Source organism: Rhineura floridana, chromosome 8 (assembly GCF_030035675.1).
Source record: "Rhineura floridana isolate rRhiFlo1 chromosome 8, rRhiFlo1.hap2, whole genome shotgun sequence".
In the NCBI taxonomy this organism is placed as follows: domain Eukaryota; kingdom Metazoa; phylum Chordata; class Lepidosauria; order Squamata; family Rhineuridae; genus Rhineura; species Rhineura floridana.
Window position 1 is genome coordinate 71,708,007 of NC_084487.1, and position 118,710 is coordinate 71,826,716.

Here is a 118,710-nt window from a genome sequence, read left to right on the forward strand (position 1 = left end):
GACTCTGGAAAAAGCTTGCGGAAACTAATATAGATAAGCGGCTATCAATGCTGATCAGGAGTCTTTATGGCAACACATGCCTAAGGGTAAGATGTAATCGTGCCGGCCACTTGTCCGCTTTAATCCCCATGTATAATGGAGTTAAGCAAGGTTGTATTCTTGCCCCTGCCCTTTTTAATTTTTGTATCAACTCCTTACCTGAATACCTTGAGAGGGTGAATCCACACACCCCCAAGTTGGCTGGCAGATTTCTTTCTGCGCTGCTTTATGCAGATGATGTGGTTCTTATATCAATAACAAAAGTAGGTCTACCACGCCTACTGAGAGCATTAACCTCCTTCTGTACCCAAGAAATGCTAGAAATCAATTATGATAAGTCTAAGATTCTAGTCTTCTCCCGTAAAAAGAAAAAACATTGCTGGCAACTAAATAATCACTTAATTGATCAGGTATCAGCTTTCAAGTACTTGGGTATAACATTTCATGCTTCTGGCACCTGGAAAACACATATTATTAATGCAGCGGAGAACGCCCAGAGAAGTGCAAGAGCTTTACTTGCCTTCTTCTTCTCAAAAGGGGGACAGTATATCCTGGCGGCGATGCAAGTGTATAATGCCAAGATTATTCCCCAGAAGTTGTATGGCTCACAGCTTTGTGTACAGGGTACCGTATATTCCGGCGTATAAGACGACTGGGCGTATAAGACGACCCCCAACTTTTCCAGTTAAAATATAGAGTTTGGTATATACTCGCCGTATAAGACTACCCCTGCTTATGACATGCAAGCGATGTACCTTACCGGCGATTGGCTGGTTGTTGTATACAAAGCCTATTGTGCGAAGGCAAGAATGTCTTTGAAGTCAAGACTAGGGGCGTCAGGCCCCTCCCACTCTCCAGTTCATTCTTGCCTTCATACGAACAAGATTGAGATCCTATAGCGTAGCTTAGCTAAGTTTTCTGTGTTTTTTGTTGCTGTATTTGTTTGACAGAGTGTGGAGGTTTTGTGACTGTGTGTTTACCAAGTGTTCCCTTCCCTCTGTCTTGTATCTAACATCGTGTTTTCCATTCCTGGGGAGTTCCCTTGGGGGGGGTTCCCTGTTGCCCGGGCCGTTGATTTTCCCAGCCTTTCATCCAACGGCCATCAGAGGGACCGCAGCTGCGGTTCTCTCTATTCCCAGCGGGAGCTTGCGACTGCAGCTCCCGTCGTTATTTCCCTCCCGTTCCTGGCCGTTTGAGTCTCCCCCGTCCCGGGAATATTTCATTGAGAGTCTGCGGCTGCGGCTCTCTTTCTCCCTTTGCGGCTTTTATCTCGGACTGCCTTGAGCCTCGCTGCCTGACAGTTTCGCGCCGCAACGGTCCCTGCATACGGCGGCTGCGGCTGCCTCCTCCTGCTTCCTTAGCGGCGGCGGCTTTTTTCCCTTTTTTACCTAGCTGTTCCTTTATTGATTTTCTGCGCCGCGACCTTGCTTATCGGCCCCGCAGCTGCAGCACAAGCAGCTCTACCCCCGCCCACCATTGCCGCTTTGTTATTGTCCGCCATTTTTTGACTTAATTTTCCCACTCTTTTTCAGCACCCGGCGTATAAGACGACCCCCGACTTTTGAGAAGATTTTCCTGGGTTAAAAAGTCGTCTTATACGCCGGAATATACAGTAATTACGATTATTTTGAATGTATACAATCTAAATTCCTAAGGAGCATCCTTGGGGTCCCTGGTTGTGTTCCCAATGTTGCGCTATGCGTGGAAGTTGGGGCTTTACTAATGGAGTCACATGCCTGGATTTATAGGCTTAACTTTTGGCTCAAGTTTATTTTTTCTCCCCTAGGCTTAGCCCCACTAACTCTTGCTGATTCATTTCAATCACAATGGAATTACTTGGTGAATAATAAATTGCAATCCCTTGGCTTTTCAATGAAAGCGGTATTAGATCTCGGTTATTATAAGGCTAAAGAAACCATCAATCAACAAATAAGGGACACTGAGGCACAAAATAATCAGAGTCTAGTGGCAGTTTACCCCAATTTGCGGATTAGCGAGGCCTTCTTCGTGCCTGCAGGCTATTTAACTAATCTGTGTATTGCCAAATATAGAAGGGCATTTACTATGGCGAGATTTAATGTACTCCCTTCAGCGCTCCTTGAAGGTAGATATAAGAGAGTTCCCTATGACAAACGGACTTGTCCCTGTGGGTCTGGGAAGGTAGAAACGGTGGAGCATGTCTTACTATACTGCCCCTTATATTGTGACCTATGCGATACCCTCATTTATTTCCCGTTTTATAAAATGTGTACAGGTCCTGAGTTAACAGCTGTCTATCAACTTCTGGAAGACAGGGACCCACGAGTCACTAGTAAGGTGGCAAAATTCTGTGTAGCTGCTATCGCTCGCAGGAAAAAGCAGTTTTAGAGATTTTAAAATGTTTTATTGGTTTTATTACTGTTGGTTAATTCTTTACTTTTGTAAATATTTATGCACGCATCTGATTTGTGTGTTCTGAATATGCTGATCTTTGACCAAAATAAATGATTCATTCTCCAATTTACACATAGGTAAACCTACAGGGTAGTCCTTCGAGGATGTTGTCACAAACTGTCAGCTTACGACATCCCCACATTTCAGCCAGTTACCACTTACTGCTTTCCTTCTGGAAACAAAAAAACACCTGGGGTCAAAATATACCCCAGAAATTCATTGAATTTAGCCATTGGGGTCCATTTTGATCCCAGCCAACGTTAGCAGATTGGGGTCAAAGACCCCATTGTTTTTTCATAGAAAGAAAGGTCAGGGATAGGTAACCAAAGTGCACAGGAATCAAATTACCCTTTCCACCTTTGCAAGGGCAAACAAGCTTGCACTCACAAAGTTACATGGCAAAGCAGTAAACAAACTTGCAATCACATCTCCATGGTCTCATTGTTGTAGAATGCCACACCTTTGGCTCTTGGAAGAAGAAAACATGGCTTCTACAAGCAAAGTAAGTTTCATTTTATAATTGGTCGGAATTATAAACCCCTTTCTTTGCCCAAGCTCTCCTGCAGCCCATGTTCTGGGAAATGTAGGGACCCCCCCCCCCATTTTTTTGCCTATCTAGCTGGCCATACCAAGCAGATTTCAGGAAGGCTGGCTGCATTCAAAGTAGGGTATTTCTCCCCTTTTGCCAATCTAGCTGGGCATACCATGCAGATTGTAGACTAGCTGGCTGCATTTAAAGTACGGTGTGTGTCCTCCCCTTTTGCCAATCTAGCTGGCCATACCAGAGGGAAGAAATAGAAGGGCTTGGAGGGCATTTCCAGGAAAAGCCCACCACAGAACAACCAGGGACATAATTAGAGAGCCTCCAGCACTGTTCTCTTGCAGGTTTATTAATAGGGTCAGAAAATACCCCTGAAAACAATCAACATTAGTTTTTTGTTGTAATAAATTTAAGTTATTTCTCAACAGTTTACAGTGTGTTCATGACATTTTAACTTTCTTTTACTCTAACACATAGTTTTTGTTGATTGAAATTGAAAATAAAAATCCTGACTTTTTAAAGGACCAGAAATATTGTTGTTTACTTAATATGCATAGGCAAGGGGCAAGCATTTTTTGCTCAGAAAAAAACTACCTCTTCTAAGTAAGTGTTTTCTGGCTCTGGGTGTTGGGGTATCGTCAAGCATACTTGTGCTGATACCCTCCCCCCAAAAAATGGCTTCTGGGGATAAAGAAATAACTCCACCTTACCATTGGAAATCTCATTGTGGTCAAAATATACCCCAAAAACAATTCGTGTGATTTCCCCCCCAAATCAGGATGAAGGTTAAAACACTATAAATCTTACATGTACAAACCTAGACTGACTTTTGTGTATTAGGGGGGAAATAATAATTCTCGATATGTGACTAAACTGAGGATCTTCCTAGCTATTCATTTTGACCATCCACTGATGGAGAGTGTCAGAGAAAAACATTTTATGGACATTAAGATGAATGTTAAAATGGCCCATTCTTCAAAAGATAGATTTGCTTTGCTTTTCTATAATAACTGCAGAATAATGAAAAGAAAACTTTTTTTTTAATTGGTGCTAGCCAAGGCACAAACTATTTAGTAAGATAAAAGTATCTGATAGGGTCATACAATAATACCTGAATGTTCTCTGAACAATTTATCATTGGATTTGGTTATAATTTATGTCTCTTAAGTTTTTGTAATGGCTAAACAATAACAAGAACTTGATGCCATTTTAAAGTCAGATTTATTCAAATAGGTATAATTTTATAAAACACATTCTCATCTGGAAAAGAAATAATTGATCTGTACTTGCAATACAGATAGCTACTGCCCTATACGTTTCAAAGAACAAACGCTGAGGCAAACAGTACTCCAATGTATGTTCCCTCTTACATAGTGCAAACCCCCTCAAAATGTTGAATTTCAGTCCATTTATCCTCTCACGCTTCTCTTTGCTCCCACTTTCCTGTGCTCTCTCTCCTCTAGTGATGGCTAGAATGTATTGGTTGGTTTTCAGAGGACGTTCCTCTACCAGCTCTTTTCTAGTTCCATCAATTTTTACTTGACTTACACTTTTTATTTCCACTTTTTATACCTTTACCATCTTCCCATAAAGGAACAACTTCCCAGGCTGCCTATTTTACAACATTAGTGCAAGTAACATGTTGCTTTGAGGTGTTATATTTACTTTATTGGGTCTAGTGTAATCCTATCTACACTATATAAATCTCTCTACGGGGAATGTTGCACAGAAGCCAAAGATCTGATTGTTGTGTGAAAGAGAGCACTTCAAGATATCCGCTGTTTTGCTCCAATTTGTTTTGCAAGACCATGATCCAATTGCCAGTGGGAACTCCAAGCTAGATCTGTAATTACCCACTTGAAAATATTGACAACTTCTGCATGGTTAGTCTTAAAAGCAGCCTATGGGTCACATCAATTAGTATCCTATAATTTTTCTTAATTATTTAATGCCAAATTAAAAGTGTTAGCATCTCTGGTCTATATAAAACTGCTGTAAAACCACAATATAAGATTACAGAAAACACATCTATTTGCAAACAAACCAGATGAATCAAAAGTATATTGGTGCATATTTCACAGTGCTTTTAATTAAACACACTGACATACAATCATACTAGTTGAAAGTTTTTCACTCACACAAGAGAAATCTCACATCCTGAGAAGAGTTGCATTCAGTTATGATAAATTTCAACTTTTACCTGAATTCATTCACTGTTTCTATGAAAAGATTAGGCTTCTGCAAGCTCAGAAAAACAGTTCTAGACTGTGTATATGATGACTAAAGCGAATCTGCAGGCTATCTCCCCTTCAGGTTAAAAAAACCCCAACAACATCCACCACAAAAAACACAGAACCAAATGCAATGCGTGCCATTTGTTCAATATGCCAGGATAAAACCATAGCTAATAAGAATAGCTAAAATATTGGGCAAAACAAGCATTCTACTAATTTTTAAACTTTAGACATCAATAATTTAGTATTATTAGAACTATTTTTTTGGAGTTCTAACAAAATCAGCACAGATTCTTTCAAAAGGTAGTTTTGGCTGATGTGTTCTATTTTAAGAAACAAAAAAAGTTTTGATCTTATCAAGTCATTCAAACATGGTGTCCTTACTTCCTCAACAGTTTTGACAGCAGAGGGAAAAATCCCTTTAAAAGTGCCTCCTACATCCTACAAAAGAAATACAATGTAAGACTTCAGAATCCTACAATAGAAAAATAAGGTAGGAGATGCACAATACTAAAGTCCATTGCTTTGTTTGGTGAACACCCTGGTACTTTGTGGTAAGTTAACATTTTAGTTTCTCATTTCCTTAAATAAGTTACCAGTTGGTAGAGAATGAACTGAGATCAAGCATTCAGCCTTGTAAGTAGTGGATCAAATAACTGCAGAGATAACTTTGTTCTACTACAGAAGTGATGTCAAATCAATACTGCCTCTTTTCAGTCTACTTTGCCTACAATAACTGCAGCTGCTACAGATGTGTAGTTCCAATAGCCTGATGATTCCTTGTGGCCTGTGTATCAGCTGTAGGATAACACATTCCAGCCCAGAGTTATAGTAAAAGTGCCTTGTGTAGAATTCTTCCGGTCACAGCTTGTTTTAATAAAACATACAGGAGTCAATACCTTAACTTCACCCTCTTGGCCAAAATCCCCATGCTGCTCCTGGCAACAACAAAGCAATGACTACAGAGGAGAAGAGATTAACTGCATTGTTATCTAGGATAGGTTTTCCAGATATGTGTTTTACATCTTCTGTCTGATAGCTCACAACCATTCCAGTACGTGTATCGAAACCTGAAGAAACAAATGCAACATAGAAAACAGTTGGATGGGGAGGTGTGACATCAAATAAATATGTACAGACACTCACAAACTATTGGTGTGTATTTTGTATATTATACAGAACCTAAGGCTGCAATCCCATACACAATTACTTAGGAGTAAGCTCCATTTAATTCAATGGCACAAAAAAACTAGCTCTGAGGTCTTTCTGCTTCCAACAAGCAAATTTTTGCTTTTTTGGATTTAAAAATCGTATCTAGGAGAGGGGTGGGGAGCAAGTTCTTTCTTGCCATGCAGCTTGGTTGCTTATATTTCCATTCTTGTCAGTCTAGCCAACGGAGGGTTGACAGAGCACAATTATGTTAATATTTCAATTTCTTAGGCACTATTCATAGAATGGCAATTTTTGCAGTACTACTGTTAGCTATCTAAATTCAACTTGAAACCCTAGAGATACAACAATATACATGGAACAGGATTCTCACGATTTTTCAGGTAATCAGAAATTCTTGAAGAAACTGTGAATGATGACTTGCTTTTAAGTAAGTCTATGCTCACATTATAAGAACTATCCATTCCCAAAAGTAAGGTTACATCACTTTTATATGAAAAAATATTTATTTTTAAAAACTTACCACTGTACTGCATGGTTGCTCCTAAATAAGAATCAATCATGGATCCCAGTAAACCAGCCATTCCACCAAATACAATAATGGGCCATTGTGGAGCAGATATATCCAGATCATTCACAAACATCAACTGGGAAATGAAGTAAGCTACACCTACTGATGTGCCCCCAAGCAAACTTGAGATTAGGCCCACTAAAGTAACACCACCATTGGTACCTAAAACAAAGTTTAGGAATTCAACAATATTGGCATTCTAAACTTTCTTGAACATACATTTAATGAAGAATGGAAAAAGCAGTGGTACACTTATTACACACTTTTGGACAATAAGGGGAAATCTCACTTTACTTTTTTTTTTAAAAAAGAGCTAAATAAAAATATTTTGTCTTGTACTCTTTTTTCAACAGTGCACGTGAGTGCTAAAGAAAATATCAGTATTCTTTAATCTTTTAAAATTATACTTCTTAAGAGTCCATAAGAATCAAACTATTAACGCAGACCCAACCATGGTTATTTGTTTGGGAGGATTAAGAGATTAGGAACTGGTCAGAGATTTGCAAGCGCTCTCCCCACAAATTTCCTCTCTGCCTTCCCTTGCCAGTGTTAATCTGAATGTACATTACGTGAGTGTTGACCTTAGCCATGGCTAGCAAACCAGCTTAAAACCTTGGTTCAACTTAAGCTCTTTGTGCTAGTGTCGGTGCAGACATAATATTACACCCTGATTATCACTGAAACAGGAAGGCAAGAGGGAATTCACATGGGTGAAGGAAGCATGTAGTCCTATTCAGAGTAGATAAGAGTAACTTTGGTTCATTTATTTCAATGGGTCTATTTTGAATAGGGCTTTGTTGAATACAACCCATGCAAACCAGCAACCTGCTCCTGATCTTTTATGGTTATGAAACCAAGATTGTCAAGTCTGCCCCAGCACATTATGGTAAATAGCAATGGCAGCATTTATTTTGGCCACACAAAGTGTTACCTTGAAGGATCCAATTATATTACAGCAAAGGTGGACAATTTGCTAGACCAAATAAACATTTATAGAATGCAACTACCAAAACTCTGTTGGTAAAACTGTTAAAATTTTGAACACAAGGGATGTGTTCTAATAAAAAATTAATGGGTACATCTACAACAGCTTGCATAAAATCATGCCCCAACAGGACAGAAGACCCACAAGTTGCTATAAACTCTTCTCATCAGTTTTTGACATTTTTTCACCAGTTACACTGTGGTGTCATTGAACAGGGAAGGGAATATGATAACAATGGGAAGAATTACAACTCAGCTAGCACAAAGCAGCATTTTCAGGCCAAATTCAAGGCTACATAAGCTGCATGCATTCCGTGTACATCTTCAAGCTTTCCTAGATCACAAAAAGGCATTTAGTGAGCTACACACAGTCCATTAATTATTAAACCAACCAGGTTTTTTCACATGAAAGCAGAAATTGTCTTACCTATTGGAACCTTTTTCCAGGTCGTTATCAACCGTGGTTCATGACTCATGACAGTGCCAATCTCTGAAGCCCATGTGTCCCCAGCACAGCAGGCCAAAGCACCCAGTAGTGACAGGCACATCCAGGATGCTGTATATTGTTTGGAAAAGTCTATTGGAATTTCACCTGGTCCATTTTCAATCATATATAACAGAGCCAACTCGGCAGGTACACCACCATTGCAGAATACTTGTACCCAATTTCTCTGCCCACCTGTGTACAAAAAGTGGAAGACACAAGTTCTTAAAGCAAATATAACATCCAAAAGCTGAATTGAAGCTAGATTGTAAAATACTTTACAATTTCAATCACCATGGTTTTCCTTCTTAACTACAAAGCAAAGTTCATTACTAATGATTTACACAGCAATCCAAATCATGGGAAGGCAGAGGGAGGGCCAACGGAGGATGAGGCGGTGGGAAGCTCTGTGGCATCCACTCCCTGTTTGAGAACTGCCAGGCAAGCTGAATGCCAGCACAATCAGGAGCCACATACAGGGGCTGGAATAGCAAAAACTGGCTCCCGCAAATAGCCCTACTGGGGAGTCAGCGTTCCTCATTGACCACCATTGAAATTACTTTACTCTGCCAGCCAATAGGCTAGTGGAAATTTTACCTGGATTGGGACTCCAAGCATGAGGAGGAGGATGTGTAAGTCCCCCCTCAGCTCCTCCTCCACCACACCCCTGGAACGCCCCATTTTGGGGCCTTCCACCAGCTGTCCGTCTGCAGGGCTGGTTGTCCCTGGGAGACCCCCAGCTGAGCCGACAGAGTGCTGGTGCCACTGCAGGTAAGCTGGGATCAGGGGCTTTTGCCATCAGAACCCGGCAGTGCTGGGAGCCTGCTGGCTCAGCCAGGAGTCCACAACATCCAACTCCCCCTAGCCCAGAGCAAATACAAATTGGATTGCACCCTTATTCAATATAAGTTATGTGCAAAGTACTTAATCCAGGTACTTGCAAAGTGACTCATCAGAAAAAAATGCACAGTCCATTTTGTGCACATCTTTATCACTTTAATTAAAAGCCAAAACACAATTATTCAGTTATTTGATTTTAAAATTAATGATAATGCTTACCTTCTTTGTATTCAGAATCAATTTGCTTCTTTACTTCTCCTTTCCACCTGGTGAGTTTGGAGGAAGTGATGAAAAACATGAGCATGGCAGTGAAAAAGCTGTAATTTGCCACAGTGAGAATAAATCCAACTACTAAACCTGAAAGAAAGGAAACATTGTGTTACTAAGTGCAATAATCTCCTGCAAGGCAATTATGCCACAAGTTATTTACTCTAAAAAATCACCCTAGACTATAATAAAAACACGAAGTTAACACTAAAATCCCAGAGGTATATCCTCATTGGTTTTCATTGCAAACCAGATTTGTTTCTGTTTCTGCAAACCTTGGAGTTGCCCAGAGCAGAGTTTCCCAAACTGTGGTCCACAGACCACCAGTGGTCTGTAAGTTTCATTTAGATGGCCTGTGGCAGGTCTACATTAAACATATTGATTTTTAATTGTTTTTTCTTCTTCTTTTATTTTATATTGTATTTTATTATATTACTATTTGAATTTTATGGAATACAATTTAAAACACCATTCAACTTCTATCTAGCACAGCAAATTACAATGACTGCAACTGTCAGAAAAAACATTAAGTGGTCCAGTAAGACTATCTGCAGTTTTCACATAGTCCATGAGTGGAAAAGTTTGAGAACCGCTAACCTGGAGCATGCCAATATCTCCCTTTTATCTCAATAGCCCTGTGCTGGTTACATGGCCATAACAACTCAGCACCTGAGTTTGCTGTCAGTACATATGATTCCACAACCATTTCAGTGTCTTTGGGCAGCAGCAGGAGTGTTTCCAAATAGACCACTTTGTATACATTTTTTACACTGCAGTACACTTCTGTTCATATCCTAACTGTTCATTTCTGTTCTTATTTCTCATTTCCCTTCCACCTACTTCTTCCCTTCTGCCATTGAACATACCGATCACAAAACTGGAAGAGTGTCCCTCTCCAGATACATCCAGGCAAGCATTTGTATTACATTTCATTTCATTTTTGATCTTCACAATGTCTTCATGCATTTCCCATCCATCAGTGCTTTTTTTCTCCTCGATATTGCAAATTTCATTTTTCCCACTCACATCATAAATAATGATTTGGCACAGACTGCCAATAAGTTAGATCCAGTTCATACCCAATGCCCCTCTTTAGAAGTCTTGAGAGTGGATAATAAAACAGGGCTACAGGTGCCAATTAACTATTGGGGCTGACTCAGTGAACATGAACCATCACCATCTTCTCCAGCGAATATAATGTGTGAGCCTTCTCCTCAGCGACCATACCTTATTAGTTTTTTATGTACCACATCTAATCCACCGTGGGCACTAAATTAACCATTTATATTAGCTAGGGTCCAGTTACTTCAAATCAATTGGACAACACTTATGTCATTTTGTGAGCAAATCTTCCCTGCAGTGGGAATAACTTCAGAATGTGGTAGAGATGCTGCATTATTTGCAAAGTAGCTTATACACAAAAATAAGATGAAGTATCACAAAAACATTAAAGCCAAAAATATTGATGGTAATACTTAAAGTAATAATCAATAAATCTCTAAAACTATATATACATAACCTCAATTAAGGCAGAAGAACATACCTCCTATTGCTCCACCATGATCAAGACTTTTTTTCTTAAATGCTCGTGAAGCAATTACTAGCGGAATTAAGATTGAAAAAAGCCAACGCCATGGAGAAATAGGTCGCAAAGTACCTAGAGTAGTTAAAACACAGCACTGAGTGCATCAAAAGAGCAAGATTCGACTGTACATTCCATAAAAACCTTAAAATGGTTGAAAATGTTCAACTGTCCAAGTTCATGAAACTTTTGCTTTTTAAATTAATTATTAATGTATTTACTGTTTATTATTATTATTCCCTTTGTCACATTGCTTACATGCCAAAATGGCTTTTGAAATTATCTTTGCTTGTTTCCTCTTTTTCCCCTCTGCACTTTAGGAACATGGGTTAGGACTAAAGCCAGCATAAGCAGCGGCGCCACATGGCCACGTGGGTTATGTCCCCCCTCCCATAAAACGCCTACATTAGGGAGCCGTTCAGAGTAGCACCCTATAAGACACAAATTGGAAGGAATTCCTGCCGCCCCCCTCCCAGTGCAGAAGTGCTTTCCACTTGCACACAGGGTCAGTGGGTGGATCTCATCTTTAACACCTCCCACTGTAAGTAGTGATTAGACTTTATTAGAAATATACATTAGCAATAGAAATTGACAAGTGAAACCTGCAAAAGTAGGCACCAACAGCATCACATGGGAACATGAGAAGCTGTACTGAATCAGACCACTGGTCCATCTAGCTCAGTACTGTTTACATTGACTGGCAGAGGCTCTTCAGGGTTTCAGATAGGGTTTTCTTCCAGCCCCACCTGAAGATGCCAGAGAGTGAACACACAAGGTAGATACTGTACTACTGGACTACAGTCCTTTCCCATATGCCCATATGCCCCTTCAGATACACAAAGCTGGACTAGGTCCTTTACTTAATCTAGTTTGGACTGCTGCAGATTCCAGTAAGCCCAGGTATGGTCCAAACTGGTTTGGGAAGATACCTGATAATCTACACCAGTAATCCTGGATTCCAGAACCATCCCCAATAGTAATTTTTTCTAACGTGCTCCTATGTTTAACATTAATTATGAACTTTCAAAATTGAGTGTTTCTTGTATTTCAGATATTTAAATTATTTCAAAGTATATTTACTAGCAATACTGATAGCACAAATGTAAGTGGTTATTTTAAAAAAGTAAATGTAAACATGTATTTCTTGTCTGACAGTTACATGAAGATATTTCAATTACTGAAATATCTGCAAGGCAACACTTTAATTTGCTTGTTCTGTTTGAAAAAGGGAAATATAATTAAGAATGTATTAGGATTAGCAGTTAACATCAGTAAAACACTGCATCTGAGTGCAGTTACCTCTAACATTTTGTGCAATCGTAGCAATTTAGACTTTACCGTAATATGTGCTTGCAGTCATGGAAACAATCCAAAAAGATAAAGAAATGCAAATAAGTACACTCAAGATGATAATATTTGTTATCATTTTGAAATAATCTTTGTTGAAGTCGTCCCAGGAATAAAATATCATTGAAAGTCCAAGGCTGATCACCTGTGTGTAAAAGGAACAAGAACATGCATTCATTTAATTCCTTAAAAAATTAATAGTGTGCACATTAAATATAGTGGGGAAAAGTAGCTGCTATACACTCAGTACAGTAATCAATGAAGATTTGTACAATTCACATGCAATGATAAACTGAAATTCTTTGAAACTGAAAGTAATCTTGGTAGATGCAGGGGTAGGACAGGCAGGAAAGCATGTGAGCCCAACATTTTGATTGAGCTCACTGAACTAATTAATCCATGTAATGCTGAACCGTGGTTCAGCATTACATGCAAACAAACACTGTCTGCAGCTGAAGTGCTCTACTGTACAGACTTGTTCAGGCCTGGTTAATAAATAATTGGAATTCCCTTTTTTAACAATGCAACTTCTTCCACTGTGAGCAGCAGAGTTTTTTTGAAAGAAAGCCAATGTAGAAAACCAGAGGGAAATCATAAGAACATAAGAAAAGCCCACTGGATCAGGCCAGTTGCCCATCTAGTCCAGCATCTCACAATGGCCAACCAGATGCATCAATGGGAAGGCCATAAGCATGACCTGAGCAAACAGCACTCTCCCCTCCTATGGTTTCCAACAACTGATATTCAGCAGCATACTGCCTTCAGCCGTGGAGGCAGTGTATAACCACTAGCCATTGATAGCCTTATCCTCCATGAATTTGTCCAATCCTCTTTTAAAACCATCCAAGTTGGTGATTTATATTAGAAAAGTTTAAAGTAATTTTTCCATAGCAGAGGCTCCAATAGTTGTTAAATAATCTCAATATAGGAGTGTTGCAGCACAACCAGGTATGTCAACAATCTTAACTCTATTTTCCCCTTTTGTGAGTGCTATTAGAAGTGCAATCGAATGCCAACAACATGATATTTCAGACCCCCATAATGGATTAGGAGATGAGGTAGTTTAATGCAGAGGGCAGCCAATGGGTTACCTCCCAACTCTTAAAAAAAAAAAACAGAATTGGACAATTGACCCATCACTTGAATACACAACAAACAGCATAACACAGCAGATGAATGAAAAGTTCACAAGATCAGCATGGTAGGCATGGGAAGAACAACATTATGCTGCCAATGCTCTCACATAAGATATCAAAAGAGGTGCACAACACATGAGAACTACAATAGCTGTACTTCCCTTATCTGGAGGATGTTTTGTTTTTGGAAAGTGTAAATCTTATGGCACCAAATGTTCAGAAAACATGGTATCACCAGAACAGAGCATAATTGTGAGAGAAGGTGTGTGGAGTGAGCACAACAGATGAGTATCAAATCACACACAGCTGCTAAAAATTGATAAAGTGGCTCATAAAAATTAATTCACTCTTTCTCCTAACGGGGCGTTAGCCCTTTCCACTCCATTGATCTTAGGATGGAGGGCTAGCAATGTATCATCTCATGCTCTATTAGCTACTCTTCAGGAATCACTGACAGGCAGAATATCACTGCTATATTTGATTGGTTTTTTGTTCTCCTTTGCATATTACATATGCCCAAACAACAGATACAAAAAGGGAATGGCAGGCTAGAGCACTTATTCGAGGAGGGGTGCTAGATCACCATTTCAAACAGCAAGCTGAAGGAGACACTGCTCCTTATGTGATCTCCATAGATATTTTAAGGAGCAGCAACAGAAAGTACCTTTATAACACATTACAGGCTCTTGGAACTAGGATTGCAATATTTAATCAATTAAATGGTTAGAATGTGTCCCTGAACTGTGATAATGCCTCATGCTTGCCTGGATGGAGGTAGGTGTGTATTTAAACCTCTGACTGTTATATGGCTGGAATGTACATAAGGACACAAGAACAGCCCTCTTGGATTAGGCCAAAGGCCCATCTAGTCCAGCATCCTGCTCTCACAGTAGCCAACTGGAGATTTATGGGAAGCCTGCAAACAGGACCCAAGTGCAATGGCACCCTCCCCATTTGATTCCCAGCAATTAGTAGACCCAGTGCCTGCAGGAGGAAGGGGCCCACCATCGCCCAGGGAAGAAGGAGAGCTGTTTGCTGCTGCCTGCCTGCCTGCCTGCTTGCTTGCTGCTGCTGGGCTACCACCACTGCCCTCTCCCTGTTGGACTTCTGTAGGTGTCACACCTTGCAGGACCAGGCCCCCAGGTACTCAGCCAGCTGTTGCTGATATCATCCACCTGTCCCTTCCCTGGAGGAGATACATAAGCTGGCTGGCTGAGGTGGCTCCTACTTTGCAGATTGCCTGGCTTTTTGCGGGTCTTGAGTCATGTGCCTGGGAGAGAGGACTCAGAACCAAGTGGGGAGGCTTGAGGAGGCCCCAATTAGTGTAGTGATGGCTAACGTTTAGAGCGTTATCTGGTTCAGGCCCTATCTATCTATCTAATTGTATTTTGTTTTATGAGCCTACTCGTCCTCTAAGATCTTCATTAGCCTTAATATTCCTCCTTTCTCACAAATTCATCGGATTGGCATTAGGAACAAATCTTTTTCAGTGGTAGCTCCAACCCTTTGGAATTCTCTTCCGCAGGAAATTCGTTTTTCCCCTTCTTTGACTAGTTTTCGCCGCCAAGTTAAGACCTTTTTATTTCGGTTAGCGTTTAATTTATAATGTGAGAGATAATTGATTTTATATACTGTATATTGTATAAGGTGCTTATATCATGTTATTGTTTTTGCTGCTTAGAATTCTTTGGAACTGAAGCAGGATATAAACTTCTTAAATAAATAAATAAATAAAATAAATACAGGGAGATATGGCGTTGTGAGGAATACTTGCCAGGTAAGGGGAACACAGCCCAGGCAGTTAATGACTGTGCCTTGCTCCGGTCCTCCCCATACCCGCAGGTTTGTTGGTTGCCCTATCAGCCAGCGCTCAGACCTCCAGATGCTGCTCCTAAACGCCAGATCGGTGCATAACAAGATCTCCCTCATTCGTGATTTAATTGTGGATGAGGCAGCTGATCTGGCATGTATAACTGAGACCTGGGTGGGTGAGCAGGGGGGAGTCAGTCTCTCCTAGCTATGTCCGCCAGGGTACCTGGTTCAGCATCAGGGTAGACCTGAGGGTCAGGGAGAGGGGGGTAGCTGTGGTCTATAGGAGCTCCATCTCCCTCTGCAAGCACCCTGTCCATGTGACTACTGGTCTGGAGTGCTTGCTGTTGGGCTACTGTGACTTATGTGTTTCTCACAGAAAGAGATACATGAGAGGAAGAGCAAAACCTGAAGCAAACGGGTTAAACAGAGCAGAAGTTGTTGCCAGGCTGCCCAAGGCCAGCAGCTGGTTGACAAGGGCAACCATCTCGACAAAGAGCTGAGCGCACGGCCAGTTCTGGTGTGGGGGATTTTGTATGGAGAGAGAACTGTGTTTCATAGAACTTAATGTCAGTAAAAGACTCTTAAAGAATACTTTGCCTGGTCTGGAGCATTTCTAACCGATCTGCATTGGCACTGCTTTATGGATCACACACACACACGCTACACGCACAACAACACTTGCACCTTCTGTTGGGTCAGCAGGACTGGGGATTCTCTTGGTGTACCGCCCACTCCACTGCCCAACAGACTCCCTAGCTGAGCTGACAGAGGTGGTCTCAGGTGTACTGTTGAGATCCCCCAGACTGTTGGTTCTGGGGGATATCAACATCCATGCTGAAGCCACCTTATCCGGGGTGGTTCAGGATTTCATGGTCTCCATGACAACCATGGGACTGTCCCAATATGCCATTGGCCCAACACATGTAGCAGGGCATACTCTAGACTTGGTTTTTGCAACTGGACATGGAAATGTGATGAATGTGGGGGGCCTTACACCAGTCCCTCTGTCAGGGACAGATCGCTGCTTGCTGAAGTTTAGACTTACAGCAGCTTTTCCCCTCTGCAAGGGTGGGGGACCTGTTAAGTTGGTCCACCCCAAGAGACTAATTGATCCGGATGGTTTCCAGAGGGCTCTGGTGAGTTTTCCGGCTGATAGGGCTGGCGCTCCTGTCAAAACCCTGGTTGAACTGTGGAATACAGAAATGACCCGGGTGGTTGACATGATTGCTCCTGAGCGCCCTCTCCTGTGTAGAGCTTGTACGGCTCCATGGTATACCCCAGAGCTGAGAGCAATGAAATAATATAGGAGACAGCTCGAGTGCAGATGGAGATGAACTCCTGGTGGATGCAATTACACACCAGTGTGGCGTAGTGGTTAGAGTGTTGGACTATGATCTGGGATACCAGGGTTCGAATCCCCACACAGCCATGAAGCTCACTGGGTGACCTTGGGCCAGTCACTGCCTCTCAGCCTGAGAGGAATGCAATGGTAAACCACCTCTGAATAGCTTACCGGAGGAAATACGCCTGGCGCCTACGGTTCTTTCTTTTAGGCGCCAGGTTAAGACCTGGCTGTACTCCCAGGCATTTTAATGTTCAATGTTTTATGTTTAATGTTTTAGTTTAATGCGTTCCTTTCTGTTACTGATTTTATTCTATATTGTATCTTAATCTCATTTTGTACACCGCCCAGAGAGCTATTAGCTATGGGCGGTCTAGAAATGAAAATAAATAAATAAAATAAATAAAATAGGGTCGCCATAAGTCAGAATCGACTTGAAGGCAGTCCATTTCCATTTCCAAGTGCCTATGGTAAGCTGCATTTAGGGGCAGTGAGGGCAGCAAAAAACAATATTTTGCTGTCAGTATCAAATCATCAATCTGCCACCCAGCGGAGCTCTTCAGAATTGTCTGGGGGCTATTACACTCTGGCCCCAGGGACATGGTAGAACCATCTGAGGCCCGCTGTAATGAATTTGCTGGCACTTCCAGGATAAAATCTTTACCATCCGCCAGGACTTAAGAATCCAGTGTTATAGCAGGTGAATCAAGCGGGGTATCCAGAGCACAGCCTTATCCCGTATGAGTTTCAGTTGGTACAGCTTGAGGATGTTGACAAGGTGTTTGGATAGGTTCGTGCAACCACTTCTGTGCTGGATCCTTGCCCTTCTTAGCTAATAAAAGCTAGCAGGAATGGAACAGCCGGCTGGGCCAGGGAAGTGATTAATGCCTCTATGCGAGAGGGGGTAGTCCCTGGCTGCCTGAAAGAGGTGGTAGTGAGACCACTCCTGAAGAGACCCTCCCTGGAACTAGAAAATCTTAATATCTATAGGCCGGTAGCAAATGTTCCATTCCTGGGCAAGGTCCTTGAACAAGTGGTGGCAGGCCAGCTCCAGACACTCTTGGATGAGACCAATTATCTGGATTCATTTCAGTCGGGTTTCAGGCCTAGTTTTGGCACGAAAACAGCCTTGGTTGCTCTGTATGATGACCTCTGTTGGGAGAGAGACAGGGGTTGTATGACTCTGTTGATTCTCCTTGATCTCTCAGCAGCTTTTGATACCATCCACCATGGTATCCTGGGAAGACTGGCTGAGTTGGGAGTGGGAGGGACTGCATGGCGGTGGTTCTGCTCCTACTTGACGGGTCGGCTCCAGAAGGTGGTGCTTGGGGAACATTGCTCGGCACCCTGGACTCTCCAGTATGAGGTTCAGCAGGGATCAGTTCTGTCCCCCATGCTGTTCAACATCCACATGAAACCGTTGGGTGCAGTCATCTGTAGCTTTGGAGTGTGTTGCCATCAGTATGCTGATGACATGCAGTTCTATTTCTCCTTTTCATCTTCTTCAGGTGAGGTTGTCAATGTGCTGAACCGGTGCCTGGCTGCGAAAATGGACTGGATGAGGGCTAATAAACTGAGGCTCAATCCAAACAAGACTGAGATGCTGCTAGTGGGTGCTTCTTCTGACCGGATGGTGGATGTCCACCCTGTCCTGGATGGGGTTGTACTCCCCCTGAAGGAGCAGGTTCGTAGCTTGGGGATTCTCCTAGAACAGCCTTTCCCAACTAGTGGGCCACCAGATGTTGTTGGACCACAACTCCCATCAGCCTCAGCCAGCAATGCCAATGGTCAGGACAGATGGGAATTGTGGTCCAACAACATCTGGTGGCCCACTAGTTGGGAAAGGCTGTCCTAGAACCATCTTTGTCACTTGAGGCTCAGGTTGCCTCGGTGGCACAGAGTGCCTTCTACCAACTTTGGTTGGTCCCAGCTATGCCCCTATCTGGACAGGGATAACCTGGCTTTAGTTGTCCATGCTCTGGTAACCTCCAAGTTAGATTACTACAATGCGCTCTACGTGAGGCTGCCTTTGAAGATGGTTCGGAAAATGCAGCTTGTGCAAAATGCAGCGGTCAGATTGGTAACAGGGACCAGACGGTTCAAACATATAAAACTGATTCTGGCCAGCTTGCATTGGCTGCCTGTATGTTTCCGAGCTCAATTGAAGGTGCTGGTTTTAACCTATAAAGCCTTACACAGCTTAGGACCACAATACCTGATGGAACACCTCTCCCGACATGAACCCACCCATACACTACGCTCAACATCCAAGGCCCTCCTCCGGGTGCCTACTCCGAGGGAAGCTGGGAGTCTGGCAACAAGGGAGAGGGCCTTCTCAGTGGTGGCCCCCAAATTATGGAATGATCTCCCTGACCAGATGTACCTGGTGCCAACACTGTTATCTTTTCGGCGCCAGGTCAAGACTTTCCTCTTCTCCCAGGCATTTCAGCATGTGTTTTTAAATTGCTTTTTAAAAATGTGTTTTTAAATGTGTATATTTTTTATGTTTTTAATTGTTGTAAACCACCCAGACAGCTTCGGCTATGGGGTGGTATATAAATGCAGTAAGTAAGTAAGTTTTCAGAGGCGTACTGACTCCAACAGCAGAGGTAAAACATAACTTTATTCTCCATGAACAACTGACTTTACAAAGATAAAAGTCTCATCAGTTGCTTCACCCACTTTTGCTACCAGCCCCACCTACCTGACATGTGGCCCTCAGAAGTTACCCCGATCAGATAAATGTAAAAATAACTAAAAGCCCTGACAACACAAGCAATTATAAAAATCAGAGATGGCAAGCAGCATCTTCAAGAGGCATCCCCTCTTGTTTATCACACACATGCTTAGAAACATGGGTGCATCATGCCAGAAAATTAAACATTTTGCTCCAGAACTATTATTGGTTTACTTGTCTAGGAAGTGCAACTGAACTACTAAAACACCTATACCCCTGGAAAGAGTGACTGATAGGCCACTGGAATCATGGAGAGACTTCTTTCTCCAGAGATGGAGAAAGAGGTCTACCCCCAGAGGTCTCCTTGTTGTGACAGCACAAAGCTATGCCACCATCACTCCAATGGAGTTAGGGACAAATCCCCATGAAACAAGGGAGACAAACACTAACACTAGTTCCCACTGAAACAGAAACTTTATAATAAATTTGATGGAAAGATGGAGAGGAAAAAACTCCTTCACCTTCTGCCTTGGATAGGACAAACCAGCTTAGGAAGTGGCGGTTCCTTCACCATGGACTCTTCACCAACACACAACCTCCAAAAGATTACTCTGCTGCAATCAATTAAGGTTCCTTTGTATCAGATGACAGCCCTACTTGTAACAACCCACAGTGCAATCCTAGGCAAGAGTTTGCTGGCTGCTGCCTGTAACTTGCCATATTCACTCTTGGAAAAGCCACTGGTGTATTACTGAACGCCATGAATTGGAAACACAATGTAAAAATGGAAATACCAGTTAAGGCAAGACCTCTCAAGGTCTATCTCGCTAGCAGGGGCTAGGTCCCCTCAGGAACTCTAATTGGGAGCCCCCAAGTAGAACCAATCCCAATGGGGCTTGCATCAGGCACCAAAATTTAAAATACACCGAATACAAATCCCATTTGTCAAGGAATAAGTAGGAGCACATTTTAAATTTCCACTGTTCCTCTGTAGCCATAGCTTTACTTGCTAAACACCTGTTGTTGTAAGTGACAGCAGGTGGACACAGCTTGGGGAAATGGTCTCATGGGCCAAATTAGAGCTCCTATAGGGCTTCATGAGGCGTACAGGCATGAGGTTCCACATTACTGCCATAGTCCCTTTGATTATTGAGAATCAGAGCAGTTAACTTTTTCAGACCATAAATCCAGTGCCACTTTAAAGGCTAATCAGATTACAGGAATACCCCGATTTACGTACCTTCATTTAACGGACCCTTGCGATTACGGACATACTCCATACTCCACCATACCCCACTCAATGTATGCGCGCTTTGCAATTATGGACACTGATGGAACGCCCAAACTTGCGTTCCACGTGCCACATGCGTTGCGAAGCGTCGTCTTCTGTAGCGATCAGAGCGACTCTGAGCGACTGCTGACCTGACCTGAAGGTTCTCGTTTACAGATCTTCTTTAAATTGTTTAAATTCTTTAAATTACTACAGTACAGTACTGTGCTTTACTGTGTACAGTACAGAGTGATCGGAGCTCTGCCTGCCCCGGCCTAAGTCGGTGACGGCAGTGTGTGTGTGTGTGTGGGGGGGACACCTCGTGCTCTTTACAGTACTGTAGATCCCAATTTCATTTTATACCTCTCCATTGTCCCATTTTATACCTCTCCATTGTCCCATCTTCCTTTCCTGCTTTAATTGATTGTGATAAAAAAAATAAAAAAAATCTTTAGATCCCCGATTTCATTTTATACCTCTCCATTGTCCCATCTTTCTTTCCTGCTTTAATTGAATACTTTTCTCTTTGTCTCTGCCCATCATTAGTTCTGGCTTTTGCCACTGCTGGCTTGTGACTACCAATAGCGTGTGTGTGTATTGGTATTGTTTTTCCTTGCCTTCAGTACAGTACAGTAGTACAGTACTGTACAGTATTACAGTACATAATGACAGATACAAAGAAAAGTCGTAAATCTATTACTTTAGATATGAAGCTTAAAATGATTAAACTGTCTGATGAAGGTGCCCTCTCCTTCATCCTTCCTGCATGTAAATTTTCGTTCATCCATTTCTTATCTGCCAGCTGACATTAAAGGTAAGCTTACCCTTTTTCATAAAGGGTTTATTTTATTTTATGTTTATTTTAGTTATAAATGTGTTATTTACATCAGTTATGCCCGCATATGACGATTGCAGTGCAGTACATGCATCGATAAGTGGAAAAAAAGTAGTGCTTCACTTTAAGTACATTTTCACTTTACATACACGCTCCGGTCCCATTGCGTATGTTAATGCGGGGTATTCCTGTAGTGTGCCATACACACTTACTAGATCCAGTTCATGTTGATTTATTTCATATAAATCCACTTCATACTGTTTGATTTCACTGGTTTACATCCCACCTTTGGGGATACAAATCTTTCCAGGGCAGCTTACAAGTAAAATGCATTAAACAAAATTGTAGTAAGATTATATATATATATTTAAAAATAAAAAGTATTGGTCCCAAAGGGCAGTAGGTGGTTCATGGTCCTGGGCATATTTGGCACATGGTCCTGGGCATATTTGGCAGAGGGGGAAAGATCTAGGTGGAGCAGGCTCTGAGGTGGCCGTGTCCTGGCTCTAGTCCAGCAACACGTATGCCACAATTTTAAAAAGGTGACACGATTATTAAGCACATTTACAGTTATCCTGGAACGCAAAGCGGCTTACATGGGAGGGTCTCGGGTGGTCTCCCACCCAAGCATTGCCCAGACTGATGACGTGCCAGCAGGCCATCCCCAGGACCCTGGTGGTGCTTCGTCACAGCAGCAGCAACACAACAATGTCGCCTCCCCCCGCTCCTCCTGGTGTTTTTAATCAGGTTGAACATTCAGGGCATTTTTCATCCTGCACGCCTGCCTTTGAAAGAAGGAAGGCAAGAGAGAGGAACCTAAATCTCGGCGGGCACAGTAACCCGCTCTCTCTGCTCCATCCTATCCAGAGGCAGGCGAAGACGGGAAATGAAATGGCGAGCCAGAGGCACGCTGGAATAGAGTCGGGGCGAGGAGGGGGGCTTCTGTTCTTGTATTCAGACAAGGGCAGAGAGGGGCACGTTGGGCTCCAAAACTCTGCCCAGCAACCATCACGCCCGCAAAGGAAAAAGCTTCCGCCAGGCCTTTTCTTTCTTTCTAAACTCACCTCAGCGTCGCTCGGACCTTGCCTGGCTTTTGCTGGTTGTGCTGGGGATGCGGAAACCGCCACATCTTCCTCAGCCACGCGCTGCCAAGCCTCAAAACAGCAGCGCCGCTTGAAAGTCCCATGGCCGCCACCGCTTCGGAACCCCAAACGGCGTTCTCTGGCTTGAAATCAGAGGCTGTAAACTGATATGGGTAGAACTGTACCCGCTTTCAAGCTTTCGGGTTGGCTTTGGACGGCATTTTGTCTCCCTAACGTAACCGCTTATATAAACACAATTGAACTCTGAGAGGGGAGGGGATTATTTAAGCAAGCATGCCTTTGCTATAACCATGTTTGGAAATCCAAACTAGCCTTAGTCCCATTTTTAACCGGCAATATTATCAATGGACTAAATCTCAAGGCTGTTGTCGTAGGCGCCACCCCTTTCTCGATCTATAGTATGGGGATAATTAAAAGTCAAAATGAACCAGAAAGTTCCATCACTACTCACTCTAATCTTTTCCTATCTCTATGTCCTCTACATTTTGTCGGTGTTTTCTTATCTGAGGCCTCTAGTACGCTAGCTGTCTTCTAGTGCGCAAGCGTCCCTGAACCTTCCTTCCTTTACCCGTGACTCGGAGTAGGGAGACTGCCTGCTCCTCCAAAGCTTGCTTTTTCCTGCCTTTAATGCTGCAGTTTAGGAATATGAAGGCCCGGGAAAAACCGTGTGTTTTTTTCCTGGATTTTTTCCAATTCCCCCACTCAGTTTTTCAGAGAAAAAAAGTATTCCCCCCACGAACTTTTCTGGCCTTCACATCTCTAGCCACTGTCATGATTAGTTTTTTGTTTTTCCTTCATGCGTAGCACTGTTCCTGTGATTTGATCTCTGGCAGCATTAAGAGTTGGATCATGCATACCTCAGTTGTTTAGCAATACGCGCTTCCAGTGGACACGTTTATTTTATTAAGCTTACATCCTGAGTTGTTTACAGGGAGATTAGACCAGGGTAGAAACACACTAATCAAATCAAAGTGTTTCCATTAGACACACCTGGTGGGGGAATGGGTTGATCTGCTGATCAGTTGCAAAATCTCTTTGAAGCTTAATTTTATTTTAAAAAGCTCTCAAGTTGTTCCCGCCAGGTTTTACAGTAAAAAGGGGAGGAGTTTGACTAGGGTGTTGTGCCCCAGTTTTCAGAAGAGAGCAGTGGAGACGCACTGGAACCTGCAGAATAGTTAATGTGTTTCTACCCCAGGTTGGCTATAATGATCATTCCGTTGGATTTGTTTGCGGGAACCTATAGACAACCAGTAGCGTAGTGGCAAACTGAGAAGTGCAGGGTCCTTTCATGATAGTCACACCACACTCCCTCACAGTTGTGCCCACTTTTCCAATTTCCCGTCTCCCTTGCTCTCCTTGTCATCTTAAAAGTTCACACTCCACTACAACAGACATCCCTAGGAGCCAATCAGCATGAAAGGGAAGGCTGTGTATTAGCTACTGAGAAGAGTCTTCTCAGTGGCTGACCCACCTCCTTCCACTCTGATTGGCTCCAATCAGCACAAAAGGACAAGGACTCTTCTCAGTGGCTAACACGCTCCATTTTCATGCTGATTGGCTCATACAGGCTAGGACCCTGCTCCCAAAAAAGTAATGGGTCTATGACCCACCGTGACCCTAGACGACTACACCCCTGTAGACAACAATGTGTCAAAGCAAGTGTTATCCCAAACCTTTACACTGCATTTTCCCCACCGCTTTTCTTACTGCAAGACTGATCTTTTTGGGAAGTAGGATTGATGTGCAAGAGCTCCACATCAGCTTTAATTGTGCAACCTGCATTTGCTGGTATGCAAGTGAATCCCATTCAAAAATAGCAACAATCTCGAAGCACCCAGAAACATGCTGCAGAATACACCTGCAAAAAACACACACCAAAAACAAAACAAAACTACCCTGTCAGGAGGGATCCCTGAGACAGATGGGCTATTATTCAGACATCATTCCATTTTATTAATTGTTCTGCAATGCTTCTCCATTGTTAACTGTATTATTGCCATCTGTAGGGACACTCTTGCATTATAATGCAACAAAAGTATAACAACAAAATTAACCAGGAAGTTACAGGGCATGCACTAATTAGAAATGAAGCAGTATGTCCACTACAAAACTTGTTCAGGCACAAACATTATTAAAAGCAGAACTGTATATAACCACTGCCACAAGCACAAATTATACAGCCACAAGAGTGGCTGTATAGTATAGGCAGCGTGGATTTTTCACATTCTGCAATGTTAAATTGAAAATATCCCCCATTTTGCTAGAATATATTTCACCTCCCACTGTTTTATCTTGTGGAAACTGAGACACTCCTGATGTCCACTGGAGACTATTCTGCAGAATAGTCAGTGCCGTATTCCACAATTATTTTTGGAGTTTTTTTAATGTAAATTTTGCAGTGTTGCTGTACTTCACATATTCACAGAAACAGAAGCAAAAGAGAGTGATTTACTATAGGAAACTTCACTAAAATTGCAAAGTAAATCAGACATACATAAAGTGACTATCTGAACTATGTCAACTGTCTTAATAATGTTGCTTCCTCCCTGCTAAAACAAGATCAGCACAGCACATGTCTTGTTTCTATTATTTGAGCTGATTGCAGGTGTTGCCACCGCTCACCATATGCTCCGAGGCACGTTACCAAATTCTTCCAAGCTACACAGAAAGTGGATTGGACTGTGAAAGCCCAACCCAAATTGTGTTCTTCTTTTCGACAAATTTGTAGGGCAGTACATACCTCAGAGAGGCAGACAGGTCTCCTGCTCCCCTAGTGCATTCACTATAGCTGCCCAATTTCCCTGCTTTTTAAAGTTTGATGTAAATATCTGTAGGCTATAGGTACATTCTTAAACTGCAAGGGTTTTTTTGCCTATTAGTGAATACAGTAATCTATGATTGCACAATAAAAAGAACATCTGGAGGGGTTTGCAGTTTTCTCACACAACAAAAACCTACCCACCTCCTCCACAAGTGGAATTCATGTTGACGTTCATGTTGTCACACTTTCTTAGCCCTAGCCTCATTCCTATCTGTTTAAGCCTCTCTGAATTCAATAAACTGAGATTCAGACACACAAAGCTTATTATAGGTCTGAATCTTCAGGTCTAATTACGGTTGCAATCCTATACTCATTTACCTGGGAGTAATTCACAGGACTCAAAAGAGGGCCTACCTTCTGTGTTGGATTTGCATTGTTTTCGTAAGAATTTTGAGCTAAAGCACTGAAGTTTCTGGTAGGAAGTGCAATCACACAGCCTTGCTACATAGTTTATACACATTCTTTTCAGGTTATGTTAGTATGTGGCTGTTCCCAAATACTCCTCCACTAGTCACCCAGAACTTGGGAAGGTGGATTAAACACAGCTATTAGTGTAAGGACCAACTGTTTGAACACTTAGTCACATTACTTTTGTGGCAATTTCATGCAGGTTAGGCCTGTTGTGCAAAATAGGTATCTGGATGGCTACTGTGAGGACAGGATGCTGGACAAGATGGGTCATTAGCCTGATCCAGGAGGCTCTTCTGATGTTCTTAAAATTATAATTACACAAATGCTACTGAAAACAAACTTTTTGGTGAGCATTCACTACCCAGCCCATCATATTTAGAAGCATTTACTACACAGACCATAGCATCAGACCATATTGCAAGTCTCCACACTTGCCCAATAGCCACCAGCTCTAAGCCTAGAAAACCTATAAAGTTATTTTGAACTGTAATCTTCCACAAGATGAATGCATCTCCATAATCAAAAGTACTGGACACTATACCCTATGGTGGCTCACCTATTGGTCCCTATCCTAAATTATCATTTATTTTAAAATCTCTCCTCTCAGGTACTTGCTGATACTCACAGGGCAAAAGATGGTAGGGGAAAGTCCCTGAGGATCATGACTGTTGTGGTCAGTCTACCCCCCTCTCCTACTGCTAAAGGCCAAAGAGATCCAAAGATGCTTGGTGAGGAGATAGTAGGGCTTAGCTCCAAGAGAGAAATCTAATGGCTCACTGGCACTGTCAACTAGCATTTTTCCCTAAGGCCCTGGTAGTGATTTGAGAACTATTGCTCCACACTATCTCATATTTCTATGGTAGTAATTGTGGAGGCCAATAATATGTTTCAGTGACTGCCTATTAGGTTAGATCCAGACTTACTGATGCTACTCCAAGCATGTCTTAAGTTTGGATCCAACCCATTTGTTTCAAGTTACATATACACCCAGGCATGAGGATGAAAATGAGAATGTAAATCCACCTTCCTGCTAATCTTATGATTTAAACAAGGATTTCTGCAGAGTTACAGCTACAGAGCATTTCTTCACATGTGTGCAAACAGTGAGAGACCCTCATAAAAATCAAAATAATTGTCCTGTTGAATCAAACAGAGATCCATCTAATCCAGCATCCTTCTTCTTACAGTGCCAGCCATATCCTTCCCCTCTGCTGGGAGGAAGGGCGGGGTATAAATCAAATAATTTTAAAAAATTAAAAGACCATAAGCAGGGCATGATAGCAATTGCCTCCCCTCAAAAAATTATTGCCCCTCCAACAAAATGTAATATGCTCTTAATGTTTAGTTCTTTCATCCTAAATGTCTTCAGCAGCATCTGGAACGTCATTCTCCACCTTCTCTTCATTTATAGGCACCCTGAATGACATATATCTCCACCAAATAATGCCTGATCATTTGGTTGTTCTCTCATTACACAGGCGCAATGAACTGTACGACAGCTGAACATATGTCTCTGCTTACTGAGCATGTAGCTTTTTTGCCTCAGTGACCTGGCCACTGAACACATAGAAATCTTGATCACTTGGGAATGATTACTCTGTTCCTCCAACATGCAGTATGCTTATTTCAAATGTTGACAGGTATCTTTCTATATGCTCAAAGAACCTTACAAAAAGTTGCTGATGTTGTCAGTCCTCCCTACAACAATGACTAGCCCCCCCTCCCCCTCTTGAAAGTTAATTGGTACTTGGAAGCTGTGCCCTCCAGATGTTGTAGGACTCCTGCTCCCATCAGCCCCAGCCCGCATGGTCAATTCTCCGTGATTATGGGAGTTGTCATCCAGCACCATCACAGGTTCCCCCTCCCTGCTGCATGGCAAAGTAAAGTAATACCTGTATTGGTCATCCATACATTTCATTAAGTACCACTGCCCAGGTATAGGATCATCAGATCCCATCATGGCTGTGTAGAGTTTGAGTTACCATGTTTTACACAGCTTTGAAGAAGGATAATTCTGGCATTCCCAATTACACTACGCACCAGAAAAAGACAATATGGAAGCAACAATGAACTACTATATAAAATATCTCTGATAGAAGATGATGTCACCCCTTTGGGAACCAATCTGTTTTGATTTCTGATGAAAAGAGAATGTGAGATGAGATTTTTCCTTGAGTACCTCCTCTGAGAGAAAAGGGCAAGAGTAAAGGTGACAAGGAGAGAATGGGGGATGAGTAGTTTGCAAGCGAGAGGCATAAAATTCTCTAATTCCCATGGTATGGGATATGAGATAATGTAACCTCTTCCAAGTATAACAGGAGAAGATAAGTGGAAAGCACTTGGAATGAGCATTTACAATTTTGTATGAATTGCTGTGTAAAACTAAATTTATATGGCTGTGGAAGTTCTTTCCCTGTGATTTGGAGTGCTGAACATTTGCACTACACTCTGCTATTGTATACTTTATGTTTTATTGAACACTCTGGAAGTGCTTGTAGAAGCAATGTTTTATTTATTTATTTAACAAAAATTGCATACTGTTTACCCGATAAAAAAAATCTAGGGTTTTTTTTATGTCTGCAGTGAGTATTGAAACAAACTTTGCCTCAAAAGCTCCAACTATATGGACTCTCCCTGGGCTATCTTATCTCTCAAGGATATGATATGGCTAGATTGATTCTCAATCAACTTATTGCTGATATTGAGCGCCAACAAGATCTGGGCCTGTCCTTCATCTATGCCTCAATTGATAGAGCATTACACCCAACAAACCTGCAAACTATCTCTTCACACTCCAGGTTCAAAAACATCGTAGAGCCAAAAAAACCTTACCAAGATCGTAAGTGCCCTTGTGACGCTGGAGAGATGGAAACAGTGACTCATGTCCTTCTATACTGTACATTTTATCGTGATCTATGAAGAATTCTAATTGAACCACTCCTATCGGAAACCTTAGGACGATCAGATGCATATTACATCCTTCTACTCCTCTCTGATCAAAATACTGACACTACTTGCAGTGTTGCCAAATTTTGTGCTTCAGTTATTAAAATTCGCCATGAACTGACTCTAGCCATCTTGTAACTCCTGTCCTTTGCTAGGATCGCATGATTATGTCTTTGACAACTCTATTTTATAATATCATGTTTTAATATAACATAATATAAAATTTTATTCTATAATTTATGTTTTTAACAACCTTATTTGATTTTATTCTATACCTTTTTATTGTATTCTACTTTTGTATATATTGGGATAACTTTTCCCCCCTCCAATAGTTTTATGTTTTATATGTTTTCCTTCCCTTTTTCCTTTTCCCTTATGCTGGTCACCGACCGTAACAATATATATATATTGTATACACATACACATACACATATGTCTGCTGTGATAGTTGTTATTGAACTGAATTATATTGATTTGTGAAATGAATTACTTTGAAATGTAATTATGTACTATTTGTATCACTAGTATTACTCATTTGTTTAATTGACATTTATATTTGAATTATTTTATTAACTGATATTCAGCAGTTGCTATAAAATAATTGTTGAATTTGTCTGAAATAGTTTTTTAATTAATTTTTAAACTTTTAACCATTTATATACTGCTTAATACCATAGTTTATAAGCGATATACAACTATGTTACAAAAAAAGATAAATATCCATTAAAATTAACCATAAAGTCAGAACGGCTTACTTAAAATGTCTGCTGAAATAATAATAATAAAAAAATCTTCATCAAGCACTTAAGTTCAACAGGATGTTCAACAGGGAGTGTGCCCATCTGATCTCATTCAGGAGTTCCACAGAACTGGGCAAACAATACTGAACACATGACTCCTGGGGGATACAAGCCATGCGTCTGAGCTGTGGAGTACCACTAACACCAACTCCCCCAAAGACCTTAATGATCGGGAAGGGATATAAGGCATTCAACAGTCCTTAAGGTATCCTAGACAGTTAGTATAGCACAGTGGGGAGGACAGCCTGGCTGGGAGTCCAGAGTCTGAGAGTTCAAATGCCCGTTCGTGCCTCCTGGGTGTCAAGGGCCAGCTAAAGATCACCCCCACAGTGAGTGGCTCAGGGGTTACGTTCTCTGCCACCTGTGCAGCCGTGGGCAAGCTGCATAGTCCCAAGGAGCCCAGTTGCCCCCCAGCTGGCAATTGCAAACAAGGAAGGGGCTGGCTTGTGAAGCTGTGGCAAGCTGAGCAGGCCCTAGCCAGCTGGGGAGGCCTAGCCTCAGGGAGGCAATGGTAAACCCCCTCTGAATACAGCTTATGATTAAATCCCTATTCATAGGGTCGCCAAAAGTCAGGATCGACTTGAAGGCAGTCCATTTTCAAGGTATCCTAGACCCAGGTTATTAACAGACTTGTAAATGAATACAAGAACCTTGAATTTGGCCTAGTAGAATATGGGCAGCCAATGCAAGCTTTTAAGCACTGGATTTATGTGCTGGTGATAGGTAGGGATGGGAGAGAATTGAAAGCAGAATCTATCAAATTCACATTTTCTGAAACAATAGGAGAACAAAACCACAACCATCCTTCAAAATGTGCAGTTACCTAAGTTTTGTGATGTAGGTCTCCAATCAAACAATGTTTACAAAAATGCATGTTTCAGGGGGAAATGTGCATAAAAATGCATTATGGAGACATTGCAAAAAGATGTACATTAGTCAAAACTGCATACAAAAATGTGTTTATTAGGAGATATTTGCACTAACAAGGTGAAGAATTTTCATGAGGATTTTTTTAAAAAAATTGCAAGATGCTTTAGAAATGTGGAGAACGGAATTTCTGATTGGAAAAATTATAAACAAGGAGCCGAAATTAACAGATCCTTCCATCCCTCATGGTAGGCAGTCCCCATCAACACTCTAGCTACAGCAGTTTGCATCGCATGGAGCCTCTGGACCAGGCCTAAGGGTAGCCCCACATAGAGTGCATTATGGGCCAGTGCTTCTGTTATGATGTGGTTTTTTGTTGTAGAGATGGTGAAATTTCATTTGTTGTAAACTGCAGCAACAACACTGAATGCAATTTAAATGTGGAAAGGCAGAATGCAATTAAAATCATTGACTTGACAAATGCTAGAAATAAATAAATCATCTTACACTTTAATTAAAGCTAAGGTTTGGAGTAAGTTGTCATAAATGTAGGAAGAAATTGCAGTATCAGTAGGAAGCTGAAAATAAAACCACTAGCATGGGAGCAATATCTCCAAATATTCTTTCTGGGAATGAACAAAATTGCTCAGCACCAAGAGGTGAGGCTCCATATGACTGCAGATCATGCCAGTCCAGCAACTTTAGTATGCCATAATAGTATATCACAATGTTGCAATGAGTTAAAATTAAAATGTTGTACTAAAATGAAATCAAATAATGCAAAATGAAACATATGCTTGCTTTCCTTGCTTTGTGAAAAGTACTGGAGTTTTCCGCTTATCTGCTTCTTTAGTAATTAAAGATGTTATTCCCAGCTTGTAGGAGCAAAGGTCAAGGATAGAGGAAGCTTGGGATGAGAACAGAGAAGTGGACCAGAATAGACAGATGCTGAGAAATTAAACAATGATAGGAAGGCACCGAAATGATGTATTCTTGATTAGCTATGCATTTCTGATATTATGTATGTGACGCATCTATAGCCTATAAATATGATGACTGTCAGCTATTCTGGAGAGCCACTTGATTGAGGCCCTCCCTTTGCAAAGGTATTAAAAGGCAAGACTTTATACTGATCTGGTCTCGTCTCTATTCCTTATTGGCATCTCAAGGAGTTGAGAGCTTTTATCAGTCGGGCCTCCATCCAGGCCTGGCTCCTTTTATAACAACAGTGCCAGGAAAACAGCTAATAAAAAGTGCATTTCAAAGAGGTATACAGGAATTAATTACAGACCATCAAATTACTAGGGAGTGTATTTTATTCCTGGGGATGAGTTGTCAGTAAAGACTTCAAGATGGAGCAGGAGACTAGGTTCTACTTTTCCAAATTTTTGTATTTTCCAGGCAACCTTGCACGCTTAATCCACCAACTACCACCTGTAGGTAAGTTTGATTCAGCTATAAAGACTGCAGCTTAATCTTTCAGAACAAATTTTATTAGTATAGACCTATTGTTTTCGTATGTTGCTTTTACTGTATTTATGTCATTTAAAACCACAATTAATATGGTGTGTTGTCTTTTTTTCTCAGGCTACTTTAATTTTTTGAAAGTTTAAATTATTTTGAAAGGTGAATTTGTTAGGCACTTTGAAAGTTGTGATGGAAATTTAGGTTTAAAATCGTAAACAAAATAATTTTTTTAATTGTACACCTATTTGGGAAGGGCCTGTCATCCTATGTGTTTTGAACAGCAGTAAACTTTTTAAGGCACTCAACAAATAGTATTTATAAATATTACTCTCCCATTTCTGGACATATCTCCTGGAAGTTCCATTGATTCTGAAGGAACTTCAAGAACATATGCTTAAGATCCATAAAAATGGTGAAGCTGTCAGAAATCATAGCAATCTAATGCAAATAATTAGTGATATCCTACTGTGACACTCACAGTACATCCACTGAAATCAGCGAACTTCAAAATTTGTCAATTATTTTCAATAAATCTACCGAGAGTATGACTAATCTTGAATACTACACAATCAAACTGACAGTAAGTTGTTGGTAGTTAGGTAATGTTTACTCTCATAAAATGTTTCCACACTTTGTTGCCTTGAAATGTGTCTTCTATTTTAGTAGCATTATTCAAGATACATCTGGGATAACCATGTTAGGAGATACAAGAAGGCTAACCCACTGCAGTTAACCCTGTTGCAGGAGTTTTTGATCTTATGCACACTTAGCAGGGAGTAAGCCCCACTGAATTCTATAGGACTTACTTCCAAGTAAACAACAGGGTGTGGGTGTCTCTGGACCTTATTCTAAACTTGGAAATATCACAAATCATGGTCAATTCAAATATATGAAAATAATTCCATTATCTGTCAGTCAGTCCTTGGTGAGCCATCAGCCATTCCAGAAGGCCTTCTCTGGAGTAGATTAAGCACTGTGATAAGATTCTTAAGAAATAAGACTTCGAGTTATAATATTCTGTCATTCTGTCTCCTGCTCCTTGTCCTGTTTCCTAATTGTTCAATGGGGGAGCACACACCATGCTTCTCATGCTCCTCTAAATTCCTTGCTATCCATTGAAGTACATTGTGCTGTGTTCTCATGTTCAAGAGAAACTTGCAAAGGCCTCTCTGCTCTTACCTCTCAGTTGCTTCACTATTGGGAGATCAGGCAGGAAGTTTTTTTTTAATTACATTTTTTATCCTTCCGTTCCTTCAGAGAACTCAGGGTGTGGGGTATGCATTGTTTACCCCCTCACCATTCAACCCCACAGGATCGTTGTGAAGGTGAGTTGGGTCAGCCATTATCTCAGTCTAACACCCAACAAGTTTCATGACTGGGGGAGGATTGGCAGGCAGATTTGAACTTTGTTTCCCTCGGTTCTAAGTCATGCCGCCATGCTGGTTTTCATATTATAATATTGGAAAAGGAAGCAAGTGTTCCCAAGTATAGGAAAATGCAGATTGTTAGGCAATCTAACATGGTTTATTCCTTTACTCTTTAGCGCTGTTACTTGGCCTGTGTATTAAGGATGTGGATTTTTGAGCTGCAAAGATTATTTTACTGCACAAGCAAATTTTATTTATTTATTTATTATTTGTACTTATAGCCTTCTCTTCACCAAATGGTCCCGGGGTGAGTTTCAAAAATGTCATTGTGCAATTTACATTATAAAACAAAATCGCAAAGCAACCAATGACAAAATAACAGAACAGCAGTGCACTGGCATGCAGGAAGAAGGAAGACATCCACTCAACCAAAGGCCTGGGTAAAGAAGTGCATCTTGTGTCTGTCAAATGTTTACCAATCTTTAAAAAGCATACAATGATGGCACAAGATGCACCTCAGGCGGTACATAATTCTACAACCTGATTGCATTTCATTTACACCAGTGGCAGCTGGTGGCTGTATGTCAGTGGGGCAGTGGAATCTGCTCCAGGTTTTATTCTGAACTTTCAAGGAGCTATCCAGCACCTTGAACAGTTTCTTGCAAGTTCAGACTAAAACCTGGAGCTGATTCCACTGCCCCACTGACATGGAGCTACCAGCCGCCACTGGTACCAAGCCTATGATCTTAAGCACATTTTATTTGAAGTTCTTTCATAATCAGTGGGGCTTCCAGGATATACATTCAGAAATTACAGCACCTTAAAAAGGTAGATATTGTTTAGAACACATTAGATGACAGAAATGTTGAGCTGAATAAAATGCAGCTCCATAAAGAGCTTCAAAGCACCCATGCTGTTTTGAAAGGCAATGACAAAAGGAAGCCAGTCAAACTTACTAGACTACTAAACACAATATGCACATTTCATAATTTTATTATTTGTCTGCCACCGAGAAACATATTTATAGTATAACCTGATCCTATGCATGTTCTCTGAAAAAAGGCACGCTGTATTCAGTGGAACTTGCTCCTAAATGTACATCAGATTGCAACCACTTCAAGTTTCATTTTAAAATACAGGAGCAAATAAGAAAGAAAAGAATCTAACTTCTTTAAAATACTGTTAAAATACTGCCTTCAAATGTTGGCTTGTTGTAACTGGATACAAAACATACCACTTCTGCCAAGAGCCATAAAAAAAAGGTATTAATACCTACCTTCCATATGTTTCTTGATGTTGGAATGTTGTAGTTCCTTTTTTTTTTTTCCGGAGAGTTAAGTCTATACTTGTAGAATCTCCTTTTCGGAAAGAACATCTTTGGATTATATTACTTTTATTGCTTTTTCAAGGCTGGAAAGTCAGTGATTGTCACTATCCGTAACAACCCTCCTGTTTCTCAGTGTCTTTAATATAAAACAGCGACTATGTTTGTTTAAGCAGTAGAGCAAGAAATGTAGCATGGAAGAAAAAGTTTAAAAATACACCTCAGCTGTAAAGCTGATGAGGATTGCCTCCAAATTAACCTTGGCAAGATAAGGGAAATCTGGATTGCTTTGTTGGTAAACTCTGTTAAAGGGATTTATTGTGCATGTGAACATCTGTTTAATGAAAGAACTAGATTATTCATAAAATTGTTCTGCTCTTGTCAAACTGTTTAATTCCTACAGTATATCCTGGGTGTACTGAATCATTAAAATTAATTGGGGGATGCATTTATCTCAATGGGTTATAGCATGAATTTCAGAGATTAGTAGACTTGATGATAGGGAGCAATGCCTGCATTTTCAATGTGGTTGGTCAAGTTGAAACATGGGCCCCCTCCCCCCACTGTTGTTAGCCTCACAAAGGAAAAATTACAGGTATTTTATAAGCCACACACACACACACACCCCAATAGTAGGTGTAGGGCAATTTTAATCAGAAAAATGGTGCAGAAGGAAGGATGGAATCTTCCCTGTTCTAATGGTCTCAAACTGATTCCCTTCCCTCCCATGACTGCTATAGATTAATAATGATTTTTAAAAGTGGAAGATCCTAATCATGATCTACCAGCATGTCTAGTTTGCCCTATCACATTTTGAAAATTTTAGTGGGCTTCTAGAGACTCTGTCTGATCCTAATAATGCTCACATGTTGTTGTCTGAGCCTAATTAGGTCTACTCAGAAGTAACCTCTAATTTATTTAATTGGGACTTACTTTCAAGTAATAGCAAGCATTTTTTAAATATAATTTTGTTCATGCACTACCTATTCTCTATACAAATATGGCCATATTGCTTAGATATTTAATAGCAACCATTGATGCACTTGATGTATTTTTAAAAATATTGAATATAAACTATATCAAATGATTTGCCACATTTCAGGGCAAAGAAAAAATGCTACATAAAAGTGTATAATTAAGAAAAATGTGCAGCAAGATACGAACACGTTATTGACTATCAAGTGCTTTGAACGGTGCTGGGGTGTGTGTGTGTGTGTAGATCTATTTGAGAATATGTTAAGAAGAGGCAACAGAAGGTTTACTGCTGTTTTAGGTTGCAATCCTATACCCACTTACTTGGGAGTAAGTCTCATTGAACGCAACTGGAGTTGTTTTCAAGTTCACATGCACAAGATTGTATTAAGCTTGTTCTTTTTGACAATTTTATTTCATTCTCTTTTGCTCTACATTGTATTGTTGCAGCTTGCTCTGGTTGTTTAATGTCATATGTTGTTGTGGGTGGCTATGCTGTCACTGATTGGGAGGGTGGGAAGCTGGGCAATTGCTTGTTTAAGGAGCAGGGGAAGATGGATGGGCCTGTTGATGAGGGGAGTTATTTAAGAGCTGTCCCTCACTTTCTGATCCCTCTCTCATCCAAGGATACTCTATTTGCCATGTCGCTGTACTGTCAAATCTTGGCTATTGATGCTAAATGCCAGCTCAGAGCCTGTGGAAATGGCTGCTATCCATTACTTGCTTCTTGAGGAGCGTGCCAACCTGACATCTGTTATCAAGACTTTCTTAGATGGGCAGGACAGGCAGTGTTAGCCTGTTCCAGGTAGGTGCTGTGTTCAGCATCAGCACAGATTCCATAGCCCGGGAGTTGTGGGGTCATTATGGTATATTTAGGGTTGCCAGGTTCCTGGCCTGAGACTGATTCTGTATCTTTAGAAGAGAAAGTCAGCCAAGTGCAGGTGTTCTTGCAACGCTATAGTGGGAAAAACCACAAGGTGGAATTCTCTCTTCCCCCTGCACAACTTTTAAAGATACAGAAGACCTCTTGGAGGCCGGGCCTGGCAATGAATGAATGTCCACACCCTATATATATTTTTATATCTCCTTAAGCCCTGATAGCGCTTCTTGCTTGCCTGGATGGAGGACAGAGAGGGATATGTGAGTGTGTTTGGAAGCTATTTATTATTTATTTGTTAGATTTATATCCCGCCTTTCTTCCCTGTAGGGGCCCAGGGCAGCAAACAAAACACTAAAAACAGCCTAAAACATAATAAAAACAAACTTTGAAATATATTAGAACATATTAAAACAAAACATCTTTAAAAACATGTTTTAAAACCTTTAAAAAATCTTAAAAAGCAATTCCAGAACAGACGCAGACTGGGATAAGGTTTCTACTTAAAAGGCTTCTTGAGAGAGGAAGATCTTCAACAGGCGCCGAAAAGATAACAGAGATGGCACCTGTCTAATATTTAAGGGGAGGGAATTCCACAGGGTAGGTGCTGCAACACTGAAGGTCCGTTTCCTATGTTGTGCAGAACGGACCTCCTGACAAGATGGTATCTGAAGAAGGCCCTCACCTGCAGAGTGCACTGATCGACTGGGTATATAAGGGGTAAGAGGGTCTTTCAGGTATCCTGGTCCCAAGCTGTATAGGGCTTTGTATACTAAAACTAGAACTTTGGCAGCCCTACATAGAACGCATTACAATAATCCCGCCTGGAGGTTACCAGTGCATGAACAACAGTGGTGAGGCTATCCCAGTCCAGAAATGACCGCAGCTGTCTTACCAACCGAAGCTGGTAAAAGGCACTCCTAGCCACTGAGGTCACCTGGGCCTCTAGCGACAAAGATGGATCCAGGAGCACCCCCAGACTACTGACCTGCTCTTTCAGAGGCCGTATGCCCCCATCCAAAGCAGGCAACTGACCAATTATCCGAACTCAGGAACCACCAACCCACAGCATCTCCATCTTGCTAGGATTAAGACTCAGTTTATTGGCCCTCATCCAGCCTACCACTGAGTCCACGCACCGGTCCAGGCTTTGCATGGCCTCTCCTGATTCAGATGTTACAGAGAAATAGACCTGGGTATCATCAGCGTATTGCTGACACCTCCTGATGACAGCTCCCAAGGGCTTCATATAGATGTTAAACAGAATGGGGAACAAAATGGTACCCTGCGGCACCCCATAGTACAACTTCTGGGGGGCTGAAAGACAATCACCCAATGCTATTCTCTGAAAACAACCCTGGAGGTAGGATCAGAACCAGTCAACCCAGAAGCATATCATGATCAATGGTATCAAAAGCTACAGAGAGATCAAGAATAACAGGGTTGCACTCCCCCTGTCCTTCTCCTGATAAAGGTCATCCATCAGGCTGACCAAGGCTGATTCAGTCCCATAACCAGGCCTGAACCCAGATTGAAATGGGTCAAGATAATGTTTCATCCAAGAGTACTTGCAATTGCTGTGCCACAACTCTCTCAATCACCTTCCCTAAAAAAGGGGGGGTATTTGTGACTGGGTGGCAGTTGTCACAAACCAATGGGTCCAGGGTGGGCTTTTACAGGAGCGGTCAGATCACCACCTCTTTCAGGCTGGGTGGTACCACTCCCTCCCACAATGATACGTTGACCAAACCCTGGATCCACTCGGTCAAACCCCCTTGGCAAGCTTTAATAAGCCAAAAAGGGCAAGGGTTGAGAGGACACATTGCTGGCTACATCATTGCAAGCAGCTTGTCCACATCATCAGGCCACGTCAACTGAAACTGATCCCAAGAAGTTACATCAGACGTGCACTGGACACCTCACTGAGGACTACACTAGATATGGATGTGGCATCAAGACTGCTATGGAGGTGAGCAACTTTGCCCTCAAAGTTCCTTGCAAACAATTCACAGAGGGCCTCCAAAGGGTCTAAAACTCCATTTCCTGGAGTTGATGTCAACAGACCCCTGATAATACGGAAAAGCACGACTGGACGACTGCTTGAGGATGTGATGGTGGCAGAGAAGTGGGCCTTCTTTGCTGCCCTCACTGCTGCACAGTAGACATGGTTATGATGTTTTACTCAGGCCCGATAAGCCTCACAGCATGTCTTTTGCCACTTGCACTCTAGCTGTCATCCAGTCTGTTTCTTTGCCCTTAACTTACTAGTGTACCAAGATGCAAACTGGGCTCCACAATGCTGGAGAGGGCGATCAAGGGCAACTGTGTCAAGAGCCTGATGCACCTCGCTGTTCCATAGCATGAGGGGTTCAACAGGGTCACCTGCTCTATCTATAGGAACTCCCCCAGGGCATTCAGGAATCCCGTGGATTCCATTAGTCTTTTGGGGGTGGACCATCTTAATCTGTCCACCACCCCTGCAGGGGGGGATCGGAGCCATAAGTCTAAACGTCATCAGGAAGTGGTCTGACCATGACAATGTTGTCACATCCACCCCCCTATCTCCAGACCACCTCTTCCTCCATCTGGAGCAAAACTCAAGTCAAGGGTGTGCCCTGTCCTATGTGTTGGGCTAGTAACAACTTGAGACAGCCCCATGGCCATCATGGAGGCCATGAAGTCCCAAGCCAGAACACTAGAGGCAGCCTCAGCATAAACATTGAAATCACCCAGGACCAGCGTTCTGGGCTCCTCCAATACCACAGCCAAGACGGCCTCCATCAGCTCTGTCAGAGAAGCTGCTGGGCAGCAGGGTGGATGGTACACCAGCAGCAACCCTAGTTTACTGTCTCCTCAGCCCGACATCAGGTGCAGGCCCTCAAAGCCAGCTCCAAGACAGAGTGGTTTCCTGGTGACACAGATGGAAGTTCTGTAGATGACAGCATTTCCTCCCCACTGTCCCTGCAGCCTATGCTGGTGTTGCACCGAGTATCCAGGTGGGCAAAGGTGCGTCAGATCAACTCCTCCCAGCTCACCCACCCAGGTCTTGGTAATGCATACCAAATCAGCACCTTCATCCATGATCAAATCAAATCATGGATGACTGTGGTCTTATTGTGTACTGATCTAACCTAGCAGTACAAAGATACATTTTACATTTGTTGCTTTGCCCACTTGTGCCCCTGCCCATCACTTGCATTTGGCCTCCAGAAGGTTGCCCAGAAGGGAATGTAGCACTAGGGCTGAAGATGGTTCCCCACCTCTGCTCTACAGATTTCCCTTTTTGCAGAGCTTTCATTTCAAGTGTTTTTATCTGGTGTTAGGCACACAGGATAAAATGGGGATTCTCTTGGTATACTGTCCATCCAGCTGCCTAACAAACTTCCTCTCAAAAGGCTACTATGGTCTTTGAAAGCACATGAGGTCACCACCTTGCTGGGTCTGGTCAGGGCCTGGATGGGAGTCCATCTGAGACCCACATGCATGTCGCCTTGGGTTCTATGATGAAAGAATGGTGGGGGTATACATGTAAGAAACAACAACGACAATAAAATGTGATGTCAGCTTTGGTGCTGGAGACAATTGTCTCTTGGTATTAGAGACTTCAGACTCCCTTGTTAGGTTTGGCTCCGGACTTCATGGCCTTTCCAACTACCATGTGGTTGCCCCAGTGTGTTTTAGGCACTTCACATGTTGCAGGGCCACTGGTTTCTTTGTTTGTTTGCCATCAGGGAGGTTGATGGTGATCTGGTAGTGGATAATATGTCAATGTTTCCTTTGTCAAACTTTGCAAAGTTTGTGTGTAAGTTGTACTCTTGAAATGAAATAGTGTCCAGCCACATCCTTAGTATAACTAGTTATAATTAATAATTGACATAATTAATAGTTCTGCTAAATGGAGGGGGAGTGGAACCTGTGACCTTTCAGATACTGTTGGACTACAATTCCATCATACATGGCCATTGGCCATTTTTGGCTGGGGATTATGTGAGGTGGACTCCAATAACTTCATAGGCTCCCTACCTCAGTAGTAAGGGAAGAAAAACAGAAAGCAATCATATTGCCTATATCACTTCACACAATGACCCTCTTTGCCTGCACAACGTTGAAAAAATTGTATACAACAGGGGTGGCCCGTGGCTCTCAATATTGAAATCCAACTCCCATCAGCCCCAACCAGCATAAGCAATGGTCAGGGATGATGTTGTAGTCCAATAACATCTGGAGGGCCACAGGTTAGCCACCCCTGGTATATAAAAAACATACTGAGACACATGAAAAACACTTGCTCTGTTCTACCATACAAAAGTAAACAAAGGGTGTCCACAGTTTTTCTTCCATCAGCTTAAGGAATGTTATGTTGGGCTGATAGAGGAGTTGAGCATGTGTGGGGAATGTTTAGTCCTCCAGAAGTTGCTGAATTACAACTCCCATCATCCCTGGCCATTGGCTATGCTTGCTAGGGGTGTTGGGAGTTGTTGTTCAGCAACTTCTGGAGGGCCAAATGTTCCCCACACCTGCATTACAGGGAGAAAGATCAAACTTGAGTACCAAGTTACCACTCTGCCAGGTTCCAAGCTCTGCCTGGTTCCAAGCTCTGCCTCTCAACTCCCCTAGTGCATCGGTGTACAGCTGCCCTGGGCTCCTACTGGAAGGAAGGGTGGGATATAAATAAATAAATAAATAAATAAATGCACTGTATTACAGTAGTCCAGACAAGAGGTCATCAGAACATGGACAACTAAGGCCAGGCTATACCAGTCAAGGAACCACTGTAGCTGGCAAATCACAGTGATTTGGGGGCAGGATTAAAACCTGTTGTTTTTTCATGTGAAACTAAAAAAAAAAAGCATGGATTCTGAGGAAAGACTGAGATGGGGGAAAGATCACCCTCAACAATGCTGCCCTGGGGTCCTGCTGGGAGGGAGGGCGGGATATAAATCAAATAAATAAATAAATAAATAAATAAATAAATAAATAAACAATGACATTGCCAGTCAACTGAAAGATCTTTCTCCCAGGGAAAGCTGTATCCCCCAAAATCATGTGGGGAGCAGAAACATATCCCCATCAACAACACTTGAGTTACAGAGTCATTGTTGGGGGTGATCTTTTCCCACCTCAGTCTTCTCTGGAAATCTAAGCTCTTTCTTCCCACCCACCCAACTCCCTATAATGTCTATTGGACCCACCCCCAAATGGTAAAATCTGCCTTTGTGGGAGAACCACTGCTGCTTTCATCCTGAAATTTGGCAAGCTTCAACCACTCGGAGTCTACTGATTTGTTGTTGGACAGCCGTGGAGGGGAACTTAATTTTGCCAAGACATACAATCTGAATTTTTAAAAAAAAGTTGGCTGAAATGCAATCCAATTATTCTAAAATGATATACAGGGAAGAGGCACTTTTAAAACCCAGGAGAAAAATAAGGAGGAAACAAAAAATAACTCTGGTAGGCTGGAAGAATGGGGTAACTTCAAGAGGCACTGAAGGGCAGGCAAATAAAATGAGGTCAGGAGAGCTACATGCAACCCCTGGGCTGGTTGTCCAACTGTGGTTTGTAGGATAGGATGCCCCAGTTACCAATGCCAGTCCTGCTATGCAGCAGTGTGAAGTGGCCTGGTTCAGATGGCCTCATAAGAGAATAGAAAAAGGCAGGAAGTGCTGAAGCGTAGCACTACTTTTAAATGTGTTTGCTTGAGGAAGACTGCTCGTGGAGGCATCAGAGCTCTGCTTCAGGCAGCAAAATGTCTTGGGGTGGAACGGCACTATCAGGAATATCAACAAACAGCCAAAAGGGCTTTTTCAGTTGTGGTTCCCCATCTCTGGAATGTGCTCCCCAGTGATATCTGCCTGGCATGTTCATTGACACTTTTTTGTTATTAGTGTGCTGCCAAAGCTTCTTGTTATGGGGGTTGCTGTTTTTATTTTGTTTTATGGTATTGTACTGTAAGTCACTTGGAGACCTTTGACTAACAAGTGACTAACTACTACTACTACTAATAATAATTTTTTCAACTCTGAGGTGAATAACCAGGCAGACCATCCTCTGCCAACCTGATATCCTCCAAATGTTTTGGACTACAGCTACCATGATTCTTGGCCATTCTAGCTAGAGATTATGGGAATTGTAGCCCAAAACATCTGGAAGGCACTAGGTTGGCGAAGGCTGAGAAAGATTAACAGGCTTCCCTGCAGCAACAATAAAAGAAAACCTGACAGACAATGTGAGCCTAGAGACCTACTTCTACCCAAAATATTTGAACATCTGATACAAAACGTACCTCAAGTTGCTCGGAAGCTTTCTAAATAGTCCCATGAACCTCTCAGGCTACAGTTAGTCAGTAAGCAACAAGTGCAGATGAGAACAAAGGGCTCATCTACATGGGAGCATTTCTTCATAGCAAATACATTGCTTTTACCTTTGCTATTAATTTGCACAGTCTGCAGTTCCTGCTCAATGGTAGCTACCAATTGCTTTTTTCCATTCACACAAGTAGCTATTCCTCTGGGAAAGATCGGCTGCTAGGTGACCAAGCGTGCTCAGTCTGTTTTATCAGATGCAGTCAGTTCCTTTAAAAATAACCCCAGAAGTGTGAATATCTGTGTTTTTCCTGCCTATGACTGGTAGGATACAGCTGAAATACAAATCTTTGTTAGAGCAGTGTTATCCTTTTGTGCACAAGTTAGAGGAAAAGGAAAATAAAGGCATCATTTGCAGGAACATAAAAAAGGCCAGCAGAACAGAGGACAACATCCAGAAGTTGCTTATCAGCCCACTGAAAACAAGATGAAAGAAGAAAGGAGATAGTGGGCATGGAGAGGGGACCAATTGACACACCCACCTAAAAGCATCAGAGCAAAGCATCTGCAACCATTAGAGAAACGGAGTGGAGATGTTTTTTCTCCCTTTTCATATTATCAGCAGATTGAGGTAGTATGAATTTATAGGAGGGAAACTGTGTGATAGGTTCTGTTTGCCAGTAACATCATGTGAATCGTGCAAATTTAAAGGAGATGTGAGTTGCACCAAACACATACAAACTGTGTAAATGAGCCCTAAAAGAGAACCAAGGAAATTTATCTGATAGTTGCTTCCTCCAGAAGGCTAGCAGCACATTGTGTTATATTTCATGATCAGGACTACTGCTGGCCATATTGCAATATTTCCACTAGGTTTTCCTAAATAATCAGAGAAGCTTTGCACTTATACATGTTGAAATTCACTGGCTCAGAAATTGTCACTTGCTTGCAGTCATATTTTTCTTTTCTCTCCTTGTCCCATTACCCCCTTTCAATCATATCTATTAGACTGAAAGCATTTTTAAATTATGAATTGCTTTGAATTGCCTAGCAGGAAAAATATTAAAAAGGAACACGTATTTTAATATAGTTTCTTGAAGGGACTAATTTCAATGGGACTTACTTTCAAGTAAAAGTGTTAGGACAACTGTCAGAAAACTACTATGGCTTTAAATTCAAGCAGTGAACTCAGTGGAATTTATAAACAAACATGTATTGGATCAGGATCTATGTTAGTCAGTCATACATGTTAGCATATTAATTGGATTTGTTATATTCAAGAAACAATAAAACTTGGATTATTTGTGTTTGAAAATATTCCTTCTAAAGATTCTGCAGTGCAGAATATATTGAAATCTTACATGTAAGTAACAAAGTCTCATCAGCAATAAATTGAAAGGATGGGAATGAATTTTGCTAAGCACTTAATCAGTATTCCTTACCTGTTTTGGAGAATGTATCACCGTTCTAGGGAAAAAATCCCAGAAGTAGCAGATGCAAGTAAAACAAATATCTCAAAACCACAGGTTGAAATCCTGAGAAAATGTCAAAAGTGGTATGCTAACTGAATTGCTGCCGGCAGACTCTTGAAGGAGTAGTGAAATAGGCTTTCCTGTTTATCCTTTTCACCCACAGTAAATTCTTTTGCTTCATATTCTTTCAGCTACTATGTGGAGCAGAACCTAAATTTTCTCATGATTGATTTTGTTTTGAGATGAAACCATGCTGGGGAAAGAAAGAAGACAGGGTGTGCCTTAACTCTTAGTCCTCTCATCATATCCATGCCAGTAATTGGTGCTGGCATTCTCCTGCAAAATCAGAGATCCACCCAGTGTCTTTTATTGGCACAGAAACAGAGGAAGGAGCCGACCAATATCAGACTTTTCTCAATACCTGTGCAGCCAGTTCTTTGCATGTTTATTCAAAAGTAAGCCCATTGTGTTTAATAGGACTTACCCCTAATTACAGTTATGCAACATTATTATTATTGTTGTTGTTGTTGTTGTTAAATTTATTAGTTGCCCATCTGGCTGGTTATCCAGCCACTCTGGGCGACGTACAAAATAAAACGTACAAATACATTAAACATTAAAAATCTGAAGCAATAATAGTAAAACCTAGAACATTATACTAAGAATTGTTTCTCAAAGGTAAGCTCCACTGAGTCCAATGAAAACCACTCCCTAATAAATGTGCTTAGAATTGCAGATGTGATTGTCTGAAGTTGTAAATTGTCATTGCCTACTGCATCCAAGCACACCAAATTCAAGAGGCACACAGCAATTTGCTACTTAATTGCTACTCTGTTTGCTCAGAGGAAACACTGAAACACTTTCTTCTCTATTAGATAATACAGCAAAACATAAAGTGATACTAATTGTTATAAAGGAAAACAGAACCAATATAAGGAAGATTTTGGTACAATCGATCAGCCACACAGGGCCTTCTCTCAAGAAAACAAAAGCCAACAAAAACAGCTAGATTGGCGGGAACTAGAGAGAGGTCTTTCTCAGTGGCGGCCCCCACCTTCTGGAACTCCCTCCCACAAGATCTACCGCATGCCTCTTCCCTAAATGTCTTCCGAAAAGCCTTAAAGACCTGGCTCTTTCAACAGGCCTTCGGGATTTCCGGGGAGGGCTAAATGCTATGACCATCCCATCGAAAAGCTCGGAGGGTAATGACTAGAACTAGGGCCTTTACAGTGGTGGCCCCCGAACTGTGGAATAGTTTTCCTGATGAGGTGCGCCTGGCGCCGACGCTGCTATCTTTTCGGCGCCAGGTGAAAACTTTTTTATACTCCCAGGCATTTTAAACTGTATCTTATGTGTATTTTATAGTGTATTTTAACAGTATTGCATTATTGTTGTATTTTGGTGTAGTTTGGTTCCTTGCTTGTTTGTTTGTTTGTTTTATTGTTATATCTATTGTATTTATATATTGTGCTTGTTTTATTTCTGATGTACACCGCCCAGAGAGCCTTTTTGGCTTAGGGCGGTATATAAATTAAATAAAATAAATAAATAAAATAAATAAATGCCTCATGCCCTGTATTATTATTGCTTTTGCTGTCGCACTGTTCTATTTTGTATTTTGTATTATTGTATTGTGTTTTAATTTTTCACAATGAAGTCGCCTAGAGTGGCCATTGGTCAGATAGGCGACGCATAAATTAAATTTATTATTATATTATTATTATTACAAAGACCAAGTCAAACATCACAAACTCTACATATTTTAGACATTTATACTGCACAGTTTCTAATATGTAGCGTAGCATTCTTTCAGGCCCATGATTGCTCTAGTTAAAATGTCCTCCTTTGTCTCATAAGCGTTCTCCCAAAAATGAGAATAGCAAACTTGTTCCTAAGTTTTTCCAAATAAAATAAATCATTAAGCAAGTTTACACAGTCCAGTCAGTATCTAGAATATCCCAAAAGGATACCAATCACATACTGTAAATCAGGAGAAAAATGTAAAAGGATTGTGCTGCAGGCTTCCTTTCTAAGAATTAATTTTTTATTTGCTGACTTGCATATCCCAAGATAAAAAAGGACAGCTCTTAGAAAATGTTGGAAAATTACAAGCTGATTGTATACTTGTTTACTCAAAAGTCAGACACACTGCATTCAATGGAATGAGTGATGCCAAAACATTCTTTCAGCTATCCAGTTACTAGGGATGAATGTTCAGTGTCAGTTCCAGGTTTTGGAGGGCAATTGGGCAAGATACTCTCTATGGGCTCCTCTCCCTTAGTAAGTCTACGTCTTTTTTGTAGCAGATCCGGGAGATTCTTGTCAGAGGAACTTTTGCTGGGCTGTGAGCCCTCAGCAGATGCCCAACCTTGCCAACCCTTGGCACCAGTCTTGTTGATGCTATACCTTTAAGTTGTTTAATGAAGCATGAGGCACTCAGCTAGCCTCATGTGCCCTTTCCTGATCTTTCATACACACATTCAACTTAAAGTATCAGTCTCTGGGCTGCAACATGACAAACATTTTCACTTCCCATTTATTGCCTGTTTATCACATATATCCACATTTGCCTTTGTCAAAAATGTCCAAAGTACTGGGCAACCTGAGCTTTGGATGCAAAATTATGCAATATATATTGGGATATTTGCTTTTTTGTGAGCACTTACTGGAATTTAGTTTGCACCATGTTTAGATTTATTTTCCAGAGGGGTAGCCATGTTAGTCTCTTGTAGCAAAAACAATGAGGTTTGTAGCACTTTAATGACTAATACATTTATTATGCCAAAAGTTTATTAAATATGTGTATGGCTTAGGTTGCAATCTGAGACACATTTACCCAGGATGGGAGCAATCCTAAAAGACAAAATGAAACTTCCTTCTGTTTTTTATTTTATTTATTTATTAAATTTATATCCCACCCTTTCTCCCAGAAAGAGCCTTGGACATAGAATGAAGACTGTTGAAAGAACGTATTTGCAGAAAAGATGCAGGAAGAGTTGTGTGTCAGATTTTATAGACTAAATGGTAGAAGTAGTGTTTATAAATTGGAAAGTATTCATCCTGAATGTTTCATTGAATAAAATGGGCCTTGCTTTTGAGTAAACATGCATAGGATCAAATTGGTAACAGAAATGCCCACTGTGTATCTGAAAGGTTTGTTTATATGTGCGTGTTCCATCACTTGATGGCTATGCAAAGATTATCTCATTTGTGAAACACCCATCATAGTTCAGGCATTACAGAGCAAGCTTTCATATCACTTTTCAAATGAGGCAGTTAACACATTAAAGGGGAGTGGAGTAATAAGTTAACAAGTGATAGACATGAATGTTGGACTCAGCCTTAATTTTTTTTTCCAGAGAAGGGCTTACAGGCATAGAGATTCCTGATTAATTCAATCACACATGCACTTGGCAATAATCAAACTGATCCTATGAAATTTGTATTACGTAAATTCATTGTGTATTATTGTACTGCATAAGACTACAAAGAGTGCTATCATTTGTCCACTATGTCAGTGTTTCCCCATCTTCTCCTTTTTACCTAGCTGACTGCATAAAATTTTTTTCTATTCCTTTAAGGATTTAGAAAACAAAGCTCCTGGAGGCAATTTGTGACCGGAAACCATACACACAGTGATTTCCATCCCCAACGTCAAAGCATGCATGAGAACATGCATAGTGAAGGAAAGAGAGAATGAGCTTCAGTTGGGAGGAGGGGGCAGGTAGGAAGAATCCTAGCAGTATCATCACAGAAATCTACAACCACTGATGAAGCCAAAAGCGCAAGGAGTGTATGTGAGGAGATTTCATAATCACAAAGAGAGTGGGTGCCTTTCTGTTCAAATACATGTGATGCATCATTGTGCATCTGATGGATGCAGGCCAGAGAAGCATATGCCACAATAACAGCACAGTCCTATGCATGCCTATTGAGTTAAATGGGGATGACTCTCGATACCATAGGATTGTAGCTGGACAGATGAAGCCTACACTCCAGGGAGGGAGAAACACCACACTGTGCCAGCACAATGTCCATCACATCCCAGCCCAGAACAAGGGAAAAACACAGAACACAGAATGGGGCAACAATAGCCTTGCCTCCAGTGTCCATAGGAACAGTGCCAGCTCCCACCAATCATGGACAGAATGGCAATGTCACAGATTATGTGGTGAAGTTGCAGATAATCCACTCACATTCCATTATGTGAGCCACTGTGACAAAGGCAGGAAGACACTAGCAACCAAGAATGAGAGGCATCCCTGTATACAGAGGTTCAATTCTCCATGTATCATATGCTGCTCTCAAATTCTGTTTTTGAACACAACACACAAAGGGAAGGAAGGAGAAGCCATACAGCATCCTTCACCAACCTGGTACCCTCCAGATGTTTTGAACCACAACTCCCAGTCCTTGCCAGCATGGCTGTGAGGAGGATGGGAGTTGTAATCCAGAACCATCGGGAGGGCACCAGGTTGACAAAGGATGCCATACAGCATAGCACCCAAACAGCTCCCTAGGGAAGATGCATGCAATGAACACACACAGCTTTCCCTAGGACAAGGGTTCAGACCCCCTGAGGAGGGAAGAAAGTGATCCTTATATACCATGCCCTTGATATGCATCAGCTGGAGAAGATCCTGAAAGTGAAAGACACGTTGGTGGTTGCCAACCCACCACCTCAGTAGGACTCCTGGGCCTTGAACAGTAGCTCGACAGATACCAGGATAGCAGTTGCAGTATTCCTCATGACTCCAGCTCATATGATGTCAGGTGACTGACAGGCAGGTGGACCTGTCCACCTGCCAAAAATAGCTAAAGGAGGAGTGGCTGCTTCTGGATCCATCCAGCCTGCTGGACAAAAGGGGTTCCCACCTCTGTTGTAATAATTATTCTCAAGTTCCTTTGAATGTTCTGGAGATTGGATATTTTGTGCAAAGCGCTCCTTTTTTGTGTGCAAAGCGCCCTTACTCCCTTCTATCACCAAATTCTCTTTTGTGTGCATGACCTCAAGCCAGAGAGATACAATCCCATGTTGCATGCCCTGTTATCTGCATTTTGGCGTCTCTGCATGGGGTTTGTGTACTGGTTGTTTTGATGCTGTTTTGTCCCATATTTTATAATCCTGAGATCCCTACACACCCCACTAGGTTCCCCTCCTACTTCCAAATTTTAAAAAAGATTTTGTTGGTAATTTTTGGTGGGGGGTTGCTTGCTGGGGAGGAATGGTGTTGACTGTGGGGGGTTTTGTCTGTGTTTTATTTGTTCTTTGGTGGGGGGATCTAGGTGTTTTGCCTGTTTGGTGGTGGTGGAGCACCATGTTTTTCTTCTGTGAAATGAGTATTTTGTTGTGCCCATGGAAGTTGCTTAGATTTCAAATGTGCCTGCAGGTCCAAAAACAGTTTGGGGATCCCTGCTATAATCCATCATGGAGGTGTGAGTAGATAATGATTCACCACCCCCTTCACTGAGCTGAATGGGAAGAATTTTCCTTAGACCAGCTCTGTGGTCATTGTAAAGTTCTGCAGTTGTTGGAGGCACGTTCAGTGTGTGAAAGAGAAGAGGATTTGGCATAAGTCTGCTTCTCCCATGTTCCACCAATGTCTCCATGCTCTTTTGGCTGCTGTGCAGGAGGAGTTCTGCCAACATAGCATATACACCAGCACAGCATTGCATTGGCATATTATTATTATTATTGGGTTACAACAGTTTTAAAACACATAATTAAAAACAATTAAAAGCAACCTAAACAATATCACAGAAAATAGGGTGGGTCCTAAAAAATATACATCTCAGGTGTTGAAGAGCATGGTAAGTGTGTCTTAAGCACTTGCTGAAAGTTGTGCACCTTGGTGGGGAGACAGTCCCACAGCTTAGAGGCTGCCACAAAGAATGCCCTCTCCTAGGCCACCCCCTCTGAACTTCCGGGGGTGGCAGAACTGCTAAAAGGGTCCCCTCTGTTGATCTCAATACACGAGAGGGTCTGTAGGGAAGAAGGCAGTCTTTCAGATATTTGGGACCCAAGTCATTTAGGGCTTTAAACACTAACATGTACACCTTCAATTTGGCCTGGAAACAGACTGGCAACCAATGCAGCTGTTTTAAAACAGGGGTTATATGAGATCTAAAGGGAACCCCAGCCAGTAATCTGGCTGCTGCATTTTGGACCACTTGAAGTTTCTGAATCATCTTCAAGGGCAGCCCCACGTAGAGTGTATTTCAATAATCCAGTCTGGATGTTACTAGAGCATGGAGTAATGTGGCCAAGTCTTCTCTGTCCAAAAGGGGCTGAAGGTGGTGAAAATGCTGGAGCTAGAAAACAGCACTCCTAGCCACTGAGGCCACCTAAACCTGCAGTTGACAGTGTTGGATCAAGGAGTTACCCCCAGGCTGCAGACCTGCTCCTTCAAGGAAAGAGCAACTCCATCTGGAACAGGCAGTCTTCCCACCTTCTGGACATGAGAACTCTGGACACGTAACACCTCTCATCTACACAGCTGCACTAGCATATCTCATGTAATAGCGGCATAAAAGGGTTTCTGCCCTGTCTTGTAGCCTCTCGGCTTGCATAACCGAAGTATAGGGCAATTTTGTGTGTGTTTGGAAAATGACAAAAGGCAAACATAGCTGTGCTGTCACTTACAAAAAGTGCCAAAATTCACATTAAGGCATTGAGAGAATGAGCTACACAAAAGTCTCTTAGCTTGAAAGATGATGCCTTTTTAATTATTCCAGAATACCCCATACACCTTTTAAAAAATTAGAAGTTCAGAACTTCTCTATTTGGAGCATCTCTGGAGAACGACAATAATTTCTCTGGAATACCTTACTCTAGACATACAAAGAGCTTTGCTGTATGTTTTTTTTTAAAAGCAGATTTTCCAACTGCACAAATTCCCTGTCAGACACCCCACTAAAAAAGAAAACAAGAACCAAACAAACAAAGTGTGCTTTGCTTCTTGCTCACACTCTCGATCAGTTTCTCCACAGGAGTCAGTGGTTTTCATCTACTATACAGTGGCAATTCATTTACGAATCTGCCTTAGTTCAGTAACTAACAGGTGCAAAACCAGGAGTACTTTACGGGTATTTACAATGGTGCAGCAAGGTATTATGTGCCCAGAGATGAATGTGAAGAAGAGGAGGTTCTGGCCAAGAAGGTGTTTTAATATGGTCTGACGTATGGAAACTAAGTGCATTTTATCCTTATATAAATTGTGTACATGCTGTCCCTGCCATTGCCTGTCATTTACTGCTTAATAAACACATACACCTAATATGTCTAATTACCCTCTCCCATTTTTCAAACTGCATACTATCAACTTTCCATCTACACAATGTTTTTCCCAATTCTACATTTTGTCTCCAACTGTACACTAAAAAAGCTCTTGGCCTGTTGGATTACATCAAAGCCCTATGTAGTCCAGCATCCCATTTCTCAGAATGGCCAACCAGATGGGCAAACTCACAAGTAAGACACGAGGGCAATAGCACTCTTCTGTTGTTGTTTCCCAGTGACTGGAATTGAGAGGAAAGGTATCTCCCGATCCTGGAAGCAACACAGAGCTACCACAACTAAGTAGCCGTAGAGAGCCTTAACCTCCATGAATCTGTCTAATGTCCTAAACTAAACCATCTAAGCGGATGGTTATCAACCACATCTCATGGCAGTGAATTCCTTATGAGCGTTATTAACACCCACCCGGCAAAGCTGAGGACGATCCTGCTTTGTATCTTCAACATCCAAAAGGAGTCGGCTTACATCCACTGAAATGGCTGCTCTACCGGAAATCATCAGGCCTTTCATTTAATCTTCTACAGCAGAAACTACCGGTGCTGTTATGGGACCGTTATTATGCCTTGCCGCTATATCTTTCTCTTGTGGCGGCTGGACAGACCCTCCTTGGGCAATCGCCAACCAGTGGGGGACTACAATTCCCATCATGCCGTTCGACGCTTCTTTTCCTTTGTGATGTTTCGTTGCCCCCTCTTTGAGCAAAGAAGGGAAGAAGGGAAGTCGACGCCAGATCTCGCGAGAGTTGTGCGAGAGAAGGGGAAGGGTGGTGTTGCGCGTACACGTTTGGGGTCTGACTGGGTGGCCGCAGCGCTTCGAAAAGAACCGAAACTGACTAGTGCGCTCGCAAGTGGCTGTGGGCTGATCAGCTTGAGCAGCTTCCTGCTGCGCTTGTAGCCTAGTTAGTGCTGAGTAACCCCTATGGCGGCTCCTGCGGCTGAGGAAAAAGCGGCGGCCTCAAGCGACCTCTCTCCAAGAGAGGAAGGGGAGCTGGAGGACGGAGAAATTAGCGACGACGACAATAATGACGGGCCTCCAGAGCCCAGCAACAGAAATGGCGGCGGCGGCGGCGGCACAACCACTACCACCAAGGGTCTATATGCCAGGCGTAGGCCGCCTCCCGACCTGCGGAGCAGCCTCCTCTCCTCGTCTCGCCGCTTCGCTCACTTGCGCCACCAGCCTCCCCCTGAGCTCGGACACCTCCATGGCCGCGAAGGCGGAGGGTACCGGCTCAAGGAGCCTTTCCGGCCGCACCCGCCACAGCCGCCTCCCCCCTCTTCCTGTCCACGGCTGCCGCCCGGCTCGCACCCCGACTCCGGCCCCAGGCTCTCGTTTTGGGAGCGCAGCCACAACGCGCTGGACCGGTTTCGCTTTCGAGGCAGGGCCTACCGGGGAGGGGGCCGCTGGGGCAGGAGCCGAGGCGGCAACCCCACGGGAAGGCCCCCGGGGGGAGGGGGGAGCGGGTACAGTGGGAACCAGGGCTGGAGGGAGCCCTCCCCTCGGAAATGTATCCTTGCCATAAAGAGCTTTCGCCTCTTTCTGTATCTGCTGCTGCTTTATCTCAGGGAATTGGGGGCGGCTGGGTTGTGTGCGAGTGGCATGTCTGTGCTTGTCTGCCTGGGTCTCTAAACTGTTTATAGAGTTTGGCCAGGGTGAAGCTGTGGTCCTGGAGGAGGCCTCTCGCCCGGTTTTGGTTGCTCTGGGCTGGGCGGAGGCTATAGTGACGACAGCACAAAAGGGCAAAGGAGCTAAGGCCTTTCCGTGTAATGGAGGAACTGAATGTAGAGTTGTTGCTGATGTGTTTTTTTTTAAGGAGGCTTTGCAGAAGGGAGGAACGTGGTCTTGGATATTACCTTGCTTGGAAGGATTTTAAGAGACGTTAATAATCCGTAGGGATGTGATCAGAAAAGACTGTGTCATCTTTTTGTGTCAGATGTGGTGCCTGAGAGACCTAAAACACTAAGGAGTTTGTTTTCTACATTTAGGCAAACTTGTTAGCCATACAGTTCTAAAACAGGCCTTTAGTGTCCCGAGTTGTGTAACTGAGGTTGGTAGAGAATATCCTAACCAAAGTTTGTTTAAAGTGTCTTAACAACATAGGGAATGTTATTTTTAATTTTGTCTTTATGTTATGATGAGAAATGTAAATTTCCTGTAAGTTTTGAAGTCATGGGGGGAAAACATTCATGCCCCCTCCCCTTTTGCAAATTTTGGGTAGAATTGAAATATATTCAGTTCTGGGATTGTTAATAATTTGATATATGTTCAACTAGTACCATTAAACAAGGTACTATTAAAAATAAATTTAGCATGTTCATAAAGCTTACAAAGCATGCTTACTTAGAAACAATACCCGTTCTGATTATTGGACCCTACTTGTAGGATTGCAGCCTCAAAAGTATAAATGCATTAGGTTGCATTCCTGAGAGTAAGTCCCATTGAATCCATTGAGGCTTAATATCTAAGATGACATGCATAGGATTATGCTATTATATAGTAGGGTTATTTTGTGTTGTAATTGTTTGAGAGGATAAGTGAAAAGGTAAACCACAGGGGAGAGCCCAGTGAAAGGACATAAAATGGTGGAGTTTATATAAGCTGCCTGGTGACATTGACCTCTGGGTGGCTCGCAAACATAAAATGATTTTAAAAATACAATATAAATACAGTATGGTCAGGTAACAGTATCATAACAGCACATGGTCTAAAAATTTCCAATAAAGACAAGCTTAAAACCAGATGACTAGAAAAAAGTAAAAATTCACAACACGTAAGTAGTAGCATCACAGGTTTTGTTTTTAAAAGTGCAGAGGAATAAAAGTGTATTTACCTGGTACTTTGTGCCAGAATAACAACAAAGACTGTGCTAGGTGAGCCTCTCCGAAGAGGACATTCTACAACTTGGATGCCATTATGAAGAAGGGCGTCACCTTGGTTGCTACCTGCCTAAATTCACTTAGTGGGGATATCTGGAGCAGGGCTTCTGAAAGGGATCTCATGGTTCAGATAGGTATATAGGGGGAGATGATCTTTTAGGTATCCTGATCCCAGGCTGCTAACAGTTTAAAGAGGGATGGGGAACCTTTGGTCACCATCCCTGACCATTGGTCATGGCTGGGGCTGCTGGGTGTTGGACTCCAAAAACATTTGGAGGGCCACAAGTTCCCCATGCCTGGTTTCACACTTGAAACCAGCTCTTTGGACCCAGAAATTGATTGGGAGTCAGTGCAACTGATAAAGCACTGACATAAAATAGCCACATGTCCCAGTCCCAAAAATCTCACTGTCCTGTTTTAGACCAACTACAGTTTCCAGTCCCATTTTCAAAGACTGTCCCACATAAAATGGGGCAATTGTAATAATCTAAATGGGATCTGATTAGAGCATGGGTAACTGTGGCCAGGCTACAGCTGGTTTATCAACAGAAGCTGATAAAAGCCAAAATACACCAGAAGGAGGCATGGGGATATTCACAAGCACTGAATGTATTGTATGCTCCTCTTATGAAGATGGCAGTGCATCTAGGTCCAGAAATGCTTCTTGGAATTGAGTGTTACAGTATACACAGGATTTGTAATTTTCTAATGCTATAGATAGCCGTACATAACAATCTTCATAGTATAGATTTTGAGTGAATAAAACCAGGGCTTAAGATTTGTGTCACATTTGAAAGAGACAATATTTCATAGGAGTTTTTGAGTAGTCCTTCAAGTGTCCAATTTTTCTGTTGGGAAAATGGTGGTGTAGGGAGCTAAACCCTCCCAAAATCTTCACCTCTCTAGTTGAGGATTTTAAAAATGTTACTCTTATTTGAAAGCTACATTGAGTATGATTTACCCTAGAATGATAGGATATAGATGCCAAAATAGATGAATAAATATAATAGTAAAATGTTACAGGTTACGTACGTGGACAGTAGCTAAGTAAGTATAGGATTGTACTGTGACTGACACAACTAGGGCCACAATTATTGCAAGCTTCCTAGAGAGTAAGATACAGAATTGAATGTACAATTATTTTGTTATTGCAAACACGAATAAGTATCTTGTCAGAGTTGGAGTTAGATAATAGCAGCTAGATATTGCTTACGTTTATCATTAAATGTAAAAATGTATTCAAGGACTCTTATGTTGACTGACTAACTTAGCATTGCCAGGAATTCCAGCAATGATTAATATCTTAGGCATTTATTATTTGAGCAAGTAACTTTATAATCTCTGAACTTCGTTTTAACTACTAGAGTGGTGGTTTTCCCATGGACCACTTAATGATTTGTCTGTTTGTTGCAGCAATTGTAAATGCACTGTGCTAGATGCTGTATGGTTTTTAATATTTCATAGAATTCAAATTGTAATACAATAAAATATAATATAGAAAATAAGCAATACAAGTATAATCTTTTTAATGTGGACTTGCCATGGACCACCTGAATGAGGCTCATGAGTCACAGTTTGGGAACCTCTGTAGTAGAGTCTTATTCTTTTGTTGCACATTGTCCAGGTTGTGTTTAGAGTTTGGCTAGGTTCTTATCCTGTTAACTAGTTTTGGTTTTGCTTAAGAATAAAAAGGCACACTGTGGAAGCATACTAAGAACGGCTTAGCTTGTTCTGCATGGACTGTGTGTTGCAATTAACCCATGTGTTGTCTTTGTTCAGGGTGGAATTATTTAAAAAGTGACTAGAATAACAGAAGCTTCTCAGTTGCTGTCACCATACATTTTTACCCATCTCCCAGTTTTATAGTTTTAAAGTTGTCAGTGTTGATACCTGGGTTTGAATCCCTGTTTAGACCAGAGGATAACCCCATGTATTCTGCCTTGAGCTAACTGGAGAAAATAAGTGCAGAAGAAAAAAAAAGTCAGTGCTGCCTTCCAGTCAGTTCATGTAACTGTATCACTACAAGCGGAATTTGACATGTTGCTATGCGAGCTTATGAGTGGCTCAGTGCAGGAGTGTTTTGGCCAGCTCCACCCCCACCCCCCATGGCTGCTGTATGATTTTTCTTTTACGTCAGCCTTTCCCAACCTGGTGCTTTTGTTTTAGACTACAACTCCTATCAGCTGCAGTCTGCATTGCTGGTTTAACACATCAGTAAGCTGCTGTTTCTGAAATGCCTTCAGTTTCTGTTCAAATATATTTTGGGATGCTTTCTTATCACATAGACAGTTATTCAAAAAAGTTACAGAAATGAAGGTCTGCATAGGCAGCTAAGGCATTGAAGGCCTGTATGCATTGTATAGTTCTGAGGGGAACAAAGAAATCACACAGAATGGGGCATGGGCCACAGAATTGTGCTTCCTGAGCATACTGACATTTCATTTTTAACCCCCCCCCACAACTTTCTAGCTCGTATAGTTGTGAAGCTGTGTTTGAAAATGCGTAGGCAATGTCTACTGAAATCAGAACCCTGTGATAACAAGACTTAAATTGGTTAGCGGTGGGCTGCTATACCTGCACTGCTGTAACAGCTGCTGCCTATTCCTATGTCTAGGGAGAACCAGCATTTATGCAGAAAGAGCAATAGTAGAACAAAGTATAAAAATAAGAGGTATATGTACAAATCTGATTAATTTTACACAGGTAACAAATTGAGCGTTTTCTGGTGCAAAATTTGGATTATCTTGACACAATTATTTCTAGTTCAGAGTACACACAGCTTTAGGGATATCTGTTTCATAAATAAGGGTGGGTTCTCTCCCTAGGCTGTGATGGGCTACAAGCAAAGTATCAGAGTTAATAAAACTAAGTTTTTTAAACCCCTAAAACTTTGATAGAGCTTGCACCAGCTTATTTAAATATGAAAGAGGCCAATAATTTAAAACACCATGGATTGTATCCAAAATTAATTGTCTGCTGCTTACATTTAAGAATTTGCTGAAATAGACTTTGGAAAAAAATCAGTTGGCACGGATGCAGTAAGAGCAGACGTGTCCCAGGAGGGAAAAAACCAAACTGGTTGTGCAATGTATTCATTGAGGTCAGGGAATCTCTTACAGTTGGTTGCAGTGCTGAGCCTTGGATGCTTGTGAAGTGGAAAGTGAATGCAGCTTCATTTACTGCAGGATCTTGTGAGAAAGTATTGTGTGAGTAAACATGGAAGTTGGGTGTTTTGTGTCTTGCATGTTAAATCGTGATTGAATTACTGCTTGGAATGAAAGATTTTGTAACATATTTTAGTATAAGGTTAAAGTAAAATCACCTGGGAGAGAAAATTAAATTTCAGCGGCTTTATGTTGTTGATAGCTTCTTTTTAGTGGTGTAAGTGACAAGTGTGTTCTAGACAATTTTCTTAATAATAAATTAGCCAAAAGCTTTGGAAAATCTCCATCTAGGAAGCAGAACTATTCTTCTAAAAATGATAACTCTGTTGAAGAGAGTTTTGAGGATCTGTTGTTGAAATATAAGCAAATTCAACTAGAACTTGAATATATTAATAAAGATGAGAAGCAGGCTCTGAATAACAAAGAAGAAACTGCTCAGCAAGGTAATGATGAAACAGCCAGTCCTGAGGACCAAATATCTACAGAAGATGTCAGTATTACAAAGGATGCTGTAAATGAAGTGTCTCCTGAGGAGAAGAAAAAAGTGTTAAGCTTTCAGGCATTTGAACTGAAGCCTCTCAGGCAAAAATTGCCAACCCTAGCTGAGAGGAGCAAATTGAAGAAAGTGAAAGAGGGAGTAAAGCAACAGTTGCAAAAACCTGAATTATTGGAATCCAGTCAAGGTAACTGTTCTTTATTTGTAATAAACACATGGTTAGAGAACAAAACCTTTGTTTCCTTTTTAAAATGCTTTTGCTTGTAACAGAGTAACCGGCATTTTTAGACCCATTGTAACATTGTTAGCACAGATTACATATTTTTATTTAACTTTTGCTATTAGTATACAATGATATTTTGAACATGTGACATTTTATTATTTATTAAGAATATTTGTGTTCCATCTTTCTAACAGAATATTGCTCAAGTAAAGGCAGGCAACAATAAAAAGAGGATCAAAATATGATCTAAATATATATTAGATACATCATAAAAATCGCAAGTGTGGGAGTGGCATGTCCTCATTTGGCCTGAGCTTTCTTCCTGTTCCTTGACCATTGTTTTCCTGGGAAATTGAGCAAATTGCATCTAGAATGCTTTTTGTAATCGTAGAGGAGACTAGAATAGTATCCTCTGACATGTCCTGTTTTGATGATGGGGTAATCTGTTTTCCTATGTTTCTATTCTTGGAAATACTGTTGAAGGTATTGCAGGCATTCTTTTCCATACTAGCGTGGACATGACTGTAACAGTAAGTAGTTTGTAATCTGAAGTATTGATACACAGAATTGGGTCTTTAGTTTACTGATTCTGGGACTGAAAGGGGAGGGCAGTGAGTGAATGAGTCTGGAGATTTCTTCCTGAGTTCCTGTTGCACTATGATGCTGAAGCTTCTAGGACACGAGGCTGGATCACAGAAATTAGTAGAAGAGCATGATTTTTCCTTAGTCTGGAGTACACCGATGTGCAATGTAAAAATAAAACAAGAAAAGAAGACAGAAGTTTAGAGGCATGTGTGTTTGTTTTTGCATTCATGGCAGATATACTCTACACCGTGATAAGATTATGAGAACTGAGCATATAGACTTTGCAGTATATTCTGAATTATATATATGCCCAAAAGTTGATATATTCGAACAAGCTATTCTTTATATTTTTTTAAGCAGTAGATGAAAAAGAGCAAGGAGAACAAAAACTTAGCTCTTCAGATGCTGCAGTAGAGAAGGTAAGGGAAGTAACTTGCTTTTCACCTGTAAAACCAAGTGTTTAATTTTAATTCTTGCAAAATAATGCTTATAGCACCATCCTGTGCATGTTTGTTTTGAAGTCAGTCCCACAGAGTTTAATGTGGCATGTGTCTGAGCAAGTGTGTTGTAGGATTCCATCCTTCTGTATCGGGCACTGCAAATTTAGTCTTAGTGCGCTGTTGTGTAAAGTGGCAACTTAAAAAAATAATACAGTGATAAATGAAGAAATGAAATGTGTTTATCCTTTTCATCCCACAAAAGAAACTGCTTGATGAAGAGGAGGAAGTGTCAGAGTTGCAGCTAAGGCTACTAGCTCTTCAGTCTGCCAGTAAAAAGTGGCAACAAAAAGAGCAGCAAGTGATGAAAGAAAGCAAGGAAAAACTAACAAAGACAAAAACTGTACAGCAAAAGGCCAAAACAAGCACAAAATCACATTCGGCCAAAAAAACCAGCACTACAGGTAAATAATTAAATTGATGAGCAGTGAGTTTTAGAGTTGAGATGTTTAATGTTTAATATTTGGCAGACTACTTTCTCTGTAGATTTGTTCTGTATTTTTGGAGAAATTAAGTGCAATTTATCAATACTTATTTAAAGCTAAGCAAGCATTGAGGAAACAGCAAACAAAAGTGTGGAAAAAGCTGCAGCAACAGAAGGAACAAGAAAGGCGTCAGAAGGAAGAGGAACAACGGAAACAAGAGGAAGAGGAGGAAAGAAGAAAAAGGGAAGAAGAAATCAGAAAAATCCGTGATCTTTCTAATCAAGAAGAACAGTATAATAGGTTCATGAAGTTGGTTGGAGGAAAGGCAAGATCAAGAAGCAAGGTAAATTTGTAGCCATGGCATATGGCTTCAACATACAGTGTAAGTAGTACTTGTATATTGATTCTATGTCTGTGTAGACACTACAGTAATCTGTTAGGATTAAGTTAGGACCTGAGAACTGAAGTCTCACTTCAGCCATGAGTTTACTGGTCCTGTGGTGTGTCAGTTAGACCCTAAGGGAGTATTCAAGATAACTTGGAATCTGGATTTAGGATCCATTCTTTCAGATTAAAGCAGGTTTTATATCTATACTAGTCTTCGAAGGCCCACTAGTGTGTTTTGGTTTGTAGGAAGCTCAGCATAAGGTAGTCTGCAGGTGGCATATGACACTTGCTAGATTGAACAGTAGCTCATACTAATAGATCTGTTGGCTAGAATATGTGGCAGGATATGCTGATTGGGCCTCCCCCACCCCCCTTTGGTCCTGTAACAAAGTCAAGTGTTCTGGCTGCGTATCTTGGATGAAAATTGTGAAATTACCAATAATAGTCTTAATTTGAACCCTAGTATAGTTCTACTTGAAGGTTTTTATTTAATTCACACAGTGCAACTTCCTGTTAGACCACTCATATTGAACTTGCTAGTGGTGGCAGATATAGTGTTAGCAAGTTGTTGGGAATCCAAATACTACTTTATGGCTTATGGTTAAGATATTGGAAATTGCTGAACTTTGTAATTTTAAGTTACAGTATTCAAATAAGAAATAAATCCTCTCCAGTCATGATTACAGAGAAGTAAGACTTCACTTAAGGGTAATACCGAATTAAATCATACTTGGAGTAAACCAATTGATTTCAGTTGGTCTGTTCTGAATAAGAGTAACATTAGATATCACGTACAATCTTTTTGAATATTTTAACTTTAACTTACTAGAAATAATTGTTTTCTTATAACGTGTATATTAATAAATATGTCCACTTCTTGTAATTTTTAAATTTAATTTAAAAAAGGTACATCATGTGGCATTAAGCAATTTCAGTCCTTAGAATAGATATTGGTGTACCTTATTGTGGCTTATTCTGCATAGAAATGTGGTTTAAATTGGGAATAGGAAACTGCTGGGGTTTTGAACCAGTGTTTGTGCGTCCAGTCATAACTTTAAAAAAATCTATTGAAATAAATGCCACTGGATAGATATTAGATTCAGCATACTGGAAGATGTAAATGTCTTTACAAACCTGATGACACTCTACACCAGCCTTTTCCAACCAGTGTGCCTCCAGATGTTGTTGGACCACAACTCCCATCTTTCCTGACCATTGGCAATGCTGGCTGAGGCTGATGGGAGTTGTGGTCCAACAATATCTGGAGGTACACTGGTTGGGAAAAGCTGCTCTACACGGTCAGTTCCGGGTTTGAGGGGACCCTGGACAAGGTGCCCTCTGCAGACTTATCCCTGTTCCCAAGCATTAGGTGGCAGAGAACAAGGAGTTGTTGCTTATGTTCTTATAGGAAGCAGCAGAACAGAAATGCCCCCTTCTCTGCTACTTTAGGCCCTGTGGCATTTTAAAATGTTATTTCCTGCTGTTCCATCAAGTGTTTGGGAAAGGCATTTAAAGGGATTGGGGAGCCTAGAGGGCTACAGAGCAGTGCTTCACCACCACTGCTGGCTGCACATCATTGCTTTTGCTGTCCCCAGTCAGAGTACCACAGCTGGTGGTTTGTTAGGGGAGGAGGGGGAAAACAGCAGTGGCCAGCCAGCAACAGAGAAGAAGCAATGCCATCTGCACAACTTGGGGCTCCCTGGTGCACTTTCCAATGATTGCTATCCTCCCAGAATAGTGGGGACATTTCTCTGTTTCTAGCTGGGGTCCTCCTTTCTTGCAATGCTGCCACCATCATCCTTCACTCCACTGCCTCTGGGCCTCACCTCAGAGACAGCCTAGGGGCATTGAAGAGGAGGATGATTTTGATTGCAGCAGCTGTAGCTGCCTCGACCAATGCTAGGTGATTTTTCTTTTTTTAAAATGTGGCTGGCATTAGCCTTGATAGGCCCTGAGCTATATGCTGATGCTGAACCTGCAGTTTCAGTTGTAATGACCCAGGGAGTCGTTATTCCTTTTCTGCAGGTTTGGAAATGGCTGAGAGGTTTGCCTTCCCGCACACTTGAAAATGATTACAGCATGATCTGGTAGCTTTGAAAAAGGAGCCTATTTATATCATTTTGATTCTACTGCAATTGTATTGTTTAGTATCTATTTGTAAAAACAATTTAGTGTTTGTCTTGTAAAAGTAGTTTTTTCTGCTGCTGTCCCTTATTGAAGCTACAGCTGCTGTCATAAAAAAAGAGCCAGCACATAGCAGTTTGCCTTAAAACCATGGGTGATCCATATTTGCTATGACCTTTCTTCCTGCAAGTGGGCAGCTATTTGAGGCAAAACAGTGGCAGCATTACAAGCCTTTAAGAAAGCAAATAAAAATAAATGTGAGGTTAACAACAAAAAATTCTTCTGTGTAGTCTTCAGATAAAGACTTGAGACGGTCATTGGATAAGCAATCAACTGAGAGTGCAGGAGGGATCTATCAGTATGATAATTACGATGAAGTTGCTATGGACACAGAAAGTGAAACCAATTCTCCTGGTAAGTGTTAACTTGCCTAATGTGTAGCTTACAACATTTTTTTCTGGTATGTTCTTGATGAAGCCATTTTTAAACTTGCATACTACTATTTTGGTTTATGCACTTTCTTATTGTTATGGCTACTACATGAGAGACATTTGAATGATCTTGTTAAAATTCAGTGCCACCTAGACTGATCCCATAGTTCTATGGATTGAAAGAGCAGCAGCACTATGTGATGAGAGAAATTTCTACTTAATTGTGTTTATCATGATTTTCATGAATTGAAGCATATAAGATCATAATAATAAAATACTAGTTGGTGTATGTTAATGTAATCCTTCATTTTTTTGCTTTTTACAATCCTTTGTAGCATCTTCTCCAGTACAACCTTCGTACTTTGAATGCCCTGCTGGATACTTTCCTCCTGCCATTCTGCAAACTGCACTGCCTCTTGCGCCACAGGTTTCAGTAAGTGATTTTTTTCAAGGTAGAAGTTTTAAAGTAGAAATAAGTGAAACTAGAAATATTCTCAAGCCAACCTATCTGTACATTCCTCTGAGCTTATATTTTGTGTGCACCCCTTCTGGCCATTTTGGAAGTTCTCCATTCTGGTATCTATTGAAATGAGATTTGTGCTGGATAAAAATATTTGTTCCTGCTCTTATTACTGTTTAGTGGCAGTAACAATACCCACTGAGGTTCACCCTGGCTTTTAACACCTGATATATAATTTTTTAGGACTCTCTCTAGCTGTGAATCTAATTTGTTTTACACTATAGTAAATGATAATGATGTATTTTATGTTGTTGTGACCCGCCATGGGACCTGGGCAGATGGCGGTGGTGGTGGTGGTAGTAGTAGTAATAATAAATCCTGTGCCATCTCTTTCTTTTACTGGAATTGTAAAAAAAAAATATTCCTGAGAGATAGTTCCCTACAGCTAGTTACTACTAAACTGTTAGAGTGGTGTAGGTTTGTGTCTCTTGTTAGCTTCTACTGTTATTTGAAGAACTAAAACTGCAATCTGTATATGCTTATTTGGGAGTAAGTCCCACTGAACTCAAATGGTGCTTAGTGCAGTCTGATACATATTTACTCAGAACTATCAGTTACTGTTATGTGGTAGATCCTTTATTATTTTTTCTCTTGAAAAATCTTCATTTTCAGTTGCTTTGTTTTGCTTTTTTGGGTTGCTAATCTTCTGTGTTCAAGTGTAGCATGAGTCTGAGCTGATGTGCTTAGCATGCTATTTAGGATGGTCAAGCAGTAACTAAGCTTTTTACCCTTTTTGTTTGCAATGTTTTTAAGACTTTGCCACTAGGTAACCAATCGTATGTGGAAAGCATTTCAAGTGTTTCTCTGGAGCCTCTACCACCCCTTCCTCCACTTCCACCTGAAGAACCAGAACAGCCCCCAAAGCCCCCATTTGCAGATGAGGAGGAGGAGGAAGAGATGTTACTACGAGAAGAGCTACTTAAATCTCTAGCGAACAAACGAGCATTCAAACCAGAGGTAATTAATAACTTCTGAATATAACCACTAGATGTCAGTCTTGGCACATCATGCTTTACATTACAACAGAAGTGTGTGTGAGAGAGTTTAGTTTGGAAAAACAAAGTTTAGGCCAAAAATTGGACAACGAAGGTGATGGACAGCTCCTAAGCAATCTGTTTTTTCCTTAAAAGAAGCTTAAAGCTCTTGTTGAGGGTTAAATTTGCTGTAACCTGAATGTTGCCTATTTCTTCTAGTTGGAGAATTAATAGGATAATTAGGATTATGACATTCAGATTGCTGAAATCTGAGCAGTGATTACTTTGCTTGCTGTTGATCTCATTTTAGTCAAATTAAGGCCATTTCCAGGCTCAATGAGATCTGCTGTCATTAAAGATTGATATCTCCTAAACTGGTAGCACTTAACAGGTCCCTCACCCAGGGTGAGCAAATTACATATGTATGACATGTTTGCAACATTGGTGGATTCAAATATTTAATAACCTTGACAATGGTTTTAATGCAAAGCCTGGGTGGTTTTCTGATCAGTGACTTAATGTTTGTTGTTTTTTAAACTAGGAGAACTCAAGTAATAGTGGTCCACCTTCACCACCTTTCCCCAATAATTCCCATGGAGTGCCAAGAAGCAATCTTTCAGCAGTCAGTATTAATACAGTGTCTCAACGTCGTGTAAAGAACACAAAGATAATTAGAGTCCCAAGACTCCCCCGAACAGTGATTACGGTAATTAAATATTTTTACTTGGCTTATAAAGGTATATCATGCTTTACGTAAATGTTGTCAAAGAAAGGCATAAACTAATGTTTAAAATCTTAAGTATTTGGTGTGTGCAAATTCAGTAGCTTGATCAAAAGTATATTGGAGGTGGGTTGGCTGTTCCTTTTGTTATTTTCAAAGAATAGAGAAACCACTATTCTTAAAGTACAATATTGCTCACCCAAAATGATTTAACATTCTATTTCTATAGCTTCCAAAGCACAAGTCAGTTGTGGTTAAACTGAATGATTCAGACGACAGCGAATCGGATGCAGAACAACCTAACTCTACTACTAGTGTGTTTGGTGGCCTAGAATCTATGATCAAAGAAGCTCGAAGAACTGTAGAGGTAAACAGAGTGGTGGGTGTGTGGGGAAATTATTGGGAAAAGGTGCATGATACTTCCAAAAATCTTAACCTACATGTGTGTTCTGTAATGGGTAACTCTGTAAAACAGGCTTTCTTGTCTATAAATAGCAGAGTGACAAGGACAGGTTTAACTCCTCTGGCTCAGAAGTCAGGACAAACAAATTCTGTGTTCCCTTTCAGAGATTAATTCACCCCAGATCTTGGGTCTGTCTTCTGACGAGGAGAGTTGTGTAGCTCTACATAATTAATAAGGAAGTCACTGCCAACCTCTTTTTTAAAAAATATTTTGTGTTATTTTCTCTCCCCACTCCTGATGTGAAATCAAGAACATGGATCTTGTCTGAATGATCTCTGGCGATGACTACACAATGAGCAGGTCACTTGTCAGAGCTCCATACAGTCTTTCTCATGATCTCTTTTAGTGAAGGAAGGGATGTTTCACACTCTTGCAGAAGACTGCCTCTGTTGGGGCATATAAGTACATGGCAATGCATTGCTTCCTTGTCCTCCCTCTCATTTTTTATTTGGAAAGATGAGTAAGTCATTGTGCATTTACTTCTGGCTCCAGCAGTGCAACAGCAGTGTCATCTGTGATGAAAATGGCGAGTGTGCTGTAGACCTTAGTCAGGGACTGGTACTATCCAATTTCTGCCCCCAACCACCTCATCCAAAGCTGTTGATGGTACAGATTCATTTGTTTGAGGGATCTATGGGTATATTTACACAGACCCAAGAATGTTGGATGCCCTGTCTGTCCTTCATGCTAAGGCAATGGGGAGACAACTCACTGGATGATAATCAGTTGTTGGAGCAGAGAACACACAACTCCCACCTACATGTCCAAGAGTTATCATGTCTTGAGGGTATTGCTACACACTCTGATTGGCACTGCACTTCTAAAGTAAATTTGCAGAGTGGCCACATCATCCTGTTCCATATTTATCTGACATACAGAATTGATGCATTTACTTCAGCCAAATCCTTCAGGAGTTGGGTGCTGTAGCAGATTCTCTAAGGATTTGACCAAGTAGTCTGTTTTCTCTGGGGTCCGTTCTAGGACCTTCATGGTAAATCCAACTTCTCTTTCTTATGTAACTTTAATTTTTTATGTAGGTTCTTATGTATAACTGCTGGATTGTTCTGTTACAGGCATCAAAACCTAAAGCACCTTTAAAGTCTGAAAAAGAAAATAACCCTGTGAAAACTCCCGAGGCCTTACCAGAAGAGAAAAAGATAGAGTATAGACTCCTAAAAGAAGAGATTGCCAGGTATATTTGTCTTACACAGTAATAAAAACAAAAAAAGAGATTTAAAAATCTTAACCTCAGTGGCCTGATCTGGTCTTTTATTTTTAATTACTTTATTTAGTTTTATTATCTTTTAGTTTATTTTTAAATTATTTTGTGAATTCTAATTCTAAAATCTCAGTGATAACAAATCTGGTTTTATCTTATTGGGAAATAACTTTTGGTCTAAATATGTCATTTGAAAATGATTCATATTAAGTTTTGAAAATAATGTGTTTTGAATTCTTTAGTCGGGAGAAACAACGCTTTATAATATCTGAACCCTTAAAGGCAAGTTCATCACCAGCAAACTCTGATGTTGAAGTTGATGGGGTTGGTAGGATAGCATTAGTAACAAAACAAGTTACAGATGCTGAGGCAAAACTCAAAAAACACAAGTAAGTCTCCTCATTTTGATATTAACCTTACTTTGCAGTGCCTAGTATGGAAGGCTAGTGCTAGCCTTTGGAATTCTCTCTAATGCACATGTTCCATCTGCTCCCTTTCTTATAGCCCTAGGTGTGTGAAGAGTGTTTGTAAATTCCTCATCATTTCCTCCTTGCTCAGCATACTCCCCTAGAGTCTTCAGAGTTTTTTTAAGTTTGTTGTCTTTACTTTTTGTTATCTTCATAAGCTCTTTCTGTATCAACAGCTTTTTTAAAGTGTACTGCCGTATTTCTTAATTTTGAATATAATACTCGAAGGATGGCATGAGAAAGCAGTGCCATTGTCACACAGTCGTATGTGTCATTGGCATGTTTAAGACACTTCATTTTAAGTATTAGCGTAACTCTGACAATAGCTAAATTGTTAGCTGTGCACACACGCATTCTGTGGCCATTTCTAGGAATTCTGTGATAACCTAGCTGGTTGCTACCCATTACATGGCATAGAGCTAGACACTTGATAGTTCTCCCTTGTACTCTAATTGTGCTGTATTGTACCATTTTAAGTTTGTTTTTAAATACATGTTTGCTGACCCAATACTCTTTATTAGGTAGAGGCCCAGGTTGTATGTATGGGTAGGCTGTAGATAAGCTGTGTTTTCATGCCGGTATTACATAAAATCTTAGAAGGTGCCACATGGGAGTTGACAGTACAAGGCTAAGGCTGCTGTGTTGGCTCTTGAGGATAGAATTTCTCAGTGTGGCATTTCTTTAGTGTTGGCATTTTAATGTTTTCCTAACCTTATGACCTAACACTGCTTTTTCAGAAATACCTTGGTACTGAATTTGTTTTTAAAATAGCTTAAGATAACTTGACAAAATGTGCTTTTTTATCTTTTAGCTTACATTTGTTGTACTGTTTTTGAGTTTTTCTTAGGTCTGTGGGGATTGTGATTGGTATCTCTGCTTTTTTAAAAGAAAATTTAATAAAAATATTAAATTGCTTAGAGACTGAAGATGTTTAGATGGGGGCTCTGGTTTCATACAGTCTTTGTATATAGGAATGGATGTAAAAACTTGAACCCTGTTCTCTTTTCTTTAGACTTCTCTTGATGAAGGACGAATCTGTCTTGAAACATCTGTTACAGCAAGAGGCAAAGAAGAAAGAGTCTGTCCGTCTTGCTGAAAGCAAGATTGCTAAACTTAATGAGCAGCTGCAAGCAACAGAGAAGATATTAAATGCTAATAAAGTGTTTTTGAAGAAGCTTCAAGAACAAGTAATTTTTCTTTTTCTATAACAGTATAAAAAGTCATAGTTTATCAGTATTGTCCTAAGACAGTCTGATTTTACTAGACATATTTTGGGCTAATTTTGGGTTAATTTATCAGTTTAACATACATACTTTGGCTCAAGTGTGTTTTCTGAAGAACGCTGAAATATTTCAGATTCACAGAGTACAGCAACGAGTGACAGCAAAAAAAGCACTAGCATTAAAATATGGAGAAGAGCTTGCTCGAGCGAAAGCACTGGCTAGCAAAGAAATTGGGAAACGAAAACTTGAACACGATCATATTGGAGTAAGTTTATTTTTAGAAACTTTGTGTTAAAGAAGCAATAACTGTCTATTACTTCAGATTGTAGGCCAGAAAACAAGAATATTAGCAATGAACCTCTGAGCACATCTCTTGTGTAAAAATAGCAGTGTTCTGTTCTTAGTAGAAAGCAAAAAGGATTGTTGTGTTACAACTTTTGGCCAAAATCCAAGGAACACCCAACTTTTTCTGTATGCCGAAGGAGAGTTTGGCATTCTTTCTCAAAGAGTGCCCTCCTTGACACACGGGAAGCCACATTTGAAAATGAGGAGACTTTCAAAAGCAATTCGTGACATGGCACAGGGATCTTGGTACCAAAATAAAAAATCCCGCTGAACGTGTCTTACATGTTGGGTGCAATTAAAGTAGTTCATTGCCTGTCAACCATTAAGGTTTAGGCCTTGCCCTTGCTTTGGGCCGTATGAATAATGAAGTTAACAGTATGGGACTGATCTGTGTTGTACTGAAGCCTTGTGTGGAATGTGACCTATTGGGAACCTTGCTGTTCATTTCTTTCAGAGAACATATTCAAACTGCCCCAACAGACATTCTTATTCAAACCTGCTGCTGCTTTTAACCCTCTGTCTAAAAGCTTGTTAACAGTTTTATCTGAATTCCAAAGGCTAGTCTGTATGAAACATACATGACGTACACAGATTAGCTATAAAGGGCAACCAGAAATTAATAATTGCAAGAAACATGCCACTCATTAAAAGGTCTCTGGCCTTCTGCTGAGCCCCTGAAATACAACATAAGGTCAGGGACAATCCTGTGCTCCACATTTTAGGCCTAAGCTTGGAACTGGGAAAGGTAAGGGATTCCGTGCAATAGGAAAATATGCCCCTGCTCCTGTGGTAGCACAGAACTCAGCAGGGGAGAGGCTTAGTTTGGTACTGTGGTGGAATGCCTAGCAAGTGTAGAAACAAGGCTACACACCTTTGCTTGCTTCTGCAAGCTCAGAGATGGATAAGGCGAGGCAGCAATTCTTCCTGTCATTCCCCATACCCTTTGCTCCAGAGTTGGGAGAGAGCCTGGGGCTTGTCATAAGGACTGAATGAGCTCTTTCCACGATAAGCAGAATTATGGGTCCTTATAAATATATATATACAATGCATAGTTTAATTTGAAACTCATGTAAGTGTGCCACTGGTGTGGTTTTCCTGTTTGTATGCATAAATTCTCTGGTAAGAATTTTAACTATAAGGTTAGTTAAAAGTGTTTTTCTAATTACCTTGCCTGTGAATGAAGTATTAAGAATTTTGAGTGTGTTTTTTGGCAGCCAAACAAAATACTGAAATTGGAGAAATCCCCTTCATTGAGCCCAAAAAAACATTCAGCAGAGCTGATTGCACTTGAGAAAAAAAGACTACAACAACTACAGTATGAGTATGCTCTAAAAATTCAGCAGTTAAAAGAGGCACATGCACATCAGACTAAAGACCGATCAACTATTATCTCCATTACAGAAGAGGAACCTGAATTTGCACTACCTCAACCCTCCCTTCATGATCTGACACAAGACAAACTGACCTTAGATACAGAAGAGAATTATTGTGATGATGAAATTTTGTCCAATTCTAGCAGAGAACGAAGGAGGTCCTTCAGAGAATCAAATTCTTTTACTAAGCCTAATCTTAAGCACATTGACACTCCTAAGCAAGAAAATACAAACAAACTTTCTAAAAAGGCACTAGAGCAACCAGAGCTCTTCTTGGGTCTGAATATTGATGAACTGAAAAAGCTGTATGTGAAAGCTGATGGCTTAAAAGATGTCTTGAGAAAAAATACTATTCTTATAATTTCTCATGAAGAAAACTTACATGGTCAGGTAATTCTGTATAGTAAATGCAAAAATATTTACGATACACAAATACAAAACATGTTTTCATGGATTATTGTGGCTTGAGTCTTTGTGTGGTTATATATTGCATCTCTTTCCTAGGAAATAAAAGTGGATGTAGACCCTTTCACAGCTCCAAGTAAACAAACAGAGGGGAAGCCACATCCGTTTGGACCTTATCATAGCCCACTTCTTGTTTTTAAATCTTACAGGTATGAATACAGAGTTGCAAAAGATGTTATGCCACATACAGAACTCTGTTGAGGGGCTGCTTTGGGTATGGTTGAGGATTTCTATTGTAAAAAGACCCTCTCGGGTGTTGATCAGCAGAAGGGACCCTCCTGGTAGTTCCACTGCCCTCAGAAGTTGAGAGCGTGGTGGCCCAGAGGAGGGGATTCTTTTTGGCAGCCTCTAAGTTGTGGAATTCCCTCCCCACAGAGGTGTGTCTGGCATGTTTACTGTATAGCTTTTGTCATAGGCTGAAGACACACTTCTTCCCCCTGGCTTTTTACACTTGAGATATATATATGGACCCTCTGTAGTTGTGAATATAATTTGTTTTAAGCTGTTTTAATCATTTATTTTATATTGTTGTGACCCACCTTGGGACCTACTGGTGAAGGGCAGGTAACTTAATTTAGTAGTAGCAGTAGCAGCAGTAATGAACAATAAATGCCTTTACATGGAAAGCACAGCAAGCAAAGGAGAAGTCCTGGAGAACAGAACTGCCAAAGATGCCTTTATGATCCTTGAGGAGGGGAAACTATGGATGCTTATAATGATAGATATCAATCTTTGATGTAGAGCTTGATGACATATGTTGTTTGCAAGAGGGATTTATTTGTAATTATTGAGCTTTTATTTAGAGAAGTGAAGAAACATCAATTGGAGATAATTAAAATATGTTGCTGTCCATTTACATGAAGAGGATGTGTGTGCCACTCTGGTAAAACAGCTGTTGGCTCGATATGGGGAGCAGACCTGTGTGTATGCATACGCATGCAGAAATCATCAATGTGCAGTTTGCAAGGACTCTGCACCCCCTGCATAGCTCTGTCAGTGAAAGCAGCGCCTTACAATGTTTGGCAGGATAGAGCTTGTCCACAGTGCAGTCTTCACTTCTTCCCTATAAGGCATAACCTGCTAGTAAGTTCTATGTAAAACAGAAGTGGTGCATTTGCCTGCTCCTATTATCTGATGATCAGTGTGTTCCAAATCACAGCTGCTCCCATAGAAGCTGATAGGGGCCACTGAAAATTAAGCCTGCTCATATCTGGGAAGTCCTATGCTGTGTTTTTTCTTGGTCATGCTAGAGTAGGGGTAACCAACATGATGGCTCCCAGGTACTATCATGGACTGTAACTCAACATCATCTCTGAGCATTGGCTATGCTAGTTTGGGTTGATGGGAGGTGCCTTTCAGGTATTGTGGACTACAATACATTGGGCTATCTCTGCTCTGGAATATGACAAAGATCAAAGTCATATACGTGCTGATTTAATTGCACAAATAACGGCATTCACTTGAGCAGTGTGACATGGAAACAATTCAGTCATGCAAAATGTGTATTCTCCATTACACTGTTCATGTGAGTATACCATCTCCTTGCTCGAGGCCTTTTGGTTTGTAGTTAACTGTGTGTAAGCAGTGTGACACAGGAACATAAGAGCAGGCTTTTATACACGTGGCTGCGTGGTAATCGGTAACGAAGCTGTGTACCAAATTGAACTGAACAATTTGTGATTCAATTCTGCATCATTCATGGGTGTAAGAAACATGAATTTAAGATAGATGCCATATTGTGTGTGTGCAACCTGCAAGTAACAAAACCATGGCAACATTGTAATGCACTGAATTAATTCTGCCTGTATCATTCTAAATACTGCTTTTGCAATTAAAGTAGATGAATGGGGAAGCAATAATGCATTGCATAATCTGATTTAGATCAAATGTGACATGTGCATCCATCTCAGCTAATGATTTCAATACCCAGCTGACTTGGTATAAAGATTTCAGTGCACAAAAGAAAAACAAGCCTCTATTCCCTTTTGGGATGAACAACAGGTGATGCTACATGTCTGCTCATGGTTATAATCTTAGAGACATGAAATGATACAGCAGTCAAATTTAGTACCTTTCGCATTTTTGTTTTTCAATCACGAGCTAATCTTATTGGCCTGAAATAACATCTCATGTTTTTACTTACTCTTTTTTTAGGTTTAGTCCTTATTTTCGAACAAAAGAAAAACTTTACCTCAGTTCAGTATCCTACAGCAATATGATTGAGCCCAAACAGTGTTTCTGCCGGTTTGATCTAACAGGCACATGCAATGATGATGATTGTCAGTGGTGAGTGATCCTCCTCCCTCCATATCTTTAATTGAGCAATATCTACTGCTGAGGCTGTTGCCTTAGGAATCTAAGCAAATTTGTCACCTGATTAAGCAAGCTTTTTGTCTGCAAACCTGATTGCTTAAGCCTTTAAAAAAAATTCTAAGAGGTATTTATAAAAAAAATTGGTTTCACTTTTGTGTCCTGGAGAGGAGGGGAATGGGAAAAAGGCGTACGGGAGGCTTTTTGGCCAGGTCAAGTGGAGGGAATCTATATCTTCTCTTCTACAAACAGACCCAGGAGAGGAGTGCTGAAGCTCCTTTTGCAGGGCTTTGAATGTCGCTTGAGACAAGCTTCACACACTCCCACATTTTGAGCCCCCATTGTGTTGAGTATGAGCTGGTATAGCACAGTGGGGAGGAGAGCCTGGCTGGGAGTCCAGAGTCTGAGTTCAAATCCTTGCTTGTGTCTTTTGGGTGTCACGGGCCAGCTAAAGATCACCCCCACAGTGAGTGGCTCGGGGGTTATGTGCCCTGCCATCTGTGCAGCTGTGGGCAAGCTGCATAATCCCAAGGAGCCCAGTTGCCCCCCAGCTGGCAGTTGCGGACAAGGAAGGGGCTGGCTTGTGCAGGTGTGGCAAGCTGAGCAGGCCCTAGCCAGCTGGGGAGGACTAGCCTCAGAGGGAGGAAATGGTAACCCCCCTCTGAATACCTCTTACTATGAAATCCCTATTCATAGGGTCGCCATAAGTCAGGATTGACTTGAATGCAGTCCATTTTTCCATTTGTGTTGAGTATTGCTTGAATATACTGGGCCAAGACAGACAAAGAGGTGTTCTTTCTCCCAGAGCAGAAGAGTGTTTTGTGTCCTGCCCAATGTTTAAAAATAACTGAGTGGCTGAGAAGATACTGGAATACATTTAAAGAGATAATGAATAGTAACAACATATATAAAGAGCAATAGCAGTAGTAAAAGCCCCAAAGCAGAACTTTCAGGTCCTTGTTTACCCAAAACAAGAAAGGGCCTTCATAGTTAAGAGCAGGGCTCTTAGAGATTTAATGAATGGGGTGGGGGCACTTACAGGAACGGAAAGTCATTATTCTCATTTTGTTTGTGTAGAGCACTTTGCTTTATAATGGTTACAATAACTATTTAGTCTGCTCGCTGATTCTCATTTTATACACAATATTCTGTTTTTATGTTGCATGGTATTTGAAATTATTTATTATTAGCCACTGGATTAAACTGGGGACTATCAACCGGTTGCTTGAGAGGCTGAATCCTGCCCTCAAAGCACTTGTTGGCAACACTGTTGCTGGCAACCCTATCTCATTGACGTATTGTTTGGCCACATGTCACACAAATGACCTTAAACTTCTCAAATGATAGCCAACATGTGAAAACTGGATACATATTGCCAGAGACGTCCTTCAAAGTTCAGTTTGCTTTTGAATAATAAAAAGTTTTGAGAAAGATTCTGTAATATGCCGGGATTACTGAAGCCCCTATGTGTAATTGTGATGATCTGAGTACTGAGGGGTGGGGAATGGTGAGTATGTACTTTTTCTGGCATCTTTTATACTGTACACTCTCAGCCTACAGCTGTACACTTCTGATACTTTCTGGAATGGTTTAAATGTTATTTTAAAGTATCCTGTTCTTTAGGTATGATGTTCACGGAGGCTTTTTCTTTGGCTGGTTTATAAATTGGATTATTTCTTTTTAGGCAACACATGAAGGACTGCACTCTCAGCCGAAAACAGCTGTTTGAGGATGTTCTTTCATACAATTTAGGTTTGATAGGCTGTTCAGAAAAAAGTACTGACGAAGAGATAAGCTCTGCAACAGGTATGCTGCTTGTTGATATCGCCAACAAAGCAATTCAGTTCTGCAGGTATCATGTACTCAAGTTTAGTTTCATAACAAAAAAGTTATTTTTTAATGTTGTTGGAAGCAAACTGCTTTCTAGTTTAGGCTCCCACTGTGCACTGTAATAAACAAAGTGTGGTTAAACTGTACCTTAGTTTTATGTGTAGGCCTGTAATTGCTTTCTGTTTTTCACCTATTTAAACTTAACAAAGGATCATAAAGGGAAAAAGTGTCATTGATGGCCTTGTTTTAAAACCAGTTGTAGTGTTAGAATGTCCTTCCAAGCTCTGTGTGAATTTGTTCACTGTTCATGGATATGTGAATGTATACATTTGTAAAATACTTATAGCACAATGTGTCTTAGAAGCAATATCTATCTCATTTCAGAAAAATATGTTGAAAAACTTTTTGGTGTGAACAAAGATCGCATGGCAATGGATCAAATGGCTGTTCTTCTTGTTAGCAATGTCAATGAAAGCAAGAGTCACAGTAAGTAATTTGTTGAATATCTCAAGAATCCGCTCTACAGCAGTACTCAATGATTCTTAGAAAAATATTGGAATTGAACGAGCCAGCTTTGCTTTGATGATAAAATATTACACAAAGATCTTAATATACTTCAATTCTATTTTTCTTGCTAATAGTCCCTCCATTTACAACTTGGAAAGACAAAAGGAAATGGAGACCCAAGTACTCGAAAAAACCTCATTCGGACAGCGATATGAGCAGTGAAGAGGAACAGCCCTCTGGCCCTATTAAATATGGTAATAATAATGCAACTAAGTCTGGAATGTTAAGTGTAAAATGGAAATTGGTCTCACCTGAAGGATGATTTTTGCAGGTATCATGCCATCATGTGAGTAATAGCGCCATCTAGCGTCCAAAGACAAGAATGTATTAAGTCAAGACCTGGGGCATCACTCCAGTTCATTCGCAATGAGTCCAAAGTGGTATATCGAAGAAGTACAAAAGGCCAACGGGCCTACCAGCAAGGAAAATAGAGACACTGTCCCAAATAATAACACAGAACTACATTCATTGTAACAGACCTAGAAAGGTCTTGACTCAACTACACAGTACAAAACAGTACAACTCTGAACAGTAATAATATGAAAGGTGGTACAAAATACCCAGACATCCTCCCAACAGGGAGGGCCGTGATGGCATGATACCTGGAAAAATCACCCTTCAGGTGAGACCAATGGTCCATTTTCCCCAGGTAGCATGCCATCACGTGGGATGTACCAAAGCAGCCCCCAACAGGGAGGGACCACCCACTGATTACTTGTCAGAAAGAACCTGTTGCAGAACACTCATCCCAAAAGAGGCACCAGCAGAGGCATAGCGGTCTATCTTATAATGTTTTATAAAGGAATCGAGTAGACCATACAGCCGCTCTGCAAATCTCTACAAGAGGTACATTGGTTGCGAAAGCAGCCGGAGTGGCTGCTGACATAGTCAAGTGCGCCGTTATCTTACTAGGCACTGGAAACTTAAGTGACTCATAGGCCAACGCAATGCAGGCACACAACCAACAAGACAAGGTTGAGTTAGCAACCTTTTTTCCCAGAGTACGTGGGTGGAAGGATACAAACAATGAATCTGTTAATCTTATGTCCTGGGTTCGAGACAGGTAGGTCTTGAGGGCCCTCCAGACATCTAGCGAGTGCCAGGCCTTCTCCAGTGGATGGACGGGGTTCGGACAGAACGAGGGGAGAACGATGATGTCCTGGTTGCAGTGGAAAGCTGAATAGATCTTGGGGCAAAAGGAGGGGTCTAGATGCAATACCACTGAGTCTTTATGGAAGATGCAGAGGTGTCGGGCCAAGGACAGTGCCCCCCAACTCTGAAACTCTTCTCGCTGAGGTGACCGCCACCAGGAACAGGGCCTTGAAGGACAACAGCCGTAATGGGACTGATCGAAGGGGCACAAAGGGAGGGCACTGCAGGGCTTGCAGGACCTTTGATAAACTCCATGAAGGAAAACGGTGACATACTACCGGCGACAGTAGCGCAGCTCCCTTCAAATAGCGTTTGATAAATGGGTGTGAGCCCATAGGAACACCAGGAGATGAAATGGAGAGAATAGAAGATATGGTGGAGGCGTGGCGACGCAAGGTGCTTGCTTTAAGACCCATCTTCAGACCTCTGTGTAGAAACTGCAACACCTGTTGCACAGTAGCTTGAGAGGGTTGGGAGTCCTGGGACTCACACCATTTGGAAAAGGCAAACCAAGTACTTTGGTAGATGTGAGACATTGACGGCCTTCTAGATGCCAGGATTGTATCAACAATCTCATGAGATAGTTCTGCGCGGATCAACTATCCCTGTTCAAACGCCAAGCTGTCAGACTGAGCCATTTGGGGTCCGGGACCCTGTGACAAAAGATTTGGCCGGACTGGCAACCTCCAAGGATCTGTTACTGAAAGAGAGAGAGAGCAGGTTGGAGAACCATGGCTGGCAAAGCCAGTACAGGGCTATCAGGACCAGTCTGGCCCTTTCGCATCGCAGCTTTCTGAGTGTCCTGCCCAGTAATGGTATTGGGGGAAAGGCATATAGCAGGCCATCTGGCCACGGTGTCAACAGTGCATCTACAGATTCTGAGGTCGTTTCTAGGTATCTCGAGAAGTACCAGGGCAGCTGGCAATTGTAACTGGAAGCAAACAGATCCACCGAGAGGATGCTGAACCGACGTTGGAGAAGGCTGAACACCACCAGGTGAAGTTTCCATTTTCCTGGAATCACCTGTTGTCTGCTGACCCAGCCGGCCGTCACATTCAAACACCACTGAGATGTTCCGCCCTCAGTGACTTTAGATGCATTTCGGCCCAGTTGAAGAGTTGGGACGCTTCCATCTGGAGAGAATGTGATCTGGTTCCCCCTTGCGATTTGACACAGGTGTTGTCTGTCCAAATCAATACATGGTCCAAAAGGAATACAGGCTGAAAATGTCGAAGGGTGAGGTGGACAGCTTTCAGTTCCAGCCAGTTGATGCTCCGATTCTCCTCCGAGCTGGACCAGACACCCTGAACAAATTGGAAATTGCAGACAGGCTGGCATCTGTGGTTATTACAGCCCAGTTTGGTTCTCAGAACGGAGTTCCCTTGCTGAGATTTCGGGACATCACCCACCATCGGAAGGAAAGGCACAGTGCCGGATCCAGGTGGATTACCCAGTGGTTGGAACTGGCAATGTCCCGCTGGAAAGGTAGTAAGGCCCACTGGAGGGGTCGAGTATGATGCCGAGCCCACGGTACGATGTGGATTGTGGAAACCAACAACTCCAGAGCCTTTGCCAGAAGCATTACATCCACCCTCGAGCGACGCGACAGGAGCAGTGCCATATTTCTGATGGCTATAATGAGGTCTGGTGACAGGAAGACCATGGCCTGTGTGATGTCTAGTATCACTCCCAGATGCTGCAGTCGCTGAGTTGGCTGTAGATGACTTTTGTCGATGTTGACTAGCCAATCATGGGTGCACAGAACCTCGAGGGTACTGTAAACGTGATAGCGGGTCTGGTCCCTGGATCCCGCCCAAATCAGCAAATCGTCCAAATAGGGATAGATATGCACACCCTGGAATCATTGATACTTCACGAAACGGTTGACGAACTTGAGGTCTAACACCGCCCTCCACGACAAATCTCACTAGGGAACTGCAAACAGGAGAGAATAAACCCCTTCTGACTTCTCTGCTAATGGTATTGGTTCTATTGCAGCTATGTCGAGGAGATGAGCTATAGCTTCCTGCATGATCCAGCGCCTGTCTCAGGTTCTGGGAAGACGAGAGGGGTAAACCAAAACTCCAGTTCGTAACCGTGAGAGAAGAGATCTCTGACCCAAGTGACTTGTGTCAAACTCAGCCAGTGGTTTGCATATAGAAACAATCTGCCTCCGACAGGAATAGCGTCAGTATTGTCTGCGCTGACGAGCTCCCCTACCATATGAAGTCGAGGCTCCTGACGTGCCTGGTTCTGAGCTTTGCCTTGAAAATGTTGTTTGTGCCAGGATCCCCTGGAGGAACTGAATTCAGATAAACGAGAATCGCGGCCCTGGCCCCCAGGCCGTGCTCATTGAAAGGGCTGAAACGAGCGGTATGGAGTGAAGCGTCTGAACAGTCTGCGATCATCCTTCTTGGTATGTGGCCAGGACTGGCTTTCGATTGTCCTTGGGGTTTACCAAGACTGCTTTGAGGGCTTCTTCTCTGAAGAGTAATGAGCCCGAGAAGGGAACCCTCGACAACTTGACCCTGGCTGTAGAATCTGCATCCCAGTGTCTGAACCAAAGCGTACGCCAAGTGACCACCTGTGCAGCTAAGGCCCCCGCTCCCAGCTGAGTTGCATCTAGGGTGGCATCAGCCACAAATACTGCAGCCTTGTGTAACTTCACCAGGCCCTTCCTGAGCCTGACCGGATCTGGATTAGGGTCATCTAAGAGCTCGTCCAGCCACATCATAGAAGCTCTTGAAAAGATGGAAGCTGCAGCAGAGGCCCAAATAGTGAAGGCAGTGGCCTCTTGATTTTTACACAGAGCGTAGTCTATCCGTCGCTCAGAAGGATCCTTCAGCTGTGAGTCCCCTTCTTTTGGCAGGAGGGACGTCGAGACCAAACTAGAAATCGGCTCGTCTATCCCCGGGACATTCAGACGATTCATGAACTCCGGGTCCAATGCATGGTGTCTATTGGCAAGGATAGAAAAACGGCATGCCTGCAGTGGGCGAGCCCATTCTTCCTTGGCCAGTTTGTTGATGGAGTCTGGCACAGAAAGGTAGTGATCTGCTGATCTGGGAGATTTGAGAACCTTGGCCCTCTTAACTGTAGTGGTAGGTTCAGGTTGTAAAGGCTGGAGGCCTAAAGTGTCCAGAACTCTACGAGCGAGGGGAATATAGTTGGCCAAATCAAAAAGGCAATAGGACGAATCCTCCAGTTCTGAATCACCGCTCCACTCATCTCCCTCAGCTTTTAGAGAATACGTAGGATCCTCCAAACCGGTAATCATTGCCAATCCTGCCTCAAGTGAGGGTGGTGGAACTACCTCTTTGCAGCAGCAATGACCCATAGCACCAGATTGTTGCTGCACACTGCTGAAGCAATGGATTTGCCTGTGACTGCGCTTCTGAGAAGCCCAGTACGTCCTGCAACTGTGAGAGAAATTCAGGAGACATCTGCAACCCCAGTAGAAGGGCAAGAGCGGCCATCTGAGGATCTGAGGTCACTGACTGCACTTGGCGGAGCAGAGATGGGTGCCCTTGTTGCAGCAAAATAGCAGGGGTCTCATCAGACTGGTGAGACGTGTGAGCTCTAGTCGATGACATGGGTTGAGATGGACATTCCAAAGCTGGTTGGCTAGGGAACCCCTCAAATTCGTCCTCAGATGACCCAGCAGGTGAGTGAAAGAGGGCTGTTAATCTCTCTTTGCCAGCATCCTTTGAAGCCGGGACAGACATGTATCGTGCTCGCTTGGAAGCGCTGTGGCTAGATAAGTGTTTGGTTTTAGCGACAGCCTTGGAGTGAAGTCTGGGTTGTTTGTGCTTAGCAGACTTGTGATGCGACGGGGCCTTGCACGGCTGTCTTGCCCCTGCTGCATGAGCTGCCTCTGTCTGTTGATCCGCCATCATATACATGCACAAAGGTGGGTGGTGTAGTATTGGTCACCAACACACGCACAAAGGTGGGGGGTGCGGTGTGGAAAGGGACACTAGTACCGTCCACAGATGGGGCAGCGGTACAACCCCAAGTGCACACGCACAGAGCAGGAAAAGTGCACTTATATATGCAGAGCCTCTCAATATTCTGTGCCTCCCGTGTCTTTCTGTTTTATTTTTGTTCTTACATTATTTTTAGTCACACTAAAAAACCCCCCTGACTAAATGAAAAAATATGTGGGGGGTGGGTGGGAGAACAAGCCCAATGCTTTGCGCAACAAAAATGGTGGGAAGATAAACAAAATGGCGTCTGCCTAAAGAGTCGCTGAAAAAAGGGCAGGAAAATCCAAAACAAAATGGCGCCCGCCTAGAAAGCCAGGACTCTGTCCCACAAAGCGTCTGTTACAGGTAAAGAAAAAGAATGGAGCTGCAACTGCAAGCTCCTGAGAGAAAGAGCCACCTGTGTGAGCTCTGACTCGGCAGCCGGCAAGCTCCCGATGGCTGCCGCTGCTAAGAAAAAAGGACCAAAAGAATCGCCTCCGTGAGCTCTACTCCGGAGCCAGCAAGCTCCAAGCGGCCGCAGTAGCAAGCCGCGAAGAAGTTAGCCGCCACGGAAGGAGCCACCTCTGAAAGGAGAGCTGCCTCCAGGATTTCTAATGCTGGGCCTGCAAGCCCCCACAGAGAGCACCGCATCCGCGAGCTCTCTCCTGAGCCGGGAAGCTCCGAGCAGCTGCTGTAACGAGCTGCAGTGCTGCGGGGGGGGGGGGTTGAAACCGCCGCTGCGAGAATCCAGCTCGCCTCAGAAGAAGGGAAGCTCTGCTGCTGCAAGGCAGAGATCGCAGTAGCCGTCCCCTCTGTCCCTGACTGAGAGCTCAAGCAGGAAACAAAGTGAGCAAAAATTGGCCAAAAACAATGGGAGTGCTGCCGCTGCAAAGCTGAGGCAGGCAAAGGGTGAGGAAAAAATTAGGGGGGAAAAACCAATTGACAGAAAAAGGCACCCCCAGAGATAAAAGGGGAGGAGGGGAAACAAAAAATCACAACCCCAGTCCCAACAAATCTCTCACACAGACTATCATACACACTTAAAATAAAAAATAACTACACTAGCTCAAATCCTTACGCTACAGTAGATAACAGCCTCGGACGAAGGCAAGAATGAACTGGAGTGGGAGAGGCTTGATGCCCCAGGTCTTGACTTCAATACATTCTTGCCTTTGGACGCTAGATGGCGCAATTATCCACGTGATGGCATGGTACCTGGGGGGAAAATGCATAAACATTTTTACTTGAACACATTTACTTGACTTTCCTCTTTATTTGCCCTGCAATCACAAAAATGATCATCAACACTTAAATATTTTATATAAGAAGCAATCGGGGAGGTTGTAGAGGTGTGAGATGTGGAAGGGATCAGTGGATACAGCTGAATTTCTCTGGAGTGGGCAACCTTTTGGGGCCTATGGGCACATTTACGAACCAGAGAAACTTGTGGCACCATTTTTCCTGCTGCCCCCTCCCCAAGCAAGCAAGCAAGCAAGACTTGAAAAAAGTGTGTTCACTCTTTTTTGGGGGCCTAATAGGGGGTGGTTTTCCCAGTACACAAAATAGTTGATCTTTTCTCCCCAGGTGAAATCTCAGGAAGATTTGAAGCCTAATTACAGTACCCGGAAGCATGTTTTCAGTGGGTGGGTTACAGCTGGGCAGGGGTGAGTTAGCTCTCCCCATCTCTCTCACACACACGTGTGCAGTGAGGCTTCAAAAACCTGGTTACAATGGAAGGCTTCTTTGAAGCTTGTTTTCAGTAGGGGGTGGTATGGGACCTTGCAGGTATCAGGGAAAGCCTCAGCAGGTGTATACATGCCTATAGGCACTGTATTGGCTTAGCAATTAAGAGTGTGTGCCTCAGTCAGTCAGTCAGTCATGGTAATTATTAGAAAGAGTCCTAAGTCTCTCGCACTAGCATCACTAATTCAGCACTGACTTGAAGAATCTGTGAAAAGTTAAAATGTTTATTTAAATTTCTAATAGAATTTATTATTCCTTCTGAGTGCTGATTCAGTCTGGCTCTCCCATTTTAAGGTAGACAAGCACCAAGTCCCTCATTTATTTTGCCATGAAAATTATTGCAACCTCCTCCTTCTTGATAAATGCATTTGGCTTTAATAGATGTTTTGTTTATACACAAGCAATAATTTGCTGCTACTTAAAATGAAAGCTGGATTTTGAATGTGAAAATTGTGGCAATATTTTTTAAAGAAAGATTATTTTATTTGCAGCCCCTTCAGTGGAAAACAAAATAAACATTCCTGCTCTGGATGCTGTTGTGACTCCTGATGATGTTAGGTATTTTACCAATGAGACTGATGACATTTCAAACCTGGAGGCAAGTGTACTTGAGAACCCTTATAACGTTCAGCTTTGGATCAAATTGGCCTATAAATATCTGAATCAAGGTGAAGGGTAAGTAAGTCTTACTATGCAAACAAATCAATTGCATGTTTTGTCTTAAGGCTTCTCACCTGTGCTGCTATAATCAGGTTTTCTCACTAGTATCAAAGGACCCTTTGTTTCCTTGGCCAAGCTACAAGCAGGTTATTGTTTAAAAGCAATTGGAAAAAAATTGATTTGATCTTTTGCTGTGCAGAGTCCAGGGCAAGCATAATAAAATATTCTCATGCTTTAAGTAAGGAATGGTTCATTTCAGAATGGAAGCAGTAGAAAGAGGATTCATTCTAAGAAGAAAGATACAATTGATTGGATTTCTAAGGTTATAGAAAATAAAGAGATGTGTTTTCTTAATTCATAATAGTGAAAGTGGCAAATAGCTCTTTAAGTGAGATAACATTTTAGAAACTGTTTTCAAAGGATGGCTTATCTTTACAGCAGGAATCAGCAGGTGCTCTGAGAGTATTGATAGCACATTGCAATTGCAGTGCATAATCCACAAATGCCTTAGAGTTAGCTACTGAATAGGGAACTTGTGAGGTTTCTCCCTTCCTGTCTCCCCTCACCCCTGCATTTCAGATCCCTACAAACTGTTATAAGTACAAAAGAGAAAAGGTCACGTATGAGGTGGGAGAAATATATGTGTGTGCCTCAGGATTGTACCCTGAACCTGAGCATGTGAAAATGAATGTATTGTTCCCCTTTCTTACTGAAGATCATCCTCGGAATGTTTGGATTCTGCTTTAAATGTTTTGGCTCGAGCATTAGAAAATAACAAAGAAAATTCTGAAATCTGGTGTCATTACCTCAAGCTGTTTTCAAAAAGAGGAATTAAGGAAGAGGTGCAAGAAATGTGTGAAACAGCCGTGGAATATGCCCCTACTTATCAGATCTGGTGGACAGTAAGTTTGATCACTAGAAAAGTTATATATAATACACAAAACCAGCATCTTTGAGTATTTTTTAACTGCACATTAGTATACTTTAATTCCATATATGTTTAATTTGAGGGCTTCCACTAAATAGCTTTTAAAGCTCAAAAAGACTGTTTAAAAAACTTTTTTTTAAAACTTATGACTTAGAACCTCAGAAAATGTAAGCAGTCTCAATAATAATTTTGATTTAAAGTGTGTTAGGTTTTGTGGAGAACTCCAGGCCAGGGAGCCAAATGCAGCCCTCCAGGCCTCTCTCTCTGATCCATAGGACTTTGCTGAAGCCACACCCCTCACTGACCCTGCTTCACACCCTCTTGAGTATTTTTGTCTGGCTGGAATGTGTCTTTTAACTCTGATAATGACTCTGGCTTCCCTGGATGGAGGATAGAGAAGTGCTGTGTGATTGTGTAGAACCTATCCTACTGTTCAAAGGTAAAACTTACATTAGTTGCTCTGCCCACTTTTCCCTCTAGCCCTGCCTACTGTGTGGCCCACAGAAAGTTGCCTAGAAGGGAATGCAGCCCTCTGGCTGAAAAGGCTTCCCCGTTCCTGGACTAAATACAACTCTTTTTAGTGCACCTTTTGTGGTTTCCCCCATTGTTTTCGTCTCTCATCTGGTGCCTGCTTCCTTCCTTTCCTTTCTATATCCTGGCAACCATGTTTGATTTCTCTTTAGTATTTTAGAATATTAAATATAGAAATATTTTTGTATATAACACAGACTTTTTTGAGAACTAATTTGCAAAAAGGCTTTAATTTTCAAGTGCTAGTAAAATTAATTTATATTTTCAAAAGGGTGATAAGTTTATATTTTAAAAAGGGAGTGATTTGTGTATATAATCTTACGTGGGGAAAAAATCTCTCTTAACTGTCATTCAGTTTCTAAATCTGGAGAACTCATTTGATGGAAAGGATTATGTGTGTGGGAGAATGTTACAGTTCCTCATGGAAACTCCAAAGTGTGAAGAGAACTTGGATCTTTGGTCCTTTCACTTGCTGGAGATGTTGCTATATAGAGTTCACCTAAGCCTCTTTACTGGGAAATATCAAAATGCTGTTGCGTTATTCCAGGTACTTATATATCATGTTATGTGTTTATATTTTTATATAAGTGATTTTTGGCATTGGTGTTCATTGATACTTTGTCCTATAGCATTGACCTAGTTGGAACCTAGTGTTTCCCCCCTGCCCAAGTAACGAAATCAACATAAGAAGAGCCTGCTGGATCAGGCCAGTGACCCATCTAGTCCAGCATCCTGTTCTCACAGTGGCCAACCAAAGGCCAGTGGGAAGCCCATAAGCAGGACCTGAGGATAAGAGCACTTGCCCTCCTGCAGTTTTCAGCACGTGGAAGAAAGTAGCAGTGAGGGGTAGCATCCTATTATGTATTCAGTAACAGATGGGAGCTATTTCATATGATACAAAAGAGAAGAGTCCCCATTTGTTCACCTAGTGTGTCTGTGGCAAAGAGTTGCATAGTTAGATGGAGCCAGAGTATATTTCTCTTCAGTTGTAGAAAAATGCTTGAAAATACATCTGATTAAGAAATTTCTGCAGTTCTTACTTGGCCTTCTAGAGACCTGGGGCTTAAGTAGTCCATGCTACTGTCTGACTTAATGTTACCTGTTCATCTGTTTTATGCCCTACCCTACCAGTGTGTTTGTTATATATTGTATATGGCACTTATATGCAGTTATCCTTACTTCTGCCATCTTAGTCCTTTTAGTTTAACTGCAAATGTGAATCGTGGATCGGGAACGAATCCAACAAGATAAATTTACAAACCTATATAACTTGCTACAGAATGCCTCAGTTGTGGCAATTGTGACCCTGGAATATATTTAATAAAATATTCAAGCTTAATCTCTAGAATATATTTCTATGACTAAGTATAATATAGCAATGCTATCCTTTGTTTTAAGTTGCCAGGTTTAAGCATTAAATCACTTTCTGTTCCACAGAATGCTCTGAAGTCAGTAAGTGATAAGGTTTTGGTGCAACACCTCACCGGAAGTGACTGCTGCTTAGCTTGGCTATCCTATATACATCTGATTGAGTTTGGTGATCTTCCAGTCAAGTTCTATGATCCTGCTAATAGCAACCCTTCAAAAATAATGAAGAAGGAGCCATTTTTAATACCTTGGAAGAGAATTGAAGATGTGAAGGCTAATCCTGATACTTTGCTAGCGGTGTTTGAAGGTAAGTCTACTAGTGTAAATTCAGCCGTGGTTTATTTCTTGAATTAGTGCTTAATAGAACATGTAAAACTTACAAGATCTGAACAGGGTGGTTCATGACAGATGCTCTTGGAGGTCACTGATTCATAGGGTCGCCATAAGTCGTAGTCGACTTGGAGGCACATAACAACAAAGAACATGTAAAATAATTGTACTATAGTTATGTATGCAGTATACTATTGCCTTTCAACGTGTAGTCTGTGGCCTTCATTGATTTAAAGGCAGTTTCCTTAATGGCTGAAATGCAAACAAAAGATGACCTAATTTTTACGTTTTAGTTTTGTTTCTGATGAAGATTGATGAATTGTCAGCTTGGAGAGTTTACGTCTTTATCCCTTGTTGTTATATGCCTTCAAGTCGATTACGACTTACGGCGATCCTATGAATCTTTTTGGATATATTCATAGGATTTTCATGGGAAGAGGTATTCAGAGGTGCTTTACCATTGCCTTCCTCTAACCTGATTGCACACGGTATTCCCAGGAGGTCTCCCATCCCAGTACTAACCAGGCCTAACTCTGCTTAGCTTCTGAGATCGGGCGTGTTCAGGATAGTACGGCCATAGCCCTTTAAAGCGCTGAAATTCTTTCATAGCTAACTCTTTCAAGCATTGTGGTGAAATGCCTGGCTATATTCCCACCCATCTCCCCAAAAAACCCAGGTGTATTTATACCTTAACTAACATGCAAACATATTCTGTGGAAAATCTTTGTATGTGAATGTGCAATCTGAATTCCACATTTGTTTGTGTTTAGATGCCATCCAGTCATGTACCAGTAAGGATACTGCAGCTGACAAAAGAATAGTTCTCTGTCTTCCACTGTATAGAAACATGGTCATTTTGCAGCAGCTGTTAGAAAGGTAAGTTGTTGCAAAATTGATATTTTTGTGTGCTGTTCTTAGAATTTTGTATTAAAAATGCATGATGGTACAATCTTAAATTACACCGTTCATATGAATTGTTGAATCCTGCCCTTTCCTCTTTCCTAGTTCTCTGTGCGCCCAGTAAATGAGAATTTGCAATCTTTCTGTTATCATAGAAGAATATAGCAAAAATAAGAGAGGAGGCTCATGTCCAATCTCATGTTAAAAGGATGGAATAGTTAGGTAATATTGAGAAAGTGAAATACTTCAGATAGAGCATCTTGACGTTTTTCCTAGGTCATTGGCTTTTAAAAAAGTAATCTGGTTTGTACAATTTGGGAATGACTTTTTTTTTACTTTTTTCATTGGAGGTGGGAAGCTGCCATTGACCTTTGTAAATCGCTCCTGAAACTAAGCCCTGTTGACTGTCAGCTGCTAGAAGCGTTGGTTGGTTTATACTTGCGGACAGGCCAGATTGAAAGAGCTTGTGAAGTATGGCTTACAGCATTTGAGAAAAACCCTCAAAATGCCCAGGTTTTCTACTTTATGTGCAAATTCTTCATGTTGCAGGTAAAACACCAATGACTTGATTCAATTGTTTTATAACTTCTTAGAGAAGCTCTACCATTTTTAAAAAATGGTAACCTTATTCAAAGTTGGCTTCAATGAAAGTATTTGACTAGGACCTTGATTCAGAATTTGGAGGAGTTGAGTTTGTTTTCTGTCCAAACGTCTTGTTGTCCATGAATATTAAAAACCTGGAATGTAAATCTGAATAGTGTGGTTTATTGGATGATGTAGAACAACCTTCCTCAACCTGGCACCCTCCAGATGTTTTGGACTATAACTCTTATCAATCCCAGCCAGTATAACTGCTGACGGGAATTGTAGTCCAAAACGTCTGGAGGTTATCAGGAGGGCATCTAGTTAGGGAAGGCTGACATAGAATGTAGCACTGATGCTGCACAGTCTTGTGACTCTTCCATTTGTTCCTCCTCCTTGAGTAATGTTCAAAAAGGTGACCTGGTTTATCTAAGCTGTTCTACGGAGAAATACAAAAAGCTCATCCTTGAAAGTTAAGCCTTTGAAGCACTTCAGAAACTTTATGAATCATTTGGCATTCCTTTGTCTTTGATTTTGGGTAATGGCTCATCACCCTTTGTGTATTGCTCCAATACGACAGTCTGGTGAAATGGCTTGATTTGAAGAAACCATTAACATGTATTTCACAGAAGTTTGAGTTCTTGATATTTTGTGATATAGTCTAATGTCACTTACTCTTTTATGACAGAATAGATCAGATAGCATTCCTCCATTGTTGCAAGCCTTTGTTGCAGCCTTCTTTGAGTGTGTGAATCAAGACAACAGTCCTGTGGATCTGTTACGGTAAGTCTGACAAACTAGACATTCCATGCTGCTATGAGCATAGCTCATGGGACACCTTGCTTCTATCAGTTTATAAATCAACTGTATGGATACTAGTAAAAATTCTTATGTTACACATCGCCATTTTGGACGTTTCTTAGATCTGTATGCATAACTATACAATGACTAATTATGTCCTTAGATTTCACTCTACAATGAAAAGCAATTCACAAGTTGTTATATTATGTTGTAAATTTGTGAGTGCATGTAAGGCAACAAGTGCTAATGATATAAAAGTAGACCAAAACGTTTAGAAAATTGGTGCACAACTGAGTCATGAGAGGCAATTTTTACTTGAGACAGTCTTCTAGAATCTCTTAGCATCCTGTAATTGTGGCCTGGCAAGCCATAGCTTATGCATGAAGTGGCCAGGTTAATTAGCTGATGTTCCACTACTGAAAGTGCTGCTGCAAACATTAAGGTGTAATCCTGCAGCACCCAGGGCTTCTGAAATAGGATCCAGTAGTAACCACCTACTTAAGGTGTTGGAGGGACCTATTTCACCTTATGAGTATTTCTGACTTAATGAAAACACTTCCACTGATGTACAAAACGTCTTAGTGGATAGCATGTTGTGCAAGGCTTCTTTGGGCATTTCTAAAAAGCAAATTAAGAATCTTTTAAATACATTACCTTAGTATCTCCTTCAGCATTTGTTTTCACTCGGAGAAGCTAGATATTACAGTAATCCTTGGCAAGGAAATGCAGAACATCATGATTCTGGAACACAGCTAAGTTGTACACTATGTATAGGAAAGCTAGAAATGTGGCTAGCATTTTCAGTGGCAGTCACTTGATTATTGCAACATCTAGTCTGGCCCTTGCTAAGTACTTCAGCATGGTAGTGTCTCTACTGTCATTTTTGCTTAGGTTGTTTCAGGTTAGGATTGTTTCTATGTTGTAAACATTTTCACACTGAAAAAGTACTCTTTGTTCTAGATATTTTTTGAATTTCCCAATGCCTATTGAATTTACACCACCTTTGTATAAGGCAAGTTTTACCGAAGAGGTTTTAAACCAGCAAATTCCTTACTTGTGGCAAATATACTGGTGAGTTTTTCCAGAGTCTTTTAATTTTTAATATTCCAACAATTTTCATGTGAGGGGCTACACTAAACAGAGGCTGCTCCTTCTAATAGAGCAAATCTAGGAAGTGTTCCTAGTTTCTGCCATTTGGCCAGTGTCCTTTAGGAGTGAGTTTAGACTTTCGTTGTATTTTTGTTATGAACATACACTTAGCTTACTCTTCCTTCTTCCATTTAGCTTTGCAATCTGGTATAAAAGTGAAAAACAATAATAGTGCTTGTGTTTAAGTCTTAAGGTCAGATGAGAGGTGTATAGTTTGAGCCTTCTGCCCCACACTTTAGTTTTGAATTTTATATAAAAGAGATGGACAGTTATATTGCTGATATACATTAAATACATTATTTTCGGTATCCTTCCCTATTTATTAACTACTGTGAACTGTTACAATTTGAAACACTGTTAAAACCTGCATACATTTTGTACCTCTTGACAGGTTTTGGCTTCTATTTGTACAGAATGTCAAGCTTCTCCATTACCCTTTTCTTTTAGAAAAGGCATGAAATAGTTTTTGAAAAGGTAACATTGTTTTCTTTTACCAAAAACCCAGCTTATACCAGTCTCTTCATGGAAGTTCTGGAGATGCAGCAGAGGCTTATGAGGCAGCTCTGGGAGCAGTAATGCAAGAGGACATAGTTCAGCAGATTTGGATAGAGTAAGTTTAAATGACGAGATATTACTTAACTTTGCAACTGTAAAAGTAATGCATTCAGAAGTGTTAACATCTGGATTTCATTTCTGTTTCCAGTTACCTTGCTTTTATCAATGGCAAAGTTGTCAAATCCAACAATCAAGTTCAGGAATTCAAGCTTTTTACTGATCTTGTGAACAGATGTCTTGTTACAGTTCCTACCCGTTACCCTATTCCGTTTAGTACTGCTGATTACTGGACCAACTATGAATTTCATAACAAAGTATGAATATTTTTGTAATTCTTAAATTATGACTTTATATAAAGTTGCCATGCTGAAATACTTGTAGGGTTTTCCTAGCATTTTGTTCACCATAATGAGCTGAAATACCAGTCCTGTAAGAGAACTGAGAACTGAATACATATGGGAAAACTTCTTTTTTGTATGTGCGTGTGCAGGGAATAAACTGGTGAGGATTGCAAAACAATAGAACTCTGGTGTTGCAGAGCCTTTGCCCTTTAGAGGAGGGTGATCTGTTAACCCTTTCCTCCAGAGTTGACCTTCAGGTTCATTAGGTTGCTTGGAGTTCATCCCTAGCTGGCACCTATCAAGTGCTGTATCATCTGGTGCTGTCCTTTTCATCAGCACTCCCTACCTTTTGAAGAGCTCACTTCTTCAGCAAATGCTGAACAGGTCTGGAGTCCCCTATGCTCCTCTTTCTGTGAGATAATCTGGTGGGGGGCAGTAGTACCTGGAAGAGCTGTTCAGACAAGTCTTTTTGTAGGTACTATTGCTAACGCAGTCCAGCTAACTACATTATTACATTCAAAAAAGAACTTTTGGTGTTGGATTCATCATCAATGTAGGCAACTGGGATTACCTAACTTTTTCAAAATTAACTTTTACAGGTCATTTTCTTTTATCTGAGTTGTATTCCAAAATCTCAGCATTCCAAAGCCTTGGAAAGATTTTGCTCTACCATGCCTGCTAATCCTGGACTTGCATTCAGGTATGAGAATATTAGAGGAAGCATTTAAAAATGTATCTGTTTTTCTTTTATAAGTTTGTGTGTTGTTTTTTACTTGCCATCCTGTAAGCTAGACTGCTAAAGTGGAGATTTGTTTAAAAAAAAATCACAAATATTAGATCTGGAAGTTAGTAGTTAGAGCAAAGAGAACAGATATAACTGGTGCATTATTTCCGCATGTAGGAAGGCTTAGAAATAGAATTCTTAGCCATATTCACAGAAAAAACATGAGGATATAGGTTAATCTAATAGGGAGAAAATGCATGTAAGTGTTTTTTGCATGGAAGAATAAAGTATAACTATTTTACTCCTGTATAGACACTTTCCCTTAGATGTGATTTCTTTCTTACTTAGGACATTAAAAGGCTTGCTTATAATAAGGACAAAAGTGCTTCTCATTGCTAAACTATTTGTCTGAAAATAAAACTGGTTCTTAGCCCAATCATTTTCCTCCAGTAGGGTTGGATGGATGGAGGTCCAGCATTTGTCCCAAAATATGACAATGCTGTTGTCCCAAAGTATGAGTTAAGACCATTCTGTTTGTGGTGAAAGGGACATCCGTTATTGATAGGTTAGCTGCTCCTACCACTTAGGAAAGGTAGGGGACACTGTGACCAACGTTCGTGGTCTAGTCTGGATCTGGTGACTCTTCCCCCAGTTCATTCCCCACTTTTGAATTCCATCATCTCTCTGCTTTTATCTCTAGTTATTACACTTTAGATTTTATCTGTTCTCCATCTGAGCCTTTCACCTTCCTGTCTTTTCTAGTAGCTGTTTTTCTCCTTCTACTTTCATAGAAAAAATACAGGGGAAAAAGAGGTTTTCTTTCTTCCTTCACTCCCCCTTTGTACTCTTCTCTTTATGGCTACCTCTGGCAAGGCAGACACTAAAAAGAAAGATCCGGATGGTTTGGTGAGATGCATCAAATCAACAAAGGTGCTTCCTGCTAGCACCATGGAACCTGTGAGCCCTCACCATGCCGTTGTTCAGTACGGGCTGGAGCAGTGTCTCAGCCCTTCTCTGCACTAATGCCAGTGTCTGCCACCATAGCAGCCCCGCTGCTGAGTAACATACAGCAGCACGGTAGCTCCTCCACACTGATGACTGCTGTTTCAGACAACTCCACAAGTAGTGCCCACAATTCCAGGCAGAGACTGCATCTCTTCTCTCCTCAGAGAGTGAATTTGGGCACAGTCTAGAGCAGCCTTTCCCAACCAGTGTGCCTCCAGATGTTGTTGGACCACAACTCCCATCTTTCCTGACCATTGGCAATGCTGGCTGAGGCTGATGGGAGTTGTGGTCCAACAACATCTGGAGGCACACTGGTTGAAAAAGGCTGGTCTAGAGGGAAAAGAGCTGCTAACACATTGTATTTTTGCACTAGTTACTGGGGATGGGGGCTGCAGAATCAATAGTCAGAGTGTTGCCAGGTGCTGCAGTTATCAAAGGCAAACCATCAGAGAGAGCCCCTCCAGTCTAGCGTGCCGCCTTCCATTCTTGTACACTACCCCTTCTCTAACCCCTCCTCCTCCTCCTCCTAGCAACCAGCCAATCCAGTTATGCCTGTGTTCCTTTTAGAGAACCAGTTGACTCAGCATCTTAAGCAAGCAGTCATTAATGGCCACAGTAACTAGTAATGTCCTAGGGAAAGCAGATCTAAAAGATGCAGACTGGCTTCATCAGAGAGGTGTGTCCCCTACTCAACAACACAGTCAACAGTCTTCACCAATCCTCAGCAGTGGATCACCTGACCCACATCTGTTGGCTTCTGGTGCACAGCCCAATCTCCCATGTATGCCAGCCATTAGGAAGCATTCTCCAAATAGGGAATCTTCAGCACCAAGATAACCTGGACAAGGAGGAAGGCGAGTAGTGTAGCAAAAGTCTCCTCTCACCAGGATCTTCCATAACAAAAGATTTCTTTCTTTTGCTAACTAGAGCCATGGCCTCACTGGGGTTTCAAACACAACCCGAGAAACCCACCCCCCACCTCTACAGGCATGTCAGTCTTTCCTGAGTTCAACGTTCCCTCAAGTGTGGTCCCTTTCCCTTCCTTCTCAGAGGGTTGGAGGTAAAATCTGAATGGGCCAATCCCTTACAAAGAAAAGAGCCACAAATCTGACCCAAAGGCATTACATAAACTTGACCTATGGAAGAAGTTTTAGAGGCAGCTGTGGATGCCCTGGTTGCAGTTCTCCTGTTGGGTTCTGTGTTGCCAGAAGACAATATGTTCCCCTGAGACCCAACTGAGAAGGCAGAGGGAGCACAGGAAATCCCATGAAGCATTGTACTTGGCCCTCAGAGCTTCTTTCATTTTCTTAATATTTTCCAGAGCTTTCCTTCTGTGGTGGGAGGATTTGATTCAGGAGAGGGATCTAGATGATAGAACTGTACACAGAATGTTATCCATACTCACCAAGACATCTTCTCTCGTGTGAGATGCCTTCTTAGTACAGTTTTCTGCCTGGGCTGTAGTGGCCACCTCAGTAGGCAGGAGAATACTTTGGCTCTGCCACTGCTAAAATTGTTCCCTCTGATTTCAAAACTAGACCTGTCAGCCACAATGGGCTCTCTCTCCCACTCCATTAAGGGTGTTTCCTATAAGCTTGTTTTAGCTTTTAGCAAAAGTCAGCACTGGATTTTTTCCCCAACTGAATTGAGAGCACATTGTGGGTGGAATGTGTTCAACTCGGGGAAAGCTCAAAAACACTTCGAGACACCCTGATTTGTCTTGGGGTTTGTATAAAGCCACTGCATACCCCTAGGATCACCATTTACAGTTAACATCTTAAGGCTCCCTTACTACTTTGTCAAAAAAACCCTACAGGTATGATCTCTGTATATGAACCAATAGCATACATCTTCAATATTAATAGCGTATAGCTTATTTGGCCAAGTAAAATGTACACATAAGAACATGACAAGAGTTGGCTGGATCAGGCCAGTGGCCCATCTAGTCGAGCATCCTGTTCTCACAGTGGCCAACCAGTTGCCCATGGGAAACCCACAAGCAGGACTAGAGTGCAAAGAGTGCTCTCCCCTTCTGTGGTTTCCAGCATCTGGTATTTAGAAGCATATTGCCTCTGCCTATGGAAACGGAGCATAGCCATCATGGCTAGTTGCCACTGATAGCCTTTTCCTGCATGAATTTGTCTAGTCCTCTTTTAAATCCATCCAAGTTGGTGGCAATTGCTACCTCTTGTGGGAGTGAATTCCATAGTTTAAACATATGCTGTGTGAAGAAGTACTTTCTTTTGTCCGTCCTGAATCTTCCAACGTTAAGCTTCATTTGGGTGTCCGCAAGTTCCAGTGTTATGAGGGAGAAAACCTTTTCTCTATCCACTTTCTCTATGCCATGCATAATTTTATATACTTCTATCATGTCACCTTTTACTTGCCTTTTCTTTAAACTAAAAAGTCCCCAATGATTCACCCTTTCCTCATAGTGGAGTTGTTCCATCCCCTTAATAACTTTGGTTGCGCTTTTTCTGAGCCTTTTCCAGCTCTACAATATCCTTTTTGAGGTTAGGTTACCCAAACCAACCCAAATTGTGTTTGCATTTTGACAAAATTGTAGGGCAGTATAATATCTCAGAGAGGAGGTCAGGTCTCCTGCTCTCCTGGTGCATTCACTATAGCTGCCCAATTCCCCTGCTTTTTAAAGTTTGATAGAAATATCTGTGGGCTATAGGTATGTTCTTAACCTGCAAGGTTTTTTGCCTATTAGTGAATTTCTCTGCTTTTTAATCCAGGAGGTAAGAAGTAGGATCCTGTCCAAGCTTGCTGAGAATGGATTGATCATTTACATGCTTATTGAGTTCAGTGGGATTTACTCCCTTGCAGTCATGCTTAGGATAGGTGAAACTAACCACAGGGGATGGGGAGAGGGGGGGAAAGGGCAGAGGGGAGGACTGGGATGGGAGCAGGCAGGAGGGGGAGGGGAGGAGAAGGACAGGTTTGATCATTTGCATGTTTATTGAGTTCAGTGGGATTTACTCCTGTACAATCATGCTTAGGGTAGGTAAAACTGACCAGGGGGAGGGAGGGATGGAGTGGGCAGGGGTGGAGAAAGAAGGAAGAGGGGAGGGTGGGTTTGATCATTTACATACTATTTGAGTTCAATGGGATTTATTTCTGTGCAATCATGTTTGGAAATGGACTGCCTTCAAGTCGATCCTGACTTATGGTGACCGTATGAATAGGGTTTTCATGCTAAACGGTATCAGAGGTGGTTTTACCATTGCCTTCCTCTGAGGCTGAGAGGCGGTGACCGGCCCAAGGCCACCCAGTGAGCTTCATGGCTTTGTGGAGATTCGAATCCTGGTCTCCCAGGTCGTACTCCAACACTGATCCAGGGGAGGAGATTGGGTGGGTGGGCACTGGGCAGAGGGGAAGCCCCTTTCCAAAAGGAAAACATTGTGAACAGTATCATTGCTTTTCAGCATTTCCCCCACCTTTTTATTTTACAGCAGGCACATGTAGCCTCCCACCCAAATTTAAACCAAAGCTGTCCCTGGCCACATCCACACCACACCTTTATTTCACTTTGGACAGTCATGGCTTCTCTCAAAGAATCCTGGGAAGTCTAGTTAGTGAAAGGTGCTGAGAGTTGCTAGGAGATGTCCTGTTCCCCTCAGAGACCTTCAATCAGAGTGGCTGATTGTTAAACCACTCTGGCCACTGGAGCTCTGTCAGTGGAATAGGAGTCTCCTCTCAGCACCCTTCACAAACTATACTTCCCAGGATTCTTTGGGGGAAGTCATGACTCTCAAGTGAAATCAAAGTCTGGTGTGGGTGTAGCCCCCTGATTAGGCAAGCCCAGCAGCTGTGAGTCTGGATTTTAGAACACTGACAGTTGGTTCTTACTGAGCATGCCCAACACTATCATTCAGTTCAATGCAAAATTTCTTAAATTAATTAAAAATCTGCGAGGCATTCTTTTAACTTTTAAACTACAGAAGATGACGGTCAGAGAATGGGGCAAGGTCAGTAATAGGATTACAGATACTCTGTGAACATGGCTGATTTTTAATGAATTTCAATAGATTATGAGAACTCTGACAGAAAAAAGTCCAAAAGGGCTCTGGAGTTTTTTTCTCTCTTTTTAGACTTTGAACTCTCTATTCTCTCTGACTGTTGTGTATCACCATGAAAATGGAGATAGTTGTTAAGCAAGCATTTCTGAGTTCAGGACTATACGTTTTTTAAGGTTTTGTTTTGAAATGAGCTTATGGGAAGCATCAGAATGGCATGGGGGTTATTTTCAATTTAACATTGCGGAATGTGAAAAATCCTTGCTGACTATAGTATACAGCCACTCTTGTGGCTGTATAATAATCAGCTACTTGCACTTAACACTCTTTCACCACCCCCATTTGAACTTTTAAAATTGTTCAGCATGGCTTAACATTTTTATTTAGCAGTCACTCACTGCCTGTTTACCCCTGTTCCTTTGTCATTACAGGCTGCTTCAACAATATTGGGAAGAGAGCAATGTCCAGATTCTGAAACTACAAGCCAAGATGTTTACATATAATATCCCAACATGCCTGGCCATCTGGAAAATGTAATTCAACAGTCATACACCTGTTACCATAGATATTATTTTTTTTAAAAAAATTAAGGTTTGCTTCATAAAGCTACTTTGAAATAGCCTTCAAATTGGTTTTATGCTGGAAAGGTTTTTCATTATTGCAGTCTTTCAACAAACTTTGGTTTAGAAAGATACCTGGCACTAATGTCGTAAAATGAGGACTCTTGCTTCCCATACAAAAATATTTCAGAAGTAAGTATGCGTTGTGTGTCTAAGTAAGGAAAATGTGTTGATGAGTTTTATGTTTGCTACTTTGGAATGTTTAAAATTAAATTATTGACTTCTGTTTCCTCCTCCTTTCTACCCTCCCTTTTATATATCATACTAGCAATATCCAGTGGTGATGAACTGATCATTGTCTGCAGTGTTTGTACATAATGGGAACAACTGAAATGTCTTGCTCATGTAAGATTGTTTATGAAATGGATCTTTTTTTGTCTCTTCACTATAGATTATCATCATTGGGAGTTAGTCTGTTTCTTCCCAGGACTTTTATAGTTCCATTCCATACTCAGTGTTCTTCCCATAACAATATTCAATGTTCTGCAAAAATAAGTCATTTTTATTTCTTCCCTTCAGAGCCATTGCTGCTGAGTGCTTTCTAAAGGGACAGAGAGAGGTACGTAAGAAAAGCGTAGTGAAATAGCTAGCTGCAAAAGATTCTTAACTAATCTCATCCCTGGCTTTAATAAATGAGTCTGCATCTTTTAAAAAGAACATTGAGAATAATAGAGTATTCTTGCTAGGCTACTTTGTAGAATAAGAAGCCTGCTTCCCCCTTTTTCAGTATTTCAGAAATTGTGTCACTGTCTGTCATCACACAAAGGGAAAGAGGAAAGGAGTTTATGGTGAAATGTTTGTCCTCTTAGATTCTGCCAGATGGGGGGTGTCACAGCCAGACATGGTTTAAACGCAGACGTTTGCATTCCTGCAGCTTCAGTAGCTTGCCAACACAAGGCCCCTTTGGATGTTAATTTAATATCCTTAATTCTGCCCACTTAGTCACATGATGCTCATTTGTAGTGCAGTCCTGTACATTTCTACCCAGAAGTAAGGCCTGTTGATTTCAATGAGACTTAAATTCCAAATATCTGAAAGACTGTCTACTTTCCCACAGACCTTCTCAAAATCAGCAGAGAGGGGCCCCTTGGTAGTTCCACATCCCTCAGAAGCTTGGGAGGGGGAGTCCAGGACAAGGCATTCTCTGTGGTAGCCCCTAAGCTGTGGAATTCCTTTCCTACAGGCATCTGTCTGGTACCTTCATTATGTAGTTTTGTCATATGCTGGAGACACACCTCTTTATTCGGGCCTTTGACACTTGAGATACATATCTTAGGATCCAACCTATTGTATTTTAAATAGTTGTAACCTGCCCTGGGACCTCATAGTGAAGGGTTGATAAGACATCTAATGAAGAATTACTTCCTCAGTAAGTGGGTATAGGATTGCAGTGTTAATGCACAATCAAGAGTGTTTAATCAACGACAGCTTACCATACAGAACTCTGTTCTTGTATGGATTCTTCAGAAATTTAGTGACTTCGTCAGCTTAACCTTTTTTAAAACAGGTGGGACATGGAAATTTGCTGATTTAGTATATTGATTTAATCAGTTTGGAATAGGAACAAATTAGGCATCTTTAATTTCCTTCTCAACATTTAAAATGTTATCAGACTTTCACGTTTTCCGTACAGTCTTGAACTGTGCTCTTTTTGAAGAATGAAATATTCTTAAAACTAGCAATAGCTCGGAGTATTTGCTTGTTATAAGTTGCCCATTCCTAACCTGTGTTACATGCACATTATACAGCCACAAGAGTAGCTGTATACTATGGTCAGCATGGATTTTCGCATTCTGCAATGTTAAATTGAAAATACCCCCATGCCATTGTGATGCTTCCCATAAGCTCATTTCAAAACAAAACCTTACAAATCATATAGTCCTGAACTCAGAAATGCTTGCTTAACAACTCTCTAAATTTTCATGGCAATACACAAAACAGTCAGAGAGAATAGAGAGTTCGAAGTGTAAAGAGAGAGAGACAAAAGCCAGCCCCCCTTTGGACTTTTTTCTGTCACAGTTCTTAAATTTTTTTGAAATTGATTAAAAATCAGCCATGTTCACAGAGTACCTGTAATCCTAATACAGACCTTGCCCCATTCTCTGACCTTCATGTTCTGCAGTTTAAAACTTAAAAAAATGCCTGGCTGATTTTTAATCGTAAGAAATTTAGCATTGAACTGAATGATAAGGCTGGGCATGCTCAGTAAGAACCAACTGTCAGTGTTCTAAAAGCCATACTCACAGATGCTGGGCGTAGCTAATTGGAGCCAGGGCCACACCAGACCTTTATTTCACTTTAGATAGTCATGACTTCCCACAGAGAATCCCGGGAAGTGTAGTTTGTGAAGTGTGCTGAGAGGATACCTCTATTCCTCTGACAGAGCTCCAGTGGCCAGACTGGTTTAACAGTCAGCTGCTCTTATTGAAGCTCTGTGAGTGGAACAGGGCATTTCCTAGCAACTCTCAGCACCTACACTTCCCAGATTCTTTGAGAGACGTCATGACTGTCCAAAGTGAAATAAAGGTCTGGTGTGGACGGGGGTAGGGGCAGCTTTTGTTTAAATTTGGGTGGGAGGCTACATGTGCTTGCTGTAAAATAAAAGGTGGGGGAAACCTTGATACTTTTCACAATGTTTTCCTTTTGGAAAGGAAAGGGGCTTCCCCTCTGCCCAGTGGCCATCCATCCAATCTCCTTTCCTCCCTCTCCCTCCTGCCCCTCCCCCAGGTCAGTTTCACCTATCCTAAGCATGATTGCACAGGAGTAAATGCCATTGAACTCAAAAAGCATGCAAATGATCAAACCTCCTATCCTCTTCTGCTACCTATCCTAAGCATGATTGCACGGGAGTAAACCCCACTGAACTCAATAAATATGCAAATGATCAAACCTGCCCTCCCTCTTGTCTGCTTCCCTCCCCCGCCCCTGTGGTCAGTTTCACCTATCCTAAGCATTATTGCAGAGGAGTAAATCCCACTGAACTCAATAAGCATATCACTCCATTCTCAGCAAATTTGCACAGGATTTCATTTCTTACCTCCCAGATTAAAAAGCAGAGAAATTAACTAACAGGCAAAAAAAACCCTTGCGGTTTAAGGACGTACCTATAGCCCACATATATTTCTATCAAACTTTAAAAAGCAGGGAAACTGGGCAGCTATAGTGAATGCACCAGGGGAGCAGGAGACCTGACCTCCTCTCTGAGATATTGGACTGCCCTACAAATTTGTAAAAATGCAAACGCAATTTGGATTGGTCATTTACTGTCCAATCCACTTCTTGTGTAGCTTGTAAGAATTTGGTAACGTGTGCCTCTGAGCATATAGTGAGTGGTGGCAACACCTGGAATCAGCCCAAATAACAGAAACAAGAGGTGTTGTGCTGATCATGTTTTAGCAGGGAGGAAGCAACAATATTATTAAGAAAATAAATTTAAATATGCTTGATTTACTTTGCAATTTTAGTGAAGTTTCCTGTAGTAAATCATTCTCTTTTGCTTCTGTTTCTCTGAATATGTCAACTCCAGCAACACTTTGCAACACTAAAAAAAAACCTCCAGAAACAATTGTGAAATAGCCCTGACTATTTTCCTCAGGTAGTCCGACATCATGTGGGATATAGCGCCATCTAGCATCCGAAGGCAAGAATGGATCGAAGTCAAGACCTGGGGCATCGAGCCCCTCCCACTCCAGTTCATTCTTGCCTTCGTTCGAAGCATTTGGATCTTTAGCATAGCTAGTTTGTGATTGAGTGCGTGGGACTGATTGATTTTATTTACCCTTACTTCCTTCCCTCTTCCACAGCTTTTTTGCCTGGATCGTTTGTTTGGGGTTTTTTTCTTCCTTTTTTGTCGAAATTTCTCCCCCTCCTAAGTATCTTTGGCGGCTGCCATCCCCCCATGGGGCTTTTTCATCTCCCATGAGATGGCTCCTGGCTTTTTTCAGTTTATTTCCTCCTACCACCGCCTCTCCTTAGATACCGGTGTTTTTTAAATTTTTCCTTCAGCTGTTTTGTCGGAAGCCATGGCTGTGGCTTCACGTTCAGTTTATTCCCCTCACCTCAGCCCGGTCTGGGGCTCTGGCGGCTGCTGTTTCTTTCCCCTTTTTTAGTTCAGGCGTTTGGCCTGAGACGAGCCTTGGCTGGGAGCCCCTCTGTAAATTTACCTCCGCTTTTGTTTCATCCAGGCTTGGGTGACGCTTGCAGGCTTAGCAGCCTGTCTGGGAGCCTACAGCTGCGGCTCTCTTTCCTGTTTCTAGCTCCTACCGCCAGCTTAGTCTGTCTGGCGGCGGCGGCGCTTATTTTTACAGGCACCTCTTGGTTTGCCCCTGCTATCTGTTTACCTGGCTCCCTCCGCCGCCGTTACTGGTCCATTCCGACCATTTGAAGCATGCAGGGCCCTTTTGCCTACCCACCATTGCTCCTTCTTCCTGGCTGCCATTTTGTTTGATTTTTCCCATCCTCTTTGCGGGTGCCATTTTGTTTTACTCCCTTTTCCCGCCTTTTCTGTTCTCCTCTGATTGCATTGACTGTGTAGCTATTTAGCAGGCTGTATGAGCCTTTTGAATTTAAATATAATTTATAGAGAAATTCTGCAAGCTCATCCCTGCAACGGTCTCTCAACCCTTCCTGACAGTTGGTGCTGTTGGCATTGGGACTTACCTGCATAGCAGTTGCATATTGGGACTGTACATTCTCCCACATCTGTGGGCGCATACAGAAGTTGAAGTGGCCACATCACTGCTGCACTGTGCATTTGGGACTGTACATCTTCCCCCACCTGTGGGCGTGTACTAAAATATCTCGCCACACTGCACCCCTCACCTCTGTGCGTGTGTTGGCGATATATATACTGCATCTGCATCTCTGGGGGTGTACAATGGCGGATCAGCACCCAGAGGCACAGTTGTCGGGGGAAAGCAACCCTGCAAGCTTTCGCAGCACAAGTCTGATAAACAAAAACAGCCCAGACTTCACTCCAAGGCCATGGCTAAAACCAAACACCTGTCTAGCCACAGTGCCAGCAAGTGAGCACGTTACATTTCTGTTCCGCATTCTGAAGCTGCTGACCAAGAAAGCTTGACTGCCTTCATTCATTCCCCAGCAGAATCATCTGGGGATGACTTCGAGGGTTTCTCTGACCAGCCCGTGGTCTACCCATCCCAATCCGTTTTGCCACATCAGTCCGGCGAGCCCCCTGCAGATATACCTTAGCAAGGGCAATCGCCTACTGTGCCTCAACAAGCCTCTTTACTAGGACTGCAGTTATCCCCTGAGTTCCTTTTCCAGTTAAAGGATATGCTAAGCTTCTTATCACAAGAGTAGTCGAGAGCCCAAACAGCTCCATTACTCCAGCACAGTGAGCAACGGCTTTCCTGTGCTCCGGCTCTGTGTGGCTGTACTGATGTGGTCCCTCCTCCCTCACCTAACCCATTCGATGTTGTTAGAGGCAGGATTGGAGATGAGATCCCTGGTTTGGAGGATCCAGTGTATTCCCTTCAGGCTGAGGGAGATGAGTGGAGCGATGAGGCAGAGCTTGAGGAGGACACATCATATCGCCTATTTGATATGGCCGACTTTCGTCCCCTCGCTTGTAGAGTTCTGGGCACGTTAGGACTTCAAGCTCCACAGCCTGAATCTGACACCCCCCTAATCAAAGGGACCAAAGTCCTCAAATCATCCAGATCAATGGATCACTACCTTCCTGTGCCGGACCCTATCGGCAAACTGGCCAAGGAGGAATTGGAGCACCCGCTGCAGGCATGCCGCTTTTCTGTAATGACTAAAAGATTCTATGCATTGGCCCTGGACTTCATGAATCTCCTGAATGTCCCGGGCATTGATGAGCCGGTCTCTAGTTTGACTTCAAGGTCCCTCCTGCCCAAACAAGGGGACTCACAACTGAAGGATCCCTTTGAACAATGCATGGACTACGCTCTGCGTAAAAACCACGAGGCTACCGCCTTCACTATTCAGGCGTTTGCTGCTGCTTCCATCTTTTCAAGAGCATCTATGATGTGGCTGGACGAACTCTTGGATGATCCCAACCCATACCCTGTCAAGCTCTGAAAGGGCCTGGTAAAATTACATAAGACTGCAGCTTTCGTGGCTGATGCCACATTAGATGCCACCCAGCTGGGAGCGTGAGCCCTAGCCTCACAGGTAGTAGCTCGGCGTACCCTTTGGCTCAGGCACTGGGATGCTGACTCTACGGCCAAGGGCAACTTGTCAAGAGCACCTTTCTCTGGGTCTTTACTCTTCAGAGACGAAGCCCTCAAGGCAGTCTTGGTGGACCCTAAAGACAGCCGAAGACCAGTATTGGCCACTTCCAAGAGAGAGGATCGTAGGACGTTTAGACGTTTCACCCCATACTGCTCCTTTCAGCCCTTTCGAGGACTGCAGCCTGCAGGATGGGGCCGCGATTTTCGATCTTCTGATTTCCACTCCTCCAAGGGAACCTGGAACACAACGCTTCCAGGGCAGAGAACCGGGGAAGTCAAGGGGCCTCAACTTCAGCATATGGCAGGGGAGCTTGTCAGCACAGACAATACTGACACTTTCCCTGTAGGGGGCAGATTACTACTGTTTGCAAGTCACTGGTTGCGTCTGACACGGGTTGCTTGGGTCAGAGATCTCTTCCTTCATGGTTACGAACTGGAATTTTGGATGACCCCTCCAGACAGGTTCATTCCCTCTCTCCTATCCAGAGTTCGAGACAGGTGCATGCGGGAAGACATAACTCATCTTCTCAACATAGCTGCAATAGAACCTGTACCACTGGAGGAGAGAGCGCAAGGGGTTTACTCTCTCCTATATGCAGTTCCCAAGCGAGATCTGTCATGGAGGGCGGTGTTAGACCTCAAATTTGTCAACCGCTTAGTGAAATATCGACGGTTCAAGATGGAGTCCCTGGCGTCAATTATAGAGGCTCTACACGAAGGGGACTTCTTGGCTTCCATAGATCTGAAAGAAGCATACCTCACCTCCATGTGCCCATCTGCCCGGCCCACAGACGTTTCCTGGGATTTGCCATGGTCTTTTTATCACCAGATCGGATTACGGCCATCGAAGAGATGGCTTTCCACCTCGCATGTCGATCAAGGGCAGACATAATGCTTCTGGCAAGGGCTCTGGGATGTTTGTCTCGACCATCCACATCGTACCATGGGCTCGACATCACACTCGACCCTTACAGTGGGCTTTACTCCCTTTCCGACAGGACATTGCCACGTCCAACCACCGGACAATCTACCTGCATCCGTCTCTCCGTGCTTCTTTACATTGGTGGACGACAGTCGACAATCTCAGAAAGGGAACCCCGTTCCGAGAACCAGACAGAACTCTAATAACAGATGCCAGTCTGTCCGGATGGGGCTCCCACTGCAATTCCCTGTTTGTGCAGGGCATCTGGTCCACCGCAGAAGCAAGTCAGAATATCAACTGGCTGGAACTGAGAGCAGCCCATCTGGCCCTTCGGCATTTTCTGCCAATATTCCTTCTGCGCCATGTTCTGATTCGCATGTACAATGCCTGTGTGAAATCTCATCTGAACAGGCAAGGGGGAACCTGGTCACAGCTTCTCCAGATGGAAGTGTCTCAACTCTTCGACTGGGCCAAAATACATTTGAAGTCACTGAGGGCAGAACATCTCAGCGGTGTTTTGAACATTACGGCAGACTGGCAAAGCAGACAACAGGTGACCCTGGGAGAATGGCAGCTTCACCCCATGGTGTTCAGTCTTCTCCAACGACGGTTCGGCATCCTCTCAGCAGACCTGTTTGCCTCCAGTCACAATTACCAGCTGCCTCGCTACTTCTCCAGGTATCTGGACACCAACGCGGAATCGGTAGATGCACTGTTGACACAGTGGCCAGTAGGCCTCCTATATGCTTTCCCCCCGATACTGCTACTGAGCAGGACCTTGAGGAAGCTACGACACGAAAGGGCCAGTCTGGTCCTGATAGCCCCATACTGGCCTCGCCAACCGTGGTTCTCTGATCTACTCTCCCTTTCAGTGATGGACTCTTGGAGGTTGCCACTCAGGCCAGATCTCCTCTCTCAGGGTCCGATATGGCATCTGGACCCCGCATGGCTCAATCTGACAGCGTGGCGTTTCAGTGGGGACATTTGATTCGTTCAGGACTTTCTCAGGAGGTTGTGGCACTTGGCTTGCCTTCTCTAAGTGGTGTGACTCTCAGAACATCCAACCATCTCAGGCTAATGTTCAACAGATGCTGCAGTTTCTACATAGAGGTCTGAAGATGGGGCTTAAACCTAACACCTTGCGTCACCATGCTGCCACCATATCCTCTATCCTCTCTGTCACATCTCCTAGTGTTTCTATGGGCTCACACCCACTTGTCAAACGTTTTTTGAGAGGAGCTGCCCTACTCTCGTCGGCAGTTTGTCACCATTTTCCTTCATGGAGTTTATCAAAGGTCCTGCAAGCCCTGCAGCGTCCTCCTTTTGAGCCCCTTTGATCTGTGCCATTATGACTTTTGTCCTTCAAAGTCCTGTTCCTCATGGCGATCACCTCGGCTAGAAAAGTCTCAGAGTTGGGGGCACTGTCCTCGGCCTGCCGTCTCTGTATTTTCCATAAGGACTCAGTGGTATTGTGTCTGGATCTCTCCTTCCGTCCCAAGGTCGATTCAGCGTTCCACCGTAACCAGGACATTGTTCTTCCCTCGTTCTGTCTGAATCCTGTCCATCCACTGGAGAAGACCTGGCACTTGCTAGATGTCCGGAGGGCCCTCAAGACCTACCTGTCTCGAACCCAGGACATACAGTCAACAGATTCACTGTTTGTATCCTTTCATCCTCGTACTCTGGGAAAAAGGGTGGCTAGTTCTACGTTATCTTGTTGGTTGCATGCCTGCATTGCTTTGGCCTATGAGTCTCTTCAGCTGCCAGTGCCTCGTAATATAAAGGCGCACTCAACTAGGTCAGCAGCCACTACGGCTGCTTTTGCAACCACCACCCCTCTGGCAGAGATTTGCAGAGCGGCTGTATGGTGTACCCCAAATTCTTTCATAAGACATTATAAGATAGACCGTTACGCTTCTGCTGATGCCTCCTTCGGGAGGCGTGTGTTACAACAGGTTATTTATGACAAGTAGCCAGGGGGCGGTCCCTCCCTCTTAGGGGCTGCTTTGGTACATCCCGCATGATGTTGGACTACCTGAGGAAAATGTACCATTGGTATCACTTGAAGGGTGATTTTCTCAGGTAGTCTGATATCATGGCCCTCCCTGTTGGAGGCTATTTGGGTTTTTGGTTCTTTGCAAATTATCACTCTTCAAAGTTATACTGTTTAAACTATTTAGCCAAGTCAAGACCCTTTTGGAACTGTTCAAATGCTTGTCAACTTTGGGTTATTATTTGGGACAATGTTTTCTTGCTGGTAGGCCCATTGGCCTTTTCTGTCTTTTCAGATATATCTCACTTCAGTCTCGTCACGAATGAACTGGAGTGGGAGGGGCTCGATGCCCCAGGTCTTGACTTCGATCCATTCTTGCCTTCGGACACTAGATGGCACTATATCCCACATGATGTCGGACTACCTGAGAAAATCACCCTTCAGGTGATGCCGATGGTACATTCTGCAGAATAGTTTCCAATGGACATGAGGAATGTATTAGTTTGCCCATGATAAAGCAGTGGGAGGTGAAATATATTCTAGCAGAATTCTAGGTGTGCTGTTATTAATGTACCATGACCACCTTTCAGTAAGTGGAGTGGTTTAAGCATAGCATGCTGAAAATACGCATCTTGGGCAGACCAAGTTTATTTTTTCCAGCAGCTAGATTCATTGCTTAAGTAGTAACATTTTGTAATCAGTCTGATTTTACATCAAACTGCAGTTTCAGATTCCACTGTTAATGCACCCAAAATAGAAATAGAACATAACCTCCAATTTGAAACACAAAAGGCTGTCTTCACCATCATATGACATTGACCAATAAAAAGGCTTTGAAATTAATAAAAATTAATTTGACACGGTTCTGGAATGAATAATGAGAGAAATATAATTTTCTAGGTTAGATTCTGTGAAGAAACAGTAGTAACACAGGAAAGAAGCAAAGTAAGAACACCAACAAACATACCAAAATGTCATTCTCCATCTTTGGAGATGGCAGGTGTTGCCACCACTCACCATATGCTCAGAGGCACATGTTACCAATTTCTTCCAAGCTACACAAGAAGTGGATTGGACTGTGAAACACCAACCCAAATTGTGTTTGCATTTTTACAAATTTGTAGGGCAGTCCAATATCTCAGAGAGGAGGTCTGGTGCATTCACTATAGCTGCCCAATTTCCCTGCTTTTTCAAGTTTGATAGGTACGTTCTTAAACCGCAAGGTTTTTTGCCTATTAGTGAATAAGAGTGTACATTATGCAACAAAGTATTGTTTATGCTGGGATAACATTAAATTGATTCTTGTCTCTTCTTTACAGGTCCATCACTTATATCAGAGAGCCTTTCAGAAGCTACCTCTTTGTGCAACCCTGTGGAAAGATGTAATGTTTTCTCCTTATGTTTCAGTTTAAGGTTTCATTTGAATTTTCTGTATATCCCATGTCCATTGATGTGGTGATATTCAAGCTCTGGCTAAATCTTATGTCTGCTTCCCCATCTCTTACAGCAACTCCTGTTTGAAGCATCAGGAGGAGGTAAAACTGATAACCTGAGAAAACTAGTTTCCAAGTGCCAAGAGGTTGGAGTCAGCCTAGATGAGCTTTTAAATTTAAACACTTACAGAACAGAAAGCACGAATCGCTGAACACTGGGTGCAGTCAGTGCTAAGTCCTATTAAATGCCAAAATCATTTGAATGATTCTCCAGGCTGATCTCTGGCTTTAGGCCTTCGAAAAGCAGATGAGCAATGCTGAGTATATCAAGTCTCTCTCTGGTCTGCTTTCCTTGAACCTGGAAACAATTAACATGGCCGCCTCCTTGGATAAATGAATTCCCTCTATGGCCTGCTTCTGGGCCCTACCAGACTCTCATAACATCATGTACGTAAGTATAGTTCATCCCAATGTCAGACTTAAAATGTGTTAATTTTTTACTTTCAATTTTTCATTTTCTTTTGTGCTGTTCCTGATTTCACTTGACGCTCGAACTGATGCCTGAGAGATCTGTATTTGGGGCTAATAGTATGGGCTGTGTTTACATTAAAAACAATCAGTCCACTTTATTTTTGTTCTCCCCCTCCCCCCAATCCCTTTTTCGTTCATTTTGGAGATTTTTTTCATTGCAGGATTTAAAACAAAAGCAGCCGCTCTTAAGGAAAGTAACTGCCATGGCCACAAGTATGCTTTTTGCATTTGAAGGCGCTATGAGGGTGGTTTACTGCCCTTTCTGCATTCTGGACTTGTGGCAGAGACTTAAACTTGAAGATTAAAGATATTATTGCAAATGCCAGTGCATCAGAACAAAAGAGTGGTCAATTTATTATGTGCAATTTTTTGTAAAGAAATTTTAATTTATAATAAAAGTTTAACAGTTAATAATATTGAACTGATTTGTATTAAAATACTACTCTGTAGTATTGCCATTGTTTATACAAAGATATTTTGAATATAAGTTTTTAAAAATCTGCTGTCTCCATTGTCTTATTCAACTGATGCAAATGTTGTTGAAATGTGTAGGTTAGTTTCTTTCATTTCCCATCTATTCTTCATTTTTATTGTAGTGGGACAGCTTACAAAACACACAACATACACAATAACGCTAGAGTCACTTTGGCAGGATTTGTTTTTGTTTTGCTTTTTTGATTAATTAGGAACATTGTCTCTTTAAAAATACACTGGTGAACTATAGGAGGACTGTAACTACAGCTGACTGCTGCACACCCTGGAGCCACACAGTAAAGTGACTTATATAAGCTAGAACTGATCCACAGCCTCAGTCACCAAAATGGCAGAACATTCTGTTAATTTGTACCCCCCCCCCCCGTTAGACTAAGTGTAACTGCATTCAGGTCTCTGGTATTCTAGTCCCCTCTGTTTCTTCACTATCATCACTACCACTACCTTCAGATTAAAGAGAAATGAAAAAACTACCCTTCAGTCCAAATTCTGTTCTTTGTTAGATAACACCATGCCTGACTATTTAGGTCATTGTTATTCTCTTACACAGATAGAGAATCTGAGGCAAAGGAAATGACTTGCCCAGAAGTCAAACATTGAATATCTGGCAGTGATCCCTTTTTTGAGGGACACCACATGAAGTGAGGACAAAGCAAGTAGATGCCAGAGACTCTTCATTTCATGCATAAATAGAAAACAGTCTGCCACGAACAATTGAGAGAAACCAACTAGGAACAAAAACCATGTAATGTTCATTTTTCTTCTAAAAACTTGTTTCTAACTCACTTGGGGGTATTCACATGGTACTCTACCTGGGTTCAGCTGCTCTTGAAGAAGAGACTACACATGGTGATTTCTCAAATCGCCACTTCTACTGGTCCCCTGAAGAATGAGGTCTTTTGTTCAAGTATAGGCTCTCCCTGCATGCTGTACACGTGGAGCTCATCGTGAGCAATTAGTTTTCCTCCCCACGGAGAGCCTGAGGTGGTGTTTTATCAGCAGCAGCTGCTGCTAATCAGAAATGAGCTGAAGGAAATGTCAATTGTTGGAGGTGCGGAGCGGGAAAGAGGAATCGGGCTAAAATGGAGGCAAGGGCAAGGGAAAGGAGACCAGCCTGAAGCAGAACTTCTGTATGCTGGAAATGAATGAGCTTGAGAGAGGGAAAGAAGAATGCTCTTGGTCTTCATTTTCCTTCAGATCCATAGCCTGACCAATGATCCTTCAACAGTGGGGGTTTTATCCTGACAATGTGACAGCAACTTGAATGGCTCACAGGTGGAGGCCAATGGTAAGGTAGCTGTCCTCGATAAGGCAGTTTCTTTCATCTGTGTAAACTGGGAGATTCCACGGGTTGAATACTTATGCAAGCAACATATTTCAGTTTTATGTTTCTTACAAACATTTCCCAACATAAAACCAATGTCACCTTACAATAACCGATTTTGAGTTTCAGTGTTTCAAAATAAAATATACAGAATAAAATTACAATGTCCCATTTGTAATTCAGTAATATGATAGCATTGGTCAGGGGTTTGAGTACTTTTGCAAGGCACTGTAATGAAAGCTAATGAAAGGTTTTTTACTTGGTTTTGAAACAAAAGTGAGTTGGGAGTTCTTATTCCTCATGTGCCTATTCCTGGACACACCACTTCTGGGGTATGAGGGACTGATAGGGATGAGATTAGAGAGGTGTGAATTTGAGCCTCTTTATCTTTCCCACTTCCCCACCTTGTGGAGTTTTTTGTTGTGGTGGTTGTGGTTCAGTGGCATCCAAAAGTTTGTGGGTTCAGTTTTGTCATCTCCAGTGATGAGGATAATGGATTATGGAGACAAAAGAGAGTGATAGGTGGGTTCCGTTTACTTTTCAGGCTCTTGGTTCCCACTTTGACTCTAAAAATATCACCTATTTTATGCTTGAAGTTTAAACTGAGGTGAGTATTTCAATTAACTGATGTGAATAACTGACAAAGGTGTTTTGGCTAAAGCAATGCTGCTGTTAAGAAAGGAACCTGTGATTGCAGTATAGCCCAGGAGGATGTTGAATACCTTTGATAGCCTCTTTCCTTTTTGTTTATATGTTTACAGTAGAACTTGTTACCACTGGAAGTAATCTGAACTGCCCTTCTTGGCTATCTGGCACAATAGAGACTTATTGCAACTGAAATCTAAGCTTGTGTAATTGTTGGCACAGAATGCTGAGATTTATTTGCTTGTCCGTTAAAGGAGTGTACCCTCAGACCATAAAAGTTTTTTTCACAGTTGCACCTGTCAGTTCTGAACAATCCTGGGCAATAAGAAGGGATAGTTTAGCACCTTTCCCGTTTATGTAGAAAGGGCAAATGAGAGCAGCAGGTTTTTTTAAAAGCTGTGCTTGTAGTAGGTACACAGTATTTGACTATAAATACTGTTTACTGGGTGCTGCTTACAATATCTTCATATTACAATTTGTGCTGCATTTGAGTTTAAAAGCCATCGGAAGATGTAGTAGCTGAGCTGATGATCTACTACTCTGAAGACCTTGTGTTGGATCCATGGGACCTTCTTCACTTCACAGCTATGATTATTGAAGTAGTTTCCTAGCTTACATTTGTTTCCACATCTCTAATTTGAGTTCTCATTATACACACTGTTGGGTTTTAGAATTTTAAAATGTAAAAAGTATAGAATTCAGTATATTGCTGCTTGAATATTGTTACATTACGATGCATCAGCAAGATTTAAGAATTACACTTTTTAGAAAAGTATTCATTTAAAAGGACACTGCGCATATGTAATTTCATTTCACTGCTAATTTAGGTGCCCTGCAGTACTGTACTCCCAAAGCAGGAGTAGAAAAACCAGTATTTTGCTCAAAGTCGTGCCTACCTTCCAACTAAATGAATATAGCAGTACTTTCTCACACTTGCCCTGATCCAGTGTATGTGTGTGCATGCCTCTATGTGTACACAGGAGCTGTAGTTAAGTTAAAGGGCCCTGCAGTGAATCTGAATATTACTCTGCATACAGATTTTATTTATAAACATATTTTATATACTGATTTCATGAATACCGAGGTGGAACAATAAAAAACACCAAAGATCATCAGCCATCTGGAAAATAACACATTTTTTTCTTTGTACGTATAAGTGTTGTGCCATAGAAAGGTTTTCAGCAAAATTTTTAATACTGAAGGTGTCTCCTCAATCTATTGGAAGAGCATTCTTCAAGACATGACTGATTACAGTGAAGGCTCAGTTGTGTGCTGACAAAATGAGTTTCGCTAACTCCCCTGGGACAACTCAAGAGGCTCCTACAGATGATCTCAGTGATTGAGTTAGGATACAAGGGTTTGAGCAGTCCCTAAGGTAATACAAGAGCCTTTAATCTGGCCTGGTAGCAGATGACCAGCCAACGCAGATGTTTTTAGAATGGTGTCACATACTGTTGGCTATTTGCCTGCATCAGCAGTCTAGCTGTCATATTCGGCACTGGGCCCGAGGCCTACTGCAGGAGTGGAACTTGATTTAAATATAAATATAGTTTGTGGGGGAGGGGTGGTTGGAGAGAAATATGATTTAGTTATAGGGTTGTCAGGTCAGAAGCATCTCAAACCCTGAGATTTTGGGGGGTGGGTCTGAGTGACATCATGGGGCTTGTCCGAGTGCTGTCATTAAGCATAATACATTAAGCATCAAACACAGTTGTTTGGCGCATACAATTCATACTAAAACATTTCTCTGATTGGAAATTAAGATAGAAATCTTAGCTAAAAGATGGAGCCTGGGTAGGGAACATTTAATCTAGCCAACTCGCTTCTGGCAAAAAGGATTTAAGTGCCCTCAGACCAGGCCCGTCACCAGAAGGCCATTGTAGGAAGAAAGTGTTGTGCCTAGTGTTGTGGAGGTGTTAGATGGGAGCACTCAGGCATAAAGATGGATGACCCCGAAGAGCTGCAATTCTAAATTCACCAAGGGACTAAGCCCCATGGAACTCAATAGGACTTCTCAGTAGATAAGGTTTGGATTGTGTTGTTGGTAAAGCTTGACTCGGGATCCTCTGCAAAGATATCCATATCCAAGTAGGGTTGGCAACCCCCTGCCTGGAATGCCCTGCCCTTTTAACATCGAAATTTCTTTACAGATTTGACCCTTCACTTCAGAAAGAGGTCTGAGAAATGAGTAAGAAGATTCTCTACCCTCTTCTGTCTCCCTTCATCAGCCAACCCAATTCCAGTGAATACAATTGGCCGAGAGAAAGCACACATGCTTTGGTCTACCTTGGGAACAACAACAATTGCAGCCATGCTGCCCAGTATGTGAATTCTCTTTTACCACTATTGGACATGAAACAAACAGCAAAGGTGCATCATCAGTGGGTTTAAGAAGGTTGAGTGGAGCGCATGGAACCACTGTTGTTGCTTCTATGGATGAAAGCGAGTGAGGATAAAATTAAATGCCAATAGAAAAACAAAAGACAGTGATGATTTCTTAAATGCAATACCATACCACCAACAACAAGATTCCTATGAGTAAGGCAGAAAACTAAGCATCCCACAACCAGTCAGGATTCCTAACCAAAAACCAAAACTAAAAAATTCCTGGCAGCCAGTCAGCCAAGGTCACAGAAATCCCCATGTAGGACAACCTAACCCGGGGACTGCAGTTAGTGCAGAATGCTGTAGCACGATTGCTGACATGAGTGAGACCCTATCAGTACATAATACCTCTGCTCTGAAATCTGTCCCAGTTGCTGATTTGCTACCAAGCCAAGTTCAAGGAGTGCTTTCCATGTTACAGGTGCCACCAGAGCTTGGAAAAGTTATTTTTTAAAATTAAGTCTGTAACCCCTGTGACGCCCTTCCCTGGCTCTCCCTGTCAGGTTCCTACCTGCTCGTGGCTACTGCCTTTCACTAGGCACCACCAGGGACTCCACCAGTCTGGATTGTCCTTTTTTATGGTTTCTCTCTCCGCTCTAGCACAGATCTCAATAGATCCCCATGCTAGGCAGCACCACCAGTCACGTTCTACAACCAATGTTCCCAGAGACCTTGCCTGAGTCTCTCTATCCGGTTACATTCGTGACTGCGTGCCTATGCTGTTCCCAACCCCCTTGTATCAATGCAGATAACTCATAACTCAGGGTTGCTCTAGATACTTATGAATGTTATAATCTCCTCTTCACCGCTGCCACCATTTGTTACTGTTTCCCTTCAGCCTTGGTCATTACCTTACCCTCCCTTCTGGTCTGTGAAACCCCAGCCAAGGATCAGGCCTTTGGTAAACCAAATATAGTTTTTATTAAATAACAGAGATAACAAGATTACTTTTCTAATGGTACTTAAGCATATGGTTTCATCTATTTCTGTGATACTTGACTTATCATGAACTAGAACTCCCACTCTCTCTTTCTCCACACGCTCCTGACATCCACCTCCAAACACCACCAAACACAAACAACCCAGCAACGTCCACCCAGATTCACCACAGATTCTCCACCCAGATTCAACTGTCATTCTTCCATTTATACTCCCAGCCATTCAAACACTCAGCCAATCATCCAGCATTCTACTGCTCATTTACTCCCCCCTCCTCTTTCATTCCACTTACCATGTATCTTCTATACAAACAGCACTTACCCTATATACATTAATACAGGAACATCACAACCTCCTTGAAAAGCCTTGTACTAGGCATAACACTGTATTAATTTTTGGATTGTGGTGGTATGATGGAGATTTTTCAAAAGCATCCTCTGAGATTCTTCTGCTCGGTAGCTAAAGTCACCCTGGGCTAGCACATGATTTGAAATTATAAATGTTAAATGTTTCTAAATGTTTTCCTTATGCCAGAAGTATATGGGACAGAAAACTGGAAGCAGAGAGTTGCCAGGGAATTTACTGGGTAATCTCAAACCCTGCAATTTCCTAATTACCCTAATAATTTTCATTATCAAGAATTTTCAGTGTGTCCCATGGGAAAATAAAATGGAGTGCTTAATTTCTGAAAGTTGAGGTGCCAGAGTTCAATTGTATCTGCACCTTGTGTTTCTTAATGGGCACGCGTGTGTTTTGGTTCTTAGCCGCTAGGCTCTGGTCTGCCCATCTAGCCCTCTTGTTTTGATCATCTTCCACTAAAGCAAGGCAAGCAGTCTATGTGGGACATGACAGGAGCTGTTGGGGTTAACTCAGCTGGCAAAATTAATTGGCTGTCCACAGCTTGGTTCTTCTGATGATGGTTGTCTAGCTCGGTTTGGCATAAGAGAGCAAGTTCAGGAAGCTGTGCCAGACTGCTCCAAACAACTAAAATCGATGCAATTTTAAGCCACCTTCTGGGCTACATGGGTGTCCGCAGGAATTATTCTAGGGGGAACACAGCAAAGTAAAACAAGGAAAGGGAGAAGCAGGTTAATTTGTCAGAAAAAAAGAATGGTGTCTGTACATTTTGTCTCATAGCTCAGGTTCTACACTTTCTTTTTTTAAAAAAAGCTGGGAATCTGGATTATGGTTCATCAAGGGGGCGGCAACTACCCTCCTTGCACACACCCCCAAACGCCCATGGTTGGGCAACAGTCCAAACTCTCATGAGATTTCTTTCCTTCTTCCATATGCATAAAACACAAATGCTGAACTGAAACTTTTCAGTTTAGTTCCCGCTGGTTTCCAGACAACTAAAGCAAGGGGAGAGAGCCTTTTTACGTTATTATGTGCTCTCATCCATAAACTGTTATTTAATTTTAAAACCTTACATCCCCTCCCCCTCCCAAGGAAATTCAAAGCAGCTTATGATAAAATATGCATACAATAAAACCACCTTGTGAAAATGCATTGGGGGCTTATGTGATTCCTCCACCATTTTCCTTTTTTTACCTGACACACTGAACATTCCACGGCTCAGCTACTCCCAGCTATAGACTTCTTATGTAAACTCAGACAGTCTCCTTGACAGCTGATTCCTCTCTAGACCTCCCCCCTCCCCTTGTGGTGGAAATGAGAGCAGCTTATGGAAAACAATAGACAATAAATGCTCTATCCTAAATTTTGTATTTTGGAAGCCAAAATGATTTCCAGAACCCATTAGCTTGTCTTTCCATTGTGTGGACAATAACTGCAGCATGTATTCTGTTGCACTAATGAAGCTTTAGGATGCATGAGTGATAGTGACAGGGTGGAGCCTCCCACTTTCTTTCCTTCTGTCTAGTTCAGTAAAGGAGGAAGCCATGCTTGGGGACCTACCATGCTTTCCTGAGCCCTCTTCCTCCAGCTGCAAGTTCAATAATGGGTGATGGTGTCTAGTTTTATACACACTTCACATAGGTGGATGCAGATGAGCCAGACCGCTGAGGAGTATTACTTCAGTGGAGGCAGTGTAGAATTGTTCAGTATAGAAAAATATGGTATGTAGAAAGAATGATCAAACACAAGTTCAATAGGTTTAGCTTTCCTAATCGCATTTTGCCTCAACTGGAGGGGAGAGGGTACCATTTTAAACACACACAAAGAGCAAATTAGTGTATGTGTATACGCATGGAACCTGGGGAAGATTGCGCGAATGGGCTGGTATTTGGATTTTTATTGAGCACATAAGTGATCTGTAGTGTACTAGTAAGGAGATATTCCTAGCTGAAGCACAGAGCTTGCTGTGTAGCTCAGGAAGGAACATTTCACCTTCTAGCCAATGTGAGGGAAAACCTTTCTGTGCCTGAATGTGGGAGACCAGAAGCCTTTGCTCCTGAGATGCAAAGGATTGCCTGGGTGAGCCAATGTATGGATATACGTTACCCCTTTAAATGCTCTGGGGGTGTAGTAATGAATGTCCAAACAGGCATTTTAACACATGCAGTTTCCCCAGTTAGTTACTACATATACCAGAGTGTTCATCCCTGTAACATTTCACTACATGAGATGATAAGCACTTGCTACTATTACAGGGCATGTGATTTCCTTTTCAAACAACATGGGATGTTTGAGATATTTTTTTTAAAGAAAAATCTAATTTAAGAGAAGTCAGTTTCATCTTACAAATTCATTCAGGCTCTTTAAAAAAACCTGGAAATGTTAAGTTTTTTGCTTTAACTTTGAATTGTGATAAATGTAAGCAAGATATACAACACTGCAGAATGCCTTCTATATTGTGTTTACTTAAGCCATGTTTTGCTATGGTCTTTCAACTCTATTCCTCTGCAAGTTAGGGGCAACACTAAAGCAGGGAACCAGTGCTATATCGTTTTAAGTAAGACACACAAAGTGCATTTTTTTAAAAAAAAATTGTGATCCCCGTTTCTTAAATAATAATGCAAAATGGCTTACAGTAAAACAAATGAACAGTACAAAGTGCACAAAAATAAAAGGCAGCAAGTAACCTAACACAACTTATCCAGCAGCAATAATAAAGCAACCAGCAGACTAACAAAGGGATAATCCAAAGCAAAACAAAAAGATAAATCAGCAGAACCAAAAATCAGTAGAACTGCCAGCCTCTCCCAAAGTCTTGCTGGAGTAGCCAGACTTTTATTGGGCATCTAAAGAAACACATATAGCCAGGTGGGTTTCCCTGCAGAGGGCATGCCTTACAATCAATTCCATTGTTAGATCACCCTGCCCTTTGTATCCACCCAGATTAGGAACTTGGCTGTTGACTAAAGTGTGTTGGGTGTGGTCTGTACAAAGAAAACAGTATTTTAGACACCTTGGTTCAGGAAGTTTCAGCCTTTAGCTAGCACAGGGATGGGGAACCTGTGGCCTTCCAGATATAGCTGTGCCTGTGCTCCAACTCTGTCAGCCCCAGCCACCATAGCCAACGATTAGGGGAATGATGGATATCATAGTCTAGGAACATCTAGAGGTCTGCAGGTTCCCCACATCTAAACTAGCAGCTTGAATTATGTCCAGAAATGAACATGCAATCACAAGATCAGAGAAGACCTGAGAAATAAGAGCCAGTCAGCCAGCCTTAGACAAAAACTTTGCTGTAGCATTTTGCACTAATTGGATTTTCCGGATGCCTCTCAAGGGCTGTCTCACATAGAGCATGTTAAATAATCTTGTTGATGTTACTAAAGCATGAATACCTATGGCCAGGTCAGTCTCTTCCAAAAAAAGCAGAACTGATGTACTTGCTAAAACTAGTAAAAAATACTTGTAGATGTATCAGCAGACTGTGGAGCAAGAAAAATTGTCAAGCGGCAAACCTCCATCTTGGGAGGGAGTGCAAATCCACCCAATGCCACATTCTTCAGATCTAGTTCATTAGGAGTACTGTGGATAGTTCTGGTTGCCTCAGCTCGAAAAGGATATTGTAGAGTTGGAAAAGGTTCAAAAAAGAGCAACCAAAATGATCAAGGGGATAGAGCAAACTCCCCTACAAGGAAAGGTTGCAGCATTTGGGGATTTTTAGTTTAGAAAAAAGGCAAGTTAAGAGGATATAGAGGTGTATACAATTATGTATGGCACGGAGAAAGTGGATACAGAGGTTTTCTTCCTTTCTTACACTAGAACTGAAGGACATCCAATGAAGCTGAATGCTGGAGGATTCAGGAGAGACAAAAGTATTTCTTCACACAATGCATAGTTATACTATGAAATTTGCTCTCCGAGGAGGCAGCGATAGCCATCAACTTGCATGGCTTTAAAAGAGAATTGGACAAATTCATGGAGATTATCAATGGCTATTAGCCACATTGTCTATGTTCTTCCTCTATAGTCAGAGGCAGTTGCTGGAAGTGGAGAGCAACTGGAGGGGAGAGTGCTGTTGTGCTTAGGTCCTGTTTGCAGACTTCCCATAGGTTGAACAGTGTAAGAATAGGATACTAGAGTAGATAGGCTTAATTAGCCTGATCAAGCATGCTCTTCGTATGTTAGAATATTCATGGACTGAGCAATCTGCATATGAAACTACCGCAACCAGTAGTGGCTTCTCAATCTCATGTGCATTAAGCCTAAGCGAGCACACAAATTGTTGCATACATATTTTCTGGTTGAATTATTGCTTTTTAGCTATTTTTAGTTGCTCTCCTCAGTTAAAGTATGAATGTTTGATTATCTTCTATGGCAGATTGAGATTTAGGTGACTGGTTATGTTTTTAAAAGTCCTCGGTACTCCAACCCACCAATGTAGGTACTGATTGTTATTCCTAAATTTTCTTGACGTGTGAAATTTTATGCATCTTTTTGTGATAAAGTTGGAACATCTTAGGACAGTTTTACTTGATTCCTACTTTTTAAAATCGGAGGTTAAGGTTGCACTCCTATGCACACTTACCTGGGAATCCAATGGCTTGGATCCTTTTTGTTCTGTTCATGGAGGGGGAGTTGCATTCATGGAAGGGGTTCCTCTGTAAGCACAACTCCTCTTCTGATAATAGAAGGAACCTTCTCAGACCCCTAGATAATTTGGACAATCCAAAACAGATAGCTTTATAGGGAAAATAGAATGTGTCCAGAGATACTTAAGAAAAAGGCTATCTTTTCTGTATGTGCAAAAGATTGACAGTTTCTCC

At 41.9% G+C, this 118,710-nt stretch overlaps 2 protein-coding genes across 9 annotated transcripts; one reads left to right on the forward strand and one right to left on the reverse strand.

Annotated features, from left to right (window-relative positions):
* Positions 1 to 4,215: 4,215 nt before the first annotated feature.
* TMEM19 (transmembrane protein 19) lies at positions 4,216 to 53,086 on the reverse strand. 4 transcript variants are annotated; one of them, XM_061639739.1, is made up of 8 exons: positions 51,996 to 52,047; positions 44,264 to 44,546; positions 12,484 to 12,637; positions 11,107 to 11,220; positions 9,516 to 9,653; positions 8,400 to 8,651; positions 6,941 to 7,150; positions 4,216 to 6,317 (listed from the first exon to the last, which is right to left on the reverse strand). In XM_061639739.1, the coding sequence occupies exons 3-8, from the start codon at positions 12,614 to 12,616 to the stop codon at positions 6,154 to 6,156; spliced, it is 1,011 nt and encodes a 336-aa protein (XP_061495723.1). In that variant the 5' UTR covers positions 12,617 to 12,637; positions 44,264 to 44,546; positions 51,996 to 52,047; the 3' UTR covers positions 4,216 to 6,153. The 4 variants fall into 4 exon arrangements, with proteins under 4 accessions (XP_061495723.1, XP_061495720.1, XP_061495721.1 ...); XM_061639736.1 differs by lacking the exon at positions 44,264 to 44,546 and having other exon boundaries at positions 51,996 to 53,086; XM_061639737.1 differs by lacking the exons at positions 44,264 to 44,546; positions 51,996 to 52,047 and adding an exon at positions 34,623 to 34,736.
* On the forward strand, positions 52,252 to 108,193 carry ZFC3H1 (zinc finger C3H1-type containing). Of its 5 annotated transcripts, none has more exons than XR_009764447.1 (36): positions 52,254 to 53,094; positions 57,891 to 58,310; positions 59,289 to 59,350; positions 59,634 to 59,832; positions 59,970 to 60,196; positions 62,655 to 62,778; positions 63,131 to 63,228; positions 64,069 to 64,272; positions 64,831 to 64,995; positions 65,240 to 65,377; positions 66,547 to 66,665; positions 66,935 to 67,081; positions 68,172 to 68,346; positions 68,516 to 68,647; positions 69,942 to 70,490; positions 70,605 to 70,714; positions 72,720 to 72,851; positions 74,560 to 74,681; positions 75,090 to 75,191; positions 75,347 to 75,466; positions 82,624 to 82,807; positions 83,508 to 83,694; positions 84,607 to 84,798; positions 85,689 to 85,926; positions 86,720 to 86,825; positions 87,200 to 87,398; positions 88,120 to 88,214; positions 89,193 to 89,303; positions 89,887 to 89,991; positions 90,085 to 90,250; positions 90,877 to 90,977; positions 96,460 to 96,561; positions 97,168 to 97,207; positions 107,101 to 107,163; positions 107,289 to 107,665; positions 107,907 to 108,192. XR_009764447.1 is itself a non-coding variant. In XM_061639733.1 (35 exons), the coding sequence occupies exons 1-35, from the start codon at positions 52,509 to 52,511 to the stop codon at positions 107,424 to 107,426; spliced, it is 5,958 nt and encodes a 1,985-aa protein (XP_061495717.1). In that variant the 5' UTR covers positions 52,254 to 52,508; the 3' UTR covers positions 107,427 to 108,192. The 5 variants fall into 5 exon arrangements, 3 of the variants coding, with proteins under 3 accessions (XP_061495719.1, XP_061495717.1, XP_061495718.1); XR_009764446.1 differs by having other exon boundaries at positions 107,289 to 107,661; XM_061639733.1 differs by having other exon boundaries at positions 107,289 to 108,192.
* The last annotated feature ends 10,517 nt before the right edge of the window (positions 108,194 to 118,710 follow it).

Coding starts and splice junctions, on each gene's coding strand:
- TMEM19 (XM_061639736.1), bottom strand. CDS start 52,100: ATGAAAGGCCTGATGATTTCCGGTAGAGCAGCCATTTCAGTGGATGTA. Junction 11,221..12,483: donor GACTGCAAGCACATATTACG/GTAAAGTCTAAA, acceptor TAACTACTCTAG/GTACTTTGCGACCTATTTCT. Junction 9,654..11,106: donor TCATGGTGGAGCAATAGGAG/GTATGTTCTTCT, acceptor CCTTTCTTTCAG/GTTTAGTAGTTGGATTTATT.
- ZFC3H1 (XM_061639733.1), top strand. CDS start 52,509: ATGGCGGCTCCTGCGGCTGAGGAAAAAGCGGCGGCCTCAAGCGACCTC. Junction 60,197..62,654: donor AGGCAAGATCAAGAAGCAAG/GTAAATTTGTAG, acceptor TCTTCTGTGTAG/TCTTCAGATAAAGACTTGAG. Junction 89,992..90,084: donor GTTCAGCAGATTTGGATAGA/GTAAGTTTAAAT, acceptor TTCTGTTTCCAG/TTACCTTGCTTTTATCAATG.